At 45.5% G+C, this 137,638-nt stretch overlaps 1 protein-coding gene across 4 annotated transcripts; it reads right to left on the bottom strand.

Moving 5' to 3' along the window:
• Nucleotides 1-35,662: 35,662 nt before the first annotated feature.
• On the bottom strand, nucleotides 35,663-116,369 carry ZBTB40 (zinc finger and BTB domain containing 40). 4 transcript variants are annotated; one of them, XM_021937108.2, is made up of 19 exons: nucleotides 116,207-116,368; nucleotides 88,767-88,863; nucleotides 76,226-76,990; nucleotides 75,336-75,469; nucleotides 64,847-65,039; nucleotides 64,090-64,232; nucleotides 59,608-59,800; nucleotides 57,721-57,857; nucleotides 57,122-57,323; nucleotides 56,622-56,755; nucleotides 54,512-54,680; nucleotides 53,735-54,193; nucleotides 52,769-52,975; nucleotides 48,460-48,624; nucleotides 45,657-45,871; nucleotides 44,295-44,457; nucleotides 43,475-43,561; nucleotides 41,820-42,046; nucleotides 35,663-40,059 (listed from the first exon to the last, which is right to left on the bottom strand). In XM_021937108.2, exons 3-19 carry the CDS (start codon nucleotides 76,920-76,922, stop codon nucleotides 39,865-39,867), a joined length of 3,720 nt encoding a protein of 1,239 aa, XP_021792800.1. In that variant the 5' UTR covers nucleotides 76,923-76,990; nucleotides 88,767-88,863; nucleotides 116,207-116,368; the 3' UTR covers nucleotides 35,663-39,864. The 4 variants fall into 4 exon arrangements, with proteins under 4 accessions (XP_021792800.1, XP_021792803.1, XP_021792806.1 ...); XM_021937111.2 differs by lacking the exon at nucleotides 116,207-116,368 and adding an exon at nucleotides 97,758-97,884; XM_021937122.2 differs by lacking the exon at nucleotides 35,663-40,059 and adding an exon at nucleotides 40,253-40,890 and having other exon boundaries at nucleotides 116,207-116,369.
• Between the last annotated feature and the right edge of the window lie 21,269 nt (nucleotides 116,370-137,638).

The raw sequence follows: 137,638 nt of genomic DNA, 5'->3' as shown, positions 1-137,638 counted from the left end.
TCCAGGGCTGTTTGTTCCAATTCATTCCAGACCCTTCTCTGTCCCTCCCCTCCCTCCTCTTCCTCTGTCTCCATCTCCACCTTCCCCATCCATGTCCCCTCGAATGGATGAAAACGCAGAGTGTCCCTCGAAGGAAGCCCCAAGTCCATAGGAGGTTTGATCAGGGCTGAAGAGAACGCCAGCATTAGGCCCACCCAGCCTGGGTCTGGGTCCCCTTGGGAATTCAGACCCTCTGGTCACCGCAGGGGGCCTCTCTCCTGCCTCTTGCGCTGCCAGACTATGAAGCCAGCTCTCCCCTGTGGGCCCATCTCCCCGCTTACAAACCGGGGGATTGGACTCCATGGTCTCCCAGGGCCCTTCAGTGAAGCGAAGCGCTTAACCCCTCTGCCTCAGTTTCCTTATCTGAAAGATGTCCATAGGCATCCCTCCTAGGCCTATCTGCCCGGGCTGTTCTGGGGGGATCAAACGGGTCCCTCTCCTGCTCTGGGAAACACAGATAACTCAGCCGCTCCTGTTGGACTGTAGAAGGCATTATGCGATTTCTTTTTTTCTCCAGCACCGTCGCCTTCCCCCATTCCATTTCGCTGAGACTAATACTTAAATTGATTTACATTCCCTGAGGACACAGCGCATGATGGTGAGGCTGGAGAATTCGGGGTGGCCAGGGGATGTCAGCCAGGATTCTGAATGCCTTGGAGATCACCTCGAAGTGCAGGATAAACCGCACCAGAGAGCAATAAGCGGCCTTGGGCCTGGCAGGGGTCGGGGGGCATCTCTGCAGGTGCGGGGCCCTTCCCAGGCCCCAGCAAAGGCTCTGAGAGTGGCCTGGTATAGGGGTATTTGGCCAGGCTAAGGTCCTGTCACCTTTGCTAGACCCAGCTGGGAGCAGAGCCCCCGTTCCCGAGTTCCAACAGTCTCCTCGGCTGGCACTGGTTGTTCTAGACCAGCCCAGGGACAGTGCTGGAGAGGACTCCCAGATGCGCCACATGGAACTCAGGTCCTAGGTCTCCACCCCATGGCTGTCTGACTCGTGTGGGTAACCTGTGCCTGGCTGTGGGTACCCGGCTGCACTGATCGGAGAGGGCGTGGACTCTCGCCCTTGGGCTATGCCTCCCTTCACCCGGGACACAGACTTCCCCACCTGCCTCTCTCTCTAGACCCTGCCTCTTCCTCAGCTGCTGGCCCCCACCCACACAGGTCCCCTCCCCAGACCCATGGTTTGTCTTTGGCACATGAGCCTGGTCCAAGCCCCCTCTTCGAGGGGCTCTGGGGCTACCAGCCTGTGATTCCAGAGGGTGATGGCTCCTCCCCAGAGAAGAGAGTTGAGGCAGGGGGTTGGGGGTGCACCACCCGACTCCCAGTGCCTCGATGGAGGGCTCCTCAGACCCTGCTGGGCAAACAAACTGCCCACTTCCCTCCACCCACCCTCGGAAAGCTGTCTTCTCAGGCGCAGCTCCCAGGGCCCCAAGGCCTCTTAGATTCCAACCCTGCCCCCTTTCCTACTCCCCAGCACCCCCCAACCCCAGACCTCTCCCAGTGCCTGGGAACCTGCGTGTTGTTATATCCACCTGGCCCTGCTCTGCCGGCATCTCACCTCTCGCCACCCTGCCATGCCCCTCCTCCATGCTGGGTCCTGGGCTAACGGGAGACTATGATTTTATCTGTGTCTGTGTGTGTTTGTTGGTGCACATGCATTTCCATGGGCATGAATGCAAGCTACGGGCTCCTTACATATGTGGTGTGATGTATGTATGTAGACACAGAGTTGCATATTTGCATGTGCATGCATCTGTACGTGCATGTACATGTGTGTTTGTGCTCATGTGTACTCGCTTCATTTCTGTGTGTGTGGCTGTGGATGTTATGTGGGGTGGGGAGACTGACCACACACGTGAGTCTCTACAGGCCTGAGTCACAAGTGTGAATCCCAAGTAGCCTGTGTGTGTGCTTGTGCGTAGGGTGGGACCTCGGTGAGCTGTGCGTGAAGGGCAGATCTGTGGTCTGTCTGGGCGTGGAACAGCAGCACCGGCTCTGGAGTTTGCTCACACCTGGAAGTTCATCCTGGCAGGGTGAGGACCCAGCTCTGGTCCCTGGACATCATCAGCCCAGGAGCCTGCACAGAGACGCTCTGGCTTCCTTGGGGCAGAGCTGTGGGAACAGAGGAGGGCCAGGGCAGGGATTGGGGTGTGGGGAGTGGGACCCAGGGAAACCTCCTGAGCTGGATGGAGCTGGGGTCTCCAGGGAGCTAAGGGGTGTGTGGATGGGAGGCTTGGGTGTTCCCTCCCAGCTTTTCTTGTGCCCCCACCACCAGAAGTCATTTCCCAGACCTTTTTGGTCCCAATGACTCAGTGCACCTTCCCACCCCAATCCTTCCTCGCACACGGGGCTCCAGAGTGACCCTGCCATCCCAGCCTTCTCTGACAAGACTTTGCTCTCTGGGGCCTGCCTACCTCCGTCTCTCTGTGGCCTCCCCATCCCCCAGCCTTCTCCTCCCCAAGCCGCTCCCGCTGCCCACGAAGCTGCCTCTCCTCCAGTTGGAACTTCTCTGCCCTCGCTTCTTCTCCCCAGCCCATCGCCAGACTGTGGCCCTCGGGTCCTGACCCCACTCCCAGACTCTCATTCCCCGCCCCTCCTTCCTGCCTCCCCTCAAAGCCCGTCCTGCTCTCCGGGGTCCCGTTTCTCAGCGCCTGGCTCCTGTCTCTCAATGCCGTCCCCACCCCCTTTTCCTTCCGACCTCTGAACCTCCTCTCCCATTCTCCTGTCTCTCCATCCCTAGTGCCTACCCCCACGTCCTCTGTCCCCAACCCTCTTCCTTGCCCTATCTCACTGTACTCCTTCCTCCTTACCTCTTCTCTTGTCTTCTGTCCAGTCCTGTCCCCTTGTCCCCGGCCCTCAGTTTTCTGTCCCCAGCTGCACATCCCTCAGTCCTGTCTCCTGTCCTTTCCCACTGTCCCCAGTCCCACCTGTCCACTCTTCCCTCCAGCTGGCAGTTCCATCTCCACCGCTCTGTCCCTTAATCCCGGGTCTCTTCCGCGGTGCCACCCCTGCCCCCCCGGGCCGAGGGATCCCAGCCGCCTTGGAGCTCAGGGTCCATGCAAAGGAAGTTGAGCCGCAGGCAGCGCGCGCCGCGCCCCGCGCCCCTCGGCCGCCCCCGGCCCGCCGCCGCTGCCGCTCACCTTCGCCGCGCCTGGTGGCCGCCGCCGCCTGGCCGTGACGGCTTCCAGGCGCGGGGGCAGGCGGGCCCCGGGCGGGGCAGCCAGCCAGGCCGGGCGGGCGGGGGCGCCGCGCACCCTCGGGCTCGGCCGCGGCGGCCCGCGCGTCGGGAGGGAGCGCGCTCCCTCGCTCTCCGCACACCCGGCCGGGCGCACACCCCGGCGCACACGCGGCTCCCAGAGCACACGCGGGCACCCGCGCCCGCCGCCGCCGCCGCCCCGGGCGGGGGCCGGCCCGTCACGGCGCCGAGCCAATCAGCACCGAGGCGGGGGGGTGGGGGACACGGAGCCCGCACCGCGGCCACCCGGCCCGCGGCCACCGCCGCCGCACGTGCGCACGGCCACCCTCCCCCGGCGGCAGGCACCTTCGGGGGCGCGCCCCGCGCTGCGCACGTGGACTCAGGGCCCCAGTGCGCGAAGACACCATCGGGACGTCCTGGCGACACCAGGACCAGACCCACCCACGGATTCCCTCTGTGGACACAGGCGCGGGCCGCACATCCACCCCACGCTCGCTCCTGCACGCATGACCCCAAACACCGAGTACCTCGTGTGGTGACACACTCCGATGGATGCACCCTAGTTCATGGGCAGAGGCTCAGAGACGGGCTCAGAGGCACTTTGAGGTGAAAAACCAAAAAAACACCAAAACCAAGGCTTTCCCTTTCCCCACCCCAACGACTTGGCATTTAGGGACCATGGGGTTTTAGGGAGGTCTTAGATTGCAGTGGTCAGGAGGGCAGGCTCAGGGACCAGGAAGACAAGTGTCCTGCTGTGTGGCCTTAGGCAGGTTTCTTAACCTCTCTGAGTCTAAACTTTCATGTCTGTAAAACAAGAATACCAGTATCGATATCCTAGGGTGGTTGTAAGAAGTGAAAGGACCCAGGTGGAACTCCTGGCAGACAGCTGGGCCCACAGCCAGGTGGCCAGTCATTACAGATGTTCTCCAGTGAGGTGGACTATCATTCCCTGCTTTTCCCTCCCCTGATCTTCCCTGTCTCCAGTTCCATCCCCCAGGACTAGGGGTCTCATCCAGGGATGGTTTGGGCCTGTGACGGGAGGACAGGGATTTAGGGCTGCATCCTGGGGCCTGCTCCGCCACCCTCAAGTCCCTCACACACCTGGTGGGCCAAGAAGTCCGGGAAGCATGCAAGGTACCTGCAGCCTGCTAAGAGGGTGGATGCCCACAGGAGCAAGTGCCTGATCTCTTCCCACTGCCGTCTGGCACAGACCATTGTCCAGCCCCCTCTTCCTTCGCTCCCAGCTCCCATGGTCACCGTGGGGAGTTGGAGCCATGGCTGGAAGTTACCTAGGATGAGAAAGGCCATTTGGGGAACATGTACCCTGAGTCAGACCCTGCTCTAGGGGCTTTATAAACTCTATCCAGTTTAAGCCTCACACAGCCCTGCAGGGGTGGCACACCTAAGGAAACAAAAGCTCAGAAAGGCCATCATTTGCCTTACATCACACAGCTGGTTGAATGCCAGAGAGGTACTCAGATCCACAGCTGCTTGGCTCCAACACCCATTTCTTTCCTCTGTGTCTTTTTTTTCCTTACAGAAAGGGGGAAGACAGTTCCACAGAAGCCCCTTCCTCGCAGCTCAGGTGGACTGCCTCGCTAATGTAGTGAGCCTCCTGTGACCAGAGGCATTTAAGCAGATACTAGCTGAAATTGTTCAGATATGCTATAAGAGGGCAGGTGAGTACAAAGCAGATTGGACTAGACCCAGAGTGGCAAACTCAAACGCCTACATGAGAAAGGCAGGCACCCTCACGGAGCCTGCTAGGAGAGTGTACCCAGATCCAGCCAACACTGCTGGTGGCAACGTGTGCCGTTTTCTGCATTTTCAAGAACAAGTTGTCTATCTGGAACTTTTATGTGATACCTCTTGATTTTTAAGTTTGGCAGCTAATGTAAACATTTTAATAACACCACAGTGTGGGCAGACCTGTGAGTGGAGTGGCTATAGCCCACAGACCTCTGGGCTGTGATTCAAGGCTCATCAGATAGAAGAATCCATGGCTGGGAAGTCACTCCTGGAGTGTCAGAGAAGTGGGCAGAGGAGAGGCAGAAAAATGCAGACAAGGCAAGGTGTGGTGGCTCACGCCTGTAATCCCAGCACTTTGGGAGGCAGAGGCAGGAGGATCACTTGAGCCTAGGAATTTGAGACCAATCTGAGCAACATGGCAAGACCTCATCTCAACAAAAAAGTTTTAAAAATTAGCTGGGTGTGGTGGTGCACACCTGTGGCCCCAGCTACTCAGGAGGCTGAAGCAGGAGGATTGCTTGGGAGGCTGAGGCTGCAGCGAGCCATTAGTGAGCCGTGATTGTGCCATTGTATTCCCGCCGGGAAGACACAGCAAGACCCCATCTTGAAAAAGAAAAGAAAAAGAAAAAAGAAATGCAGACAGGATGCAGAACACAGTCACAAGCAGTCCTGGGCATTCCCTACTCCATCCCAGGCTCGCAGAAAGATCTGTTGGTGGAGACAGGCTTTGCTGGGGGTTGGGGTTCTGCATCCCCAAGTGTATGTGGAGCCAACCAAATCTGGGTTTTGCCCATTTTGTAGGTGAGGAAACTGAAGAGAGCCAGGTTTTCTGGACCTGGAGAGTCCTTGAAGGACTTGGTGGGCATGAGGGATGGTTCTGAGTCAGGAGTCTGCTCTACATTCCAAAGCTCTTTAGCAAAATAAGGAATTCATTTTGCCAATGTTCCGTGGAATGCTAAGAGCAACATGCTTTCAGCTGTCTCCCTGCCCCCTGTGAAACTCCCAGGATGCCCCAGCCCAGGTGTGCCCTTTCCCCCGGGTCTCTCCCTCCCACCCCTCCCCTTTGCTGTTCTGGGTTTCAAAGGGGCAACTTGCCCATCTGCCAATGGGAAGGAAGAAACTCCTAGAGGGGCAGGTGGTCTCACCGGGCTCTTGGGGACATGACAGTTCCATAGGAACACAGTTCCATAGGAAGACAGTTGACCTTGCATCTGTTGACTTAACCTTCCATCCTCCCTGAAGGGTCAAGCAGTACAGGGCTGTGAGGAGAGCCTCAGAGGGGGACTGGGACAGGTTCCCTGCTGGGGCAAATCTTCCCCAGCTCCACCACAGCACTGCGAACACCATCCAGGCTGGACTTGGCACGTCTTTTCTCATTGAATCCCCGCAATGCAGAGATTTCACCCATTTTAAAGAGAAGCGCAATGAGATTTGAGAGGACTGACGGACAGGGAGCCCTGTGAGGTGCGTGGGCAGAATCCCTGATGCTTGTGGCTTCTTTTGTTTCTTCTCGCCAACTGGATTCTGAACTGCTTGAGGGCAGAGTCCATGGCAAGGTCCTGGCTGGGTCCCGCTGGGTCCTCCTGGTGCACTGTAGATGCTCTAGGAACGTTTGCCGAATGACTGAATGAGCAGCCATCCAAGAGGGCCACACTCCGCAGGCCAAGTATGCCAGGTGAGCATGGCTAGAGTTACAGGACAGGTGGATAGCTGGTCAGGTGTGCTAGCTGTACCTGCCAAGTGGGCTTGGCCTGAACCCTACAGGTGAATCTGAACAGTGCTCTCCCTCTCCCATCAGCGCATCGGGACCTTGTTCTACAAAACAGGTAAGCTAGGGGCAGCGGCGGGCAGGGCTGGGCTTGGCAGAGCAGGGCGGCCTCTGAGTCAGTCCTTCCCCACTTTCAGACTCCTCCCTGACCCATGTCTTCTCCTGGGAGGGGGAAGAGTAATCAAGGAACATCAGACAAGACATCGCCTATGTGCAGACCCTCCCAGATGTATCTCTCCTCGCTTCACCTTTCTGAGCCTCAGTTTCTCCAGTTACAAAATGAGGATAATGCCAACAACTCACAGGGTTGCTGTGAAGCGTAAGTGAGTTCACAGATGCAAACGTGCTTGGAAACCTATAACGAGATCTAAGATTGGAAGGCACGGTTACGTGCTAGAGGAGGAGACTGAAGCCCAGCGGCTCTGCGCTCTGCGGTCCAACTAGGCCGGGTACCATTTTAGGCCCAGGTAGAAAAGATGTTCTGGCAGAAGACAGATGTGTAGGAGTGGGAGGGGTCAGGACGGGGCAGGGGTGAGTGGTTAAATCTTCGCCCATCCTTGAGCCACCCTGTCCCCGGCCTGGATCTCTTGTTGCCCACCCAAGCTGTCTCAGAACCCCCACCCCACACCCCAGAGCAGGCTTGGTTCACTCTGTGAGGGGTGTCAAAGGGGACAGGGCATTCCGGACACTTGCGTCTAAATCTCTTCCTCTCCTCTGGCTGGAAGGTGGAGTCACTGGAGATCTTGGAAGAGCCCTATTCCTAACACGAGGCTCATGTTGCTTTCCTGCTTAGGGCCCCTGTTTTTCCACCTGTAAGGTGCCTTCTCCAGGTGTTTTCCGGAGTTGCAAGGGGAATGGAGCTTGGTGCTGGCACTCCACCGGGGTGCTGCTGCGGTTCCCTGGAATTAAGATCTGACCTTGCCCTTGAAGTGTTCCCAGCCAGAAACAAGTGAGGAAGTAGCTTATGTTGCGTGGGAGACTTTCACGCAGATCATGGGGAATGTGTTTAAACTTTGTACTTTGCCTCTAGAGTCACAGCAGAAGGGTCTAAGACTGCCCCGTCTGATAGAAAGACAGTAGTGTGCCACATATGTAATTTAAAATGTGTTTAGCATCACATTAAAAAGTAAAAAGAAGGCCGGGCACGGTGGTTCACACCTGTAATCCCAGCACTTTGGGAGGCCGAAGCAGGCAGATCACCTGGGGTCCAGAGTTCAAGACCAGCCTGGCCAACATGGTGAAACCCCTATCTCTACTAAAAAAAAATTAGCTTGGCATGGTAATGGGCATCTGTAATCCCAGCTACTCTGGAGGCTGAGACAGGAGAATCACTTGAACCCAAGAGGTGGAGGTTGCAGTGAGCCGAAATCATGCCACTGCACTCCAGCCTAGGTGATAAGAGTGAGACTCCATCTCAAAAAGAAAAAAAAAAAAAAGTAAAAAGAAATAGGTGAAATTAGATGTAAGAATACATTTGTTGATTGAATGGTGCCTGGTATGTAATATTAATTTATTACTGAATTCACTCATTCAACAAATGTGCACTGGGAACCCCGTGTGGCACCGTGCCAGGTGCTAGAAGAGGACAGCGAGCCACACAGACACAGGCCTTGTTCTCACAGCGTTTCTGTCTAACAGGATAATTAAACAGGCAATCACAAAACCCCCTTCCACATAAGGGAATGCTTCAGAAACTGTAAGGCACCAAAACTTAAAATGTACAATTTAAAATATTATCTCCAAAAAAGTCCTTTTTTTCTTTTTTTGAGACAGAGTTTTGCTCTTGTCGCCCATGCTGAAGTGCAGTGGCACAATCTGGGTTCACTGCAACCTCTACCTCCCGGGTTTAAACAATTATCCTGCCTCAGCCTCCCAAGTAGTTGGGATTATAGGTGCGTGCCACCATACCCGGCTAATTTTTTTATATTTTTGGTAGAGATGGGGCTTCACCATGTTGGCCAGGCTGGTCTCGAACTCCTGACTTCAAGTGATCCGCCTGCCTTGGCTTTCCAAAGTGCTGGGATTACAGGCGTGAGCCACTACTCCTGGCCTGAAAGTGTCCTTTTTAAGCGTCAAGTACTGAATGTAATTTAGCCTATTCTTAGTAGTTGAGAGTCATCACTATGAACCAAGAATCACTGAATCTTGATGTGGAAAAAGACCTAGAGATGAGTTCGTCCAAGCCCCTGCTTGTGGAGTATGAGACAGAGGTGTCTTCGGGGCCAAGGGGCTGGGTAGACTTATTCGTCCTGCCATGAAACGCCCAGGCTTGAATGCGTTTCTATCTCTTCCTTCTCCCTCAGGCTGTCAGCTGCCTCTTCTGTCTGCTGCAAGTCTCCTGCCTCTGACAGTTTCTAACTGCCTCCTGAATTGTGGTTTCTAATCTCTTGTGGACTTTGAAAATAAAAAGGAATGCTTGTTAAAATTGTTTGTAGAGTAAGAGTCAATGGGCTGTAAGTGAGCGACTGCCTTATGGGTAGAGTGTGAGTTTAGGGCCGATAGTGTGGCTGCCCAGAGGTCTCGTCTGCTTATTCCTGGCGGTTCTCCAGACATTTGTTCTCGGGTTGAAGGGTAAGGGAGGTGTTGTTCTAAATACATAAGAGGCTTATTAATGGCCAGGCATGCACAGACTAATTGCTTCCTGCTGTTTACACATAATCAATCACGTCCACAGTTTGGAACCACTAAGCAAGCGGCAGAGTGGAGTGGAAAGATGACTGGATGGGGAGGGGCCTCAGAGGCCTGGGCTGCTCCATCCTTCACGTTCAAGTCTGTCCTGTCCTAACAAACCAGAACGAAAGCCTCCCTCGCTCCCCTGCTTCTCCCTCTCTCCTCCTTTTCCAGCAAACTGCTGTTCTCACGGCCTCCCCATTTCCTTCGCTTCCAGTCTCCCCTCCACTCTGCTCATCTCCCAGTCCCTGCACAGCCCAAGATCACCTCTGTCACTGTCCCTGCTCAGCCCATTGTCACCTCCACAGCCCTTCAAACACCACGTGCCCCTACCTTAGATGACGCCCTGGGCTTCTCCCAGCTCCACGGGCTGCCCAGTTGTACAAGTCAGGAAACTGCGCTTTGTCCCTGTGCCTCCTTCTCCACCAGCCATGTGGCCAGGATAGCCCAAGTCCTGTTGCTGATATCACCTGGACATGTCTGGAGTGTGTCCATGCTTCCAGCCTGATCTCCATCTCCACTGCCATCAGCCTGCTCTGAGCCCCCTCACCTCTCACGGGGACAGCTACAGTGGCCAAATCCCTGGTGGCCGCATCCCTGGCCTCTGTGCACACCCTCTGGCCCCTTCCAGCTGCTCGCCACACTGCAGCCAGGAAGCCATACAGTCCACAAGGTCATGGTCAACCCTGCCCCTGCCCTCCCCTCCTCTGACCTGATTAGAGCTTTTCCAGAGCTTTCCATCGTTCTCTCTGGATAAAGACCCAAATCTTCATCACACCTGCACGTGCAGGGAGGGAGGGGCGGGGTCTGGGGTCTGGCCCCTACCACCTCTCCAGTCCCTGCCTCCCCCTCCCCAAGCTTTCTGGAAGGCACTGTGCCCCTCCTCACACATGGCCTTTGTCTCTGCTGCTCCCTCCTTCAGCCTCTCCTCCCCACCACCCCTCGCTCCTCCTTCAGCTTGGTTCAGGCCACCGGTCCTCAGGAAAACCACCTATCCACCCGCCCCCGCCCCCCCTCCACCCCCCGGCCCAAGTCAGCTCTGTCCCAGAGCCTTTTCCGTCTCAGTGGCACTCTTGTCTGGGGCTGGAATCCTACCTGGATTCTTTGGTGGTTCCTTGATTCTCACCACCCTCCTGGGGAGCAGGGGCCCCTTCTGCTCTCACTGGACACCAGCGTGTCAGTGCCCGGCCGGCAGGTTGCCCTCCACAAGGGAGGCTCTGGCTCCTCCTTGAGGCCTGGCCCAGTCCTGGAACTGAGGCTGGATTGTCTTTGCCACTGCCTGCCTGTGTGACTTTAGGCAAATCACATTACCCCTCTGGGGTGCTGCTCAGCGTGGGGCAGGGCCTCCTAGGGCTCTCTGCATCTAGGATAATCTGACAGAAGAGTCACTATTCTTATTAATCTTAATAACAATCATTTGAAGCAAGTTCTATTATTATCGACATTGTCTCTATGTAAATGGGGATCAGGCAGAAGGGGGGAATGTGATGTGTCCAAGATGTCACAGCTATTAAGTGGCAGAGTCAGGATTCACACTCAGATCTGTTTGGTCCCGAAGCCCAAGCACATAGTCATGAGACAGCTGGGGCCAGGCAGCAGGGTGAGGACTCCGAACTTGGAGAAGTCCCGGGCAAGGGGCCAGGTGGGCAGTGAGAATGGAGCTGGCGCCACGTGGGTGCTGGGTTATTGATTTGGGGGTTACCAGGTGGGTTGGTTGACCCTTCCCTGGCCCCTCAGACTTCTACGGGGAAGGTCAAGGAGCTCACGGCCCCGAGGAGAGGCCAAAATCTCAGTGGGTGGAGCAGGGAGGTTCTGCCAAGTCCACGGGTCAAAGCTGGACTTGACTTCTAAGCGTGAGCACAGGGCGGTGCAGAGGCCCTCCCTGGGGACAGCCAGGGTGACAGGGCTCCCAGGAAGCGGCTGAGGAAAGTCTCTAGACTGTTGGGAGGCAGCAAAGAGCTCTGGAGTAGACATGGTTTAATAAAAACCCCAGGCCTGATCCTGCCTGTGTGCTGTGTGGCTTTGGGAGCTCACTCTACCTCTCTGAGCCTCAGTCCGGATCTGTAAAATGGGGCCACCACCACCTGTCCTTCAGGGTTGTGAAGATTAAAAGGATGCCTGGCACAGAGTAGGTCCTCAGGCTTCACAGGCCCTTTGCCCGCCTCTCCCTGCCCAGCCCCAAGGCCGTCCCCAGGGAGCAGGAGGGAGAAAGCCTCAGCTCAGTATCAGAGAGAAGAGCGTAAATGTGCCTGATATTCAAACACAACCGTATCACCACTCTGCCTTGTTGGGGGGACAGTGCATTGGCATTCTCACATATGGGAGGAACTCCGTGCATGCCACCGTTTTCTAGAGAGACAGACAGAACAAGGAGGGGTAGACAGCGTGTGTGTGTGTGTGTGTGTGTGTGTGTGTGTGTGTGTGTGTGTGTATGAGAGAGATGAGCGAGAGAAACAGAGCAAGCCAGTGCCTGGGTGACAGTGACTTGTGTGTGGGGGCGGCGGTTGCGTGGGTGTGAGTGGGTGGGTGGTGGTGAGGGCACCTCTCTCGAGCAGGGGAATGGTTTAAGGAGAGTGACTTGGTAATATCCGATACCGAATGTATTGAGATGCTGAGCAGCTCTAAAGATCTGTGTCTGATTTTCATTCAAGCTGCTGAGGCAGAGGGCGTGATGGGAGGGGCAATGCCTCCATCACTGCAGCGAAGGTCTGATTTCAGGAGCCAGAGCCAGGGTCATGGCTAGCACCAGAGTCACCCACACCCACACCCACACCACGGCGGCCACCTTCCCAGCCACTGCCACCATTGTCGTCACCACAGCCAGTACCACACAAGGGATGCTCTGGCCCCTGTGTTAGGCCATCTCAGTTGCTGGACATCTGGGCCTCAGTCCCCAGTGCTGCAAATGAATGGAGGGAACTGGCCCACTGCCAGTGCTCTGCGTTCGGAAGTCCCCCTCCTCTGCCTCCTGGGCCCATGTGCTCATCTGTCACATGGGCAAAGAAGACCCTTGTCCCACCTCCATCCCATTCCATCCACCCACATTTTCTGAGGCCTGACAGCGTGGGGGACCTGTGCTGGGTGCTAGGTACTGGTGACACATCACCTGCCCTGCGGACACTCCTAGTCTGACGGTTCAGACAGACTAATGTAGACCATTTCCTGGCAATGAACAAGCTACTGTAGCCTCCAAAGGAGGGAGAGCTGAACAGTGGTGTGGGCGTGGTGTGTGTGGAAGGACAAAGGGAGTGATTGCCAGGTCCAGAGAGGGACGGTGATGTCTCCCAGGTTGCACAGCCAACAGCAAATCTGGGACCAGAACCCAATCTCCTGGCTCCTTATCCGGGGCTCTGTGCCATCTCACCATGGAGCAAGCAGACCATGGAGAAGGAGCTAGGCTGTGGGTTTGTTCACCTGTCAGCCTTGCGGGGAGGAGGGAAGGGGAGTCTGTGTGCTGATCCCCAGCAGGGCGGGTGGAAAGCAGCAGCCAGAAGGGGCTGTGATCTATGCAGTACCCAACATGAGCTGGGTGCTTTGCAATTCCCCTCCCCGACTCACCTCTCACCAAGGCTGCTGGGCCATCACATCATTAGGCTCCCCAGAGTCTCAGAGCAGGGGAGCAACCTGTCCAAGGTCACCCAGCCAGGAAGCAGCCGAACTAAGATGTGAACTCTCCAGCCCACATATGTCCCGTTGGCCAGAGAACTCCCTGGGGCAGGTTTGTTGGGAGGGAGACAGAGGGTCACTTGGACACTGGAGACCCATGTGATTCAGGGGCCACCTAGGAGCAGTTCTTGGGAGTCTAGTTTCATTTGGATTTGTCCTAAATGCAGGGTTACTCCCTCGGATGTGAGTGCAAGAGGGAGTGAGAGCCCATTTCCGTCCCCACTGCAGCACCCAGGGCTGCTCTGGGGACCCAGGCTGTCTGGATCCCAGCCTAGCTGTTGCCGGCCCTAGCCCAAGGTCATTTGTTCTGGGAAGAAAGGCAGCTTCTCAGTCCAGCACGTCCCACCCTCCCTGGCTCTGAGCTGGGAGTTGGGGCGAGGCTGAAGGACGTTTCTGGTGAAAACAGATTACCTGGTAAGGCGGCCAGCCGGGTGGGATGGCACTGTGGTGGCAGGTCCATCAGATATATCTCCATGGGGATGTTTCCTGGGGCTGCTGGTGACAGGCCCCCGCCTCGGGCTGTGGAGGGACTGCTGCTGAGGTGGAGACAGTCTGGCCCCACACCTAGGATCAGCCTGCCACCCCTGTGGCCTCACGGGCAGGGGCCCAGCCTCTCTGATGCCTCCTCCCAATAAACCCCAGAAATTGCCCAGGGACCAACCTTGTTCTAGCTCGAGCCCATCTGTTGAATCTGTCCCCTCGTTAACTCCATCACTTCCCTCTCTCCTGGTCACTGCCTCTGTACGGGGGGTCTTCCTGCCTCCAGGTGCCCCACCTCCAACTTTGCCTCCAACCACAGCCAGGGCCATCTTCCCAAAGCAAGACATTTCCCTTGGCATCACCTGCAGCGATCCCACTGCCTTAGGAGGAAGCCCTGGCTCCGTGGCCTGAGAAACGAAGCCCTGAGTGGTCTGGCCTCTGCTTCACTCCTCGCAGCATCTTGGACTCCTGTCCTCTCCTCTCTGCTCTGGGCTTGGCGTGGGCTACTCCTTCTGCCTGGCACCCTCCCCTCACCCCACCACTTCCCACAGGGCCTAATTTCTATGTCTTTTGCAGATCTCAGCTTGGACATCACCTCCTCCTTGAAGCCTTCCCTGAACTGAACCCCTGAAGTCTGGATGGGTGCCCCCCCAGACCCCCTGGCCCTCACCCCTTGGTCATCCCATCATCATAACGGCTCACTGCAATAAGACTCTCAGGGGGAGTGGGCTGTGCCAGGCGTTTTGCCCACACTGCCTAATTCCATCCTGGCACTGACCTCAGTGTGGAAAATGTGATTGTTCATCTCACCCACCGAAGTGGGAGTGCCTCATGATCACCCCTTAATGAAGGAGTGAGTGGGTGAGGGATGCGCTCAAAGGCAGGCAAGTGGCTGCTGTGGCTGAGTTCAAGGATCCCGACTTAGCCAGCACCCAACCCCCACATCCCACCCTGGATATCTTGGCTTCCTGGGGACTGTTCGCAGGTTCTGGGGATGCCAGCTCTGTTCAGATTTTAGCCTGAGACCAGCCCTCACCAGCAACTCCTCCAGGCCCCAGATTTGAGCGGCTTCCTAGGGAATGCAGCCAGGATTCACAGCCCTCTCCTCTCTGGTTCTCTCCCCTCCACTTCCGAGTCCCTCTGCTGGCCCCTAAAGTTCCTGGCCTTCCCCACTCATGACCTCCTGGCTTTCAGATGCCACCTCCTGCTGGTCCTGGATTGCCATCTACACTTTGGAACCAGCCTCTTGGCCCACCGGCTTCCAGCTCGTTGGCTCTGTGGAGTGGTTTCAGAGAAGGGTTTCTGACCTTGGACCCTGCCCGAGGCCCCACCCTGCCCTCAGTCTGCACCTGGGCTTGTTCTGCGCGCCTGACCCTCTACCAGAGCTTGTGAACCCAAACGTGCGGGAGCTCAGCGCTCTGGCCCCACCTCCTCTCCCCATCACTGCCTAGGGGCTGGGGGCGCTGGGGATGATAAAGTCGTCTAGGAAGAAGGAAGCTAAAGATGTAAAGGAGCCCGTGAAATCCTTGGTGACAGCCGTGACCACTGTGGCTCCAGCCATTAAACACGGAGCTTTAACGGCCCCCAAAATACACCTGGGGCACTTGTCAGCGGCTCCTGCTCATCACACGTGCACATGCGGGCCGTGCACACGCGCGTGTGCCTACACAGGCTCAGTGAGCGGCACAGAGGGTAGGATGGGAAAGCCTGGGAAGTGGTGCCGCAGCCCCCTTGGCTTAGGGACGGGATACTGGGGGCGGACAGCAGACCTCCTTCCCTCGTGGCCTCCCCGCTTCCACGTTACACTTTATATTTGCATAGCACTCGCTCATTCCCTGCATCCTTACAAAAAGGTTTTGATGTTGGTCGGATGCTATTTAATATCCGCTCTCCTCTTGTTCCTTGGCATAGCCCCCGAGGACACAGCACGCACCTGGCGCACAGCAGGCAAGGGGCCATGGGCTTGCTGCCATGGTACATCCTGTTGCCTTGGCCATCAGTGAAATTCCCTAAACAAGACCCTCAGGCTTCATTTGAGTTCCACAAGGTTGTGTTGAAAGCCCTGGATGGCTGGGCGCGGTGGCTCACGCCTGTAATCCCAGCACTTTGGGAGCCCGAGGCGGGCGGGTCTCAACCTGAGGTTGGGAGTTTGAGATCACCCTGACCAACATGGAGAAACCCTGTCTCTACTAAAAATACAAAATTAGCTGGGTATGGTGGCCTGTAAGCCCAGCTGCTCAGGAGGCTGAGGCAGGAGAATTGCTTGAACCCACGAGGCGGAGTTGCAGTGAGCCGAGATGGTGCCATTGCACTGTAGCCTGGGCAACAAGAGCAAAACTCTGTCTCAAAAAAAAAAAAAAAAAAAAAGAAAGCCCTAGATGGGAAGCCCAGGCTCCAGGTCCTGGCCTTGCTGCTAACTGCTGTGTGACCAAGGCCTCCCTGTCTTTGGGCCTCGGTTTCCTTATCTGAAAAGTTTCCTGTCCTGCCCTGGTCATAGAAACATCCTGCGGATGACTGGCTGGAACCGAGTGGTGGGTGGGTGTGGGCTGCCTGTGGTCCCTACAGCCTGGGCAGAGATGGTGGCCTGGCAGCTGTGGGACCCCAGAGCCTGCGGTGCACTCGGGGCTGAGGAGGCCCTGTGGGGGCGGGCTGCTGCCTCTGTGGGCAATCGTTTTTGCTCAGACAGCGCTAGGTTCGAGGCACGTGGTAGAGACTCAGGGAAAGTTTCTTAGGCCTGAACTTAGCCACCAAATCCTTTTAGAGTAAATCTTCAGGAAACATTCCGGAATCCCTTCTGGGCCATTCCCCGCCAAGAGAGTCCCGTGGCCCAGTTCTTGCTACTCTCTCCAGCTGAGGGTCTCACCACTCCTGCCTCCCCAGCTCCAGGGAAGAACCACTCTGAACTTCCCACTCCTGTCCACCAAGGCCTCTCTGCTCCCCTCAGCTGCTGCCCCAGCTGGCGCACTCCACTCCTGCTCACCCTGGCCCTCTGCCTGTGAACTCCACTTCAAATGACCCCAACTTCAGGTCTCCACAGCCTTCCCTGCTTCCCCCATCTGGGTCAGGTGTCCTTAGAGCTGCCTCAGCCTCCTGAATGTCCACATCACAGAACTCGTCACAGTGGCACAGCCATGCTGGGTGGTGTCTCTTCTCCAGGCCCTGGGGACGTGAAGGGGGCTGGGTGGTGACTTCTCCAAGGCTTGGCCTGGCACATGGTGGGGATCCACACAGGCTTGCTGAGTGAATGAAAGATCCCAGGGCAGCTCGAAGTTGGCAGGCTCTGGCACAGGCCCTGGCCATAGCAGCGTCCTGCAGACGGCTGGCTGAAACTCAGTGGTGGTTGGGGGGTTTCCCGCTGGCTCTGCAGCCACCTGAGGCCTGACACATGTGGTCATTTCTAGGGCTGGGGCCGCTCTGTGGGGCAGCTGCTCTCACGGTGTACTCCACCGACTGTGCCACAGGCGTGCTTGCTCCGGGACCATCCTTCTAAGACACCAGGCATGGGGTCGGGCGGGACCCATGCTGGCCAATCCCTCCTGGGCGCCTTTTCCACACACAGCGGGCCTTCCCCTCATGTCCCCGAGGGCCGCAGGGCTCAATCCTTCCATCTCAGTGTGGGTTCACTTTGCCCTTTCCAGGAGTCATCAGTCATAGAGAACAGGAGGCAGGGTGTCGAGGACTTTTATGTTTAAGTTACTGAGTAGAAAGCTGCCTGTCCCTGCCCGGTGGTAGCCTGTAATAACACCAAACCCCCAGTGGATGATCTGTGATGGAAAAGGTCAGACTAGGGTGGGCGACGGGTGATGGGGGAAAAGCAGGCAGGCCTGGCTGGAAGGGATGGAGACCCCAGGCAGGCTGGCCATGTGGTGACAGCCCCATCTGGCAGGCCGCCCCCTTGGAAGGGACTAACTATAGGGTTAGGGGTCCTGGAAGGGGCAGGCAGAGGTGACCAGAAAATATTTAAGTGCAGGCAATTGGCAAAGGGCAGGCTCAGGACAGACCTCCAGGCCTGGGGTTGGGAACCCGAGAGGAGAGACTGGAAAAGAGGCTGGGGAGACGGTAGGTGGGGGAGGAACCACGAGCCAGTTACTTACCTTCTTGGGCTCCATTTTTCTCATCTATAAAATGGGAATAATAAGAGTCGCTTCCAGCTGGGCACGGTGGCTCATGCCTGCAATCCTAGCACTTTGGGAGGCTGAGGGAGGTGGATCACTTGAGGCCAGGAGTTCAAGACCAGCCTGGCCAACACAGCAAAACCTCATCTCTACAAAAATTAAAGAGTAGCTTCCTCATAGGGTTGTTCTGAGAATGGAATGAGTTAATATAAATACAGCTCTTAAAACAATGCCTGGCCAGGCATGGTGGCTCACACCTGTAATCCCAGCAGTTTGGGAGGCTGAGGCAGGCAGATCACTTGAGGTCAGGAGTTCGAGACCAGCCTGGCCAACATGGTGAAACCCTGTTTCTACCAAAAAATACAACAATTAGCCAGGCATGGTGATGTGCTCCTGTAATCCCAGCTACTTGGGAGGCTGAGGTGGAGAATCACTTGAATCTGGGAGGCGGAGTTTGCAGTCAGTCAAGATCATACCACTGCACTCCAGCCTGGGCGACAGACCAAACTCTGTCACAAAACAAACAAACAACAAATTAAAACAATGCCTGACACGTATTTGCTGTGCCTGTTATTATTAATGACTGCATGTGTTGTTGAAACTGTTAACTTTGATACAAACAATGGTCATTTATTGAGCAGCAAGGATGTGCTGGGTGCTTTTCATGCAACACCTTACTACACCCTAGGGCTAAATACTCATATCCCAGTTTGCAGAGGTGGCCTAGAAAGACGAGGTCAGTTGCCCTGGGTCACAAGGCTAGGCAGCAGCAGAGGGATGGGGACCTGGACGCTGGTGTCTGACCCCAGAGCTCACAGTCAGACCGCTACCCCAGAGCTCCTTTCTCTGTGCGGCAGTGGGATCTTGGCCTGGCGAGGCTGGGGGCCGACCCAGAGAGCCTGCATTGAGGGAGCCCCCAGACAGTAACCATCAGTGCTGGGCATGTCTGGGAGGGTAGTTGGGAGGAGGGGCCCCCACTCCCAGGCCCCGGGATAGAGGCCCTGCCTGAACCCTCCTTCTACCATCTCATTTCCAACAGGGACTCTTTTAAGAGCAATGACCAGCTTGCTAGCGGACTTCAAAGATAGTATTTGATGAGTTTTAGCAGCCCAGCAAAACCTAACTGAATCCCCGGTGATTGGTGCGCGATTCTCGGCGATTGCACCCGGAGGACGCCTGGGCCCATTGCCCATCCAGCAATTTTGCCGACGTCAGCCCGGCCCGGCTGATGGTGCTGTGATGTCGAGCCGATGACGGGCCACCGAAGCCAGATACAAACAAGGACAGGAATGGAGGAGGATTACGGAACAGATGCAGAGGACGTAAGAAAAAGAGGGAGATAAGGATGGATGAGACAGAGGAAGAGGAGAGGGGGAGAAAGAGGGATGGAGAGAGAGAGATGGAGGCAAAATGGAGATGAGAAAGATGGGACGGAGGAGAGAGAAACGGAGAGATATTATGACATGTTATGACGACATGACATAAATTTACATATTTACATATGACATATCCGCATATTACATTTATTATTAAAACACTTTACTTTGGTGATGGACGGATTGGCATGATGATATCATGCATGACGGATGATATGCCGGATGAGATAATGACGGGATATGACATGAACATTTATGATCATGACGGAGACCCAGACGAGAGACGGATGGAGAGACGGAGATATGTGACAGAGACGGGAGATGCACGAGAGACGATGGCGATGACGATAAAGAGAGAGGCCAGAAGACAGTGACCAGTCAAGCTAGACTGAGGGAGAGGGCAAGAGAGGCCCAGACAGATAGAGGGACCCGCAAGGAGCTGGAGGGCAGAGGCGGAGACTGGGATTTGAGGAAGTCCGTGGGGAGCAGGAGAAGAGCCAGGAGGGGAGGGAGGCAGAGAGGCAGGATGAGGACGGCAGGAGCACCTGCTCAGTGCCAGTCCCTTGGGCGCGGGGCCTGGGATCCCAGCAGGAACCAGACCGGCAAGATCCAGAGGGCTGTGAGGGGGCCTGGGCTCCGGGCATCCAGTGGGAGAAGAAAGTTCCACCTTCCAGCCCCCGTTCCCTCCCACAGCCCCACTCCCACTTCAGCTGTTGCAGAGTCCTGCTCAGCATGGGTCTCCCCGCCACCCTGACCCCCCAGCATCAGGCAGTTTGCAGGCAGGAGCTCTAATGCCCGCAACCAAGGCTGCATGTGGGAAGGGAGTTTATTTCCCACGAAGCCCTCCCGCTATGCCCTACACACACAGCTGGGAAGAAGGAAGGAATGGGAGCGACTGAATGAAAGAGGGATCTAGGAACAAGGAAAAGAGCCACTCCTTTTTCTGAGCCTCAGTTTCCTCCTCTGTAAAAATCAGGATCTGAATAGTGTACATATTTATTTATTTATTATTTTCTTTCCCCCCCGCCTCCCAAATTGGAATTTTTTTTTTTTTTTTTTTTTTTGAGACAGGGTCTTACTCTGTTGCCCAGGCTGGAGTGCAGCAGCAAAGTCACAGCTCACTGCAGCCTCGAACTCTTGGGCCCAAGTGATCCTCCCGACTCAGCCTCCTGAGTAGCTGGGACTACAAGTGTGAACCACTGTGCTCAGCCTCGAATATGACCCATTTCACAGGACCCTTGGGAGCATAAAATGAGATGATTCGTGCCAGGGGCTTAGCCCAGCACCTGGTTTGATGGATTCTGAGCTGAAGTGACACCTCCTCCCCCAAAATGGAACTCACGTTCTGAGATCTATTTTCCCCATGATGTTGCCTTTCCTGGGGTTTCGAATAGGGAGGCAGTGCCCTTCTCCCCTTCCATCTCCTCCTCCCACGCGGGGCAGGGTGAGAAGCCTTCTGGAGGCTGCGTGTACCTTCACGGCCAAGCAGGACCCCTCACCCTCAGAGCCCAACTCTTGGTGTCACGGCTTTGTAACTGCCATCCAGGCTGGCACTCAGTCAGGTGGGTAGGGACTGGGAGAACGAGGGCAGCCCACAGCCCCAGGAAGGGTGAGAGGAAAGGCTGGGGGCAGAACAAGACAAGAATTCTGGAACGGCATTCTCCAGTACGGTAGCCACCAGCCACATGTGGCCACTGAGCGCTTGAAATATAGGTAGTCTAGATAAAACACATTATTGAAATTAATTTCTCTTGCTTCCTTTTACCCTTTTAATATGGCTATTAGGCAATTTAAAATGACACGTGTGGCTCACCTTCTATTTCTAGGGAATGGCACTGTCCCTGTTCTGGAATGTCTAAGCTGGAAGAGCGCTTCCATTGCCAGAGACTCCAAGCCTCCACTGCACAGGCGGGGAGACTGAGGCCCGGAAGGGAAAGCAAAAGGAGTGTTTGGAAGGCTTGAGTTTCTCTTTCAGGGACAGAGCCGGGAAGAACAAGCACTATCTCCCAAGGCGTTCACCGGGCTTATGAGTTCATTAGGACGAGATGAGAAGGCATAATTTCTGAGAGTTCAAACAACTGCCAAGTGGATTAGGAGCTTGAAAAGGCTCCTGCCAGGGCCATCAGAGGAGCCCGACCCTGGGCCTGAGGCCTCATCAAGGATGGGGCCAGAGAATTAATGACGCTGCAGCTGCTGAAGGAGTGTGTTCATTTTAAAAACTGCAAAGGGGAAAAAAAGGCGAAGCTGAACTGTGGACAATTATGAAGTCTGCAGAGCCCTTACATGGCTTAATAAAAGGCAGAATGAAAGTACTGAAAATATGACCTGCTCCACGTCTAAGCCCTCGGGGGACCCAGCGGAAAGCTGTGTGAAGAATGAGCAGAAGCTGGCTGGGTGACTTCGGGCCAGTCTGTGAGCCTTGCTGGGTGTAGCACCCTGATTAGTGGCCCGGAGTCTATGGGTGCGAGCTTTGGAATCAGACAAACCTGACCACCAAGCCACTTCTCAGTGACCCTGAGCCAGGCCCTTAACTTCTCTGGGGCTCCACTTCCTCATCCAAAAAATGTGCAGAACGCCTGGCTCACGAGTGGCTGGGGCGACCAAGAGGATGACAGACCGTGCTTCGCCATCGCCAGGCACGTGCTCAATGCTCGTTCGTGCAGCAAACGTATTGAGCACTGCACTGGCCTAGGCACTGGGAACCCAACAGTGAACAGGGAACAAGGCGGGCCGGGTCCCTGCCCCTGTGGGGCTCTCAGAGACAGGCCAACGAGTAAAGACATTTATAAAACTTTATTTTTTCTGAGACAGAGTCTGTCCCTGTTGCCTGGCTCAATCTCGGCTCACTGCAACTTCCGCCTCTCGGGTTCAAGTGATTCTCGTGCCTCAGCCTCCCAAGTTGCTGGGATTACAGACACATGCCATCATATCTGGCTAATTTTTGCATTTTTAGGAGAGATGGGGTCTTGCCATGTTGGCCATGCTGGTCTGGAACTCCTGACTTCAAGTGATCCACCTGCCTCAGCCTCCCAAAGTGCTGGGATTACAGGCGTGAGCCGCCGTACTCGGCCTATAAAACTTTCGATCCTGCTAAGTGCTCTGTAAAAGACTAAGACGGTGGGAGGATGGAGAGTGGCATAGGACTGTTTTGGGGAGTGTGGACAGTGAGGGCTCTGTCCACACTGTTGGAGAAGGTGATGTCTGAGAACCCCAGAGTCAGTGAAGGTCTCTAAAGACTGCAGACCTCAGACTCACCTTGCCCCATGAGTGCTCTGATGCCAGACTCAGGGCTTCAACCCCTGCTCCACCTCCTAATACCTGTATGACCTTGGGCCAGTTACTCTCCTAAGACTCCATCTCTTCACTTGTTGAATGGGGAAAACAGCACTTGCCTTGGCTGCTCTGGCCTTCCTGTGAGGGCAGCCATGTGAGCAGTCCACACCCAGATGCCGACTCTGACCCGGCCTGTGTTGCTGAGACAGACACAGATGACTGCAGTAGAGCCTAAGTTCAAGGATCAGGAGAAGGATGGGGTGCAGAAGCCGCACACAGGAGGACTTCCTGGAGGAGGTGACATCTGAGTCATGGCTCAAAGTGTCAGCAGGTGTTGGTCAGGAAAAGGCCAAGGAAGGGCCCTCTGGCACGGGGACAGCACATGCAGAGGCTCAGTGAAGGAAGGGCCGCACTTCCTTCTTGCCCCAGAAATGGGGCTGGGCAGAGCTGGTGGGAAGATGGAGGCTGCTGGTAGTCTGCCGACCTGAGAGTGAAGTCCGAGGCAGGGGAGAGTGAGTGACGAGGCTGAAGAGGTCGGGTCTCGGAGGGCACTGTCTGGCTAAGCTGCCAGGGTTTCATCTCAGGAACTGTGGGGGGTGAGGATGGGCCACGGTGTGGTCAGATCTGTGTCCTAAATAGATCCCTCTGACAGTTGAAGGCCTGTGAAGACAGCTCCAGGGCCCCGTGGGCCTTCCCTTTCCCAGCTCAGGGTCTCCAGGGCCCCCAGCTGCCACTGAGCCCATCTCCTCAGCACGTGCTCTGCTTATAAACAGCCTCTGGAAGAGTGAGGGATCGTGGCTCTCGGACGGACAGCCCAGGGCCACTCATGGGAGAGCTGAGCAGAGGGCCTGTAGGGCCAGCGCATCCGCCTCCCCTGAACCACCCCCGCCTCTCCCCGCTCACCCCATCAGTGCCACTGGGATACGATCCTGGCTCCCTCTTAAAACAGGTGTGACCTTGGGCAAGTGACTCACTTCTCCATGCCTCAGTCTCCTCGCCTGCTCATCGCAGGCGTGAGTGAGTGAGCTCACAGATCTACAGGCTGTGGCTGATGGTGTCTGTGGGCCTCTCCTGCCCGACCCCCATGTGAAGTGGGTGGGGGAAGGGATTTTAGAGGTAGGGAGTCGAGACTGAGAGAGAGCTGGCCTCTCCCAGGATACTCTAGACACCAGGGGCATAGCTGGGACCAAGACTCTGTTATTTTGGCACCTGGTCTAGAATTCTTTCCATTCTATCAGGTTGCCATTAAGATACATCTCTCAGGTTGAGGGACAAGGCTCTAACAGGGGGATTCCAGCATCTTCCAGGCACTGGCGAGAAGGTATACTGAGCTGAACTTGAAGGCTTCCCTTCAACCCCGTCTGTGCCCCACCCTGCCCAAGGGGATCAGTCTATGGGGGGATCAGTCTATGGAGGCATCTGTGGACTGCTTCTAGACAAGGAGCTGGGGTCAATGGGCTGGCATTCCCCGAGCTATCTAAATTCACCTGCTGCAACCTTGCCTGGCCCAGTCTCAGGAGCCTCCCTGATGTGAAGCCCCTCCCCTACTCCACTTCCCTCCCTGCCCCGGCTCTGGCATGGCTCTCGTCATTGGGTATAATGGTTGCCTGCTTTATTGCCTCTCACTCACTAGATTGTGAGCTTCTTAAGGGCAGTGTCTCTGAGTTTGATCACCCCTCTCTCCCTAGTACCAGGACTGTGGCCAAATGAGTGTGGCTCTCAGCCCTGACCCTTCCCTCCTTCCCTTAACGTGGTGTTACTCACCATTTTTTCCCAGTATTATTTCCCAGGGATCCTTTTAGGACATTTTCTCCCCTAAACATTTTTATTTTTAATTTTATTTATTATTATTATTTTTTGAGACAGAGTCTCACTCTGTTGCCCAGGCTGGAGTGCAGTGGTGCAATCTCGGCTCACTGCAGTCTCCACCTCCCAGGTTCAAGTGATTCTCCTGCCTCAGCCTCCCAAGCAGCTGGGATTACAGGCAGGCACCACCACGCCTGGCTAATTTTTGTATTTTTAGTAGAGATGGGGTTTCACCATGTTGCCCAGGCTGGTCTCAAACTCCTGACCTCAAGTGATCCACCTGCCTCGGCCTCCTAAAGTGCTGGGATTATAGAAGTGAGCCACCATGCCCGGCCTTCCCTAAACATTTTAATACTACAGACATACAATGTATCTGTGTATGTACTATGTGTCTACTTTGTAAATAAAAACAGCAAGATTTTTCTTCCCCCAATAGCCAGCCCCCTTGGGAGTGCATGCCTTGACCCCAGTCACTTACTCGTGAGTCCTGTGCACTGCAAACCTCATTTGCTAGGTTGACTTAATTGCTTCACCACAGTTCACCACCTCTCGGTGGAAGATGAAGACAGCAAAACTGTTGTCAGGGCACATTTGTTGGTCAGATGGTTGTTCTGGGAGCAGGAAGCCAACACAGATCCATCCCCCAGCTCTGCCCAGGCTGTGGGGGCCTGGCCCAGAGGAGGGCGGGGATGGGCAAGTTGAGGTTATGGGAGGGCCAAGTTGGTGGGGCACTTAAAGACTGTCTGATCCAAAGACGCTTTACCGATGGACAGACTGAGGCCAAGGGAGGAATGAGGGGCAGAAGCCGGAGGAGGAGGGTAGAGAATTTGTAACCAGACTGTGGGCCTGTGGAGGGGAGAGGCCACGTCATACTCATTCCTGTATTTGGTACTGTGCCCGACATAGGTGAGATGAGCAGGGCGCATTGGATGGATGGATGGATGGATGGATGGATGGATGGATGGATGGATGAAGAAGGGGCACATCGTGACACCTGGTCTCTGCCCCACGTTGAGGAGGGAGAGAGTCTGAGCTGCAGCTCTGGTGATGCCAGGTGCTAGCCCAGATCCCAGAAAATGAAGGAACAGTGGACAGGGTGACCTTACCACCTGAGTCCAGACTCGCACCTCTCTACCTGGACATGCAGTAGGCTCTCGAGTTCAGCCCACACGCCCCGTGTGCTCTGTCTTCCCTGCTTTCTTGAGGTTGTCCTAAGCAAAGCACCTGGCAACTTCATGCTTCCACTTTCAGACCAAAAATATTGGGAATTATTCTTGAACCTCTTTTTTCTTAAATCCCACATCTAGTCCATCTGCGGACCCGGTGGGCATCACTTGATCACTCCTCACTGTCATCCGTGTCCACGCCATCATTTTCCTTGCTTGGTTAACAAACGAGCCACTCAGAAATATTTTCTGGCTGTGGCTTCATTTTCATTTTTATGAAATTCTGCTGCGATGAGATATTGCAATGGCCCCATAAGTAACCTCCCAGCACCACCCCCCGCTCCCTACCTTATCTTCATTCTCTGCACAGCAGCTGCAGCACCTCTGCTCAAAACCCTTCACTGGCCACAGCCTTAAAACAACCTAGAAGGCCCTGCATACTCTGGGCCCTGACCACTTTCTCACTTTATCTCTTACTACCCTCCCCTATGCGCACTCTGCTCCAGCCACCCTGGCCTCCCAGGCATCCTCAAGCAGGCTGTGCATGTTCCTGCCTCCAGGCCTTTGCACTGGCTGTCCCTCTGCCAGGAACATCCTCCCCTAGACATTCACACGGCCACTCCCTCAAAGCCAGCAGGTCTTTGCTCAAGTCATTGAATCAGTGAGGCCTTTCCTGGCCACCCCAGAATTGCAACATTGCCTGGTACTTCCTGTCTGCCCCCTGCCCCCCCAATTTAATTTTTCTCCCTGGGCTCACCATTATCTAGCAGCCTATATATGTTTTTACTGTCTCGACTCAACTGTGAGCTCCATAAAGGCAGGGACTGCAGTCTGTTCTGTTCACTGTGGGGTCTCCACATCTACAATGCTGTCTGGTCATCATAAGGGAATGAATGAATTCTAGGAGCTTAGGAGCTGGGTGAGGCAGGGGACTGTGCCTGTCTCAGGAAGTCTCAGGCATGGCGGTAGCATTCTTTGCCTCTTCATTTGCTCTTTTTGCTCAGTCACTAGTCACAAGGCCCTGTGGAGGATTAAGACGTGAACACAGGCTGGGTGCAGTGGCTCACATCTGTAATCCCAGCATTTTGGGAGACCAAGGCAGGCGGATCACTTGAGCTCAGTTCGAGACCAGCCTGGGCAACATAGTATGACCGCGTCTCTACTAAAAATAATAATTAAAAAAAATTAGCTGAGAGTGGTGGCTCCACCTGTGGTCCCAGCTACATAGGAAGCTGAGGCATGAGGATCACTTGAGCCTGGGCGCCTGGGGCTGCAGTGAGCCGCGATGGCACCGCTGCACTCCAGCGTGGGCGACAGAGACCTTGTCTCAAAAAATAAAAAAGGAAAAAAGACACGAACACAGACAAATACTGTATGATTCTACTTCTATGATACACCTAGACCACTCAATTTCCTAGAGACAGGAGGTAGAATGTTGGTTGCCACGGTGGGGTCGGGGTCGGGGTGGTTCGGGGAGAGAACAGGAAGTGACTGATAACAGATACGAAGCTTCTTTCTGGGGCAATGAGAATGTTTGATGGATACAGAGCTTCAGTATGAAATGATGAAAAAGTTCTGGAGACAGGTAGTAATGGTGGTTGCACCAGCGAGAATGTACGTAATGCTACTAAACATGACACTTAAAAATGGTTAAAAAGGTAGATTTTATGTTACGTTATTTTATCAAAAAAAAAGTAATAAAAAGACATGAACACACGTGACCACATGCTCAATACTATGGGTCGTACAAAGTATGGAGGAGCCCAGGGAAGGCGTCCCTGGCTGAGGTCATAGAGGTCACTTTCTGCAGTGGGAGACATTTGGGCTGGGCTTGCAGGAAGAGGGGAAGCTGGGTGGGACAGGCTGGCAGAGGGTGTGGGTTGGTGGATGGGGAGAAGGATGGCCCTGAGTGTGTGTGCTTGGCTGAGGGTACTCACAGTTCCAGGTTGGGAATCTTGAAGCTCTGTGACCCCTGTCCCCTTGGCAGTCTAGGTCCGAGCCCCCAGGAAGGCCTGTGAGAAAGGTTCTGACCAGAAGATGGGGGTGACCCACGGTGTCCAGGAGATCCTATCCTCAGGGCTCCTGAGTGGTCAGATGAGGAAGCCCTCCCCAAACCTGGGGTTCTGGTCTTGATCACCCAGCCAGCCAGGCCTAACCCAAGAGACTTGGACGCCAGCAGCCCCAGATCTCAGGCCCTGGCTCTCCCAGTTGGCGCCAAGGTCACAGCCTTCCCGAGATCAGCAGTGGGGCTCCTAGCAGACTCACTCCTCTCTGCTGCCTCATGGACACCAGAGGCCAGAGCATCAAGCACAGCCTTCTCCTCTTAACAGCTGGGTCAGGCCCCAGGAAGCGAATAACCACCACTGAGCCTGCCCTGGCCTGGCATCACACAAGGGCCTTCATGGGTATTACATTCTACGCCCTACCCTCCCCATTTCACAGATGAGAAAAATAAGGCTCACAGAGCATCAAGAGCGTGCTCAAAATCACAGCGCCCGGCAGCAACAGTGTTGACATTTGACCATCTGACTCCATATCCCCGACTGTCAGCCTGGGGGCTATCCTGGACTCTAGGCTTGCTTCAGACCAGGGCTGGCAGGGATGGCTGAGCCACTATCCTCGTGCCCTGCGCCTCTCTTGAGCCATGCCCTCCCCTCAGCTCAGGGAAATCTCCCTCTTCCAGGACTGAATGCTTTTGTTACGTGTCCCTACCAGATCCTCCCAGCTGTGCCAGTGGTGGGCACAGCCCCCAAAGCCCACACCCATTAAGGTGAGGGGGCAAGGCTGCCCTGCAGTGAAAGCTGCCACAGGAGGCTCTTTGGTGCCGTTCTCAGCACTGGTGCCACCATCTTGGCCCAAAGAGGACATGTTTCTCCTCCCAGTTGAGGACAGAGACTTCTTCCAACATCTTTTCCTTACTCCTTGAGATGCGGCTATGGGGTATTGCTGGGTCTTGTGCATGCAGCACAAAAGTGTTATCAGGACCTTCACTGAGCATGTGCCCCATAGCGGCCCCACGCCAGGCTCTTCTTGTGCCAGATTTTGCTCGGTGCTCCCACTCCATGGGAATGGCATCCTTACAGATGAGGAGCCCAAGGCTCAGAGATAAGTCGCACACCGTGAAAGTGGCAGTCCGAGCCAGAACCCTGGTTTCTCTACTTCCCACGCTACCCAAGGAATCAGAAACGTTGGAGGAGGGCTCGTGGAGGTTATCTAATCCACCTGCGGGGGTGGGGCTGAAGAGACTCGACCAAGGTCACACAGCTCACGAGTGACAATGAGTTGCGTCTTCTCATGACTTGCATAGTAAGTGTGCTGGAACTAACACATCTTGTTCCATGATGAAACAAAAATCGTAGTTAAGATTATGTATGCTTTTTAAAAAAATGTTTGCCTGAAGCAAGTGCTTTCTAGAATAGTTGTGAGAAAGCTGCAAATACACAGGCGAGGCTGCCCCCCAGGAGTGGCGTGCCTGGCCCTCTGTCCACTCTCTGGGAGTAGTGGCTGTGCTCAGACAGCATGCTCAGTACAATGCTGTCTTCTCAAAGATAGGGGCCAGCGAGGTGTGTGTTGGGGAGTGGGAGGGCTTCCTGGCTACCTCTGTGGTGCTTTCTCATTTTGCTTTAGCTCTGGTCTGGAGCTGGTGAGAAACAGGAGCAAAAATAGGGTATTTTGTATTTATGCCAATGTGACCCTTCCAGTAAAAGCTGGTGACCTTGGGCAAGTTTCTCAATCTTTTTGAGCCTCTGTTGACTCCGTGAAATGGGGTTACAGGTGGTCAATACAACAGCATCAGCACCGATGAGGATGAAGACGCAGGAGGGTACAGCGGTGACGTGGCTGTCCGAGCGCATAGCCAGGGAGCGAGGGGCAGCCTTCACGAAATGAAATGAAGCCTTCTGAACCTTGCAGCCAATGTCCGCCACTCGCGCACATCGCCCTCCCAACACAGGGCACCAGTGGAAATGCCACAGGCTTTGCAATCTCACAGACCCAGACTTGAATCTGGACTCAGCTACTTCCTGTGTGACCCTCAACCCTCTGAGCCTTAATCTAGTTCTACGCTGTCCAATAACAGCAGCTACGAAGCTACATGGGACTATTTAAATTAAAACTATGGTTCCTCAGGTGCACTAGCCACATCTGAAGTGCCCAACAGTCACACACGACTAGTGGCTCCCACAGTGGACAGTGTAGAATGGACCACTGTCGCCATCACAGAGTCCTACCAGCCAGTGACTGTGGGTGTGGCACCTGTGTTGGGGATGAGGTATACACGCGCTCTGGCCCAGGGCAGAGGTCAACAAATGGCAGCTCTCACCCACCCTTGCTGCTAGGACTTGGGCTGTGCCGGAGTCTCCTCACTTGCATGGCCTAAGAGGCACTTCTCCTTGCCAAGTGGATGTAATGCTGGGTCCAGCTGTTCTCACTGCAGTTCTGCTACTGACTCGCCATGTGACGGAACAACCAACTGTCCTGAAACCTCGATTTCTTCATCTGCAAAATAATCATCCACGCCCCTCCAGCCTCAGAGCACTGCTGCCAGAACCAAGCGTGTAAATGACTGAAAGTGCTGTGAAATGCAGGGAAGTGTAACAGGCAGCACAGCGAGGTGGAGAAAAGCCTGCGTTTGGTGTCAAAAACCTGGACTCCAATTCCACCTCTCACTAGCGGAGAAGCCTTGCGTCTCAGGCTGAGGTCTTGTACTGTCTGAATCCCTTTCCTGTAAAAAGAGGTAACAATAAAGATACCTACTCTAAACTTTCATGTGACTGTAAGGATCAAAAGAAATAATGTATATGAAAGTATCTAAAAATAGCAGAGAGTGATTCCAGAATAAGGCATTATGGGACTACCATTATCCATGCAAAAGGGAGGGCAGGCCGGGGGGTCACGCATTAGCCACCTCCTCTCTTTCTGTGCTCCACCTGCCCCACAGCCCTGCTCCTACCAGGTGAGGCCTCCGCTGCTCCAAGTTAACTGACCACTGCTTGGGACAGAAATGGGGACACCATATGGGTAAGACGACCCCTCTTCAGCCATAAAAAAGAACGATATCATGTCGTTTGCAGGGACATGGATGGAGCTGGAGACCATTATCCTTAGCAAACTAACACAGGAACAGAAAACCAAATAAATACCACATGTTCTCACTTGTTAGTGGGAGCTAAATGATGAGGGCATGTGGACACACAGGGGGTACAACACACACTGAGGCCTTTTGGAGGGTAGGGCGGGAGGAGGGAGAGGATCAGGAAAAAATAACTCGTAGGTACTAGGCTTAATGCCTGGGTGATGAAATAATCTGTACAACCAACTCCTGTGACATGAGTTTAACTGTATAACGAACCTACACTTGTATCCCTGAACTTAAAAGTTAAAAAACAAAAAAGACAACCCGTTCTGCTGATGCCAGAACAAGACACGAACTCCACTGGGGCCATATGGCCCAAGCCGCCGGGGGGCGTGAGGTCCAGGAAGCCCCCTGCATTGACGAGGCGCCCCCTGGGCTGGAGGGGCTCGTTCCAGGCAGGCTCCACAGTGCCACTACAGCAGTGGGAGAAGCGCAGGTCTCAGGCCTCCGCAGAGCCCGGCCCTGCTCCCGATTCTGCTGCTTACCTGCTTATACGAGACGTGTCTCCTGAGCGCCAGGATCTCTGGCTGTCCTGCATCTCAAGGAAGAGCCCCAAGTGAGCTGTCAAGTGTCAACTGAGGACTGGTGAAACTGAAGAACATAGGGGTTCAAAAAAGTGACAGGACCCAGGCCACTGATCCCACACAAGGCAAAGGACATGACCCTTTGCTCCTGGACACATTTCTGGCTGATAAAAGCAGAGTTTTAGGCCTGCCTGGCTGTCTCAGGCAGGATGGACGGGGGGACGGGAAAGGAGAGAGAGCAGGTGGAGAGTCCTCGGCTCTATGACGACAGTCCAGGTATGACCGCAAGGCTGCTGAAGGCATGGGAAGTGGGGATAAGCCACATTTTCTGGCTGATTAGGTATTAAACAAGAAATGCTTAAAAAGAGCAAGGGATTTAAGAGCAGACTCTGGAGTCAGACAGCTGGGTTCGGATCCCAGCTATGCTGCTGCTCTCTTGCTGCAAAGCGACTTCACCTCTCTGGTGTTGGTTTCCTCATCTGTAATACAGGGATGATAACAGCACCTACGTTATGGAGCTGGTGCTAGAATTCTGAGAAATAAGAATTACTGAGCCAGGCATGGTGGCTCATGCCTGTAATCCCAACACTTCACAAGTCCGAAGTGAGTGGTTCGCCTGAAGTCAGGAGTTCAAGACCAGCCTGGCCACCATGGTGAAACACCGTTTCTACTAAAAATACAAACATTAGCCAGCTGTGGTGGTGCATGCCTGTAATCCCAGCTACTTGGGAAGCTTAGGCAGGAGAATGGCTTGAATCTGGGAGGTGGAGGTTGCAGTGAGCCGAGATTGCACCACCACACTCCAGCTTGGGCAACAGAGTGAGATTTTGTCTCAAAAAAAAAAAACAAATTACAAAAAGTTCTTCATTCAGTGTCTAATGTAAGCACGTAATAACACCAATCATTAATTAGGATAATTTTTTTTTTTTTTTTTGAGATGGAGTCTTGCTCTGTCTTCTCCAGGCTGGAGTGCAGTGGTACAATCTCAGCTCACTGCAGCCTCCACCTCCTGGGTTCAAGTGATTCTCCTGACTCAGCCTCCCAAGTAGCTAGGACTACAGGTATGCGCCACCATGCCTGGCTATTTTTGTATTTTTAGTAGAGATGGGGTTTTACCATGTCGCCCAGGATGGTCTCGAACTCCTGACCTCAGATGATCCACCCGCCTCAGCTTCCCAAAGTGCTGGGATTACAGGTGTGAGCCACCGCGCCTGGCCTATTTCTAAAACATATTAATCTTCTTCTTCCTTCCCATACCCATGAAAAAGACCAACAAATCAACCAACCAACCAAAACCCCCACAGAATTTGCAGGTGCTGGGATCTCTGGGTCTTGAGTCTGGACGGGCATGGGTGTTTTTGGTACCTGTTTCTCATATATAATCCTTACCTGGCTGATGAGTCCTGTAGGAGTGGGAGCCAGGCACCATTTTAGCCTGGTAACAGGACCTTACCGAGTCCCAGAACTTCAGGTCTAACACACCTGTGCACTCAGGCACCTGATGTGCCAGGCTAACTGCTGGGTACACACGTGTGCGTGTAAGAGAGAGAACGAGGATAATGCACAGTCCGTGCCCTTGAAGGGGTCACAGTTTAGTGAGGGAGGATCTTAAGTCATCCTGTGACAATCTAATAATCCCATGCTCCCAAACCCACATGCGCTCTTACTTGACATCTCTGTCACCCCCACATACTCATACGTGCACACACAGCTCCCGTCTCCTCAGCTCCAGCCCTGCCTTTCTGGAAATGCTGGCTTGGTGTGGACCCTGCGTGGAGCACAGGTGTTTCAACCTTAAACAACATGAAAAGCTGTTTGCTCCTGTGCCAGCCCCATAGGCCCCCTTCCCCACCCCCTGCCCATTTTTATCAGACCCTCCTGATGGCAGGGCTGTGAAATCTCCCCTGGAGGGGACCGTGGGTCCCTGGACTGACCTTGTCCTGATGTGTTTGATCAGCTGTTTCTGGCCTGCGCTGGGGGAGCCAGAGCTAGAAGAAGCGGCAGGAATGGTGTTTGATCAGAGCAGCTGGAGTGGTGGGGCCCGGCTGGCTGCTCTTGGCCTTCTGCTAATCTCTTCTCAGAGGACAAAGAAAGGAGGATGTTCTGACAGACCAGCCCACGGGTAACTTGGGGTATAGCCTCACTGACCAGAATAAAATATGGAAGTTGGGTTCTCCCAGAGCTGAGAAATGAAGGTAAGAAAGAGGGGTACCGCTTGGTTTTGGCAGAGCCTCTGTGTGCCCAACCTAGCACCCCTAACTCTCAGAGAAACCAAGGCAGTAAATAGGATGTGGTCCCTGTCCTCATACTGGTTAGAATCTCAAATGAGATGAAGCTGTGTGAGGATTAAGGCAAAAATACACAACTGCATACCTAGGGTTTCCATTGTGTAGTAGATGAATTTGGGACATTGCAGAATACAGATTTAGGGAGCGACAGGGAAAGCTGGGGAAGTTCTTTCTCCACGATGGAGCTCAGGATTCTAGCAGCACACGCAACCCTGCCAAGTGCTGGCTCTCTCTGCCTCACAAGGTTGCAGACATGAGGTGGATGGAGAGTAGATGGAATAATAGCGTATTCCATGACTGGCTAGAAACAGCTCACACTGAACATGTGGTGCAGAGCTGCAGAATAGGAAGCAGCTCCTCTACCCTCGGAAGAGCGAGTCCAAGGTCAGAGTCCCCGTCTCCAGCAGTCGGCAGCATCTGCTAAGCGTCCACTGAGTACTGTCCAGTCTGAGTACGTGGAGGAGATACAGAGGTCTTGGTGGGCATGGGACCTACACCTGCCCTGGGTGAAAGGCCAAAAGGCAGGACAGATGCATGAAGAAAAGCCTGCAGAACATTCTCGAGAACATGAACTTGGTTTCTACGTCCACGTCCTTATAACCTCTTCATCTCTTAATGAAGAGTAAAGGTCCTGGTCTAGGGCACGTCTGCATGGCGCCACAAGCCCCTTTTCCCTTTCATTCCAAACATATCCTGAGCATAAGCCTATGGAGAAAAGGACAGACAGTAAACACTAAAGAGGCAGAGAGGCCAAAAATCACTGCAGACTTAGGTTTTCCATTTCCTTTGCTCTCACTGGATGTGTCCCCACCCAACATGCCCAGGTTTCTGCCTTTACTCAGATGTGACCCTTCTGCTGTAGTGCCCAACAGCTGAGAGTCCCTGTACCAACCTGGGGAGATCCTGTTCCCCTCAGATCACTGTTCACTCTGGTCTGGGCTGAGGTCTCTGGATTTATGCTTCCTCTTATCCTGGTTTTGGAGACCCCCGCACTGGGTTCCAGACCCTGTATCTAGGATACATTAGGCACCTCCTTTCCAGCTCTCCTCTGCCCTGGCTCTTCCTCCAGGCCCTTCTAAAATATTATAAACACGAACAGCCATCATCTACGAAGCGTCTATATTCTGTCAGATATTTTACAAATGTTAACTTTCTTCTCACAGTCACTGTCAGGAAAAACTCGCCCAAGGTCATCTGTCTAGTAACACGTGGAGCTGGGAAGCTCCCAAGCCCGTGTCTTTTCCACTGTGCTGCTGAGTCCTTCCAGCCAGCCACCCTGGCCCGGAAGATCACCGAGGGAACCCCTCAGCCCACTTCCTACCTCTGCTCCATCCCACCCAACCTGCAGCAGCACTTCACCTCTGCATACCTTCAACTTTGTGGCTGGGGTCCAACTGTATGTTACAATTACCCACTGCAGCTGGCTGGGACACTCTTGGGACTACTGCCCAAAATATGACACGGGTAGCTCCAGCCCTGCTCTCCAAAGACAGCATTTAGGCAGGGGAGCATTCCTTCCTCAACTCACTTGCGAGCTCTGAACAAGGGTCCATCTGTGCTCCTCCAGAACTGTCCCAGGAGGCGTGAGCACAGAACCTCCCCAACTCCCCTGCTCTCTGCAGCAGCAGGGCTGCGGGATCTAATGCACCTCCCCTCGTCTTAAACACTGGGTGCTTCCTGCAGAAAACATGTACATCCCATCCGGGTCTCCTGTTCTTGTTTCCTTGTTGGCTGCCAGCAATGTGACATTTCCAGCTGTTCACCGAGAAAGGTTTAGTTTATTTTACAGCTATCTGCTCAGCACTTTGTACTTTGGGAGCAGTTGAGATTCAAGAGATAAATGAAAAGTGGGTGTTATAAGGATCCCCTAAGGATTCAGAGGAAAAAGAGACTACATAAAGATACAGGAATGAACATTCTCTTTAGTGCCAGAGAATGCAGGGAATAGTTGACTTGCATGCAAAAAATTTTTATTAATAAAAGTTAAAATTTTCTACATTAAATACATTAATTCCAGACTTTTAAATCATACTACAATTCTGTAGAGTAAGCACAAGCATTTCTCCATTTTATAATAAAGTTGGGGGCCAGGAGGAGGGAGCTCAGAGAGGGTAAGCATCTCACACAATGTCACAGTTAGACAGCAGGACAGCTGGATGTACCCAGGCTGGACACCAAAGCCTGTGCTCTGAAACCCTGCCCTACACTCGCTCCCTGGGAAGGAGGGTTTAGGAATGAGACTCCACATGACGGGAGAGCTTTCTTTCCCCCAGGCCATGTTAACACGGCCACAAGGTACACAAATGGCCCCTAGGACACCAGGCCCATCACGCCGGTCCCCGTCTGACACTGGCCCAGAACCAAAGAGAAAGCAGTCTATAACATCACAGTCCATTTGAAACTCACGTAGCCTAATTTTTTTCAAAGTACATATTTTATTTATATAGATTAGTGCAAGTTGAACATGAATATAGTTTGTAATCCAATTTATATGGCATCACGTAGGGGCTGGCTGTCCTGACCATGGTGGAAGCAGGGCTGATTGGCCTTGGTAAAGGAAATGACACACATTCCCCCAATTTGGAAGCAACTTAATTAGGCAGGGAGTGATTTTTTTCCTTCAACAATGTAGTTCCCAAAGTACAGACAGCTTAGCTTCTCTCTTCTTTATAGGCCGAGTCGTAGGAGTAGCAAGCTTCTACATTTTGGCTGTGCTTCTGAGCTTTTGGCCTAAGTCCCACCAGCCTCAAAGTTTCCGTGACAACAAAACAAGGATCGACTTGCCTCTGACACTCCCTTCAGCCCCAGATTGTCCTCTTACTCCCAGTTTCTTCTACCTCCCAAGTGTCACTGGGATACAAGCAGAACAGGGCTCAGGTGCTGAACTCGCCCTTGGGGAGGACTCATTATAGCATCCCTTCATTTTCTCCATTATCGTCCAACTGCCTAGGCCCAATTTAATAACATGCTGCTTGTCTCCTGGAACCGCCTGCCCACTCTGTGCATGGTTGGCAATTCCCTCCCTCCTTTGGTCAATGCGCAGCTTCCAGGCACGTGAGGTTTAAAGGCACATCCGCCACCCCATCAGCCTGTCTTCAGCTTGTGGTGATCACGTCACCAGCTTAGGGCCCCCTCACCATTCTCCTTCCTTTCTGGGAGTCCCTGATTGATCCTGCAAATAAAGAGTAGGGACCTGTCTCCCCACTGTCTGTCTGACTGGATTTTATTTTACCCCTCAGCCCCGATTATCAGAACTCTAGCCTGAGGGATGAAGCTGGCGTGCCTCCTGTGGTCAGTGGGAAGTCAGAAGACTTCCTTAGAGGAGACCCGGATCGCCAGGGAAAGGTATTCATACTGCAGACCCTGCTACTCACTGGGCTCAAAGCTTCCCAAACACAGAGCTTCAGAGACAGGCTGTCTCTTCATGTCTCTTTACCCATAAAAGAAATGAGTAAAGACCCCTGGTCCCTGCCCTCTGGTTCCGGGTTCTGCTAATGTGCGTCGACAGGAGTCTCACCTTCTTGCAGTAATCCTTGCTCTTGAATCATCTATTTGCTGTCTCACTTACCTACAATGGGCAAGTCCTGTTCCCTAACTGACCCCAGTATTCCCACAGAATCACACTCCGGCCTGGAATCTGACTGCCTTTCCCTCCTCACCAGCTGGGACATGAGCTCTGGGAGCAGAGGTCTGGGGACCCACCGAACAGATCCATGTGTTCTAAGAAGCCCACGGACTCCTTCACACCACCCCAAAGGCCCCAGAGTTCATAAGGGCAGCACCCTATGGGGCATGAGGCAAATACAGCACCGGGACCCCACAGAAGCGGGGGATGTGGACTCAGGAGACCACACGAACACTGTCCTCTGTGGCGGCAATTCAGGTCTCTTGGGTAGAAGTAGGAGAAAAGGATAAAATGGCCAAGCAGAGTCAGAAAGTTTTCCTATAATAAGATCCATCTGGGCTTCTCTAGAGAGCAAGACCATAAAATCAGTCAGCCAGTGTGGAGCCCGCTCAGAGCAGACCGTGAACTCGGGAGGGGCCTTCCCCTCTTTCTTGATGAGAACCAGCACTGGGTTTGTGCCTTCTGCTGAGTGTGGCACGGGCCAGAGGGCATCCAATGGGCCCCAGTAGCCAGTCCACTCTCAGCACAGTAAGCTGCAAATCTGGTGATTCCAAAGAAAACAAATGTCTTGTCACAATCTGGGTCTCCAGCAGAAACCTGGCCAGGCGTCGAGGCTCATGTCTGTAATCCCAGTGCTTTGGGAGGCCCAGGTGGGATAACGGCTTGAGCTCAGGAGTTTGAAACCAGCCTGGGCAACATGGCCAGACCCCATCTCTACAAAAAACAAAACAAAACAAACTGGCCAGCAGTGGTGGCTCATGTCTGTGGTCCCAGCTACTTGGGAAGCTGTGGCGGGAGGATCGCTTGAGCCCGTAGAGGTTGCCGTGAGCCAAGATCGTGTCACTGTATTCCAGACCCTGTCTCCCCCAAAAACAGAAACCTGAGAAAGAATTTCTCAGTGCTTGAAAGGATCTGACACTTGAATTCAAAACTTACAGCCCTCTTGATTCTGAAGAGTTTTTTTTTTTTTTTTTTTTTTCACTTCCCTATAAGCTCTCAGCAATTATTTCTTGTTTTGTTTTGGAAGAAATTTTAGTGACATTCACTGCGGCTCCCAAGCCCCATCCCACAGCTTGTGAGGGGCTGTATTCTCATCCACTGGGCTTGGCACCAATGCCCTGTAAGCATGTGCCACTCTACCATCTTTCAGTGGGTTTTCTCTGGTGCCAAGGGGATATTCAGTGCCATTTTGCCACCTGCAGATCACGAGCTCTCCCAGTCTGACAGTTCCCAGGACGGAAAAGCCTTAACACAGGGACAGCCTTGGTAGAAACAGTGAGCCCTTCACATGGAGATGAAGTCTTAAAGGTTTGAGCACCATCTTCTGGTCAGCTTTTGGCTTCTGAGGCCGACTCTCCTTTAGAAACTTCATTTATTTCAGAATGGCAGAACCCTAATTGACAAGCTCAAGTGACCTACATATCAGAATGTGGACAGGACCAGAGGCAGGTGTAGTTGGCTGGGATGAGCTGTCCCAGGCTGGCCAGAGCTGGCGCTCGCTGTGGAAACTGTCGGGGCTGGCTGCACAAAGCCAGCAGATGCCAGTCAGTGGGTGTGCTGGTCAGTAAGGCTGTGCCTTCTGTGCTTCAAGCAGGGTAAGACCTGACCATGTGGGAGCAATAAAAGCTTCCATGGTGACCAAAAGTGACCCCTGCCTCTGTACATGGCAATGTGAGATGTGCCTGGAAGGAAGAGGTGGCCCCATCTCTGCCAATGTGGGATCCAACCAGGCACTCCCCTCCACAGGGGGTCAAGCCACACACGGTGGCAGAGAGCCCTGCCTGGTGTGTAAGCACCACACCAGCAGACTCCAACCTTTGGCGTGGAAGGAAAAGAAGATAAATGCTAGTCATTCTCTCCAACGGCAGGAACCTACATCTATCTAATTGCACTTCATAATGGATTCCACAAACCATTAATTATCAGATTATATTTTCGGAACTGAAGATAAAAAAGCTTTGTGAAATTCGGACTCCAAAGGATCGCTGACCTGCAATAAGTGTGGTGGCCTTGGGGAGGTGAGGCAGCAGGCCACTCCCAAGGCAGGGAGTGCATGGCAGCAGAGCCACGGGCAGTCACGGCTGCTCCTCCACACGCAGACAGGACTGCCTGCCTGGTGCTGGTCACGGTCTGCACCACGTGACCCAGAGGGAGCGAGGCTGCCAGGTCAGGCAGATTTCAGCCTTTGATTAAAGGAAGGGGATGAAGATGACACGGAAGAGCTGTGGGAACCAGCCTTCAGGTAAGGAATACCAAGAAGAATGTCCTGGAAAGGCAGAGACTGGCTAGCAGCTGATGCCTCACATTCAACACTTCCAGCAGAAACTCCAAAGCTTTGTTTTGGGAAGGGCTGACAACTGACAAGGCGTTACCAGGCATGGAACTGAGGGCTACTTGTCCTATAGCCATCAGCAGGGTGCTGGGCATGGCCACTGGGTGCAGGGGGAACCCCAGCGGAGGGCAGGATGATAGGACTGAAGAAGGGGCCAAGTGTGCTCACACCTGAGGTCCCTGAATTGTCTGTTGGTGCCCCTCTCACTTTAAATGGCCAGAGGCACTGGCAGCATTTGCAGCCCCACTGTGGGCCAAGCCCCATATCTAACTGCCATTCTGCCCACTGAAGGGTGTCGGCACATCGCGCCTCCTGGGGTGCCCTGGTCACCAGCTCCCATCCCACTGCTCCTTCAGACTCTACTTCTGAAGCTACATGTCACTTGGGGATGGACAGTGTCACAGAGGCCGCAGCAGCGGCCCTGTGGGGAAGGAGGCCTGTCTGCTACAGAGGATGGTGCAGTTGGTGTTGAGGGCTCGGATGCTGTTGGTTCTATGAGAACAATGAAGCTTTCGTCTGTTTTCTAGGTGAGACTGTGTTGGTTGGTGCTAAGCTAAGATGCTCACCACTCAGGACAGCCAGGGATGGAGGGCGAAGGGCAAGCTGTGGGGCCTCCTCTCAGCTGCAAACACAGGAAGGCTCTGCTGGATGAACGGCTGCTCATTTGGCCTCACCACAGATCAGCGTCACTGTGCCATCCAGCAAATCTTCCACAGTCACTGCCACGAGCTCAGAGCTGGCCTGAGATGCCTGAGAATCTGGCAACGTCACAAACACCTGTGACCCGGCAAGCTGGGTCTCCTCCAAAGTGATCACCTGCTCTGTCGGGGCCACCGGCTCTGGGGTTTGGATCACCTGAAAGAGAAAGACCGTGAGGCTGCTCTGGGCAGTGTTCGCAGTTGGCTCCCTGATTTACATGGTTTTCCTCTCATGCTGTAATGATGATATTTATGTTTTCACCTGAGGAGAGCAATTATGTGTGCCTAATGGGAAGAGGCAAGTCTAACCCACCGGCGACGCAAAAGAGAAGGCCAGCAAACCATTTAAATAACTGTGCACTAAATTGCTATAATTTCGCTCAGTACGCCATCTCGGGGTGCCCGGACTCTATGATTACACACCAGCGAACACGGGCTCCATTTTTCACACTGGGTTTTCCTGTCTTGGGATGACAGTGCAGAGGTGAGTGCCATGTGAGAGGAATGCCACTGAAGCCAGCTGGTCTCATGCCTGGAACACGGGAACGGGATTGATCCACCACAGGCCCAGGCGGGCCTGGGGCAGTGTCTCTGGACCTCTCACAGGCCCACAGCCTTCCCAGGAGGCCACACAGTGATTGAGCTTAGGAGGAAGACTGGATGAACTGTGACGCCATGCATTCATTCAGCTCACCAACCTGGCAGGGCCAGTGCCCCCTTCTCTTCTCCACAGCCCACCTATGTCCCTTCCAAATCTGCATAATCTGTTAGAGACAACCTTTCCAACTCAGAGAGAATGAGTCTGTGGTTAGGCATTTCCAATTCCTGCCTAAGCCTCCAAGTTGGTGTTTCTGAACCATAGACGCCAGAAGAGCTAGATGCCCTTGATATTTTTAAAGCAGAGGCCACAGCCACCTTGCTCTTGAGAATCAGCGAAGAGCAGAAAGCAGGAACGAGTGAGGAGGCCAAGCCCAGCTACTTCTCTGTGCTACAGGAGAGAAGAGATCTACTGTGATGTTCAATCAACAATGATCTAGGAAAGTAGTTTTCAAACTGCTTTGCTTTCTTTTTCTTTTAGAAATGGACCCCCCAGCCCCACCTTTTCCCCAAAGGGCATATTATCAAGAACCATAATATACAAAAAAGATAAAAGCAGAGCACCTTTGGTTGATATGACAGCAGAGTGTTGACGGGAGTCCTGCCTACCCATCTTCCCCTCTGTTCCCCAGAGGCCTGCAAGAACCTGGTTTATAAATGACCAGATCTATGGAACTGGACAGCGCGACAGTCTAACAGACCAAAACCTCAACCAGTTTATGGTTCCTCTCCAACCCACCCACAAATTACTGGTGATGGATGGACCTGAGTTTATCTTCCTTTTCTGCCCACCCTCTCTGGAGAAGACGGGAAGAAGAGTAAATGAGGATCAGGGAAGCAAAGAGAAGCTGGATTAAGCCTAGTCCTGAAATATCAAGAAGAGGCGTTTTTTTCACCCAGGTAAAGAGGAGAGGCCCAGGTGTGTGCAAGTGTGTACTGTGTCCAGCCCAGAGGTGCTCTCCAAGCGCTTCAACTGCAGGCTGGTCCCTGCCCAACAAAGAGCTCCTCTGTCTCTGAGGTTTCCTGCAGTTCTCACCACACCCCACGGTGTTTCTCAGGAGGCAGGGACGTATGCACTGGGGGGAGGAACCAAGCTGTTCCTCTTTTGGAAATTCTTGCTCCAGGCTCGCTCTACCTAAGGGCCACTTCCCATGTGGCCACCAGGAGACTAGAATTTTCTGTCCTGCTTTGTAAGAAGTCCAGAGAGACTCTCTACAAGATCCCCAAAGAGTATCGCTTGGTACTATGACAGAGCCACCTCTAGAGAAGCCTTAGGAACCCTGTGTTAGCATTCTGTGTAGCTGATGGCCCCAGAATCACCTGTACCATCTGTGAGGCTGCTGCCTGGGTTTCTGTGCTCATCACCTTCGGGTGCTCAGATTCCAGGTGACTGTCAAGCTGGGCCTGGGAGGTGAAGAGTTCCCCACAGAGCTCACATGGGAAGGTGGTCTCTGACTGCTTGAAGTGCTCTGTGGTGACATGGTGCTGCAATGCTCCAGGAAAACGGAAAGTAGCAGCACAGTACAAGCACCGGAATGGCTGGGACCCTGGAGGAGAGGGAGACAGAAGAGGAGGGCTGTGGGAAAAATGAGAGAAACGAGGGCAGGAAGACATGAGAGGAAGGAGAAATGGGGATCGAGGCTTGGAGGCAGATCCAGATTTTGTGGGACCTGAAGGTTGTTCAATCTGGGGAGCCTTAAGAAAAATAATACAAAATGACAAAGACAGAGCCTTGGAAGGTCCCATGCAAGTGAGGGGCCCTGAGACAACAGTTTCATTAGTATTAGATTCAGGCTAAATCTGTCTCTGTAGAAGCCATTATTCATTCAACTGCAGATAATCATGCTGACCATACTATATTTCATCAATTCTAAGAAATACATTTTAACATCTCTGAAATAGGATCGATGGCACCTTACGACTTCTGTGGGCTAAGGCAGTCAGGTGCGATTGTCAATGTGCACACGAACATCAAAAGTGGAAGCATCAAGACTTGCAGAATGGGCGTCCACGGCTTGGAAGAAACTCCCTAAGACAGGAATGGTGCATGTTTTTAACTCATGGAAACCAAATGGTTTAGAAGGAAGGAGGTAAGTGATGAAAGGTTAGCTATATTCCCAAAGCAGGAATCAAAAGTAGACTAGTTTTACATAATGCTCAAGAGACCAAAACCAATGGCCTTCAATTCTCTGATGGAATCTTATATTACGTATTCCATCATCAATGTTCTTGATGGCAGAGTAAACACTGTGTGGAAAAACATGCTTGTTGACAATCTGAATTGAATGTTACTCTGAGAAGCTGGATTCTTCCCTTAATCAGTTTATTTTTTATGTTTTCCTTTTTATGTATGCACACTACAGTGAGTGACATGATAAAAATCTATGTCAACTTAAGTCCAAAACAGCACTTAGAATAACGTAGATATTCTAAGTGATAAGAAAGCACAGTTTAACTGACAGTAGTTTTTCTTTCTTAATAGCTCATTAAAAATGGTACATCTTATTTAGTCAAACGTGGTGGCAGGCACTTGTAATCCCAGCTACTTGGGAGGCTGAGGCAGGGAGAATTGCTTGAACCCAAGAGATGGAAGGAGTGAGCCGAGATTGCACCACTGCTCTCCAGGCTGGGTGACAGAGTGAGACTCTGTCTCAAAAAAATAAATAAATAAAAACGGTATATCTTATAACTGGAATTGTATTTATTTATTTTTAACTGGCACTTTAGATTTGATGAAATATAGCAATAACAATGACAATCACAGTTACCGCTTAAGCGATGCTTATTGATGCCAAGGCCTTCAGTTTTTCACACTACTCTATGAGGCAGGTGCTACAACTGTTCCCATTTTATAGATGAAGAAACTGAGGCACAGTTTGTTAAGCAATTTAGCCTGGGTTGCAAAGCTGCAAGTGGTGGGGAGGAGACTCAGGCCCCGGCAGTCTAGCCTAGAAGCATGCTGACGGGGTACTGACCTGAATGCTGGCACTTGACGTGAACCTGCAGCAAGGCTGGCGTGGGGAAGAGCTCCTTACACTGGTCACATTCATGGAACTTCATATCTGTGAAGTGAATAAGGAAAGACGTGCTGGGGAAGAACAAATGGTTGGCTTTCCAAGGCTAAAGAGTAACAGGGCTGGGGTTGGGGCGATGGCCAATACTTAGCAAGCATCTACCAAGTGCCAGGAATCTTATAACCTATGGTATATTTGCACAATCTAGTGGTAAAGAGCACGAGATCTGGATCCAGACTGCCTGGATGCTCAGAGGGATGTTGTGAGAATGAAATGAGAAAATATACACGAGGTGCTTAGCATGGTGTCTTGCACCTAGGAAACACTCTGTAACTGACAGCTGCTGTGATTATCACCAAATTTACCTGCAAAGTAGGTTTTAATAACTGCCATTCTGGAGAGAAGAAAACAGGCTCAGAAAAGAGAAGTCACTTGCCAAGGTCATGCAGCTGATAAGTGCTGGAATCAGGATTTCCACTCAGGCCTGCCTACCACCGAGGCTGACACCCTTCCTAGGTGCTGCGACAAGTTCTCACTCACGAGTGGTGGGAGCTTACGCTGCTCTACGCTTCCAGGTTTGAGAACCACTGCCACTCAAGCTGCTGCTACTGACTGCTGCTGCTATGGACTGGTGTGGCAGCCTTCATGTGCGCTGGCGCAGAAAAAGGCAATGACCACCGCACACCACACTAGACTATCAGAAGTGAGGATTTCTGGTGGCGCCCAGGAGGCTACACCATCAAGCCCCTCTCACTCTCTGCCGGCGGTACCCAAACTTCACCTGCATGCTCTGCTTTGATGTGCTTCTTGTGCTCAATGGTGTTGGGGAAGGTTTTGTCACAGGAGCTGCACTGGAGTGATGAGAACTTGGAAGATCGGTGGTTCTGAGCAGCAAATACATCAGGGTGGTGGGTCCGATTGTGGTACCACAAACCAGATAATTGCTGCAAGGAATTTGGCAAGTGTTAGGTCTTAGAAAGTTCCAGCAAGCTGGAGAGTTCACGAGGCTCGAAAACAAACACACTTTTGGGTAAGCTGATGTTTCTAGTATCACACACTCTTACCTATCACACTGGGTGCTGATGTGAGGAGAGGCTGGTGTTTGTGAGAATAAGGCAACTACATATTCATTGGGAAGCCACTACAGGGCAGGGCTCCCGGGAGTCCTTCACAGGCTCATTCCTTACAACAAGGCTATGAGGGAGGTGTTAAGAGTCTTCCTAGTGAGCTGGAAGCGGAGGCACCGAGGGGCTAAATGACTAATCATAACATCAGGAGATAGCAGGACCAGGATTCAGGCCCGGGCCTTCCAACTGAAACACCTGTGTGCTTTACCACTGAGCTGCATCTCACGGCTTCCCAGGAAGCTGGGGCGCAGCAGAGCAAGCTGCTGGAGGAGTGCACACTGCCCTTGTCCCTCTCCTTCCCGGGTTCCAGAGCAGCACTGGGAATACTTTCCCTACAATTCCACGCCATCCTAGGGCTCAAGCCCAGGTCTCTGTTCCGGAACGCTAATGTCACAACATGAGCCTTGGCACAAAGTTAGCTCTCAATTTTCGCTGAGCTAAAATTAGCAGTTATGCTTCTTTGTCTATACCCAAATCTTATAGATGCCACAAGGACCATTCTTTTCTCTGTAGTTTTAAAGCTTCTGATAGATGTAGTTTCTTTTTAGTTCTATACGGGGCTTCACTTCAATTACATATCAAATCCTAAGGTAAAAAGGCTGGGCCCTTCCCTGGAAGTTAAACAAACAAACACTAATTGTGCCAAACAAGGTAATTCCAGGTAGTGTTCCACTCCCCATTGCCGCTCTCATGCCCATTGACACATGGGAGTGATGGGTTCTATGGAAGGTGAGCATCCAAGGGGAAAAGCAGCATTCAGTTCACCACAAGTCTGCTGTCTAAGAGAAGCAGCGTGTGAACTCTCGCTCCAATAATGAGCTCCCCAACTGCAGCACCCTGACCAGATCTCCTTAGAGAATCTGGATCACAAGCTGCATCCTTCATGAGAATCAGCCAATTGTCACATCCTGGATACAAGATATGATCTGCAAGCCAGCAACCCAGGCATCAGGGCAGATCAAATGGAGAGTAGGTCAGGGGTTAGGGGAAGAGCTCCCAGTGGCACCTGAGGTCACCTGGTAGGCCTTGTTGCAGATCCCGCAGCTGAAGGGCTTCCCTCCAACGTGGGTGACCATGTGCCGCTCCAGCATGGATGGGGCACTGAAGATCTTCCCACACGTGGGGCAGGGGTGGTACTCTTTGGAGTGCACCTCATGGATGTGCTTCCGGTGATCCTGAAGAGTGGGGAAACTCATCCTGCACTTCTTGCAGTCATAAGGATCTTCTATGTCTGGTTTCATGGGACATCCACGAGAGGAAAAGGTGGAGGGGAAACGAAAACACCACAGGCAGCCATCAGTGAAACACTGGTTGTTGTGTACAGCAACAAATGTGAAGACTCTGCTTAGACAACAGGCAGGGTCACAGACTCCAAGGATCAGAAATCAGTGTAGGAGTCACCTGACTATCCCTACCTTCATCCCAGGAGGTGGGCTTCCTCCAGGGTTTTGAGATTAACTATCTCTGCAGCATCATGTAGTTCATCTCCATTCCTCATTTTACATCTTACAAGTTAAATTACACTTTACCACTTTCCAGGGAGTTTCACCCTGGCTCATCCTGTTTGCAGTGGGCATTCTGGAGTTTTCTAATTCTCTGTAGAGGATTTCCAGCACATTCCCCAGAGCATCACTAATTCCTTTGTCATCAACAGCACAAGTGGAGGGATGCTTCCTTTCTCCCCACTTTAGATTCAACAATAAAAACATTAGCATAATGAGTGCTCTATGACAGGCATATTCTAATCGCTTTATGTAAATTAATTCACTTAATCCTTCCAATAACTCTACGAGTAGGTTCTATTATCATCCCTATTTTACAGATTAGGAAAATCAAGGTTTAGAGTAGTAAGGCAGTATCTTGCCCATGGGCACTATTAAGAAATGGCTGAACTGAGTAACAATCCCATCTGTCACTCCCAAATCCATGCTCTATCTGAGAGCTACATGCTTAATTGGATATGCCAACTCTTCAGTGAGACCCCCAAAATAAAAACTAGTAGTGATGAAGAATACATTTGCCATCCTATGGCAGGAAACTTTGGTATTTTTCTTAAAGCAACAGAAATCAAAATGTTTTAATAAAATCCTTTGCTCACAAGCCAATCTTTTATGTGCATTGATTCAGATTAATTCAGGAATTCTGACATGCAGCAGCATCACTAACTAGTTTCCCTGTGGACATGAGCTCTTGAAATCTCAGTTTTACACCATCTTCTAAGACACTTTGATGCAGCTTTCTATAAGCAACAATGTGATTCTATGAAACAGGCAAGAAATGGGAAAGGGGGGCCTGGATGCTAGGCCTGCCACGGATGATATAGTTTAGGGTATGGCAAAGTATTCTCGGTCTTCTCCCTTCTGAAAGTTAATAGTATCTTCCCCTTTCCTGATGCCCATGTATTGCTAATGGGAAAGGAAGACTAAAGCAGAATGTCAATAAAGAGGTCAAGAGGACATCAAAATTGTGGCGCTGGATCCAAGCCAAATCTCTCATCTGGAAGCCTACTGTAACTGGATTTTTCTGGACAGCCTTGTAAACTCCTTGCAGGGAAAGAGCCACACTTTATTTCCCCTGCATCACCTAGGGTCTAGCCACATGCTGGGCACATAGGAGCTTTGGCAAAGTCCTTGCTGGCTGGCTGACGACAGACTTGGATGTGTTTACATAAAGCGCACTTGTGAGACACTGTATCTGCCAACAGCTAGAAACTGGTGTGTGGGAAGAGGGGTGGGGAGGGAAGAAGAGTATGTGAGATGCATGGCATGCAAAAAAGACAAGCTTTGATGGTGACAAATGGCATCTGAGAGGGTTGCCCCTGTCACCAATAATAATAATATCTGGCATTACTGAGCATTTTCTATGTGTCAGGCGTGGAGTGTCATGCTTTACATGCGATCTCATTCGATTCTAATTACAATCCAAGGTGGTGGCATTATTATTTGCTCTAGTTTACAGAAGGGGCATAAGAAGCTTAGAATGGTGAATAAATTTGTTTAAGGCCTCAAGGAAAGTAAGTGTCAGGGTCAAGATTCAAGTCCGAGCCTGTGTGATTCCAGACTCCAAGCTCTTAACTCCCCTGCTGTGCTGTGCTGATTACACTCCTGCTGCAACAAGAGAGGCTGAAGAAAATGTGATGTGGGCAACCAAATGCCATGCTGGCGATTTCCCGATGGTGTAATGAGGAATCACAGAATTTCTTTGTCCTTTCTTCCTCTGTGTGTGTGTATATGTGTGTGTGTGTGCCCATGCACACATGCACGCCGAATACAAGTGTGTTTTTGTCTGTGTCAGTTCTCACAGAAGGGGAGAAAGACAGGGGCAGACCCCACCAACTGTGTGAAATACAACGGCACTCGGAAGAGAATGCTGGGCAGGAGGTTTTGAAGGGAACATAACCAAGGCCCACTCACGATGGTAGACATTAACTCAGAAAGTGTCTGGACTGCTCCTATGGGAAAAGGCAGATGGAAGATGGACTCATGGAAATATTCCAGTGCTCTGTGAGCCAATCAGTTATAGAGGCTTTTCCCTTCAAACAGAATTTGCCTCTGTTGGACAAATGGTGCCGGGTAGGCTAAAAAGGAAGACAGGGAAGCAGCCTGGCCAGAGAGAAATAAGCGTCATATGAGAAACCTTAAAATGAGATTCTTCCTGAACTAGGAATGAGGGACTCTGGGTTTTGCAGGGGAACAGGTAAGGGGAAGACACTGAATGGAGCTCGGGTCTGATGGATTGACACCTCTGCTGCAATTGTGACATGCTTTCCCAGTGCCAGGCTGGCATCGAGGGCTTGAGATCCACAGCCTCAGTACATACTGTGAAAGGTATGCAGATGGATGGAGAGGCCATTGGCTTGCCGGAAGCCCTTGCCACAGTCCCTGCAGACATAGGGCTTGTCCCCGGTGTGGGTCCTCACGTGGCGGGACAGCTCAATGGACTGGGCAAACACAGCATCACAGTACTGGCACGCATACATTTTCCCTGCAAATACACAGGAGCTTATTAGAGTCAGCACTAAACATTTATGGCATGGCTACAAACAAAATCTAATTCTACAGCACGTATCAGGGAAATATCATCTGGTGGATGACATTAAAACATCAGGCAGTCTGCAATACACTGGGTGAGATCTGAGCTGTCTCGTCACATGGCACCTCACAAACACAGCCGATCACACAGAAGGTGCGAGTGTGGTTGGACAAAGGAATAAGGACGGAGTTCTCGCTGCACAAGACAAGCCATCTGTTCATCAGTCACCGCAAGTATGAAAGAGCGTACTCTATTCCCGCAACCAGATACATCCCTGTGCCCAGAAATTAGTGGGTTTGGATCCCCTTGCAACATATACCGTGTGGATTTGCAACTGCACACAAAGGTGAGAGACGTGGATACAGAGAAGAATGAAAGCCTTCTTTCAGTCGCTTGCTATAAAGTTATTATGTATCCCTCAGTTTCTCTATTTTCACATGCACATAATGAGGAAATAATGACCAGACTGCCAAAGATTGTTAGAAAATGTGGGTAAGGAACAAATCTGGAGAACTGGCATTTGTGAGAAATGCTAGACCAATTGAACCTCCAAGCTCCCTTATGGGCCAAGAGAGCAAACAGGGCAATCGGTGAGGCAAGGCTCCAGAACCCCGGATCCCAGGTCTACCACAACTAGGGCAAGCAGCCTCATTTTCAGTGTTTATGTATTGGGCTGCAAAATAAGATTTTGTTAGGGAAAAAAGGGTTCCTTGAATGGAGAGGTGAAATTATTGAGGAGCCTGGGGCATAGTCCTTGACGTTCTCAATCCTCAGTTTCTAGATGATCTCTCAGTGCCTCATACACCATCTGTAATGGATGCCTCCTGTAGTATAGCTCTAGCTTGCATCTTTCCCCAGAACTCCAGATCCATATGTCCAACTCCCCACTGCTCTGCTCTCCACCTGGATGTCTAGTAGGTATCTCCAATGCATCACATAGGCCACTATTTGTGGTAATTTGTTACAGCAGCAGGATAAACTAACACACTTCACAGAAAAACCAAAAGTCCTCATCTGTTTTGGGAACCTAAAACAGAGCTCCCAATGCTCTATCCCCACCCTCCCCACAGCCACCACCCACATACTCCCCCATCTCAGTCAATGGCAGCATCACTCAGTTGCTCATGGCAAAGCCCCAAAGCCTTCAGTTCCTTTACTTCCTTTCTTTCCTTCACATCCCACATTCAATCCACCATGAGTCTTGTTACCTCCATTTTCAAAAATATATCCTAAAACTTGAACGTTCTTTACAACCGCCACTAACACAACTCTAGTTGAAAACTATATCATCTCTACACTGGACGGCTCTAATAGCTTTCTGTTTCCCTCTTGCCCTACTATAGCTTATTGTCTGGAGTGGCCAGGATTAACTTCTGAAAATGTAAATTAGATCCTACCACTCATTCTCTGCTCACAATCCTTCTATGGCTTCATGTGGTAAGTGGGATAATGGGCCCCGAAGATGTTCATGTCCTAATTCCTGAAACCTGTGTGTATGTTACCATACATGGCAAAAGGACTTTGTGAATGTGACTGGATTAAGGATCTTGTGAAGGGGGGTTGTCTTGGATTATCCAGGTGGGCCCAATGTAATCGCAGGGGTCCTCATAAGAGGGAGGAAGAGGAGCAGAAAAGGAGGCATGGCGATGGAGGCAGAGGTTGGGGTGATGTGGCCAAGAGCCAAGGAATGCGGGCAACCTCTAGGGGCTGGAAAGGCAAGGAATGAGATCTCCCCTAGAGCCTCCAGGAGGAACTCTGCTGAAAGCTTGAATTTAGCCTCACGAGATCCATCCTGGATTGCTATCTTCCAGAATGGTAAAAGAACATATTTGGGTTGTTTTAGGCCAGTATTTGTGGTAATTTGTTACAACAGCAGGATAAACTCACACACTTCACATAAAAACCGAAAGTCCTCACCCTGGCTTGTAAGACCCTCCAAGGTCCAGCCTTTGCTAGCATCTCTGGCCTTATTGCTTAATGCTCTTCCTCGTTGACTCTGCTTTAGACCCTTCTAGCTCTCTCTGGTCTGTCGTGCGGGTAAAGCTCATTTCCACTGGGGAGGTGCTCTGCACTTGGGATGCTCTCCTTCTAGGTCTTCCACTGGCTCCATTTCTCACTTTGTTTAGGTTTCTCCACAAATGCCATCTCGCAGAGGCCTTCTCTGATGATACAAATAGTGTTCCCCAAGCCCTGTCCCCTCACTGTGTACCCTGCTTTATGCTTCTTCATAGCAATAACTGCTATCTAAATTTATACTATATATTTACTTGTTTATTGTCAGTTTTACCGAGTGGGATGTAAGTCCCATGACAGGGGTGCGTATATTTACAATACCCCATGCCTGAAAGAGTACTTACGAAATTCATTCACTCAGCAAATACCGGTTGAGGGCCTACTTTTGCCAAGTACTAGTCTAAGTCCCATGGATGCAGCAGTGGGAAAAGAAAAACTAACAGCTTGCCCCTCATGACTCTTGCATTCTAAAGTAAATTACTAAAGTAGATACTATATCATATGAGAAGCACTATGGGAGAAAAATACTGCATGGAAACCAGGGGTGGGCTGCTGAGACCTTACAGAGGGTGGCCAGGAAGGGACTCACCGAGAAGCTAAGTGTGAGTAAGGTCTCAAAGGAGGTGATGAAGAAAAGCATGAGGTGTCTGACGGGAAGTGTTCCCAGCAAAAGGAAGGGTAAGAATAAAGGTCCTGGAGCAGGTGCCTGCAGGCCTGAAGGCTGGCCAGAAAGCTAAAATGTACAGGCCTAAGAGATGAAGTCAGAGAGGAGTCAGGAACCTTAATCACAGAGGGCCTGAGAGGCTATCTCAAGGACTCTGCATTTCACAACTGACTGGGACAAAAAGCCATTGAAGAGTTTGGAGCAGAGAAGGGACCTGATAGAGTTTATTTATTTTTTAAGTATCAAGAGAAATGGTGAGAGCAAGACCAGCTTTGAGGCTACTGTGACAGTCCAGGTCAAACAATGGTTGCATTATAATTTACACGTAAGTGCTCTAAACAACACGTAGACTCCTCCAAGAAGCCTTCCCTGACAATGCACCTCCTCCTCCCCTCCAACTGGACTAGAGACCCCTTCTCCATCCTTCCTCATCATGCTGGTGTTATTCCGCATCATACAGCTGAGAATCTGCATTGTAACGGGCACCACACTCCCCTCCCCCTGCCCCCTTCAGGCCACAAGCTACGGGCACACAGGAACCCCAGCTCAGCTACTCGGCATCTGCCACTGCCTGATCCACAGTAGGTGCTCAGTCAGGGTCCTTCTCATGCTTGAATTTGACCTCAAAGCTAAAAGAATTTTATGTAAATTCTCTCTAACTTTTAATGGCAAAAACCGCAATGACTTTTCCACAAACCTAATACAAAGTCATAGGAGGTTAGCCAGCCTCTTTCAGAAGCTCTCCCAGTAAGCAGTTTACATGTCTATGCACAGAACTATTCCCAGTCGTCTGTTTGCCTAGAGGTTGTGCATTGTTATTTTATTTTATTTTATTTATTTATTTATTTTTTGAGATGGAGTCTCGCTCTGTCACCAGGCTGGAGTGCAGTAGTGCAATCTTGGCTCACTGCAAGCTCCGCCTCCCAGGTTCACGCCATTCTCCTGCCTCAGCCTCCTGAGTAGCTGGGACTACAGGTGCCCACCACCACGCCTGGCTAATTTTTTGTATTTTTTAGTAGAAATGGGGTTTCACTGTGTTAGCTAGGATGGTCTCGATCTTCTGACCTCGTGATCTGCCCGCCTTGGCCTTATTTTTTTTGATACTTAACTTTCGTGGGTACACAGTAGGTGTATATATTCATGAGGTACATGCGATGTTGTGATACAGGCAAGCAATATGAAATAACTGCATCATGGAGAATGCGAGATCCATCCCCTCCAGCATTTACCCTCTGTGTAATACATAATCCAAATCACATTCTTTACTTAAAATGTACAATTAAGCTATTATTGACTATAGTCACCCTGTTGTGCTATCAAATTGTTTTGTTTTTGAGATCTATATCACACCTAATCCAAATGGGGTTTAGGCAGTTTATAGTGAAGTCTGCAGGAGAAATGAACTGCGCCCCGCCTTACCTTCCGAGTGCTTCTTCTTGGTGTGATAGGCCAGGGCGGAGGCCTGGGTGAAGGTCATGAGGCAGTGCTTGCACATGAATGGGCGGTCCCCGGTGTGAAGGCGAAGGTGGTTCTTCAGGGTGGAATTGGCTGCAAACTTCGCCCCACACTCTTCACAGGAGAAAGGCTTCTCATCGAAGTGCTCTGTCAGCTTGTGGTACTGCATGCCTAGGGAAGCCACGCATACCAGAGACCAGAAGAGATGCTACTAATCAGTGTTAGGAATCTCGCACAGGATGCCAAGAGCACTGTCTCAGGCCAGGCCTCCGGAGGAAGCACAGCACGAAGTCCAGGGCACCAGGCCACGCTTGTGCCCCCTGCACACAGTCACGCTGCTCTCTGCCCACCAACTGGCATCCCCAAAGTCACCTGGCCTCATTCCTGGATGGAATCCCTTCTCTCTCTTAAATAGGACCCTGACACCCAGAACTAGGGAAACTCAACTTGCTTTTATATTTCACTAGGTTTATACAAATTCTAGGACAAGGGAAAACCATTCTGACTATACATCCCATGATTTCCATGACTCTTGTTTGTTACCAAGAAACAAGTGGCACATGGAAACATGAGCCAGGTATTAAGCAGCTGGTTATCACTGTAAACAGTAAGAGCTCCAAGTTATTGTGTGCTCACTCTATTACAGGCAGTGCACTGGTGTTTAGCTCTGTTACCTTAAGCCTTCATAACAATCCAACAAAGTAAGCGGCATCAGGGTGCTGCTTTAATAGATTTGGGGAAATCCAAGCTAAGGGGGCTGATTCCAAAGCCCATGCTCTTCTCAAAATATTACCCTGCATCTGTAGGAACCTGCTCTACTTTCTAAACCCACCCACAGCCCTCACTGCACACAACAAAGGGCAAGGCCTGAAATCCAAACTATAAAACCCACAGTTATCATCCTCTGTTCCTTTGCCTTCTTGAACTTACCTGAGGCATGGGCAAATTCTCTCCCACAGAGGTCACATGTCACTGGAAGCCTCTTCTTCTTCTTCTTGGGTGCGTCGGGCTCTGCACCTGCACCATGGGCCTCCAGCTGATGTTTGTCCAGCTCTTTCTTGGAATCCTTGGTCTCCCTGCACTCCTTACACTGCACCTGTTTGCTCTTCGCCACCCGGCAGCGCTTCATGTGCACCTTCAGGCGGCAGTAGAAATGGAAGCTTTTGTCGCAGGCCTTACAGACGAAGCTCTTCTTGGCAGGGTCTGGGGAGGCAGAAGCCTCTTTCTCTTGCCGTCCTGGCAAGGAACCAGTCTCTCCTTGATCGTTCTGTTCCCCAGGCTGGCTGTCTTCTTTGGCTGCCTTTTCATCTTCTTTGTTGTTGGCTTCGAGGTGAAATTTATTACTCACCCTCCACGTTTCCTTCTCTCCATCTTTCTTAGTAAGGACACCTGCATCAGACAGACAGCTCGTGGCTCTGCAAACTCTGTTTCTATTTTGCTTTATAACATTTCTAACACAAAGGAGACTACAGACTACTTGAGATCCTCAAAACACTCTGAAGTAATATCATTGTCCTCTTTACTTTCCAATAAACACAAAGAACATTTCCCCTCTATGTCTCACGACTTTTTTAGGTATTGAGAGCGTATAAAATGAATACGTAACTTAAGGTTGTGATAAACTCTGATATGAACTGCTGCCTCTTTCTTCAGGAAACAACCAGGGGTGCTGACAGGAACTCCCTTCCCACCCGGCCCGTTCCTTACCAAGGTACGCTAACTCCTGCATGACAGGCTGCAGGCCTGGAAAAGATTTGTGGACACTGCACAGGAGGTGGCATATTTCAATGGCCGAGACTGATTTTTCCACGGCTCCACTCAGCACTGCTCTCAGGGAAGCTTCAGGGCTGGCTGTCTCAGAGGAAATGCTCAGAATCTAAATGAATACCAGGAGACAAAGGTGTGGGGTTAATCTCAGCAGATTTTCTCCATGGTTTTCAACTTAAAAAAAAAAAAAAGCTAATCCCAGGAAGGCACTGCTCTATTTATAAGCAGTTTATACATCGCCTTGTGATAAATGTAGTGGACAGCTCTGTTTGCCAAAGAACAGGAAAACTAACAAAACAAAACAAAAAAAGAAGCATGTATCCAGATAAATGTGCAAATACAAAGAAGATATATGCAGGGAAGCATAAAGCATTTTCTATAAGAAATAGCTTATCGGAAACTAGGAGTCTCCCAAAGACCTTTTCTGGATTTTAATACTAAAAGCTTGAAAAGCTATAGGATTTGGTCATCGGTGTGTCTGTCTTGAAAATCAGAGTAAGTTTTCATCATATATAATTGTCTCAATGTCTGGAAGTAATTCTGCATGATCAGTGGCTTCATATTTTTAGATACTTAGATATACCCATTTAAACGTCATTTTCTTTCACAAAGAAACTCAGCGTTTTAAAGAAGGTTCAAATAGAAGCTTTAAAGAGGCCAAGAATATTATTTCAAAGCCGTCGTCCTCTTTCAGAATGTTAGAGCTATCAGCAGAAAGAGTCGGTACACTGAGAAAATAAAGCTAAACCATCCACAGATGGCCAAATGGAATTTTCATTTTGGAAGATATTTTATTTCTGCTCTTTTCAAGTCTATCTAAATAAACCTGATGTCCCTGGAGGCAGGCATGAGACTAATTAGTGAGGCTAAAACTGATCAACTGCAGAAACCCCATTTCTGAAGTTGTGGCATGCTGGAGAGAGTCTAACAGATGAATCTTTCCTCTGAAGCCCCACAGAAATGTGTGCCATCTTCTTCCCAGCTGAGTCAGACCAACATGTGGCTGTCACCTGCACGGAGAGAGTCAGAAACCTGCCCTTCTGCACACCTTCCACACCTACGGAATCAACAGGGCACTACATTTGAATCTGTAGTTTAACGTCATGTTCCTTTCTTGTTCTTCCCCACTCAAGATGCACATGATTCTGGGCTGGACACCCATGAGTTCCCCCAGTCCCCACCTGGTATTCCTGGGATGCTGGCCACATTGTGTGAGGCCTTACAGAAAATGAGCTGGCATTTTTTGCTACCCCATATGGGCAAAAGCTTTGTTCTATCTATGTTTATCTTGGCTCTTTATAGAAGCCAGAATAAAACATGTAATAAGACCAGTTTTACTTTCCTTCATCTGAGAGAAGCTGCTTCTTAGAACAGGTAAGAGAATAGTATCATGGCTCCAGGGGATACCAGGTTTAGACAAATGGAATAAATTGGTTTGAGTCATAGGAACCCGGGTTCAAATCCTGACATCATCTCCTCCCTGCTGGAGCATTTTAGACAGGTAACTAACCCTTGGGGCCTGAGAACCCTTGTCTATAAAATGTGGTAACATCACCTGCCATGTAGAGCTGGAAGGATTAAAAGAGCAAACGTGTTAGGAAGCATTAGCCTAGCACGGGGTACAGATATTGGTTCCAGCCAGGCATGGTGGCTCACGCCTGTAATCCTAGCACTTTGGGGAAGCTGAAGTGGATGAATTACTTGAGGCCAGGAGTTCCAGACCAGCCTGGCCAACATGGCGAAACCTTGTCTCCACTAAAAATACAAAAAATTAGCAGGACATGGTGGTGCACACCTGTAATCTCAGCTACTTGGGAGGCTGAGGCAGGAGAATTGCTTGAACCCGGAAGGCAGAGGTTGCCATGAGCCAAGATCGTGCCACTGCACTGCAGCCTGGGTGACAGAGCGAGACTCTGTCTCAAAAGCGAAAAAGAAAAAAAAAAGAAGGAAAACAACCCAACCAGATATTGGTTCCTCCCTGAGGAATGAAGACAGTCCCAGGCAACAACTGTAAAACTCTCCAGCATTTTGCTTTTTATTCCCACCACACCTCTTTCACAGTCTCTGCCAGGTGCTCCTCCTCCGAGGTAAAGAGCTTGCACTCAGTCTTCTGTTGGATGGCCTCCAAGATCAAGTGGTTATGCTTCAGGATTGTTTCTAAAGTGGCACGTTCTGGGGTGGTCACTGAAAAAAAGGGGGATCAAAAACTCATTAGTCAAACAGTGAGCACCGTTTTTTCCTTCACCCTTCCTCCACTCAATTCTTCATAATGAAAACACATTTCCCCTATCTCCTGTCTGAGGCTGGCAGCGGGGAAAATGGCAAACGCACTGTAATCAGAGTATAATAAAGAATGTAAGTTTAAGATAATTACTGCATCTATTTTTTAAAAGGTTTACAAACTCTTGTGTCCTTGAACGAAAATGCCAGTCCTTACTTCTAATAGTAGGGATGTGGGTGACTACTCTAAGAGAGCTCTTCCTATTTTCTAGGAAGCCTGACAGCCATCTCTAGTGGGGGCAAAACCCCTCCAGAGGTCAGGTAACTTACCTGCCCGGAAGAAAGCGTCGGCACCAGGCTCCCTTTGTATTTCCTCCATGAGCAGGTCCAATGGGCAGGTCTTTGTCTCCTGAACCACCAGCAGCAGTTGCCAAACGGCTGTGGCAGAGAGAGTCTGCTTTTCTAGAACTGCTGATATCAGGGAATTGAAACCACCTGAACCAGAGTCACGTTTCACAAGCTTCTCCATGACCTTCAAGATGTAACACAAATGCTCACGTAAGAGGCTCTCCAGCCACTGGCCCAGCTGCAGAGCTGCAAGTCTAGGTATTGGGTTACAGTGAACATGTTTGGGGAAGGAGTTTTTCAACATCCTCACCTCTCTCAATCTGAGAGATTTCTTATACATGTCAAGGTTCTTCATTTGTCCTTTTGAATGCCTTTCCTTATTACCACAGAAATTAGAACTATTCTATTTGTTACTCCACCTTAGAAACTGAGTTACCTTCTATTTCTCCTCCACTTAGCAATTCTCAACATGGCTACATATGTAATATTTACAGAAAATATAAATGTATGTGTGGGTGTTCATATTTTTTCCTTCTTTCTCATTTTACCCTCCCCTCCCTCTGTTTCTCTCCCTCTCTTACCTCTCTTTCTCCAGGGGCTAAACTTGTCATGTGTGAGATCATCTTTAATAAAATCTGGTTGTCTGTGAAAATCTCAGAGAGGTTTTCGTGATAGCGTCTCAATAGCTCAGTCCCATAATCATCAGGGCTTGGTTGGACTGTAAGGATATTAGCAAAACAATAATGTTTGATGCAACAAAACCTTCTACAGAAGACTCCAGGATACTACCAATGAGAGAGGAAGACAGCAATCAGCACAACAGCTCAGTGTCCTCTACAGAGCCCTGGCTTGGGGCCTCATATGTTCAGAGCTCCTCTGCCTACCCTTAATCGCTTGGTGCTTCAGGGTCATAAAGCCATTAACACTTTGAAAGTCAGTGCCTGGTGGTAGGAGCTAGCAATTGCTCACCAGGGGGGTAATTAGAAGGCTGTACTTGTAAGAGACTCAGATGCGCAGATTCAACGGGGGTGCTTGTCAAGCCTGAGGTAGAGGATCCGTGTGGCGATCCTAAAGATAAGCACGAATCAAGGCTGTGTGTGTGAAGCTGACCCGTGGTTTTTCTACTTAGGTGCCCTTTGGGCCAATTTGTTAGGTTCTCTAAGAGGTCATATTTACTTGAAAGTTAAGAAACATTGAAACGATCAGGCATTTCTCTTAGCTTTGCAGATATTTAAAAATGTACTCTCTTCTTTAGCTCAGTAACTCCACTTCTGGAAATCCAACCTTAAGAAATTATCTGAAGGTCTTTGTCTATGTACAAAGGCAACTGTCAAAGCATAATCTGTGCTGATGATGACAGTGAACATAACAACTAATATTTACTGAGTGCCCATGTGCCGGGCACTGTGCTAAATGTTTAACATGTATTATACTAGTCACACAAAAACGAATGTGATAGGTACCACTCTTACCCCATTTTACACAGCAAATGAGATTCAGAAAGGTTAAGTCACTTGCTCAGGGTATTACAGCCACAGAATGGTGAGGTGAGGCTGCAGTCCCAGGTAGTCCTGACACTAACGCCTACAGTCCTAACCATTACGCTACATGTGCTCTGAAATAAGGGCATGAATAATACACCATACACGTCCTTATGATGGAAAACTACACAGCCTTCAACAGCTAGGATTGTGGGGAGTTTTTCTGAACTGTGGAAAAGAATACTGCTGTAATGTTACATGGGGGAACCATAAAATTATACAATATGATAGTATCTTAATATTATAAAAATGATAGATAAAATATGTCAAGGTGTTAATATAGGCATGCTTGAGTGGTAGAATTTTAAATGGTTTTCTACCTTATATTTGGAATTGTCCAAGTTTGTATAAATACATACTACTTTTATAGGCTAGGGACAAATATCCTTTTTCTGAAAACCATCTGAGTCCTAAATGCTCTGGGACAGGGAAGAGTTGGCTTAAATTGGATTGTCTTTCTAAGGCATAGGATATGGACTCATTTCCCCAAGCTGAACAGACACCAGAGTAGTGAGTTCTGGGGACTGCTGGAAGCAGACAGCACTCGAGCAGAAAAGGGGCGATCGAGATTCGAGGCTTTGCTGCTCCTATTTGTGAATATGGTTGACAGCGTGCTGAGCCTTATGAGCACATTTGCTCCTGTGGCTCTCACAGGTGATCCTGGACAGCCCTGGGAAAGCCACATGTTAATAAGTCCTGAGCCACAGGAACACCATGAGGGAGCTTAACCGAGAAGAGTCACTCTCAGATTTCAGATCTTAACTCCAGAGAGATCGAGAATTACTGATGTATGACAGCTAGTTTCTATACTGCAATGACATTTCTTAACATTATCTTATCTCCCCAGCATGGAGCCAAAAGGGTGTTTCAAGCTATAATTTTCTGGAAGAGTTGTTCCAGTCCAGAGAGTCAACAATTAACTAATACCTGTGGCGCCTGGCAAAGTGGCTAATTTCTGCAACTTCTCTAGCAGAAGGCCCAGGTTTGGGAAAGTCATCTTCACAGCCTGGAGGAGTTTTACCAAACTCTCAGCAGTCAGGGTCTTCTCTTCAGTCATTCTGTGCAACAAATTTTCTATTGTCTCCTTGGGTGTTCTGCCCTCACAGCAATTCAGAATCACCTGCAGTGCCAAGCAATCAACCAGACACCGGTTACTGGCAATTCAACATTTATCTGACACACCACTGGAAAACCTAGCAAGACAGCATCACAAGATGCCCGATCTCCAAGTCCTCCTCTGTTGGTCTCCAGCATTATTTTTTTTTCCATAGTTTCTTCCTTATTTTGTTTCAATAAAAATCTAGGCCGGGCGCGGTGGCTCAAGCCTGTAATCCCAGCACTTTGGGAGGCCGAGACGGGCGGATCACGAGGTCAGGAGATCGAGACCATCCTGGCTAACCCGGTGAAACCCCATCTCTACTAAAAAATACAAAAAACTAGCTGGGCGAGGTGGCGGGCGCCTGTAATCCCAGCTACTCGGGAGGCTGAGGCAGGAGAATGGCATAAACCCGGGAGGCAGAGCTTGCAGTGAGCTGAGATCCGGCCACTGCATTCCAGCCTGGGCGACAGAGCAAGACTCCGTCTCAAAAAAAAAAAAAATCTAAAATATTTTCCAAACAAGTAACTGTGAAAATCTTCCTTTCTCAATTGCAGGTCTGTGTATATGCTCTGCCTCCAACAGCTTGCATTTTGTGGAAACATTCCTAAACTAGGTCTACATGATACAGCAAGTAACCTGCCTCTAACCTGGTTCTTTAGATGTGGCTTGTTTGGACACTAAGATTGAGAAACACAGATTGACAATTAACATGGTTTAATGTTTTTTGGTCTTTTTTCAGTAAAGTTCATAATATTAGTATAGGTTATAATTTCATAGGTTGTAATTCCATTGTTTTACTTTACTTGCATAGTAATCTGAATACTCAGATAATCTGTACATTAGTCTGTGGACTCCAAAATATTAGATTTAAAGTGCCTTTCTGGATTATTTTTCTTGTGGATTCCTCATTATCCATTCCTCTCATTCTCAAGAGCCACATACATCAGCTCCAGTCATAATTCAGCAATTCCACTCCTTTGTCCTTCCTTGGTGTGCTAGAGGATTTTGAGTCAAAAGGGCACAGAACTCTAGCAAAAGGATGAAAATAAAACACGTGACAGATATTTTACAGATATTTTTATATTACAATAGAACTATTTCTTAATGGACTACGGCATAATATGCATAGCTTAGCTCTTATGGAACTGATAAAGCAGGGGATTATTTCAATACATGTAATCTACAGATTCACAGGGACTGAATTTTGAGCTTTCCTTTGGGAAAATGTCAGCTCCTAGTCATGGTAGTATGCCAGAGGCTGCCATTATCAAATTAACTTCCATTTTAAAATAATGAATTTAGCTTTAAAACCAAATTGGTTTTATATATATGAAAGGAATATATACATAATAAATCAAGCTGTCATATTCTTTGTCAGTGCAGAATATAGTCATTCTCTTTCAGGTCTAATATATAGATTTCTACTAAATAAATCATAATTTAAAAATTAAGAGCTTGTATCTAAACACCATACTGATTTCAGAGCTAAATCTTGGTTCCTAAGCAATAATCTGATACATAAAGAGGCAGCCAGACACCAGTAAGAGTAAGCACAGGCTTTAAATCCAGACAGACCTAGTTCAAATTGCAGTTCTAATATTTATTGCCTGTGTGACCTTGGGCAAGTTATTTAATTCTTCAAGCCTTATTTTCCTCACTTGAAAAAGAAGATAATACCAACTCTTGCACAGTTGTTACTGTAAAATGAAGGTGCTGTTTGTATGGCTTTGCCTAACTCCTAGGACATATGTGATCTTTAAGAAATGACTATGTTATTGATACGATTAGGAAGAAGTACTCATAGGGGTTAAGAGAGTATGTTTTGATTAGAAGTCTAGTTCTTATTACCAGCCCCAAACAGCTGTGTCTTTGGGTGAGCTGCTTCACCTCCCTGTGTTCTGTTTCTTCATCTTTAAAATAAGGGTAATATCCATGATGTCATAAAGTTGCTATGAGGGCAAAACTCAGTAATGTTTAAAAAGTCCTCAGCACATTGCCTGGCACACAATAAGCAATAAATAAATGACAGCTATAGTAATTACCTTTTTTTTTCTGTTTCCAGTCCTTATGTAAATATGTTCCTGGTTACTGCTTCTTACAAAACCCAACATATTTATAAAGGCCATGGCATCCATTATTAGCATGGTTTCTAACCAGAAAAAAAGTTGGAAAAGGCCTGGGTACACATTCCACACGATGTCAAAATACTGTGGCTATTCAATCAACATTCACCTCTCCACTCCCACTTTATAGTATGCTTCAGCTTTCATGAGAAGGAATCACTTAACGAAGGTCTGGTGGAACCCCAATCTTAAGAAGTGTTTTTGTGATTTATAACTAATTTAAGCACTTCTGCTTCAGCTTTCTCTTTCAAGTAAACTGAAAGTGACAGAAGAAAATGACAGTGTGGTCTATCTTGCTGCAGAGAATGAGGCTGAGTTTGGACTCTATCTATAAATGCTGTTTTACCAAGATAATGAAACAGTTCAAAGGACACATTCAATCTAGCTAATAAGAAAAAGGTTTGAATGAGTAATCCAATGAAATCGCTAAAGAGGGAATCAGGAACTTCTAGAGCTATAAGCAACTTACTTAAATTGAGTGTCTGAAATCACACTTAATTGAAAGACTAAGGAGAAAAGATAGAAGTTTAATCTTTGTATATTTTATTTCTCTAAGAAGTTCAAAGGACTTAAAATTTTAAAAACAAATCACAAAATGTAATTCTGAGATTAAAGGTTGTTCCCTTTGTGTGTGTGTGTGTGTGTGTGTGTGCATGCACACATGTGCAACATAAGATCACTGAGAAAAATAAAATTGAGGATCTAGTCGTCACTGTAAATTCAGGGCTTAGCCATTATACCAGTGGCTTCTAAACGTTTTCTCTCCTGAACACTTAAGTCACTTCCCACAGTTTTAGGAATTGATGCCACAAAAGTACTCTATCCCTATTCCTTCTTCCCAGATATAAAAGTATTTTTAGCACAAAGTTGAAATCAATAACACCAACAAACATAGTTATCTAGTTGCCTTGAGAAGTCATGCCAGCAGTTTTATGAGGATTTTAGTAGCTAGCTGGTGGGAGAGTAAATTGGTACAACCTTCCTGAAGGGCAATTTGGCAATATGTATCAAACACTTGAAAATTTTTATACTCTCGATTCCAAAATTCCACTTCTTAGAGAGTATAGTAAGGGAATAATTTCAGAGGTATGGAAAGATTTATGTGCAAGAATGTTTTTCACAACATCACTTATAATAGCAAAAAAAAAAAAAAAAAAAAGGACACTAATGCCCAATGATAAAGAATTAATGAATTATGGAATGTCCATTAGATAGGCTACAAAATCCATATTATAGGCATAGACATGTATTAAGATATTAAGTAAAAAGTCAAGTTAGAAAACCATATGTTCTGTATAACGCCATCCTGGGATGACTCAAATAAGAAAGAGGGGAACACGGCCGGATGCGGTGGCTCACGGCTATAATCCCAGCACTTTGGGAGGCCGAGGCGGGCGGATCACGAGGTCAAGAGATTGAGACCATCCTAGCTAACACGGTGAAACCCCGTCTCTACTAAAAATACAAAAAAATAGCTGGGCGTTGTGGTGGGCAGCCTGTAGTCCCAGTTACTTGGGAGGCTGAGGCAGGAGAATGGTGTGAACCCGGGAGGCGGAGCTTGCAGTGAGCCAAGATCGTGCCACCGCACTCCAGCCTGGGAGACAGAGCGAGACTCCGCCTCAGAAAAAAAAAAAAAAAGAGGGGAACACATGCTTCAGCAGTTAGCAGTGTCATCGCTGAGTGGTGAAATGTGAATTTTTTCTTTTTGATTGCTTTCCCCATTTTCTACATATTCCAAATCTACAGTACATTTCTATAAAGAGGAAAGGTGTCATAATAATTACAAAATTTCCTTAACATTTTAACTCGATACAGTTTACAGTAAAAATTGATAGAGTCAGAGCAAGAATAGCATATATCCATCTGTCCATCTGTCCGTCCAACCATCCATCCATCCATCTGTCCACCTGTCCACCTGTCCATCCATCCACCCACCCATCCATCCATCCATCCATCCATCCACCCACCCACCCACCTATCCATTTTCCTTATGGCTCCATGTGCAAGGCCTTCAGCAAGCTACTGTGAGGAAAGCGACAGGATACGAAACAAGCACCTCAACTTCAAGGTGCTTACTATGCAGTATGTATTAAAATACTGCAAGTATAAAATGCTATGTGCCACAAAAGAATTTTTTTAAGTGCTATATGAATTCAGGAGGAGGGAGGAGACACTTGACACAGTTACCCTTTTTTCAGTGCCAGTCAGGAATTCCTCCTTGGCTGTTTCCAGGAACTCCATAATAGGTCTCAGCTGTGTTACACACTGTATCAGGTCCTCTTTGTGTTCTAGTAACAGAACAGACAAGGTCTTTCCCTCCTCTGTGCTCCCTGGGGGAGAAAGAGTTAGAAACACACAAGAGAAGCTAGTCAATTTGAAGAAAATGACAGCATGGTTTGTCAAGAGAGATCTAACAGAATAGTAAAGTGATTTTCAGCTTATTCTGAGCACCTGAATGCAGATTCTCTTTTACAGAGGAAAATACTTTATTATTCTGTTTAAACTCTATGAAAGGAAAAATGTTTCATTTATCTGTCGAAACACAAAGCTGCAGAGCCAGCCAGAGGTTAACTTCTGGTTGGCAAGGCCACTGCTTTGTACCTAACCCAAATGAGAGAAGCTTCAGCCTTAAAGTGCTGTCAGCGAACCAGTCCACCCTGGGTACTCAAGTCATTGATTTGAATGTGTGGCTTTTTGAAGGGCAGGAGAACATTGATGATATTCTCCAACTTCAAGGTGTCAGACTAGTTAACTGTGGGATAGAAATGGAGACTCAAATTTAGTTGGTGTATATTTAACATGCAGCTTCTGGAATTTACATGTGAAACTTATGTGAAAACCACTTAATAACTAAGCCACCAAAGAAACGCATCACTGGAACAAACTTTATAGCATCATCCCAAAATAAAACCCTGCCATTCCAATCCATAGGATCTTCTCCTACCTTTTGGCTGCACTGTGTCTACATCTTCTGGCTTCCTGTCTAACAGTGCTGTTTTTACTGCAGGATTAGAATCTTGGTACAGCCTCAACAGGGACACAACAGTCTGAACATCCAGGCTCCCCTCTCTTACTTTACCCAGGATTCTCTGGAATGCTGAATGTCCTCCTTCACCCTCGAGACACTTCACTACAGTCTATGGAACAAAAGTACCCAGAAAGATAGATTAGTGAACCACAAGAACCATCCACTCCCTGCATTTGGCAAACAAGGCCCTCAACAGTTTGATTCCTGCCAGCTTCTCCTGTAGCTCCTCATCCACTGCACTTTCTTCCCCAGTGGCAGTTCCAACAAGACCCGCGATCCCATGCTCCTACCCCTGTCTTCTGGAGGACTCCAATTCCACGACTCCATGCTCGAACCTTGCTCAGGGGTTACCTCTGCTGGGAGGCCTTTCCTGGCCACAGGCCCTACCTCCTCTTCACTGCTTTTTAATTTGACATTTGTCATACTATATTATAATTATTACATTTTTTCTCCTACTAGACTTCTTGAAGACACGAATTATGCTGTTCTGTATCCTCTGTATCTTCAGCAAATAGCACAGCCTGGCACACAGTAGGGGCTCAGTGAATTTTTAATAAACTTAATGCACTTCTTACCTAATTATACCTTTCTGAATCTGGCATTTTAAGTATTTCATGGGCAAGGATGTCTGAATTTAAATCTAATGAACTGTCATTTTATTATTTGAGAATGCAATTAAAATCTCACAATTTAGGAAAAAAGAATACCTTAAATCATTTACATTATAAATGACAGACTATTTAAAAAGACATGAGGCTTATTAATTTTAGATATAGTCGGTAACAATTAAGGCTAACAATGTGTTGGCTTGTAGTTGCCAGCTGTAAGAACATATGACTCACATGTTAATTACGCCGTGTGAATGACTGCTTTCAGCCTGAAGGGGCTTCACAGCTTCTTCCCCTAACCAACGTTTATATAACGGGCCTTGCCTCTGGCTTTGTGCCACTTGACCTTTCGGTGGCATTTGGCAGTGCCTCTGTATCACAATTCTCTTCTGATTTCAGCAGCACTGAAGTATGTGGGATAAGAACTTGCCTTCCTGACCACTCTTTTTCAGCCTTTCACACTGGTTCTTCTTCCAAATCCGTAACCATTAACAGCACCTAAGACTGGTCTCAATCTTTTATTTTTTTTCTCCTTTTATATGCTCCCTTTTGAAAAGCTCTCACATGTATCGCTTTAACTATCACCTTTATGCAAACCACTCTGAAAAGCAGCTCTAACCCTGCACTGTTTCAATCCAGAGCTGCCACATGGTTTCTGCTGAACACACCTTATCCTCCCTCCAGAGGTCTCAGGGGCGCATATAAAACCAAAGTCATCATCTTGACTCTTCTAGACCCTTCTAAGACATCAACAACCCCAGTGGCAAAATAAACAAAATTAGTATTCCTTTCTTTGGTCTGACAGAACATCTCTCATGCAAATACGAGGAAGGTCAATTGGAAGGTAGGATTCATATTTCTATTCTAGCAATAATTAATTTACTTGAAAAAAATCTGATAACCAAAACTGAATTTCGTGTGTACAGTCATATGTAGAGTCTTTATATTTCTACTTGACAAAGCTACCATCTACCTTTGATTTTTTTTAGTGTCAAGATTATAAAACAGAAAAATTTTCTCACCAGAGTCTTTAGAGAGCAAAAGGTTAGTTTTCTACATACACACAGTCTCCCCACTACACTAAAGGAGCTCACGAATACTGTACCAACACAGCAAAATTTAGCTAGACAGCTGTTATTACCAATTCTGGTAGTAAGTATATGTTTAAGATTTTTATTTAGAGAGATTTTATCTTTCTCCTCTCCTCCCAAGTAGAAATTATAAACGAGTTACACCTTGTGTTTCTTGGCTTTGCTTTAGCTTGCTTCCTAATCACAGGATGTCTGTATAAAAAAGCTACATTAAACTTTAAAAGTTTCCTGTGTTTTTCAGTCATCTCCAAAAGTACACAGAGAGAAAACACAGTTTAATAATCCACATCAACATATCATTAGCATAAGAAACTTCTGAGAACCTAAGGTAACTCATCTTGTATTTAAAAAATAATAAACAAGAAATGAAGATGTCAGTTGAATGCTTAATCCCCTTTGGCTAAATTAAATCAACTTTTCATGCTTTTGTTAGTTGGCTTGAAATCTCTTTAAAACGCCTTCTCACCGACAGCAGTAGGGACCCCAAGGCAGGCAGCATCTAAAATGGATCCTAATGATACCTGACTCTGGATATTCATGCTGTTGGATTGAACCTCATGACTTGCTTCTAAGAAGGAGAATATGGTAAAAGTTACAGGATGCTACTTTTGAGATCAGGCTAGTTTGACTTCCATCTTGCCTGTGCTTTCTCTCTCTGCCCTTGCTCTGTGAGATGCAAGCTGCCATGTTGTGAGCTGCCCTATGGAGACACCCAGGTGGCAAAGAACTGATGTCTCCAGCCAACAGTCAGGGAGTAAGCTTGGAAGTGGATCTTCTGAAGCCTGCCAACAGCCATGAGAGTGGGCCTAGAAAAAGATACTCCCTGGGCTGAGCCTTGAGATGCAGCCCTGGCTGACACCTTGACTGCAGCCTGCGAGTGGCTGAGCCAGAGGATTCAGATGAGCTGTACCTGGATTCCTCACCCACGGGAACTGTGGTAATAAATGTTTGTTGTTTGAAGCTGCTAGATTTTAGAGCAATTTGTGATACAGCACTGGATAACTAATACAGAGCCACTTGCTGCTAATACCCTCAGTAAATATGTTTCTTTCTTTTTATTTTCCCTTTCCTTCCTGCCTGCCTTTTGTGCATCTCAATTAATACAGCATACAGCTATCTCATTCTAGCCTAGGCCAGGCTTTTTTTTTTTCCACCTGAAACTCTCCGAATATCCCAAATCCACATCTCTCAGTATCCAATTTGTCTGGCATTATCATTTGAGCCAGTAGGGAAGAGAAGCTTTCATCAATGGTGGCATCTGATACGCTTCTCATTATCCTCTCTGCTGTCTCCCTCTTTGCAGAACTACTCAACAGTGAAATTAAAACATTTGTTCACTTCATTGCTCAACAGTGATGCTAGGGCGGCCATCTGGGAAGAGAAGCAGGGGTGGGCTGATGAAAGGGCCAGGAGAGGGCAGTTAGCTGCATGGACAGCCCTGCTCTCTCTGCTCTTTCTTTCAGAACCTACTGGGGACCTACACCCATGCCAGCACTACAGCAGTTACTCCATCAGCCCCCTAAAGCTGCCTAGGGCTCCACAGTGGAATAAGCAAGCAAGCCCTTTTCTGCAACAGTTTTTCTGCCTAAACAGAAGGGTATTAGGATATTAGGATAGGCAGGGGTTCGTCAATTACTATCATGTAACAGAACTCCAAAAGCTGACCAAAACAGAGTTCTGTTGAAAGGGCTAAGTTCTTTAACCATACATTTGGAACTAACTCTTAATTCTCAGGGGTAAAGGTACTTCAATAAATTCATGTTAATGCACGGTCACAGAAGTAATCTAAGTACTTTGCCTATGAGTGAAATGTAGGTAAATATATTTCAAGATGAGACCATTTCTTTTCCTCTATAAGTGAAAAACCATTTAATCTTTCCCTTAACTCAAGCCTTTTAACTGAGTTGACTTATTTACCCCAATTGTTTGCCTACTGCCTTCAGATCTGTTTGAGTTATACTATATTCTTGTTCACTCAGGCCTCTGTTGACTGCTGAGGGCTGGGTGATGGCAATAATGATAGAGACTATAATCGCTCCACATCATCCCGGACACCGTGCCATCTACCTTCCTCCTCCTCACACCAGGCCTGGGAGACGTTACTACTACTATTTTAGATGAACTTCAAGGAGGTTAAGTAACTTGCCTAAGGTCACAGGTCTAGTAAGGAGAGTAGCTGGCACCCCTTTCACCTAGTTCCACCTCCCGGATTTAAGCATAATCGAATCTATTTACACTGGATTCTATTAGACTTACCAGAATCAATACCGCTTTGAACACTGGGTAGTATGTAGACAATTTGTATCACTTTTCTTGGTCTCAATGAATAGACTGGTATATAGTAGGTGCTCAATAAATGTTTAATTAAATAAAATTCCCTTGCCATAAAACCATTAGCCCTTCTATCCATGGCTGCACATCTTAGGCTTAATCATTAACAGAAAGGAGATTTGGAAAAACAACAACTTATTTTCACCTTTCATAGACCTGTAAAATGAATCTCATTAACTCACTCTCAAGAGGGCTACCCAACCCTTCAGTGAACAGAGCCCTCCAAACACAGATCTGCACTTGACAAACCTCCACAGCAGCGACACGGCTGAAAACACCAGATTCACATAGGAGAAGAGACGTGTTTGCCTTTGAAATAAAGTTGAAGGAGAAAAAAATGCTACTAGGTCTTCAGCTTTGGGAGTCTTCTAGATTTCTAGGTGAAGAGTCGATCAAAAAGCACAGAAATCAATAGTAGAAAAAGCTATCTCCTTATTCTAGTTGAAGACCCACTTTACTGTATACACAATTAATTAAAAGCAGAGACATGGCTAGGAATAAAGAAGGAAGACAATTCCAGCCTTCATCTTTCTCCCATGCTGGATGCTTCCTGCCCTCGACCATCAGGCTCCAAGTTCTTCAGCATTTGGATTCTTGGACTCACACCGGTGGTTTGCCAAGGGCTCTCCGGCCTCTGGCAAAAGACTGAAGGCTGCACTGCCGGTTTCCCTACTTTTAAGGTTTTGGGACTTGGACTGATCCACCACTGGCTTCCTTGCTCCCCAAGGCGCAGACGGCCTATCGTGGGACTTTACCTTGTGACTGTGTGCCACCTACCACGGCTTTGGCCACTTTCTGTTGGATTGCACCTGAAGTTAGAGCAGCTGCTGCCATTTCTGTCACCATGAGGGCAAGCCTTTCCGAAAGTGGAGGCCACAGAGAGGAAGCATTGCTGAGATGGGGAGAAAGAACCCAGGTCCTGATGATGGTGTTGCCATACCTGTACCCAGCCATGGCCAGAGCTATCTCTCCTTTCACACTATGAAGTCACAGAAGCCAACAAGTTAACTTTGCATAAGCCAGTTTGGACCAGTAGATTGCACACAGAAGGCGCTCAAAGGAATCCTAGAAGCCCGGAGCTGGAAAGGGTCCCCAGTTCAGCTGGTCTGGTGCTCCCTGCGGTACGTGAATGTGTTTACAGCATCTCCCTACAACTCTCTCTGATATTCCTATGTCTACCCTAATTTAGTTGTTTTAGTAACAACGTGGTGCCTCCCAGGCAACGTGGTGTCCTGGATGAGAACGGGATCTCTGATGCCTCCATGCTTCTGAGCACCGCCTGGTCTGCAGGGACCATGGGTGGTGTCTGAATCCCCAGTGAAATTCCCTGAGCCTCACAGTCCCAGTGGGGCTTGTCTGTCACTGAAGTGCAAGCCACGCTCAATCCCTGGGGATGCTGAGTGCCATTAATGGACACGTGATGCCAGCTAAATAAAAACAATTTTCAACCTCCAGAAAGTATCCCAGCCACTCATAAAATCATCCACTGTGTCTCACTGTATGCAAGTCTTGTTAGCTCCACGCTGTTCTCAATCTGTAGCATCTCTGCTGCCTGCATGTCGGGAGGCAGACACATGTCAGAAAATACAGATAAGAGAACTGGAAAATGCCAGTGCCAGCGCCCTGTCCAACTCCTACCGTGCCTTTGTTTTTACCCACATGAAAACTGGCACAGAGAGGCAAAACAACTTGCCTAAAGCCACAGAGCAAATAAGTGGCAGTGTCAAAACTTGTTAATGCTAATGTCCAGAAGAGTTAAATAAATGATTTCTAAAACATTAAAAAAAAAAAAAAAAAAAAGGCTGGGCACGGTGGCTCACGCCCGTAATCCCAGCACTTTGGGAGGCTAAGGCGGGTGGATCACCTGAGGTCAGGAGTTCGTGACCAGCCTGAACAACATGGTGAAACCCTGTCTCTACTAAAAATACAAAAATTAGCCAGGCATGGTGGCGCGTGCCTGCAGTCCCAGCTACTCAGGAGGCTGAGGCAGGAGAATCACTTGAACCCGGGAGGGCGAGGCTGCAGTGAGCTGAGATTGCACCACTACACTCCAGCCTGGGCAACAGAGCAAGATTCAGTCTCAAAAACAAACAAACAAACAAACAAAAAACAAAAAACAAAAACCTAGCATAAAAACTGAAAAACAGTATGAGTCTGGCTCTAAATAAAAGTTTTACTCAGCTTAGCCAAAGGTCAGAAGTGACCTCTTAGGTCACTATCTGCTTTTCTCATGGGTAAGGGATATTACACTGATACAAAGACATGCAGAAGACATGTTCCCACTCCAGCACCCAAGAGATTGCTCTTTAATAAGCTTTGGCTTTGGTTTCTCACAATTCAAGTAGCCCAGCTTCTTCTCATGTTGCTGCAATCACCGCTCAGGGAATGGCTTTGCCACCTTTCATCATTGATCTCAGGAAATAAAACAATCGGGACACTAGTTCATGGCGTCCTCCCTAAACTCAATCCTGCCCAGGTGCACACCTCACAGCTGTGTTTCAGAAATGGAATGACACATCCAGGAGTAGACTATTTTTAATGTTAAGCTGTTCTCAAGTTATGATTAACCAAACAACGACCAATCACAGGACACCACTCAAAGCTCTTGGGGAGCTAAAAATGTACAAACAGAAAAACAAAATACCCCAAACCAACCGTAAAATTGTACGGAAATGTGAAACAATGTTGTTCTAAGTGAACAGCTCTTAAATGCGCTCATTGCTGAAGCCTTATGGTGAAATCTGTAATTTGGCGACTCTTGTGCATACTTCCCCCAAAATAACCACACATGTGGCAGGATTTCTCTGCTGTCAAGATACTCTTTAAGGACAGGGATCAAGTCTTATTGAAGTTTCTCTGCCTAGCAAGCGGCTCAGTCTGGCACATATCAGTTGCTCAGTAAACATCCGCTAAATCAAAGGGTAAGCAAATGAGGAAAATGGGTATTCGGTGGCCTCTCATGCCACTGAAAGGTGCCAGCACAGACATTATGACATCTGCCATCACACACTAAGAGTTTTGCAAGCCATTCACTTCTCCAGCTATGCTTCTCAAAATGTAGTCTACAGGTTCCAAAACAGCAACCCATGGGGAGCCTGTTAAAGATGTAGATTCCCAAGTTCTACCACAACCTAAGAATCAGACACTATGGAAATGAGTTCTGGAGGTGCTTTGTAACAAGCACCTCAGATGATTTTTCTATACATTGCTAGAGACTGATTGCTTCATTCTAGATACTACCCCTGCAGTACAGGAAGCTACTTCCTCTAGAGACTGTTCTAGAAAGTGGTTGCTTCAGACCAGACACTGCCCTTGAAGTTTAAGAAGCTACTTCCAAGTGGATGGTGGTATCTATCTGAAAGCATGCCTTACAAATTAAGCTTAAAGTAACAGCAAACCGGCCGGGCGCGGTGGCTCAAGCCTGTAATCCCAGCACTTTGGGAGGCCGAGATGGGCGGATCACGAGGTCAGGAGATCGAGACCATCCTGGCTAACACGGTGAAACCCCATCTCTACAAAAATACAAAAAACTAGCCGGGCGAGGTGGCGGCGCCTGTAGTCCCAGCTACTTGGGAGGCTGAGGCAGGAGAATGGCGGAAACCCGGGAGGCAGAGCTTGCAGTGAGCTGAGATCGCGCCACTGCACTCCAGCCTGGGTGACAGAGCGAGACTCCGTCTCAAAAGAAAAAAAGTAACAGCAAACCATCTCATGTGTCAGAGTAAATGGCCATGGCACCAGGATATTATAAGGCATTCAGTGAAAAGGGGGTTTCAAGGTCTATTAGGTCTAAAATACTGAGTTAATGTATAAACAAACAATAGCAGTTGTTCCCTACTGATCTCCTACCGAGTGTCTGGCATTTTACTACGAATTTTATTTAAATAATCATAATTCACAATGACCCCATGATGTAGGTGATAGTATCCCCATTTTACAAACAAGGACACTGAGGCTTATAAAGATGAAGCTGCCTAAAGTCACAATGCTAGTAAATAGTAGAGCTGGATAAATGAATTGTATATCCACACAATGCACATGACTCAGCAATAAGAAGGAATGAACACACAACAGTAGGGGCGTATCTCTGTAGAGTTCACAGAAAAAGAAAAAAGGAGAAAAAAAAAACAAAACCATGGCTGAATCTCAAGATACTTACGCTGAATGAAAGCCAGACAAAAAATACATACCATATGATTCCATTTATACAATACTCTAGAAAATACAAACTTATGTACAGTGACCGAAAGCAGACCAGCAGTTACCTGGGACGTGGGTAACTGGAAGGGGCAGGAGAGAGGGAGTACACACGGACACGAAGAAACTTTTGGGGGTGATGGAGATGTTTACCATCTTGACTGTGGTGATGGTTTCAGGGCATATACCAAAACTAATCACACTGTACAGTACACCTATGTACAGGTTACCGCATGTCAGTCACAGCTCAATAAGGCTGTCTGAAACAAACTATGAGACAGAGAGACAGAAGTAGAGGCCCAAGTACAAAGCAGCATCTCCCTAACTCTGTTAATCTTATGTTCTTAAAGTATCTGTTCCCTTTTTCTTTCTGAAGTTCAAAGATTTATTACGGACTGTAACAGAATAGGCTTTAAAAACAGCCACCAAGTGATTTGCAGAGCTCCTACTCTGACCTCTAAAACTGAGGAAGAAATAATATAAGCCTATAATGATCACGAATAGCAAATCAGTGTTCATTTAAAGGACCATTAATGATATTGCCATCAAAAAATTAGAACAAGAAATGGAAAAAAAGAAAGAAATGTTGAACGAATGCATGTATAACAGACATTTCTTGACCACCTGTTATATGCCACATACTTTTAGGTACCAATGTTAAAAAAAATGCATAAGACACAGTTCACCTAAGTATAAAGGTGACACTAATAACTTGAGTATTGCTGATCTAAGGAATAACGTTACTCCTCTGTAGCCAAAGTTAAGTGGAGAGGAAGCCTTAAGAGAAAATGAAGAGGTGTGTCTAGAAGTTATCAAGGTAACAAACTAATGACAAAAAATGATGGATTGAACAGTTAAGAGAACATGCAAGTGCAAAAATATAAAACCATAATGTCCTTCAGCATAATCAGTACAAAGAGTACCAAGGATTTATGACTTGAAACCTCCCAAAGTGAGTCATCAGGGTTAGCCTAGCCTTGTAACTAGCTTGTCTCCCAAGAAAACAATGTATAGCCAACTGTCAATTAACATAGCTAAAATAAATACTAGACCTTGAATTTGTTTTTTAAAAAAGTAACTTGCTATCAATCAGGAAAACATTTAATTATTAGAAGGCATGTATTACTTGGATTAATACAAAATTGCCTACAGCAACATGGGAGGATCGACCCACACTACCCCCTACCAATCAGAGGAGCAAGCCTGCTGGGACAGTGGCCTCTCGCTCTGCCAGCGGCCTCTCAGAATGGGAAAGCAGGGCTGGGAGAAAAGGGAAATAAATGGAATTCTAAATTGGTTGTGGAGTCGAATCCTGCAGGGTCAGATGTGAAGAATCAAGTATTGAGAGATCACACAGGTAGGAAAGCGTCTCAACTGAGTTACTTAAAAAAGAGGTCAGTTAAGAAAGCATGATAGCCATTTGGCAGTTTTCTGTCAGGCGATTCCTAAACACTTATACATATATGCATCACTTTTACCCTGTTGGAAGGCAGTATAACTCAGTGTGTAAGGGAGCAGCTCTAAAGTCAGAATGCTGAGGTTTCAATTCTGGCTCAGGGTCATATGAGCTCTGTGACCTTCTCCAAATTACACCACCTCTTTGAGACAGTTTTCTCATGTATAAAACAGGACTTAACAATAATACCCACACTGATGATTTTTGTGAAAATTAAATGTGATAACACATATGCCAAGCTTAATACAGGAAGCGTTCAATAAATGTTTACCATTACTGTTTTTATGTCTGAAAATGGCCACTGTTATTCCTAAATATTGGATGTATTTTACCAATAATTCATATATATAGTCCTTTTTGTTCATATTTTGAGTATCTATTGTTTTGTTTTAATTTGAATTGTTTAAGTCTCAGGTTTGGGGTTATACATGGCTACCTTCTTAAATTTATCTGTGATTAATCAGGAGGAAATGGTATGATCAGTTAAGTATCCTGGATCAAAACTGGTTAGAAGCTAGGATTCTCTTGGTGATCAAAATGTAACTTCATTTTGAAAGTATCTTGCCTAAGTACTTTTGCGAGACTGCCCTTTAGGGAATAAATTTTTAAAAATTAAAGTTTCAAAACATTGAAACCCTGGGCTATTTCCGCCCCATATGGAAAGTTAGTAAGGTATCCTGAGAACTCTAAACTAGCAAACAAGTACAAAAGTCAGAGGTACCTACCTCCTTCTGTGGACCTTTAATTTCTGAACACACGTCTAGTTTTTTTAAAACATCCTGGGTAACCATGAGTGCATCTGAGAAGACACCTTCATTTTCTAGAAGAAAATTCAGCTGGTAATGTTTCCTTTCACATGCTAAATGTGGAACAAAATAAAACAAATCAGAAATTCATTACTTGAAACAAATTTTTACAAGTTTCAGCTGTCTGAGCATCTTCAGGTCATATACTGCACCTAACTGATCTCTATCTAGCACATTAGTTATGAATAACAGACAACAGTATCTCTCACAGCTTCCTCCTTTGTGCTGGCCTCAGCCTGATTAAAATAGCAGATAATCAGCAGGGCGTGGTGGCTCATGCCTATAATCCTAGCACTTTGGGAGGCTGAGGCGGGTGGATCACAAGGTCAGGAGTTTGAGACCAGCCTGGCCAACATGGTGAAATCCCATCTCTACTAAAAATACAAAAAATTAGCTTGGCATGGTGGTGCATGCCTGTAATCCCAGCTACTTGGGAGGATGAAGCAGGAAAATCGCTTGAACCCGGGAGGCGGAGGTTGCAGTGAGCTGAGATCACGCCACTGCACTTCAGCCTGGGCAACAGAGCAAGACTCCATCTCAAGAGAAAACAAAACAAAATAAAAAAAACAGATAATTATCAAAATGGTACATCATTATTCCAATACTGCTTTTCTGCTCTGTAGTTCATGTTTGGACTTTCAATGTTCAAAAACACAGACACTTTTAAAAGAAGAATGGCCCAGAATGGTATTGCACTGAATATTGGTTTTCTACCTAACAGCGGTCTTTGATAAATTTATTAATGAAACATTAAAACTGATAAAGATCATTAAAAACAGAAGGATGGATTATAAGACAATGACTGTTACCTGGTTCTGTGCTTGTCTCCTTTGCCTCACTAAAGGTTTGCACAACAGGGGAGGGGGAACAATCTTCAGCTGTGTTAGGAGTCTCCACTGGGGTCTCTGCATTCCTCTGGCTCTCCTGGGCCGTGGGAGAATTCACACTCATCTCTTGTGAAACTGCAAGGACTGCTTCCTCAGTCTCAGCTTTCACAGGGCCCCCTGGAGTGGCAGAAAGCTCTGGGGAAGAATGAGGCTCTCCAGCACCTTCGGATGAAAGGATTTCTACTTGAGGCTTCTCTGGTTCCTTTGTGGATGTCTCTGAGGATGGCGCAGAGACATCCCTTACCACCTGACCCTGAACAGAGCAGTTTACAAGGCTGGTCAGAAGATTTTTGCAGCTAACAGCCACATCAAACATCTGTAGACTGTCTGCTAAGGAGATGATTTTGGAGAAGTTGTGCTTGCCCACAGGTAGTTTGCCCGTGTACATCATTTCCAACAAGAGCGCAAACTCCTCGGGGCTCACCACAGATGCATCGATGGAGATGGTATCTGTGTTATCCAGCAGGGTTTTGAACAGGAGGCTGGCAGCAGCCAGGACAAGCTTGTGAGCCCTGAAGTAAATGGTACCAATGGAGATGGTGCAATCACAGAACTGCTGCTCTTTGCACAGAGTGTAGAGCTGCTGCAGCAGCTGCCGGCTGTAGTTGGGGAGCTCCATTGCGTCAACTCTGCCCCAAGAACTCCTCTTCCTCTCCTCTCCTAGAGTCGGCTTCGGGGGGACAGGCCCTAGAGAAAATACCCACAAAATACCAGGTTAAAACTTCAAAAAACCATAGGGGGAAAAAGGCCTTGAATGAAATGCTAAATGAACAGAAAGGCATTTCACTCATTCATTCAACAAATGTTGCTTAACAGGAAGGGACGGTATGCCAGGTATACTAAATCAATAATGATCATTATGTGTTTAAACATATGAAAGAGACTGCGCATAATGCTTTGTATAGACGATCTCATTTGATTCTCACAATGACTCAGTGGAAAAGATATTATTTCCTCCCCATTTTACAGATGAGATTGGAGCTTTGAAGGACCCAGAGAATCACCCTAAGGAAAAACAGCCATCTCACTGACTTCAAAGCTCTAACTACACTACCATTCCTGCTCCCAAAGAGCTCTCAGCCACCTAGAGGAGATAAATATGTAGATGGAGACTTATAATACAATGTCCTTGGCTTATTCAGTCTAGCCCTAACAATGGACAGAGGTCATCATTCTCTTCCTCTGAAAACACATTTTTCACTTGGTTCTCCTTCTCACCCACTAGCCATGCCTTCCCAGACTCCTTGGTTGGGTCCTCTGTGTCAGTGCAGCCTTTAAAGCTTGGAGTGCTTGAGGACCCAGTCATGCCACCTCTTACCTTCCCTCTCTTCTGATTCCATAGCTTTGAAATGTCATCTAAATGCTGACAGCTTTCAGATTTATGTCTCTGGCTCAGACTGTTCCTCTGAACTCCTGATGTAGACCTCCAGCTACCTACTCAACATCTCCAATTGGAACCTGGTTTCTGAAATGTAACATATCCAAAACTCTCCTGCCACTTTCCCACCTCACAGCAATTCTGTCCTTCTCGTTCTTCAGACTAAAACCAAGTCATCCTTGACTTTTGCTTTTTCTCATATGCTATATCCAATCCTTTATAAATCCTGTTGGCTCTACCTTCAAAACATATCCAAACTCCAACCGCTAATTTCCTTCACTGGCTCCTCTCTAGTCAGTCCAAGCTGCCATCATCTCTTACCTAGATTACTGCAGCAACCTCCTAATTAGCCTCCATCCTCCCCTACTGCTATCATCCTATCTTCGACCCAGTAGGCAGAGCAACCTACTCAACACACAGCCAGATCTTGCTGCTTCTTTGCACAAAAAGTCTTAAATGGCTTCCAGTCTTGGAGTAAAAGTCAAAGTTCTTACAATGGCCTAGCAAGCCTTTAATTGTGATCTGGCTGTCATCGGCTCCTAACCTCATCTTCTACCACTCACTCTCCCCCTCACCCGTTCTGCTCTGACAACTCCGCCTTCCTTGCTGACCTGGGAATATACTAAGCATGCTCTACGTTCTCTGCCTCAGGGCCGAGCATGCTTAGTATATCTGTGCGTGGCTGGCTGGCTTATTTCTACCAACCCTTTGCTCAGAGGCCATGTTAGCAGTAAGGCCTTCTTCCCTGACCATGTTTTTTCAACAAGCAACCTCCCCTCCAACCTCAGAACATCCCGCTCCTTCGTCTGCTTTGTTTTTCATCATAGCACTTATCGCCTACTGACATACTATATTTTTATTTGTTATTATCTATCGTCCTTCACTAGAATATAAGCTCCATTAGGGTACGAACTTACTTTTATCATCTGCTGTATCCCAATGCTTAAAATTCTGCTTAACACAAATACTGTTGATAAGTTGGTAGAATGAATAAATAACTAAAAGGAAACATAATGATGGATTTGTACACAGAAACACAGTTTGGGGGATAGGGGAGTACAGGAGTTAGAGTAAAGCTTTGAGGGAATAACAGCTGACCTGTGTCTTAAAAGATACGGACACACAGATGAGGTAAAAAGAATGGGAGGAAAAGGCAATCCTGGCAGGGATGCCTGCATGAGGCACACAGATAAGAAAACATCCCGTGGTGGCAGGCAGGAGGATTAGGAGCTGAGATTATTGCTGGAACATAAAGCAGGGAATAGGAGTGTTAAGAGATGAATCTGGAGAGGCAGGCAGGGGTGTTGGCCACAGAGGGATATATAGGCCATGATTACGAGCTTGGATTTTATCCTAAAAGCAATGAGCAGCCATTGAGGTGTTTGAAGGGCTTTAAGCAGCAAAGTCATGTGGTCAGATATGCATTTTCAATACACCACTTAAGTAACATGTGTACAGAATTTGAGGGGGATAATGCTGGAGACGGGCTCTATTATTGCAGGAGATCAGGAGAAAATCAATGAGGGCTTCAAGCGGGAGAACTGGTAATAGAAGAGAGCCAAAACACATTGCGAAAGTATAGCTGTCATGACTTAGGGGCTGAATGATGTGAAGGATGGAGAGAAACAATTCCCAGGTTCCTGGCTTGGTGAGTGGGCGGATGATAAGATGATCCTGATAATACAAGAACAGACAGTTTGGGGGAGAGACATCTAGTTCAGTTTTGGGTTTGAGGATCTTATCTTTGTGGATCTTTGAGGAAATTATATACTCTCACTTGTATAAAGAAACAAGTACACTAAGAAAAGGGCAGAAAGACATATGTCAAAAAACCAGCAATTGCTTTTGTTAGAGGATTATGGATGATTCTCTTTCCACCCCACCATTTCTACATTTACTGACACTGAAATTGACAGATAAAAACATAAATAAAAATATTTCAGAGTTCCAGTTTCCATTCTGGCATGTCAGGAGCTTAGAAGTCACCATGTCCTAAAAGCAAACAAAGCTGAACAAACTGAAAAACCAACAACCTTCTTTAATTAATCAAAGAAAGGTCACAGGGCAAATCATTGTCCCTAAAATTAGAGACAGGTAGACACAGAGACTCACAACTTAATGAACAAAAAACACAAGCCAGGCGCAGCGGCTCATGCTTGTAATCCCAACACTTTGGGAGGCTGTGGCGGGTGGATCACTTGAGGTCAGGAGTTTGAGACCAGCATGGCCAACATGGCAAAATCTCGTCCCTACAAAAAATATACAAATTAGCTAGGCATGGTGGCAGGCACCTGGAATCCCAGCTACTCAGAAGACTGAGGCAGGAGAATCACTTGAACCTAGAAGGCAGAAGCTGCAGTGAGCCCAGATCACACTACTGCACTCCAGCCTGGGCAAAAGAGGGAGACTCTGTCTCAAAACACAAAACAAAACAAAAACAACATATGAACAAAAGCCTCTGTAGGAACAAGCGCCAGTTTAAGAAAACCTGAACTGCAATCAATGAATCGCTGGAGGCTCAGCGTGCACAACTCTGAGAGTTAAAAATTCTGGGGGGGACTCAGTCATGGGGGGCCCCCAACACTTCTGTGAGCTTTACCTCCTAGAGCTCTAACAAGTCCTCACAATGAATACTGAAGAAAAATTCCCTCTTGCTTCCAGCAGCGGTAGAGGGAAAAGGAGCCATTTTGAAATCTGCCAGAGCACTCTGTTTTTAACAAGGCCCACCTTCAAGAAAAGCATTTTACAAGAGCCTAACTGGCTACAGTTTTCTCAGAGTCTAACCTACCTGGAGAAAAACAGATATCGAACTCCAGCTCCCTCCAGCCATCCTGTACCATCTAAGGAGCAAAAAAGCCTGAGAGTACTTGGGAAGTTCACAGCCCAGGGGCACAAGCTCACCAAAAGAGTGAGAATCCCAGGACTAGAGAAAGCTTCTCCTCCCCTACACCCTACTACCACATCAATAAAGGCCTAGCTATAGCGGTTCCTTTTATGCAGTACATCATGTCCACCTTTCAATAAAAAATTACAAGGCATACTAAAAGGCAAACAAACAAACAAAACCAAAAAACAGTTTGGAGAGACAGAGCAAACTTCAAAACCACTCAGATATATCAAGAATGTCCAAATTAGCACATCAGGTTTTTTTTGTTCTGTTTTGTTTTTGTTTTTTTTTAAGACTATGATTACATATCCAGGGGCTTTAATGGAAAAAGTACAAAACATGTAAGAATAGATGGATAATGTAACAGAGAAACGGAAATTCTAAGAAATAATCAAAAAGAAATGCTAGAGATAAAAAACACCATAACAGAAATGAAGACTGCCTTTGATGAGCTCATTAGTAGACTGAACACGACTGAGGAACGAATCTCTTAGCTTGAAGATGTAACAATCCAAAACTAAAAAGCAAAGTAAAAAAAGAAGAAAAAAACAGAACAGAATATCTAACAGTGGGAAGACGAGAAAAGAAATAACTAATGCCAAATGGGGACACCAGAAGGGGAAGAGAGAAAAGCAGCAATATTTGATGCAATAATGACTGAGAATTTCCCCAAATTAATGTCAGACACCACATCACAGATTCAGGAAACTCAGAGGACATTAAGCCTAGGCATATAGTTTTCAAATGTCAGAAAATCAAAGGTGGCCATGGTAACAAAGAAAAACAAAATACAATGTATTAATATCAGTATCACTGTATACCCCATATACATTAAAAACATAAGGTAATTTATGAATGTCCACAAATATAAACTAAATAAAATGATTCAATTCCTTGAATGATGCAATGTGTCAAAACTCACACACACAGCAATAGACCATCTGAACAGGCCTATATCTATTAAAGAAGGTGAATCAATAATAACCTCCCCCAAGTGGAAGCAACAGGCCCAGATGTGTTCACTAATGAGTTCCACCCAATATTTAAGAAAGAAATTATACCATTTCTCTACAAACTCTTCTAGAAGACAGAAGCAGAGGGAATACTTCCCAACTCATTCTTTGAGGCCAACATTAACCTTCTACCAAAACCACACAGAGATATTACAAGAAAAGAAAACCACAGACCAGTATCTCTTGTGAAGACAGACGCAAAAATCCTCAACAAAATATTAGCAACTTGACTCTAACAATGCCTAAAGAGAATTATACATCATGGCCAAATGGGATTTCTCACAGGTATGCAAGGCTGGTTCAACATTCAAAATCAATTAATGTAATCCATCGCATCAACAGGCTAAAGAAGAAAAATCATGTGAATATGTCAACAGAAAGATGCAGAAAAAGCATCTGGCAGAAATCCAATGCCCATTCATGATAAAAACTCTAACAAACCATAAATAGAGGGGAACTTCCTCAACTTCATAAAGAACATCTACAAAAAACCTACAGTTGACGTCATTCATAATGGTGAGAAACTCAAAGTCTTCCCACTGGGATTATAAACAAGGCTGGGATACCCCGGTTCACCACTGATCTTAAACACTGTACTGGAAGTCCTAGCTAATGCAACAAGACAAGAAAAGGAAATAAAAGGTATACCTTTTATTGGGAAGGAAGTTAAAACTGTCTTTGTTTGCAGACTACATGATTGTCTTTACAGAAAATTAGAGAGAAATGACAAAAAACTTCCTGGAACTAACAAGAGATTATAGCAAAGTTGTAAGACATAAGGTTAATATACAAAAGTTAACTGTTTTCCTATATACCAGCAGTAAGGTAGAATGTGAAATTAAAAACTTTACCATTTACACTAGCACCCTAAAAAGGCAAATACTTAGGTATAAATCTAACAAAATATATACAAGATCTATATGAAGAAAACAACAAAACTCTGATGAAAGATATCAAAGAACTTAAAAAATGGAGAGATATCCCATGTTGTTAGATACAAATATTCAATATTTTCAGAGACTCAGATCTTCCCCATGACCAAAATAGCTAACTCAATATTGAAGGAGAAGACTGAAGTTGGAGGACTGACACTGACTTCAATATTCACTATTTTAAAGCTACGATAATCAAGACAATGTGATGTTCGTGAAAGAATAGACAAGTAGATCAGTGAAACAGAACAGAAAGCCCAGAAACAGAGCCCACACAAACACAGTCAATTCATCTTTGACAAAGGAGCAAAGGCACTAAAATGAAGCAAAGAATATCTTTTTAACAAGTGATGCTGGAACCAATTGGACATTCACATACAAAAAAAAAAAAATGAACCTAGATATAGACCTTACACCCTTCACAAAAATTAACTTAAAATACATCAGAGACCTAGATGTAAAATACAAAACTATAATTCCTAGAAGTTAACATCAGAGAAAACTTAGTTGACTTTGGTTATGGCAGTCTTTTTAGATACAACACCGAAGGCACAATCCATGACAGAAATAAATTTTGCTCCATGAAAGACAATGTCAAGAAAATGAAAAGACAAGCCACAGACTGGGGGAAAATATTGGCAAAAGACACATCAGATAAAGAACTCTCAACACTCAACAATAAGAAAACAAACAACCCAATTAAAAAATAGCAAAAGACCTGAACAGACACCTCATCAACGAAGATATGCAGATGACAAATAAGCATATGAAAAGATGTTGTACATGGAATGTCTTTAGAGAATTGCAAATTAAAACAACAAGATATCATCACACACCTATCAGAATGACCAAAATCCAAAACACTGGCAATACCAAATGCTGACGAGGACGTAGAGAAACAGGAACTTTCATTCAATGCTGGTGGGAATGCAAAATAGTACAGGCATTCTACAGATTAACAGTTTCTTACAAAATTAAACATACTCTTGCCACATGATCCAGTAATCACATTCCTTGGTAATTACCCAAAGGGGTAGAAGACTTATGGCCACACAAAAGCCTGCACACAATGCTTATAAAGCAGCTTTATTCATAATTGCCAAAATTTGGAAGCAACCAAGAAGTAGATACAATGAATAAACTGTGGTACATCCAGACAATGGACTATTATTCAGTGCTAAAAAGATATGAGATATAAATTCATGAAAAGACAGGGAGGAAACTTAAATGCATATTTCTAAGTGAAAGAAGTCAATCTGAAAATGCTACATACTTTATAATTCTAAATATATGATGTTCTAGAAAAGGTAAATAGATAGTAAAAAAGACCAGTGATTGCCAGGAGTCAGAGGAGAGGGAGGGATGAATAAGCAAAGAACAGAGGATTTTTAGGGCAGTGAAATTATTCTTCATGAATCTACAATGGCAAATATAGGTCATTATACATTTGTCAAAACCCACAGAATGCATAACACCAACAGTGAACCCTAATGTAAACTATGGACTCAGGGTAAGAATGATGTGTCAATGTAGGTTCATCAGTTATAAGAAATGTACCACTATGGTGTGAGACGTGGATGGTGGGAGAGGTTATGCATGTGTGGGGAATGGGAGTGGGGAGAGATCTGCAAACCCTCTGTAATTTCTGCTTAATTCTGCATGTACCTCAAACTGCTCTAAAAAATAGTTTATTAATTAAAATAAAGATTTGCCAAAATAAGTATCAATGTTTCAGTTCTAACTACCCCAGCCCCTTCTACACCATGTACCTAATATTGTTGGGCATTCATGAATTCATGAGATTTTTTTCAGCTTGCTCAAAGAAAATCTTTAAGAATGTCTACCCCTACTTTTTGAATACAGTCTGTCTTAATCTATATTATAAAAATGCACATATATTTTTAAACAAATGAAGAAACAGTCCTAGGAGGTAAGTGCCTTTCTCTAAAAGAAGTAGCTCGAGTAGGGGAACTAGAATTTTTATCTCTTGGCGTTTTATGGAAAGAGGGGGGGAATTCCATAAGATTTAAAACTAGGAAAACATTTTTTTAAATTTTAAATTAATTTAATATTTGAGAAAAATCTGAACAAGAACTCAATTTGCAAATAACAAAAGACCATAAACAGGCACTGATGAGGTTTTTCTAAGCAACAAATTATACCAATGTAATGTGATTTTTTTTTTTTTTTTTTTTTTTGTAAAACAAGACATAAGTCTTATGGATTACAGTAAACCAAAAGACCAACCTGGACATACATTAGATTTTTAAACATTCTTATTAGTAAGAAACAAGTGACTGGGATTATATTTTCGGTAGACTCAAACTTAAAGGTTGCTTTTAAGTTTCTGGGGAAGGTACTCACGTCAGATTAAACAAGAAGAAGATTCGCCCAAGATGCAGAGGGAGATATTTCGAGCATTATGTGGTCAGAGCTATTTATGTTTTTGTGAACAACTTAATAAGAAGAGAAAAAGAAAAACTTCAGCAGAATGAGCAACTGGGCAAGGTTAAAAAGCCAACTGAACCTAATTATCTAGCTTACCAATGTATAGATACTAAAAAGATGGTTATAAGCTTGAGCAGTAAAATGAAAATGGGAACCGTTAAGGCCTAAAACATTCAAGGGTGGTCAATGGCTACATAATGAATCCAAGTTGGCAATGTCGAAAATTGAAAATTTACTGAGATTAATGCAATAGTAATTAAAAAACAGACTTTTGGCAAAACGGTACACTGAGCTGAAGTAAATGGATCTTTTTCTCCCACTACAAACACACAGAAATGCTGGCTAAAACATAAAAAATGCTTTTAAAATACATAGGCTTGAAAAAAAAATTAAAGAAAAGAAATCCCTAGGTGCCTGAAATGAAAGAAATATCAAAATCAAAGCTAGAACAGTAAGTGGGAATTGAGACCATGGTGGCCCACAGGGGTTTCAAACTCCTGTACAGGCCCTAAGCTGGGAGGAGGAAGCATTAATGCTCACATGAAGACTGCAAATGTAGCTTCAGGCAGGTAGAAGGTGGGGAGTTAGCACTGAGACCCTTGAATAAAGCCCAGAGCCTCAAACTTCGATCCTTCCTTGATATGCGGTCTGAAAAATCTGCTCACTGGCTCAGGGAAACAACAATAAGAGTTGCTTATTATCTAGGCCTTCAGCAGGAGAAAAGGTAAAATGCACATCTATGCCACACAGAGGTATAGCATCCAAATTTATACTCTGTATCATACAGGAATCTCAAGTCAGGAAATTAACATAAAAACTGGTCTCTAGCATGCAGCAGAAAAAAACAAAGGGACTCACATAGAGAAAAAGAAAAACACAGAAAAGGGCCAGGCGCGGTGGCTCACACCTGTAACCCCAACACCTTGGGAGGCCGAGGCGGGCGGATCACGGGGTCAGGAGATAGAGATCATCCTGGCTAACACGATGAAACCCTGTCTCTATTAAAAAAAACAAAAAACAAAAAAATTAGCTGGGCGTAGTGGCAGGTGCCCATAGTCCCAGCTACTCGGGAGGCTGAGGCAGGAGAATGGTGTGAACCCGGGAGGCGGAGGTCAGTGAGCCGAGATCGCACCACTGCACTCCAGCCTGAGTGACAGAGCGAGACTATGTCTCGAATAAAAACAAAAACAAAAAAACAAAACACACGCACACACACACACACAGAAAAGAAGCTCACAATTACAAACTACATGAGGAAGACCTGGACGTGAAAAGTAAATCTATAAAAGCTAACAGTAGAAAACATCAGAGGGGACCTTTGAAACAGGTAAGGCAAAGACTTCTGAAACAATTCCCCAAAAGCTTAAAAAAGAGAATAAATTTGACTGTATAGGTATTAAAGGTTTCTGTCAAAGGATACTAGAGACAGATGGACAAATGACAGAAATGGCAGATATTTGCAAAGTTTAAAGGCAACGAGGAATTGATATCCAGAATATATAAGAAATTCCTGGCTGGGTAATCCCAGCACTTTGGGAGGCCAAGGCAGGTAGATCACCTGAGCTCCGGAGTTCGAGACCAGCCTAGCCAACATGGTGAAACCCCATCTCTACTAAAAATATAAAAACTAGCCGGCGTGGTGCTGGGAGCCTGTAATCCCAGCTACTCAGGAGGATGAGGCAGGAGAATTGCTTGAACCCAGGAGATGGAGGTTGCAGTGAGTCAACACGGTGCTACTGCACTCCAGCCTTGGCAGCAACAGAGTGAGACTCCATCTCAAAAAAAAAGAAAATAACTTATACGACCTCAAAATTAAGTCACTGAAATCCATCAGTGGATTAATAGATTAGACAGAGCTAAAGAAAAAATGTGTGATTAAGCCAGGCACGGTGGCTCACGTCTGTAATTCCAGCACTTTGGGAGGCCACAGTGGGTGGATCACGAGGTCAGGAGACCGAGACCATCCTGGTTAACACGGTGAAACCCCGTCTCCACTAAAAATACAAAAAATTGGGCCGGGAGCAGTGGCTCAAGCCTGTAATCCCAGCACTTTGAGAGGCCGAGGCGGGCGGATAACAAGGTCAGGAAATCCAGACCATCCTGGCTAACACGGTGAAACCCTGTCTCTACTAAAAATACAAAAAATTAGCCGGGCGTGGTGATGGGCGCCTGTAGTCCCAGCTACTCAGGAGGCTGAGGCAGAAGAATGGCGTGAACCTGGGAGGTGGAGCTTGCAGTGAGCCAAGATCGCGCCACTGTACTCCAGCCTTGGTGACAGAGCAAGACTACGTCTCCAAAAAAAAAAAAAAAAAAAAAATTGGCCAGGCGTGGTGGCAGGTGCCTGTAGTCCCAGCTACTCAGGAGGCTGAGGCAGGAGAACCGCATGAATCCGGGAAGCAGAGCTTGCAGTGAGCCGAAACCGCACCACTGCATTCCAGCCTGGGCATCAGAGTAAGACTCTATCTCAAAAAGAAAAAAAAGAAGAAGAAGAAAGAAAAAATGTATGATTAGGAAGAAAAGTCTGAGAAACTGCTTAGAAGGTAGTAGTTAAAAAGAAAATATGAAAAAGAGGTTAAGGGACATAGAAGATAAATGAGAGAGCCAAACATGCATCTAATAGGTGTTCCAGCTGGAGACACTGGAGAACATGTGGGAGAAGCAATTTGAAGACATGGCTAGGAATTTTCTAGAATTAAAGAATGAGTTTTAAGAATAAAAGCTTCAAAATATCAACACAGAAAAAGAAATTTAAGCAAACCAAGAGAAAACACATTACTTACAAAAGAATGACAACGAGGCTGATACAGACTTCTCATTAATAATAATAGATGTAAAAAGGAAATGGAGCAACAGTTTTCAAATATTAAGGAAAATGCCAATCAAGCCAATCAACCAAGTATCTATATGATAAACTATCAAGTCAGGCTAACTTTTTAAACTAACATAAAAGACTCAGAGACTGTCACTGAAAGAATTACTATAAGAAGGAAACTGAACCAGAAAGAAGGGATAAATAAGTTAAGAAAAAAATAGAAAGCAACAAGCAAAAGAATTATTAAACATCATCTCCACTAAAATAATTAAAATCAGAAAGACTGGTAACACTGTATGTTGGTGAGAATGTTGAATGACCAGAACTGTCATACACTGTTGGTGGAAGTGTAAAGTGGTATACCTACTGATTGGCAATGTCTTAAAATGAAGACTGAACTATTATACATGCAAGAACATGGATAAATTTTTAAAAATATGTTATGTCAAAGAAGCCAGAAACAAAAGAGTACATACTATATGATCCAATTTATAGAAAGTAGAAATATAGGCAAAACTAATCTACCATGATAAAAATCAGACAGTGTAAGTTCTAGACATGGTGTGAGTAGGAAAAAAATTAAATGTAAAGAGACACCAAGAAACTTTCTGGGAGAATGGAAATATTCTACATCTTATTTTGGGTCACGGTTACAAGAGTAGATATTTGTCAAAACTCTTCAAATAGAACACTTAAGATTATTATAATGTACGTTAATTATATCTCAATTTAAAAATTACTTAATGTGTTAATATGTCTAAAATGCACCAACGTTTAAAAATGAGCATGGGAAGGGGAGATTAAAAACAAAGTAGAATAATTACAATCATAGTAGCTACCACATATTGAGTGCTTACTATGTGCCAGGCACTGTTCTAAATGCTTTGTGTGTATTAGCTCATTTAATCCTTTCAAAAACCCTATGAAGTGGGTACTCATCATCTCCATTTTATAGGTAAGAAAATTATGGCACAGAGAGGTTACATAACTTACCCAGGGCCACACAGCTAGTATGTGGCAGAGTGGGGTTCAAAACTGGGCAGTCTGGCACGAAGTTCTGTACTGTTAAACACTGTAATCCACTGTCTCTCTGAAATTAAAAAATCAACAACACAAAAAGTGAGAGTTAGGGTGTTCTAAGAGTCAAGGACGACAAAATAATACCTTCAGCCTCTGTTAAGTAAACTATGTACATTCATGTACAAGGATATAAGGGAATAGAAGCTGAATATTTACAAACAAGAGGTATAACAGAGAATAAAGAAAATGTGATTAATCCAGTAGTAGGTGGGAAAGGGGAAGAAAGAAGGCAAGAAAAGTACCGTAAACAGAAAACAAATTAAGATGGCTGGGCGTGGTGGCTCATGCCTGTAATCCCAGCACTTTGGGAGGCCGAGGCGGGAGGATCACTTGAGATCAGGAGTTTGAGACTAGCCTGGCCAACATGGTGAAACCCCATCTCTACTAAAAATATAAAAATTAGCTGGGCGTGGTGGCAGGCACCTGTAGTCCCAGCTACTTGGGAGGCTGAGGCAGGAGAATCGCTTGAACCTGGGAGGTGGAGGTTGCAGTGAGCCAAGATCATGCCACTGCACTCCAGCCTGGGCAACAGAGCAACACTCCATTTCCAAAAAAAAAGAAAAGAAAAGAAAGCAAGCTAATTAAGATGGTATAAATAAGTCCAAATACATTAGTCATTACAATAAATAAATATTAAAGTTTCTTATTAAAAGGCAGAGATCCTCTGATTATAATTCTTTTTCTTTTTCTTTTTTTAGACGGAATCTCGCTTTGTTGTCAGGCTGGAGCGCAGTGGCACAATCTCGGCTAACTGCAACCTCCACTTCCCAGGTTCAAGCGATCCTCCTGCCTCAGTCTCCCAAGTATTTGAGACTACAGCGCGTGCCACAATGTCCAGGTAATTTTTTGTATCTTTAGTAGAGATGGGGTTTTACCACGTTGGCCAGGGTGGTCTCAATCTCTTGACCTCATGATCTGCCCACCTTGGCCTCCCAAGACCGTATTTCTTAAAAGCCAGCTCTATGTTGTTTATTAGTGTGTGGGTGTATTTACACTCAAAACAGTGCTAGCATATAGTAAGCACTATATGTGTTAGCTCTTATTATTGGGTACTGAGAAAGGCTGTGAAATCATCCTCATTCAACAGTTTTGAAACTAGCCATCTGACTTGATAGCTTAAGCATTTATCTGTAAATAAACAATTAAAATAGAATCTGTACATACCACTTTCAGGAACACAATTCTGTTATTAAATAAATATATATAATTATAAGGGATACACTAGTGACTTGGGGGCTATGGAAATACACTATAGAGGCTAAACATATTTTGCTCATCTCACAACTGAAATGTAAAAGTCTCTAATACATATTTTACTGTTTCTGCCTAACTTTCTTCGCAAGGAAGTAAATGGAAGAGACAGAATATAGCACTAGATGTCATGTGGTGAAAGGAGGCTTTCCAGAGGTAAGAAAGCAGTAGTGGAACACTGCATGTTGGAATCTCGAAGTCCTGTAGACTCACATATAGAGGGAGCCTAAATTATGTTATTAAGTACTTACTCAATTGCTAGGCTCGAGAAAATTGTCAAAGGTCCCATGGGAAGAACGTTTAAGCAACAGAAGAGTACCAGAAAGATGAATGTTCCTCAAAGGAACAATATTAAAGCCTCAAGAAAAGACTATACTGATATAGAATAAAGATACTTAGAAAGACGAAACTTAATTGGCTGAACCAAGTGTCGCATAATGACCCAAAACACAAAGGGGAATTCAACACAAAGTAGAAATTAGGCCAGCTTTCTAAAAGGAGCACAAAGAATATTTATTCATTTAAATTTTTATTCTGTCTACTTCCAAAAAGGATTTGAAAGTTTGAGGGCTAGGCGTGGTGGCTCACACCTGTAATCCCAGCACTTTGGGAGGCTGTGGTGGGCAGATCACTTGAGCCCAGGAGTTTAAGACGATCTTGGGCAACACAGCAAAACCCCATCTCTAAAGAACACAAAAAAACTAGCCAGGTGTGGTGGCATGTGACTGTAGTCCCAGCTCCTCGGGAGGCTGAGGTGGGAGGATCACTTGAACCTGGGAGGCAGAGGTTGTAGTGAGCTGAGATCATGCCATTGCACTCCAGACTGACAGAGTAAGACTCTGTCTCAAAAGAAAGTTTGAGGATCCTCTAAGTTATAAGAAAACAACAGTCATACACAGGAGAAAAAACAGAAAAAGTACAAGTGAGAACTAAGTCATAGTTTGTACAAAACATGGAATCCCTTTAATGAATAGGGAGGAAAATAATACTAAATATTTAGAGTCTCAATATACATTGCTTAAATCAATAAAGTGGATGTTCTGTAATCCACAATTGCTGGCAAATTTCCTAACAAGACAAAAGCCTTTGCTGCCACTACTAGAGGGTAAGGGGCTCTCTTCTGTGCCTCAGGGAATGGACCTGATATTCTCCAATTTATTGTACTAATTTTCCCGTAAGTCTTCAGCCAGCAATACACACATGTCCTCATACCAGTCAGTGGTAACATACATAAATAATTAACTCTGTGTGGGTCAACTGCCCACCATTTACTCAGTACCTTGCTAGGTGCTGTGTGGGAGCAAAAGGAACGGTAATTACGTAAAACAAGATCCTTGTCCACAGGGAGATGGTAATCCAATACTGAAACCAACACTGGAATGACTGAAAAGAGAACTCTTAATCGGCAAGAGACAAGAAGAGGGAAAGGAAGAAAAGGAGAGAAGAAAAAACAGATTGATCCCAGTGAGTGGCAAGGGAAGGACTAGGGCTGGTAATTTCAAGGTTCAATTTCAACAGACAAGGTGAAAAGAAAAAGAATTGCAGACGAAGGAACACGAACCCAGACCTAAAGAGACATACTTGGCACATATGCTGGAAATAACATATGCTTGCAGGCAACTGGCACTGCACCTGGCTTTGGAAAGGCACCTGATAAGTAACTACTATCGCTGTTATGGACACTGGGCTGGCCAGAAGTAGGTCTCCAAAAACACCCATGTAAGAGGAAGTATGGAGCATGAGTCCAGACAATGGCAGAGGAACTTTAAACGCCTGCTTTCTGAGAAAGGCACACTGAACTAGGAACAGCACAATTAAAGCAGAGCTTTGCCAGTGACTGGCAGAATGGACTAATAAGGGAAAGACATTGCACTAGGAAGGAGTAACAGGCTTCCTACATATATTGTCTCCCAATAAACAATTGGAAGTTCATGAAGCAAAAGCTAGACCCATCTCTGCCTGGATTTCCGTATTTCAATATCCAAGAGAGAAAAGTCATTCTAACTCTTGATCAAGGTCTTCGATTCTGTCTCCCCTAACAATTCTGTACCCTCCTATGGGCAGACCTACCCCATGGTCTGAGACATCTTTTTGGGTGTTTCAGCTTAAGGCAAGCTTACCTGTATTTTTTTTTCTTATTGTTGGTACTGGTAATCCCTATCTTCTGAATAAAATCTTGACTTCTATTTTGAGGCCTGGGCTCTGCTGGAACCAGAAAGCTGAAAGGGACCTTGGAGAGCCCTATTCATTGCTTTCACCGAACAGAAGTTCATTACTTTATCTATCACATACTCTTGTCGCATGACCAAATGACCTCAGTCCAATCTCCTTCCTTTTTAAAGGAAGAAACTAAGGTCCTGAGAGGCTGAGATGCTCTCTGATCCTAGTCTGTTTTAACCTCATGGCTACTTAGTAGCTCACAAACAACCAGAGCCAGGTGAAATAACAGGCACTCTCAACATAATTAGAGCAAAGATCACACATTCAGAAACAAGAAATGGGGGGTTTGCTACACACAAAAAGATGACTTAAAATGTAAGGTACCTAAGGAATCAGTTAAGTTAAAAGAGAACCCCTAGCAATTATTTCTGAGAATACAAGGAGGATTGGCAAGGTTAGGAAAGGGTGACTGTAGCTTTTAGTAGGCCCAGATTTCTCAAGTTCAAAAGCAGCTGTCATTTGGTCTGTTCTCTTGTACTGAGGGCCTGAAAGGCAACAATGTGGGGTGTAAGAGATGCAGATTTCTGTATTTTACACTCCTGGGTTCATGACAGTATCTCTCACATGTACTATCATTGTTTCAAATGCCTTCACTGTCATCGTGACTCCTTCCCAAATGCTAGTGTGCTTCGGTTCCACTCCCCAAGATTTGGAGCGATACTCAAATGACCTGTATGCCTTCCTAAGGTACATGCTATTCTGGTCATTGGGAAATCCAGGCAGCCAGAACAGCTCTGAAGAATGCCAGCACTGAAGATTCTAAAGGGTGTGAATCAGGCATAAAGTTCACCTTTGTGGATTTGGGAGGCTGAGCTCTGTTGTAGATATCAAGTAGGGATGATGCTAATAACACTTGCTTATATACTGGGATTTACAGCTCATAATCCCACTTATCCTCATTTTACAGATGAGGACTAAGGCTCAGAGATGTTAACTGCCTTGTTAAGGGCCACAGAGCTAATAAATGGCAAAATCCATACTTGAACTCAGGTTTCAATTCCTAAGACATGGTTCTTTCCTCTATAATGCAAAGGCCTCACTGAATGCTAAGACTTAGCTACCACTTTTGCAGATAATTTCTCCCTCCTAAGAGCTTACAAGCCATTAAGAGTATAGCTGTCAACACTTGGTTACTTAAAACGAGCAGTTACAGTCTCATCCTGAGGCAACTGGTCAGTGAGCCAAACACATCCACTGCCCCATCCACTCAGGAGACCATGTTTTTCTCAATCTCCAATTCATACCTCATGGCTGGGTCAGCCCTAATGATATCCTGCACTCTCTTTTCATATTCTACTAAATAATACTAGGATATTATTTCTCAAATAACCACTAATAGCTACTGATATTTAAGTGCCTTACTACGTTTCTAAGCTCTTTCTCCATATCACCTCCTTTAATACTAACAAGCCAGCAAGACAGTTAAACCCAATTTACAAATAAGCCCCTGATAGTGAAGTTAAGTAACAGACCCAAGGACATATAGCAAATCAGTAGAGGAACAGAAATTTTCATCCAGTCAGACTGACCCGAAAGCTCATGCCCTTTATCCACTAGAACAGTTTCTCACACTTTAATGTGCATAAGAATCACCTGCAGATCTTGCTAATGAAAAGATTCTGATTCAGAAGTTCTGAGTGGGGCCTCAGACTCTTTGTTTTTAACACGCTCCAGGAGACCCAGCTGTTGTTGGTCCAAGGAACCATCTCTGAGTAGCAAAGTGCTATATAACAACGTCTAGTCTCAAATCACATTTAATTATTATCAACTATGTTTTAAGCAACACTTCACCTCTAGAAAGTCACAAGTCACACTCAAATTCCTCTTATGCACCTGCCCTTGGCTCCAGACAGAAAAACAATGTCCAAAGTAGCTCTGGGAATAAATCTATACGACATGGAGGATTCGAACAACCAGGCCTTAGGCAAATAGCACTGTGGCCTCCTGGTACCAACCCGAACTCTTTTGGAATGCATTCCAGCAGCCTATCTTCTAGGGCCCCAGGCTTTGGCCAGTTGCTGCCCAAGTAACTAGACCTTACAGGATCCTGTGCCAGGACACACTGCTCCTGATCTAGGAAGTGGTCAACTAGACCTAGTTAAGCCTCAAAGGACCTAGAGTGGTAGTCAGCCAATAAATATATGCTGAACTGAACACAGTGAAGAAATCTTGGCTCATGACATGATATGTGACCTACTGTGACATTTCCTTTCTAGCCACTATGCCATCTGTCGTCTCCCACAGAATCAAACTCCTCTACTTCTCTTCCATAGCCTCCTACCCAGATTTCCCGAAAGCTGTATTCAACAGCATTTCAAGGCTAGTATTCTCTTTTGTGGTGTAAAGTCTAAAATTAAAGTTCAATATGAGGCTAGGCACAGTGGCTCACACCTGTAATCCCAACACTTTAGGAGGCCGAAGCAGGAGGATCACTTGAGTCCAGGAGTTCAAGACCAGCCTGGGCAACATGACAAGACCCCCGTCTCTACAAGAAACACAAAATATTAGCCAGGTGTGGTGGCGTGCACCTACAGTCCCAGCTACTTGGGAGGCTCAGGTGGAAGGATCACTTGAGCCCAGGAGGTCAAGGCTTCAGTGAGCCATGTTTGTACCGTGTACTCCAGACTCTAGACTCGACAACAACAGAGCAAGACCCTGTCTTTAAAAAAAAAAAAAAAAAAAAGCTCAGTTACATGCTTACTTGACATCTAGTACAATCTCGAGGGCCTCAAATGGCCTACCACAAGTATCCCTCCCCACTGTGCTCCATGGATAAGGTCCCCTGGCTGAACAATCCTCCTTACTAAAGGGACCAGGTATAGCTCTTGCTTATTCTTGGAAGTGAGTGGGTTACAGTTCCCAGCCAGCCCCTTGAATTATTCAAACAAGCCAATCATATCCTCTGGCCAGAAGCAGGGGGCACCATCCGCTCTTGACACTAGAAAGGCTGCTTCCCACAGCCCCTCGTCGGTGGCTTACTCTGTTCCCGAGTGCAACTCCCATGTGAGCCTACGTGACGTGTGGTATCCCAGCTTCCAGGCTGCGAGTATATGTGACTACAGCTGTCAAGCTCATCTGTCCACTGTCAGATGTCATGAGTTCAGCATCCCCATAACCCTACGGTGGGAATCCCCCTCTCTTCGGATAGGGTGAATAGGAGGTGATTAAAACATCTTTTTTGCCCAATCCACTGGTCTCTGTCCTTTTTCATATCCTTGAGGCTCTCGAATGCCTTTGGCAAGGTCATCAACTGCTCTATCATGGTAATAATATCTGGCATTGTGCTAAGCACTTTCCACACACTTTCTCATTTAATTCCCCTAACATCCCAATGAGGCAGATACCATTATATCCCTATTCTATAGATGAGGAAACTAATGTCCAGCAAGGTTATATAACCCACAAGACCACACAGTTAATAAGTTTGAGCAGAGCCCAAATGCAGATGTGTCTGGCTCCATGTTCTTAACTACTACCTTCATCTCTCTGGCTGACAGGATTTCTGGGCTCGCTGCCATCATTCCCCATCCCCTCTCACAGGCAGAGATGGACTGCTGGGTGGCCTGGCAGGAGTGCCTGCATTTGAGGCTCCTTGTTTTTTTCTGCTGCTCTCTGCTAAAGGATGGATGGTGATATGTTATCTGGGAAAGAGTGCTATTGGAATAGGCCAGCTGGCTGGCAGCCAAAAGACTTTCCAAGGTGGCTTCAACTTAATTTACCAAAAAGTCTATTTTGGTTGTCAACCTTGCCGATACAGAAACCTTATCCTGTCAAAGTCTTAAAGTTAACTGAACTTGAGGAGGTTGGATAACACTATCTAGACACAGAAGAAGCTCAAATCAGAAAGGCAATTATTTAATTCACAAGGAGAAATATACCTATTCTTTGCAGTTATCTGTGAAAAAATTCAAATGGCAAGGTCAAATATCATCAGAAAGCCTCTTCAGAATCACAGAAGACAGCAAAGGAAGTTAGTTGTATGCAACCAACATTTAGTGGAAGCCTGGTGCCTCTGTCTTTACCATTAAAGTAAATGCCTGGCCCCACAACCCGGCAGGTGGAGCCTGAGGGCCAGCTACACCGCACGGGCACTGCCAACTGACCTTCTGTGATGTCTCGTCCATCACGGGGTTCCTAGACTCTTCTGTGGCTCCTGTTTCTGTTAATATAGTCGCATTGCTTTGTCTTTGAGATAACCTTTGGCAGGTATCTAATAGTGATGACCATGTGCTAATTTTTCAGTCTCTTTCTCTCAGAGTACCTTCTACTGGTCCTGACTATAGGCTTTTCTTTTGACACTCAGGACATCTATCTATACCAGATCAGAACTACTCTTCCTTTAAGAAACCTAAGCCCAATGAAGCTCCCAACTCACTTCAGATGTATCCCCCTTCTAGCTTCCTTCTGGGCCATCTGCCATACACTGGCTGTGGCAGACTCATTCCTCGTTCCCTTTCCTTGTTCCCTCACCCGCTCCTTTCTCCCACACACTTCATTCACTTGTTACTACTCTGCCTTCCTTCAATCCACTTAAAACTATTAAAAAAACTTATCAATACCAAACGTACATGAAATGATTCCTTATCAGAAAGATAACAGTCAGAATTATGCAACTAGAATTATCCTTAGAGATTATGTAATTCAGCCCTACTATTTTACAGATGAAAGAATTGACAGAAACCAAGTGACCTGCTCAAGTCATAAATCTATAATAGGCAACAGTGGAGCCAGAACCAGGATCTAGGTTTTATGAGCTTTTAAGCCAGTATTTGAACCAAGATACCAAACTCCTAAGGACACAAAACAGGGCTTCAGTGGGGAGGGCTTCCATGCATCTCACATACCAGCACTAGGCTGGTTACACAGCCTGTTTATCATTTTTTTTCTTTGAATGTTGATTAAAATTCAACCACTGATAGCTCTTTCAGCAAGAAAATAACTATCTTTAAGCCATAAAACTGCCCAAAATATATGCAAACATATGATTGCAAATTTCCCAATCCACTGCCATTAGAACTGTAAGGTGGGGCCAGGCTCAGTGGCTCACACCTGTAATAACAGTACTTTGGGAGGTCAAAGTGGGCGGATCACTTAAGGTCAGGATTTCAAAGCCAGCCTGGCCAACATGGTGAAACCTTGTCTCTACTAAAAATATAAAAATTAGCCAGGCGTGGTGGCAGGCGCCTGTAATCCCCACTACTCAGCAGGCTGAAGCAGGAGAATTGCCTGAAGCCAGGAGGCAGAGGTTTCAGTGACCCAAGATGGCGCCACTGCACTCCAGCCTGCGTGACAGAGTAAGACTCCGTCTCTCTCTCTCTCTCACACACACACACACACACACACACACACACACAATCAGGTGAATTTGTGACTTGACCTCAAAAACATTTAGGTGACTATTAACATAATATAGCTGGGTGCAATGGCATGTACCTGTAGTCCCAGTTCCTTAGGAGGCTGGTGCAAGAGAATGGCTTGAGGCCAGGAGGCCAAGGCTGTAGTGCTCTTTGATCACACCTGCAAACAGACACCATACTCTAGCCTGGGCAACACAGTGAGACTGTCTCTCTTAAAAAAAAAAAAAAAGGCCGGGCGCGGTGGCTCAAGCCTGTAATCCCAGCACTTTGGGAGGCCGAGACGGGCGGATCACGAGGTCAGAAGATCGAGACCATCCTGGCGAATACGGTGAACCCTGTCTCCTACTAAAAATACAAAACTAGCCGGGTAAAGCGGGCGGCGCTCTGTAGTCCCAACTACTTCCCGGAGGCTGAGGCAGGAGAATGGCGGAACCCGGGATGGGCGGAGCCAGAAGCGAGCTGAGATCCGCCACTGCACTCCCAGCCTGGGCGGGCAGAGCAAGACTCCGCCTCAAAAAAAAAAAAAAAAAAAAAAAAAAAAAGTAGTAATACATCAATGAAAACATAACTGGAGCAGGCTTTTCTACACATAAAGGAAACAAGAAATTCACAAATGACCAAAGGATTTGACTACATAAAAATGTAAGCTTTAAAACAAAGCACCATCAACAAAATTAAAAGATAAATGATAAACCAGTGAACACTTCATGGCATGTAAGTGACAACCAGGCACAGTAGTCCAACACCTGTAATCCCAGCACTTCGGGAGGCCAAGGCAGGAGGATCCCTTGAGGCAAGGAATCCAAGACAAGCCTGGGCAACACAGTGACACTCCATCTCTAAAAAAAAAAAAAAAAAAAAAATTAACCAAGTGTGGTGGAGCACACCTGTAGTCCTCACTATTCAGGTGGCTGAGGTGGGAAGATTGCTTGAGCCTAGGCAGTCAAGGCTATAGTGAGCTATGACCATGCCATCGTATTCCAGCCTGAGTGGCAGAGCAAGACCCTGTCCCTATCAAACAAACCAAAAAAGAAAGATTATACAAATCAATCAGGAAGCGCCAAGCATGGCAGCCCATGCTTATAATCCCAACATTTTGGGAGGCCAAGGCAGGAGGATTACTTAAGCCCCGGAGTTCAAGATCAGCTTAGGCAACAGAGCGAGACCCCATTTCTACAAAAAATTAAAAAAAAAAAAAAATAGCCAGGCATGGTGGCACATGCCTATAGGCTAGTTGGGAGGCTGAGGGAGGAGGATCACTTGAGCCCAGGAGTTCGAAGCTGCAGTGAGCCATGATTGTGTCACTGCACTCCAGTATAGGCAACAGAGTGACACCGTGTCTCCAAAAAAAAAAAAAAGAAAAGAAAACTTTAACATTTAAATTTTAAAAAGAAAAATACAGATAATTCACAAAAAATTAAAAGTCAATAAACTGACTTAAAAAGTCAATAAACTGATTAAAAAATTCAGCCTGGTGAATAATTAAAGAAACACAAATTAAAACATGGAATCAGAAAAGTTTTTCAGTGATAGTATTTAACTGCAAAATAGCGTTTTAGACCATGGACTCGGATTTGGCAGACTAACTTGAACACTTACTCGGTGATCTTGGGCATATCACTTTAATTATTGTGAGCCTTAACATCTTTAATAGTTTTGGTGTGAAGATGAAATGAGAGAATGTACCTGAATTGCTTTAGCAAAGTGACTATCAACAGTAAATGCTCAATAAGTATTAGCTTCTTTTCTTTCTTTCTTTTTTTTTTTTTTTTTTTTTGAGGTGGGGTCTTGCCCTGTCACTCAGGCTGAAGTACAGTGGTGCGATCTTGGCTCACTGCAGCCTTGACCACCTGGGCTGAAGCAATCGTCCCTCATCAGCCTCCAAGGTAGCTAGGATTACAGGCATGGGCCATTACACCTGACTAAGTTTTTGATTTGTAGACAGGGTCTCCCTATGTTGCCTAGGCTGCTCTCGAACTCCTGGGTTCAAGTGTGCTTGAACCTCCCAAGGTGCTGGGATTACAGGCATAAGCTACTGTGCCCAGTCTGCTATTATTTGGGGGGTGGGGGGGCGGTGTGGGAAACAGGCCTGACACAGTGGCTCACATCTGTAATCCTAACACTTTGGGAGGCTGAGGTGGGAGGATCACTTGAGGTCAGGAGTTCAAGATCAGCCTGGCCAACATGGTGAAACCCCATCTCTACTAAAAATACAAAAATTAGCCAGGCGTAGTGGTGCCCACCTGTGATCCCAGCTACTCGGGAGACTGAGGTGGGAGAATTGCTTGAACCAGGGAGGCAGAGATTGCAGTGAGCAGAGATCACGCCACTGCACTCCAGCCTGGTAACAGAGCAAGACTCTGTCTCAAAAAAACAAAAACAAAACTACTTACACTAATAACACAGGAGAGGGAGCAGTGAGCTAGGTACCCACACAATGGTAACACTTTTTAGGAAACAAGGCTGGTAAATAATCTGGGAGTAATCTGCTCACCTAAAGCTATAAAAATGTCCTTAGAGACATGAGAATTTGCAGGGTGGGGAAAGGTATACTTTACTTGCACTGTTTGAATGCTTTACCAGAGTTACTTGGTATACCAGTTGTATAATTCCAGATAAAAAAGGAATGAGAAATCTATGATAGTAGCAGGAAAAAATGTTAATGTTTATGCCTTTTATAATCACTTCTAGGAATCTATCAGGAATAATTAATTAGAGATGCAATGAAATATTTATGTACACTATATTCACAGCAATAGTATTAATGGTTTAAAAAAAAACCTGGAGACAAACTTAAATATATGAGGTTTTAAAGTAAATATGGCATACAGCCATAGTATGGAATATTATACAGCCATAAAATGGGGCTCTCTATATGACACTAAAAGAACATGTAATCCTCCCAATAAATAAATAAATCGAATTTCATCACATTTTTTAATGTCTGTTTATCAAAGAACATGATCATGAAAGTAAAGAGACAACGCACAGAATGGGAACAAGTACTTTCAAATCACATATCTGATAAAGGTCTAGTATTCAGAATACATACGGCATATCAGAATCTAGTATCCAGAACTCTTACAACTCAACAATAAAAGGACAAATAAGCCAATTTTAAAATAGGCAAAGGATTTGAATAGACATCTCTCCAAAGACAGGCAAAATGGCCAATAAGTACATGAACAGATGTTCATCATCCGTCATTAGTAAATGCAGATCAAAGCTGTAGTGAGATACCACTTCAGGTAAAAACACTAGGATGGGTATAATAAAATAAAACAGAAAACAGAAAATACAAGTGTTGCTGAGGATATGGAGAAACTGGAACCCTCACGGAATTGCTGGTGGGAACGTAAGATGGTACCGACCCTGTGGAAAACAATCTGGCAGTTTCTCAAAGAGCTAAGCAGAGACACCATATGACCCAGCAGTTCCACTCCTAGTATACATCTGGGAGAAATCAAAACATGGATCCACTCAAAAACTTGTACATTAACGTTCATTGGAGCATTAAGCCTAACGGCCAAAAAATGCAAACAACCTAAATGTCCATCAACTTATGAATGGACAAAATATTGTATATGTAAACAATGGAACATTATTCATCCATAAAAAGGAGGTACTGATACATGCTACAACACGGATGAATCTTGAAAATGTTATGCTAAATAAAAGCCAGTTTAGCCAGACATAAAAGGCCACATATTGCTGTATATGATTCCATTCATATGAAATGTCCAGAATAAGCAAATCCATAGAGACAGAAAATGGATTAGTGGTTACCAGACCCTTTGGGGAAGAGTAAATGGGGAGTGACTACTAACAGGTACAGAGGGGGTTTCAGAATGATAAAAAACATCCTGGAATTGGAAAGTGGTGATGGTTATGATGGTGGCAGCCAATCCAGTCGGCCTGCCATCATCCCAGCTGAAGCAAAGAGGGCCTGGCTAGGGCTACATGCTCCACGGAGCAGGCAAGAGTGCCATCCAAGTTATGGCTGCAGATCTGAGCCTCCTTGTGCTCTCGGGGGACCAGGAGCAGGCAGGAGCCCCGCCCCACATGGGGCAGCTGCAACCCCCCAAACCATGGCTGCAGACTCAGGCATCCCCGCATTCCTGGGGGTCTGGGAAGGCCCCACCCTCACAGGCTCAGAAGCACCTCTCCCCACTGTTTGGTTTCTCCCTGCTATCAGCACCCACTCCAATCTCAATCTGGGAGCAAAGTTAGGCAGAACCCGAGCACCAGGAACAGCAGTAGGCAGACAGAGTCCCAGGTAGAAGAGGGTAGGTCCCAGTAACGTCCCTTCTTCAGGCCAGGGAGGGGCCGGAAGGCTGGGGACCTGGTTGCCAGTCCCACTGACCAGAGTGGGAACTGGTGCTTTTCCCAGGTCTGCCCATGGCCACCCATGGGCCAACTGGCACATATCACACTTCCTCCCCTCTGAGGCCCATAAAAGCCCCAGACTCAGCCAGAGCTGAGCAGACATGGGATGACCAGCTGCAGAGAGGAGCTACTCTCTCTGCTGAGAACTTCAGAGGCCTGCAGAGACCACCAAATAACCAGCCCACAGAGAGGAGTTACTCTCTCCAGGGCCTCCTCTCTACTGAGAGCTGAACACTCAACAGACAACCTGCCTGCCTACAGAGGGGAACTACCCATCGCAGGTCTCCTCTGAGCTGTTCTAACACTAAATAAAGCTCCTCTTTGCTTTCTTCATCCTTCACTTGTCTGCATACCTGGATGCAGGACAAGAGGTTGGGCGAAGGTGCCAACAGCCAACAGAGGTTTCCAGGAAGAAAATCAACACCGTAAAGATCCCATGACAGTTACACAGACATTTGAATTGTACACTTTAAAATGGTAAATTGTATGGTATGTAAATTACATATAAATTTTTTGGGGGGAGAAAAAAAGGCACTTGAAGGTTTTTAATGACACAGGAAAATGCTCTCAATATACTAAAAAGAAAACAACCAGCATGCAACTGAATACATGTATAATTCCAATTTGGTTTAAAAATATGTGTGCATGCATATACACATTTGCATTTGAAAATATAGAAAATAGAGAAAAATGCTAAAAGTGGTTATCCTAGGTACTGTCATTATGGGAGACTTATTTTTGTCTTCATCTATGTTACAAAATTTTCTATAGTAAACCTGTATAAATTTTATAACAGGAAATTTAAGAATAAAAACCCAGACAGGTGGGGCTGGCTTTAAAGCTAGTGTCATTTCCAACATACCATTCATTCATTAAACATTATTTAGCTCCTACTATGTGTATGTACCAAACACAGATATAAGATATAATCTCTGCCTGAAAGGAATTTACGTAAGTCTAGGGTGGAGTTTGAACCCAAATCAATGGACTGGATAGGGGAAAAAGGGTCCAGAAGCTCTTCAAGTTACTGCACATGTGATGTTGTCCAACTACACACTTTCTGGGGGTAAGGGCCCCGACTTTCATGAGCAATGTAGCTTAGTGGTTAAAGGCCGGAGCTGGAGCCAGACTACCTGGGTGTGAATCTTCAATGTTCAATTACAAAGTGTGTAATCCTGGGCAAATTACCTAACCTATTAGGAGCTCAGTTTCCTCATCTACAAAATGGGGATAGTAATAGTACCTTTCTCATTGGGCTGCTGGAAGATTAAATGAGTTACACCTAAAGCACTGGCACTATAGGAAAGGGACGTAGTAAGTACTCAATAATTAGCTGCTAGTTGCCATGATCATGATCATTGCCCCACCACTACCATCTCACAGATTCTCAAGGCGATAGACATGGAGAAGATTAAGGACCACTGGAAAGGTTGTTTTCCAAATCTCAAAACCGGTAGGCAGCATCTGATTCCTGATGTGCCTATAATAACCATTCTTTTCAATTAATTTATTTTTCTAGATTCTCTCAATTTCTAATGAAACTTCTTTTGAGGTGTTCTACAAAACACAAGGAGGCAAAACATCAAAATGTTCAACATAACAAACTGCTTATGTCCTCTTATCTTCTGAAACAAGCGATTTTCAAGGCTGTTATAACAGAAGGAGGCTTTGAGAGATTTAAGTGTCTTTCCAGGCCATGCTGCTCTGATCCAGTAGTTCATCCAAGATAACTCTTTACAGACCAAACTGCAAAATTCCTGAGTGACACATGCATCTAATGAGTGACTAGAGATTGTGACTGCATTATATTTAAGGCCAACTTTTCCATCCTGTAGTCAAGAGTCTCAACAAGCAATTACCACTCCAATGCTTTCAAATCCAACCTCTTTAGGTATCAAAAAGATCCTTGGTTTTGTCACTGGCACTGATAGGCATTTTGCTCTGCCCTGAAAACATGGATGATATCTACGTTTTCGTCAACTTGATTATAATACACTTTTCTTCATCAGGGAATAAATCTGGGCCACACATTAATACAGTACCAAATTCCAGAGCTCACAGATACCCGTCTAATGCAAAAATTAAGGGGCCCTGGCAACTAAAGAATAACACACTAGGCACTGTGATGCCAGCGGCTATGTGCTCCACAGTAAAGGTTTGGAGCGCAGGCTCTAGAGACAGCCAGGGGCATGAATCCCAGCTCTGCCCCTCTTACCAGCTGAATTTTAGTCAAGTTGCTTAACTCTCTTGGCCTCAGTTTTCTCTTATGTAAAATGGGAATAATATTAGTGCTTATTTCACGAGGTAGTTGTATGAATAAGCTACTGTATGTAAATGAGTCAATATACATAAAGGACAGTTCCTGTAACGTTGTTAACAGTTACTAAATGTTAGGTGTTATTACCTTTGGAAAAGGAAGCATAAAAATACACCTATCCAAGTATTTGCTTTTTGTCATTCTGCTTCATCACTTTCAAGTTACATATGTATCTTCTATATATGTCAAATGTCACATAATTTTTTTAAAAAGAAAAGAATTTACAGACAACTACATTGCTCATTTCATACAGCTGGTCTGGAATGCGACTCAGCTAGGAAAGACAGAAAGTGGGGAAAGTCCGACTTCTCATGACAAGAGTGCTGGGCTTCAAGCCTGTAATCCCAGCACTTTGGGAGGCCGAGATGGGTGGATCACGAGGTCAGGAGATCGAGACCATCCTGGCTAACACGGTGAAACCCCGTCTCTACTAAAAAAAAAAAAAATGCAAAAAACTAGCCGGGCGAGGTGGTGGGCGCCTGTAGTCCCAGTTACTCGGGAGGCTGAGGCCGGAGAATGGCATGAACCCAGGAGGCGGAGCTTGCAGTGAGCTGAGATCCGGCCACTGCACTCCAGCCTGGGCGACAGAGCGAGACTCCGTCTCAAAAAAAAAAAAAAAGAGTGCTGGGCTATAATCAAAGATTTCATACAAAACCTTAAACTCATTAAAAATTAGAAGATGCAAAGGACTTTGAAATCACCTGGCCCAATTCCCACATTTCATAGATGAGGAAACCACAGCCTTGAAATGTAAAGTGTTTTAAGATCCTCCAGTTCATTAATGACAGAAATGAGACTCTTCCTGTTACCCATGGCTTAGATATATATTCTAAGTGGAACGCAAAGAAGACGACATTTTGGAAAAGGGAAGAAGAATGAGTTTGGGAGGTTAACAATAATAGCTAACATTTATCAAGCATTTATTATATCTCAGGTATTGTGTCAAGCACTTTACATTGGCGGCCTTAAATAATTTTTGCAAAGCCAGTGAGAGAGTTACTATTATTAACCCCACTTTCGACTAAGGAAGTGGAGGCCTAGAGAGATTAAATGACCTGCTCCAAATCACAAAGCCCATGAGTGGTAGAGTCAGTCAGTGAACTCACGCTGTCCGACTCTACAGCCGAAACTTTGACCACTGAGTGATATTGCCCAAACTTTAACATGTAAAAAGTGGTGAAGTTCTTAACCTTAGACTCTTTCTCCTACTTTTTTGATAACTTCTCTGTTCAGAGGCATTACAAGGATACCCTGTAAATGTAGTGGTTTTTAAATAAGAACAGATAATGGGGATGTAGAGCCTACTTATCCTGTGTATGTGAGACACCGCACACACATTCCTCAACCCTCCCTGCCACTTCCTACTTGTTCAAGTTAGCTATTATTGTTAACCTCCCAAACTCATTTTTCTTCCCTTTTCCAAAATGTCGTCTTCTTTGCATTCCAATTAGAATACATATCTAAGCCACAGGTAACAGGAAGAGTCTCATTTCTCTGTTCAAGGCCGTGCACCTTGGTAACAGGGCAGTGAAGGATGTGGGAGTCCATGTGGCCCCAGTGTGGCCCCAAGGCTGTGTCCTAGCCCTATCAGTGAACAAAATGTGCTTGTCAATCCAGCAGATTGTCACTGAGCTCAGCCAAATGCCCTTAACTGAGGCTTGGCACTACACAGAGAAGAAATTCAGCATAATCCCTGCTCTCAAGGAGCTTATGGCACAGCTAGGAAGAACAGACCACTTTCATCTTAAATCCTTCTTTTCTCACACTTCTGTAGTTAAGTATCAGAGCACTGAAGAGACTACAGACCCCCAACTTCCAGCAGCACTGTCCTATCCCACTACTCAGATCACTCAGCCTTCAGTACCCCTCTGTGTACATTTCACAGATCAACTCCTTTCTCGTCTCCTCCTAGTGTTATAAGCTTTTTCTTTTGTCTTTGAAGAAGTGGGAAGTATTTTCATCTCTCTATTTCCCTCCATCGCCAGGGAGTATGACAAGAGGGTTAACTTAAGGAGCTAACAAAAAAATGCAAAAGAGGATAACTTCTCTATTGCTGTTAATGTTGGGAAAGAGCCTATGGGATTCCATAGTATTTGCTCAAAAATGTTCAAAGGAATATATGAAAATTTCATCCTCAACATTTTACTGCCCAGGGGAAAAAAAAAAAAAAAAAACCCCAGAACTCTAGGGGCCAATTATTCTGCTGTCTTGGACTTTGACCTTAGCAAGTCTCCCTCTGGTTTTAACCTGACTACAACTGAGGAGAGGTGACAGCAGAGTACCAACTGAATGAGCAGCTTGTGTCTAGGGTGGTCAAATTTAATGACTGCCAGGCCTTCAGAGCAACATTCAAAAGTAACAGTACCACGCCAAACTTATAGGTGAAATGAATAAGAGCAAGTTTCACTGTTATTTAATTTAAATGTATTGGTTCCCACTATGTTCATGATATCATACTAGGAGGTAAGTATTCAAAACAATGGCAAGCCTTTGAAAAACCAACCAATATCAGAGTGTAGTAATACAACTAGAGAAATAGAAGACAGAGTGAGCAGAGCACATGAGAAGCAGTAAAGGGGGAAAGATGGGAGGGCTTACTGTCTGCAGTCAGTAGAGAGGGAAGTATCTGAGTGTGAATTTGTAGATGGGAAGACTACTATTAGAGTCTTCTACAATACTAAACTAGTTTGAAGAGTGGCTCTTGACTCTCTCCTTTGCTTCTGCTCTTCCCTGGTCAGTTAGAGCCTAAAATTTGAAAAACAATTTTTAATAAGGAGCTATAAAGAGTTGGGGTCTGAATCTGACTTTAGCTTTGTAAACTTGAGTTACTTAACCTTTCAAAACCTGTTTTCTCAAGTGTAAAATGAAGTTAACATGTATATCGGAGCTCATAATGCTACTCTCACTTTTATATTTGCAAATTTTCTTAATAATTTTTAGAAAAGGCAGTAATAATACCTATTGCTTAGTTGTTGTGAGGGTTACATGAAACAATACTGTAAAATACCTAGTACACTGCCAGGCATTTTGAATGTGTTCAATAAATGGTAACTATTATCAACATGATGTGAAATGTTATATAATGTTAAGATATGAGTTACTATATTTTAATATTATGAAAATTTAAAAGTTCACAAGAACTTTTAAAAATTTTTTGGAATGGAGGAAAGAGGAGAATCAAGTACTATGACCCAGTGAATCAATGACTGCAGACTTAGAAATACAACAAGGACGACCTTTCCAAATAGAGTCTGACAGGCTCTCACTCTTTCACCCACCTTCATTCTCCCCTCACTACTTTATTTGTCCATTCAGCAAATACGTTCTGACTGAACTGTAGGCAGGACACAGTGCCAAGAGGTGAGAGTGAGAAAGAAATGAAGGCGGACAAAAGAAGGGGATTTAGGGAAAATATAATAGGATGAGCTTTAAGCGGGGAGGTATCTAGGAACCATCTGAAGTCACATGCAAAATGTTTAGAATATGTGGGTGTGTAAAACTTCTCTGGGATCTTCTGGAGGGATTCTAAACAGAATTATTATTTTTTAATGTTAAGGTCTAATAAACTGAAAGAAGCATACAGATTTTTTGTAAGGAAAAACATGTAACACTCCTGAAAACTCACCAAAGTAGCTTTGAGCAAATGAAAAGACAGACCATGATCTTGGATTGAAGAGTCAATATTATAAAGATGTTAGTTATCCCTAAGCTAATTTATAAAATGTAACACAATCCTAATAAAAATACCATCAAGTCATCTCCTCTTGAAACCAAATTGATTATTAAGTTCATATGCCAGAATAAATAAGCAAAAACAACCAGGAAAACCCTGAAAACGAGGAATATGAAAAAAATTGGCCCTTCCAGATGTTAAATGACAAAGCCTTTAACATTAAGATGATTTTGTAACAGCATATGAATTGGCAATCAAACCAATGGAACAAAACAGAAAATCCAGTAAGAAATCTAAATGCATACAAAGGTTTAGTACTCAATAAAGACAGCATCTCAAATCAGTGAAGAAAAAAGTTTTTAATAAGTACTGTTGAGACAACTCACTGGCCATTGAGATAAAGATAAAATCAGATCCTTCCTCAAACCAAATACTAAGATAAATTTCAAATGGATCAGACTCTTAAATGTTTTTTAAAAAGTGGAACCATAAGCCATACATGTACTAGAAGAAAATAGAGTCTTAAATGTTTTTCGAAAAGTGAAACCATAAGTTATACATGTACCAGAAGAAAATACAACTGGATTCTCCATAAATTGAGAGTGGGGCAAATTTCCTAACTATGACTGCAAATCCAAAGCAATACATGGTAAGACTGGTAAATACAACTATATAAAGATGTAAAACTTGGATAGCAATAAAACAATATATACAAAGTCAAGCATATGACAACTGGAAAAATATATTTGTAATTTGTATCACAGATATGATATATCCTTTATCTCATAAAAAGAAAAAACAAATTTAAGCTACACTGAAATATTATTTCTTACCTGACAGATTAGCAAAACCCCAAAACTTTAACAGCCTACTTTGTTAGCAAGACAGGAGAAACAGAGAAGAAGGGCTTAGGTATGAAATAAAAACTTCTTGGTAAAAAGGAACTTAATTTTTAATAGCAATCCTTAAAGTTTAAAACAAATGACGGCCTGGCGCAGTGGCTCACACTTGTAATCCCAGCACTTTGGGGGGCCGAGGCAGGTGGATTGCTTAAGGCCAGGAGTTCAAGACCAGCCTGGGCAACATGATGAAACCCCATCTCTACCAAAAAATATAAAAATTAGCCAGTTTCCTAACCCAGTCTCAAAATAAATTAATTTTTAAAAAAGTATTCAAGAAAAAGAGCCTGTTTATGAAGTTGGTGATACAACTACACAGAAGATAATTACATCAAGTGACTTTAAGACAGTATCTGACTGCACATCTCAAATAGCATATATTCTAAGGACAAAAGGAGTAACAGAAAACCCAAGCAGCATTCAGTAATATAAAGGTCAGTGTAGATAATGGCACTGCTACTGGCCTGGTTGATGCCACCACCGGGGAAATCCAGGGAGAAGAAGCAGCCTTGAAGCCTTGGAATGTGACCCACTGGCCCCAGAAAGGATAAAGTCCTGTGGCCGCTGAGAGATTTCAACTTGTGCTCAATACAAGGTGAGTTGTGGGAGGACGGGCTGCTCAGAGATGAGGCTTGAGATACAGGCACAGCCAGAGTTGGAGGGTAGCACTTGCTGGACCATCCTAAGGGCAGGCAGGCCATCCAAGAGTTTTAAAGCAAGGGAATCACATATTCTGATCTGTGCTTTATAAAGACCACTGGTAACAGTGTACCAAATAGACTGGAGAGGAGCGAAGCTGAAAGCCGCTGACCAACTAGAAGGCTGTTTCATAATCCAGGACAAGAGATTACAGCAGCTTTAACTAAAGGAAGAGAAAGGATAGAAGAAATCAACAGTCTTGTAGCCTAACTAAATATGTGCTGAAAGAGAAGATCATGGCACCATTCCCAGGTTTCTGCCTTTGGCAACTCTGTGGTGCCATCCACTGAGCTTAAGAACCAGGGAGAAGTACCAGGTGGAAGAAAGATGGCAAACTCACTGCTGCCAATGCCCTGGAAACCATCTTCTGGTGCTAATGGGGACAAGGAGCAAAAGGAGTCAAGAAGGAAAACTCAGGAAGACTCAGTGGTCAGGCCCCAGTCCTAGAAAGCTGAGAAATAGGATGAAATTAGCAGGTTAGATTACCTCTTACAGTATTTTCTCAAAATAAGAAATAGAATCACCTATTGTTCACCTTTGTTTTAACACTAAAAATAACCCCACTATAGCTAACACTAGCTAACGAATATTAACCAACAGATATCAATATTTAGAGCCTCAAAAGCTATTTACAGTTATAATCCTTTTTTTTTTTTTTTTTTTTGAGACGGAGTCTCGTCTCGCTCTGTCGCCCAGGCTGGAGTGCAGTGGCCGGATCTCAGCTCACTGCAAGCTCCACTTCCCGGGTTTAGGTCATTCTCCTGCCTCAGCCTCCCGAGTAGCTAGGACTACAGGCGCCCGCCACCTCGCCTGGCTAGTTTTTTGTATTTTTTAGTAGAGACGGGGTTTCACCGTGTTAGCCAGGGTGGTCTCGATCTCCTGACCTCGTGATCCGCCCGTCTCGGCCTCCCAAAGTGCTGGGATTACAGGCTTGAGCCACCGTGCCCGGCCTACAGTTATAATCCTTTGTTTCTAATTTCCTCATCCTTCCTGGCCCCTTTCTTTCATAAAGCATCCTCTACTGTTTGGTCCTGTTCCAGAACCACGCTAGTGCCTGCAGCAGAGGTCACTCATGCAAACGCCTCCAGGGGTCAGTTAGACAGACAATCTCTAATGTTTAAATGGAAGTAACTACTTTTTAAACACTCTATGAGCCAAACTCTGGCCTATAAGAGTTTTCTATTGAGGTACCAGTTTTACAGAATAACCTAAGGTAAAGATATTTCCTTGTTTTTGTTTCCCTTTGGGTACTAATACAACCAGAAATTACATTTATGAATTGACTTTTTCAAAGGTCCGAGTATTATTTAAGTTCTCAGATAGGTTTTGTCTCAATATAGAAGCTCTTTCTTTTCACAGATATAAAGGGAGGGGACTCTTCTGGACAAATGCAGGGAAACAGCCTATCTTTCTTTACTCCTCTGCTTCTTCAAGTCTATCCCCTCCTCTCTTCTTCTTTCCTTTAAAAAAAAAAAGGGGGGGTCTCAACTGGAATGCAGTGGTCTGTTCATAGCTCACTGCAGCCTCAACTCCTGGGCTCGCATAAGTGATCCTCCTGCCTCAGCCTCCCAAAGTGCTGGGATTACAGGTGTGAGCCACTGTGCCCAGCCTTCTTTCCCTTTTAACCCAACTTTCCTGAGTCTGAGGAACTGACTCCATCTGTAACAAGCCGATGCCTATAAACAAAGTAGTGGAATTCCACTACCTCTTCCTTTCCTCTATCAGTAGAAATATTATGATATCTGCTAACGAGGTTGCCTAGACAACAGGTCCACATCTCACCGGTCTCATGTAAATTAACAACCATCTCTAAGGCATTTATGAAGCAGTTCATTGGGTAGATACCTGTATTACACAAACATTCAACTATGCTTGACCACTTTAGACAGAAAACAAAGATTGATAAGACTTAAACTCTGAGGTTAAGGTTACACAGCAGTGAAACAGCACCTGGTTTCAGGGGAGATTCTCATCATGCCTTCAGTTAGATGGTGTTAACATGTGATTTAAACGGCTCTGCACCTTTTAAAGGGTCAAGGGCCTTTCTGAGATCAGATTAAAGTAACTGGCTCTCTCCTCAGAAAAAGATGACATTCACACAAATTTGCAGGCAACTTCAAAGGATTCATGGGTCTCTTGAAATTCAACCATTTACCCTGAAATTAACAATCTCTGACTTACATGGATCAGTATAATACATTTATGTGAGGAAATGAAATACGTGGCATCATAATTTTGAGGATTTGGAGTTCAATAACAACATTAGGGAAATGTAAGGAAAGCTGGCTTTCTTTCCTTATCCTTCTCTCTCTTGAGGGCTGCCAGAGTCTCAAAACTGTATGCTCTCTGCAAATGAAATACTGCACTCTCTGCAAGACTTACAGAAAGTGACAATCTCATCTCTGAATTTCAACGCCCTTAGTATTTAATTATTTCCTCTATGCGGTTAGTAGCTTGTTTTCTCCACATTATCCAGATGATGGCTTTGGAAGGCAGACTATTGGAGATCCAGAAAACCACATATCCCAATTTAATTTCCTTGTGAAAATCAAAGAGCTCACTCTGCTGAAGAGCTGAAAGAGGCTGAGGGGTCACTGCCTTCCCCCAGGGTGCTGGTTCAGCCAGTACTCGAGAAGGGTAACGTAAATACTCAGTATGAGGCAACAGGGCATACCAATTTGTTTTTCAATCTATTTTATTTCAGTTCAAAGCATCATTGCAGACAGGCAGTCTAGGAAAACGAGCCACACTTTGGCAATACTCACCTGCTTTTGGAGATTGAGGAAGACTGAGTGTAACCCAAGTGTGGCTTGTTTTCTTGGACTATCTGTCCGCAATGATGCTTTGAACTGAAATAAAATAGATTGAAAAACAAATTGGTATGCCCTGGCTCTTCTTGCAGTTTCATATTATCCTTCAAAGCTAGTGTTAGCACCTGCTCTTTATTGGAACCCAACAGATGCAAATCAGAGTAAAACTGTAATACTTTAGATGCAAAGGTCCCACCCAAACCTAAAACAGCAACTTAATTCAGGCGTGTTGTTTAACACTGCACTAACATGCCACTCTCTGTCCAGTTCTTTGCTACGTTTGCAGGGTTGGATTGTGTCTTCTGATGACATGTGCAATATGGTTACCGGGGAGTGACACTTGCCATGCTGTTCTTCTTACACAGTTCCCTTGATTTATTATTGCTTCTAATTTCTTACGTTTATGAACCCAAACATTATCCTATTTTTTACTTACTCAAAAAGCCTGCCATTTGCTTCAAAGCATTCCATACTGTTTTAGGGTACGTGACATTATTTTGAAAACTTTTGGAGGAAACTTGAAATCATTTGCAAACAAATTTTTAAATTGCCACCAACTAAAAGAAGTCTAACATTTGTTTAGAATGCCTTAAGAGAATAAATATACCTTTGATGGAGGGACACAAGTAGTTTCCAACTTAAAACACTAAAATGCTGAAAAGTGTTCTGCATAGACAGCTGTACAATTTGGCTTTAAAAAAATTAGATGCCATTTGGAGAAGTTCTTCTCCAAGCAGAAACACTAAGAAAAACAAGATCTGCTCCCCTCTTTCCGGAGATAAAAAGTAGTGGGCTTCTATTTTTAATTGGATCCCCCATTCTTAATTTTGTCTGTAATGTATTTCTGGACTTTTGTTATTAGTTAGCACTTTATAAAGTTTCCATTTGGAGCTAAATTTGGTTATTCAGCAATATGTGTAACAACAATAAAAAGAAAATACCATAGCTATGAATACAGTTTCTCTTATGTAATCTGCACAACCCTTTGAGGAGGCACCATCATTCACATTTTCCAGATGAGATAACTAATCTGTAACTTGCCCTTGGGCATGCAGTTCTCTCAGTAGTAGCTGGTTCAGGGCCAGGGACTGAGCACAGGAGTGAACCACAGCACGGTGACTCCCTTTGAGTTCTCCAACATCTCAAGTTGTTACCCACCTTAGTCTCCTAACCTGCTGAAAAGTTCTTCCTCCCAGCTTCGTCTCTCCCTTTCCCCTTATTGCTAGCCTAGTTCCTTGTCACTCAACAAGTTTCAGCTTAAACTACCTTTCTTAAGACAGGTTTTCCCTGACCACCCAGATAAAAAGTGAGTCTCCCAGGTTAGTGTCTCTCTCTCGGCGTTGCCATAATTTGGAATAACTTTGTTATTTCTTTACTGTCTTGATACTAGGCTTTAGCTTCCAGAACAGAGCCCCAGGTCCATCTTGCTCACTCTGGTAATCATAGGACCTAGACAGTGGTGCTTGGTACACGGAGACACTAAAATATTTGTTTGAGGTTGGGCGCGGTGGCTCATGCCTATAATCCCAGCACTTTGGGAGGCCAAGGCGGGCAGATCATTTGAGGTCAAGAGTTCAAGACCAGCCTGACCAACATGGTGAAACCCCATCTCTACTAAAAATACAAAAAAATTAGCTGGGCATGGTGGCATATGCCTGTAGTCCCAGCTATTCAGGATGTTGAGGCAGGAGAATCACTTGAACCTGGGAGGCAGAGGTTGCAGTGAGCCGAGATTGCGCCACTGCACTCCAGCCTGGGCAACAGAGTGAGACTCCATCTCAAAAAAATAAATAAAGGAAAAGAAAAGAAAAGAAAAACTTGTTCAATGAATGACTTGGATTTGTTTACTTAGTATTTACCTGCAAACACCAGGTTATAGGTACTGGCTAGCAGCTGAGGATACAACAGGTAAGGTGTGGTCCCCACCCTTAAGGACCTCCTAAACTAGTAGGAAAGACAAAAAACAGATGAAACAATACAGGGTGGCGAGTGTGATCAGATTAGCTTCAGCTCCCAGCTGAATGCATTAGCTATGTAACCTCGAACATCTCTTCTCCGTGAGTTTGTTTCCTCTATGTGTAAAATGGTAATACTAATACTACTTATGTCATAGTATTGGTGTGAGGATTAAATGATAGTCCATATAAATAAAGCACTTAGCACAGTACCTGGCACAAAATAATCACTCAATAAATAGCAACTACTAATTTTACTATGATGATGCTATTACAGCTGTATTCGAAATTATATTTGTCTACTTGTATACCACTTGTCCAAGCCCCATACAGAATTTAAATTCCATGGAAGCGCAGAAATCGTGTTTGTCTTGTTCACCACTGTATTTCCAGGAATTTGAAACGTCTCTGGTACACAGTAAGTCTTCAACAAACACTAACTGATTAATGAATGCATGCGTACATGCATGCGGTGTTCTGAAACTGTTTGTTAAATCGCTGATGAATAGCCAAGTTTGGGGACTACTGACATAGAAGAAAAGTGTTTATATTAGAAAGGAGGGGCAGAATTTTGATGCTTTAGCTAAGTAAAAAAAAAAAAAATTGCACTTTGGGATTGTAATTAAATCTCCATTAACCATACAAAGATCTGGGTACAATTCCAGGGAAGAGCCAACAATTCCAGGTAGAAAAGACATGAAAGAATAAAATCCAAACAGTTTGACCAACGCCATCAGGCAGGGGGCTCCCAGGGACGGGCTCAGTTTCGCAGCCCTATAACCTAGTACACCTATAAATACCTTAACCACTCAGAACCAACTTCTTCCTCTTTTGTAAAATGGAAATACCATACTTACTTATAAAGCGTGGTCATAAAGTACAACAACACTTGTATGAATATAAATAAAGCACCTGGTTCATTGTAGCACTAGCTGCATGGTATCACTGCTATTCAAAGCAGGAGAAACTCTGAATAGTAAGACCAGAAGGGAAGCCAGAGTGTTTGTCAACTAAAGCGCTCTCGGTGCATCTCGAAGTTTTAACTCGTTTCCCCCTCCAGGAGAAGGGACGAGAGGAATAGCTGGATGACAACACTGATCCAATCTACTTGTGTTTAGGGCAGGCGTCAGCAGACGTTTGCTGTAAGGGACCAGAAAGAGTTTTGGCTTTGTGAGTCAGCCGATTAAAGCCAAGCAACGGCTGCGCAACTACTCAACTCTGCCCTCTTGGCAGGAAAGCAGCCATAGACAATACATCAACGATGAACATGGCCGTGTTCCAATAAAACTTCATTTATGGACTTGATTTCATAGAACTTTCTCAAATTACATGAAATATTCTTCCCCCCAACCATTTGAAAATGTAAACAAAGACCGAGAGGGGAAGAGAGAAGAGGATGGATTAGGCCCAAGGCCGTAGTCTGCTGACGCCCGGCGAAGGGACCTGAAGGGAGGGGGAGTGAGACAGCGACAAGAGGCCTCCGGACGTGCCGAGAGGGAGGTGCGGGGCGACAACAGGCCCCAGGCGGTGTCAGGCCCGGCCTGGCGCCCTGAGTGGGTCCTCGCGGTCTCTCTCCTCTGCATTCTACAGCAGACCCTGCGCTAGGGATGCAGGCCGCCCCTGGCGGGGGCACGTCCGGGGTGTAGGTGAGGCGGCTGTGACTCGGCAGAGTCCCGCTGGTTCGCCACGCGGAAGGGTCTGTGTACACCCCTCACTTAGGGCGCAACCGGACCTCCGCTGCAAAAAGGGTCTCCACGCGGAGTCCCAGCCCCGTTTCTATGGTTACCTGTTCAGCACCGATTCAAACTGCCGTTCTTTATTGACAGCGCCATAGAGGACACGAACACTCCTGCCCGAAGGGAACAATAAAGCTTTCGCCATTCAACAGCGCCGGAGACGCCAGAAGGCGGCCATCTTGAGGCCGGCGCGCAATGGGTATCAGAGGGGAGGGGGCAGCCCGACCTGCCCCGCGCGCTGCGGTCACGTGCTGGGGGCGGGGTATGCGTCACGCGCTCGCTCTCCACCAATGCTAGGACCGCGGGGCCGGCCGGTTGCTAGGCTCTTCTCTGACCTCTAATCTTGGCCACGCCCTCTTTCCCTCCCCACACTTCCTAAGGAAAGTTTTTTTCTTCTTTTTTTTGAGACGGGAGTTTCGTTCTTGTTTCCCAGGCGAGTGTAGTGGCGCGATCTCGCCTCACTGCATCCTCCGCCTCCCAGGTTCAAGCGATTCTCCTGCCTTAGCCTCCCCAGTAGCTGGGATTACAGGCGCGCGCCACCACGCCCGGCTAATTTTTTTTCTCTGCTATTTTAGTAGAGATCGGATGTCACCATGTTGGCCAGGCTGGTCTCGAACTCCTGAGCTCAGATGATCCGACTGCCTCGGCCTCCCAAAGTGCTGGGATTACAGGCGTGAGCCACCATGCCCGGCCCTAAGGAAAGTTGTAATGGAGCTCCGCAGTCTCTCGCTTGGGCAGCTCTAGGGTTAGGATTTTGTTTCAAAGGATGGCAAGGAAGTGAACACAAAAGGCTTCGTTTTTCCAAAACAACACATTCACGTGCGAGATGGAGAGGCAACCTGAGCCGCGTCCCCAGTGTCCCACTCTTTGTGGGAGAGGCTTGGCGCCGGTGGGGTGCGGTGGGCTGAAGGTGTCCTGGAGGCATCTTGATTCTGCCTCTCGCACCTCCCAATTTTGGGATTTAGGGGCTTAGGGGATTTAGCCCTAGCTTTTCTTTTGCTCATTTTCCTTCTCACACACTATGCGTTCCTCGTTGAAGCGTCCCCTTGCCACCTTCCTTACACAAACATTTAAATCAGATCCAGCAGTATCATACTGAGTCACCTCCGCGCTGGCCCATTGAACACAGTCACCCTGTCACTGACATGCAGCCACTTTTTCTATCCCTGCCAGTTACGCACCCAAATCCAGCCGTCTTAGTGCAATGTCTAGCTTCCTCTGTGGTTATAGCTGTTCCATTCGCAATGTCAATATTCAGTCGTTCCGAGAGCTGTCTCTGGCAGACTGACTCACCCCATCACCGTTTTACATCACAAATTCAATCTACTGGGCAGAACTGTCACTTGCATAGTTGTTGTCTCCCGGTCGATCATATTTACTGTCACTGTCTGACATGCAGCTACTGTCAATGACCATAAACTTCTAACGGTTCTGTTCAAAATAGCACTCTGTTTGCCCAGCTGTTGCCCTTTCTGTTGTTTTCACTGTCATTGTCATGCAGCCACTTTCTCTGCCACACAGTCAAGCCAGTATTTAACAGGCCCCTTCAGGGTACACAGTTGTCCTCATACCCTTGTGCCCAATTAGTCACTTTCACTATTATACTCATGTCACTGTTACATTCAGGGTCGGATTTACTGTAGCTGATATTCAGTCACTTTTGTAGTCACTGGAACCATGCCTATGGCTGTTGTGTCTCCTAAGCCCTCATTTCCACCAGCCTCACATTCTCTTTTAGTGGGAACATAGGATTGCTAGATTTAGCAAACACCTAGAAGGGTGCTTGGCATATAGTAGGTACTCCAGAAATATTTGTCGAGTTAATGGGATTACAGGCGTGAGTCGTGGGCCCAGTGGCTCATGCCCGTAATCCCAACATTTTGGGAGGCCGAGTTGGGCGGATCACCTGAGGTCAGGAGTTCAAGACCAGCCTGGTCAACATGGCAAAACCCCGTTTCTACTGAAAATAGAAAAATTACCTGGGCATGGTGGCAGGTGCCTGTAATCCCAGTTACTCAGGATACTGAGGCAGGAGAATCGCTTGAACCTGGGAGGCAGAGGTTGGAGTGAGCTGAGATCACGCCACTGTACTCCAGCCTGGGCAACAAGAGCAAGACTTCGTCTCAAAAAAAAAGAGAAGTATTTATCAAATTAATGGATTTTAAAAAACAGTATCATTGCCAGTGTGCTGTATGTGAATGCAGATGCCCTGAAGCTCAGGAGTCTCAATAGGAATAAGTTTTCAGGCACCATCTGTCCCTCCTGTTCCACTTAACAAGACTTCAAATACTATAGGGACTAAACAGAGAGAGCAAAGGAAAAGTGGTCACCAAGTGTACTCAATTATTGGGACAGCAGTGACCAAAAAGAGGCTTTCTATAATTTTTTTTAATTTTAAAAAATGAATATATGTTTATTATAAAATATTTAGAAAATATGGAAAGGAATCTTTCCCTCGGGGGATTGTTTTAGACACCCCCCAACCACACCCCACACACATACCCACAGTCAATGGATCAATGACTGCAGTTTCCCCATCACCATTTACTTAAGGTTTTGCTGTAACAGAAATTCTCATGGGGCTGACTTGCCTACAGTTCGTGAAGAATGACATAGGGTCATGGAGAGCAATGGCTCTGGCTTCTGGCTGGTCATGGTGTGGAAGAATAAGAAGACAATGGCTAGACCTTCTAGACCTTCTAAGGGCCTCCTCTCCTCACAGAGCTTCGACAGCTGCGGAGAAATAACTTCTGCTTCCCAATCACCAGAAGGACCCAAACCTTGACTTTGACAGGGAGGGTTGAGAACTTTTCAACTCTTTTCTACTTTGGAAAAGAGTGTTCCCATGCCACCACCCTGTGTAAGATGCCCAAGGTGCCTCTACTAAACTGCCAGTTATTTCCAGAGTGACTACTATATGCCAAGAACACTGAAGTCAACAAAACATGTTCCTGGCTGTAGTAAGAAATAACAACCGGCTGGGCGTGGTGGCTCACACCTGTAATCCCAGCACTTTGGGAGGCCAAGGTGGGTGGATCTTGAGGTCAGGAGTTCAAGACCAGCCTGGCCAACATGGTGAAACCCCATCTCTACTAAAAATACAAAAAAAAAAAATTAGTTGGGCATGGTGGTGCGGGCTTGTAACCCCAGCTACTCAGGAGGCTGAGGCAAGAGAATTGCTTGAACTCAAGAGGCGGGGGTTGCAGTGAGCCGAAATCGCGCCACTGCACTTCAGTCTGGATGACAGGGCAAGACTCTGTCTCAAAAAAAAAAAAAATTTTTTTTAAAGAAAAAAAGAAATAACACAACCACCACGACTTCTCCTGCTAATAATAGCAATCATTTATCTCACTCTTTCTGCCAAGTACCATGCCAAGCCCTTTAATTAAATTATCTCATTTAATTCTTGTAACCACCTAATGAAGTAGGTAACATTTTTACCCCATGTTATACAGGAGGAAACAGACTCAGGGGGTAAATAATTTGCTCAAAGAAACACAGCTACTAAATAGTAGAGTTAGGGTTTAAACCTAGGAGGTCTGACTCTGGAGTCTGCACTTTTTTTCAACCTCTGGTAATAACTTTTGGGTTTTACAAAATAAATGTGTTTATTATAAAGAATTCAAGGATTACAGAAAAACACACAAAAAAGAGTAAAACAGAATCGCTGTAAATCCTACCACTGAGCAGCAACATATCATTATAGATGAGAATTTCTCCCAACTCTGGGCATATTTACATGGGTTGATAGGGAGATAATCACGATAATAATGACAGCTTCATGCAATAAGCACTATGTGCTGGACATTGTTCTAAGTGCTTTCCATGAATTAACACATTTAATTTATTCCAAGAGAGATAGATCGACATAATTTTATTAAAATGAACTCATTTGACATATTCAGGGTTCACATCAGCAGCCAACCACCTGGTGATGTTTTTCCCCAAAGCTGGTTCTTCCCTCAGTTTTGCTGTCTTCTCTCCACATTCCAATCAAATCCTATGCCCAGAGTCCTTGGGCTGCAAAAGCTGAGTCTTTAAATAGCACCCTCTGCACAGCTGCTGTCCGGTCAAATGTCTCTGCTGTTCCCCAAGGCAGTGGTGTTATTTGTGGAAGTGAAGTTTGCTGGAGGCTCGACATATGCTTTTTATTTGTTCGAGTAGGTGTCTGGGCCTTGGCATTCTCTTTCCTGGCTTTCTAAGTGTTAGAATTTCACTACCTTTTCTCCAGTCCAAATGAAGCTCAGTCTTCAGCTCTTCCCCAGTGGATACCAGACAGTCTCAGATGAGGCTGCTGTTGGAATTTGCCAAATGACTCAGAAAGGTCAACTGCCTGCCTGCTCATCCATCCCAGATGACAAACGCTGAGGAGGAGGGAGACTGCCTTGCTCCAGTGGGGCTGCCCAGACAACAGTAGCACTTCTGCGGGCCTGACCCTATGAATCCCTTGCCTTGGTTGTCCCTAAGGCAAAAGGCACTCACATTTAGAAGGATGGAATCATTTCCACTGAGATGGCTCCCAGGCCCGTCGTATTTACCTGATCCAAAACTGGAGTGATGATTTCCCAGCCAAGCCTGTTTCTCCCCTCAGGCTTTCTAGCTCCGAGAAGATAGCCCACCTGCCATTCTCTGCCCACTTGCTCAGGTCGGACACCTGGAAACTGTCACAGACATTTCTCTCTCTAACCCTCAACCACTCACCAAGTCTTTTTTTTTTTTTTTTTTTTTTTGAGATGGAGTCTTGCTCTGTTGCCCAGGCTGGAGTGCAGTGGCACAATCTCAGCTCACTGCAAGTTCTGCCTCCCGTGTTCACGCCATTCTCCTGCCTCAGGCTCCCAAGTAGCTGGGACTACAGGCGCCCGCCACCACGCCGGGCTAATTTTTGTGTGTGTGTATTTTTTAGTAGAGACGGGGTTTCACCGTGTTAGCCAGGATGGTCTCGATCTCCTGACCTTGTGATCCACCTGCCTTGGCCTCCCAAAGTGTTGGGATTACAGGCATGAGCCACCGCACCCGGCCTACCACTCACCAAGTCTTGATTTCACCTCTGATATACTCTGTCCATGTCCACAGCCAAAGTCCAAATGACCTTTACCTCTTAACTGCTCTACTACCCTCCCCCTGCAACCACTTTTCATATCCTTTACAATGTTCTGCGTGTAAGCAAGGCAACATGATCTTTCATTTCCTTTAGAATCAACTTTACCATGGTATAATTTACATATAAAAATGTACTCATTAAAAATGGAATTTTGGGAAATATATGCACCTGTGTAACCATTACCGACCAGATGAAGAAATAGAACTTTTTTTTTTTTTTTTGAGATTAAGGTCTTGCTCTGTCACCCAGGCTGGAGTGCAGTGACACTATCATGGCTCACTGCAGCCTTGACCTCCTGGGTACAAGTTATCCTCCTGCCTCATACCCCTGAGTAGCTGGGACTACAGGTGCATGTCACCATGCCCAGCTAATTTTTGTATTTTTAGTAGAGATGGGATTTTGCCATGTTGCCCAGACTGGTCTCAAACTCCTGAACTCAAGGGGTCTGCCTGCCTCGGCCTCCCAAAGTACTGGGGTTACAGGCGTGAGCCACCGTGACCAGCCTCTAACCTATATGATTTTCCTTCTCTCTAAAGAATTTCTTTTCACCTTTCTTGCAAGTCAGGTCTCCTGGCAACAAATACCCTCAATTTTTGTTCGCCTGAAAAAGTCTTTATTTTTTCTTTACTTTTGAAGAGTAATTCCACAGGGTACACAATCCTAGTTTGGTGGAGTTTTCCCTCAACGCTTTCAATATTTCTCTTCGTTTTCTTCTCGCTTGCATGGTTTCTGGAGAACCTTCATGGAGAAGTTAGATGTAATTCTTGTCTTTGCTCCTCTGTAGGTAAGGTTTTATTTTTCTGTGGCTTCTTACAAGATTTCTTCATCTTTCGTTTTTCTAAACTTTGAAAATGATATGGTTAGGTAGATTTTTTTTTTTTTTTGAGACGGAGTCTCGCTCTTTCACCCAGGCTGGAGTGCAGTGGTCCTATCTCAGCTTACTGCAAGCTCCACCTCCCGGGTTCATGCCATTCTCCTGCCTCAGCCTCCCAAGTAGTTAGGACTACAGGCACCTGCCACCGTGCCCAGCTAATTTTTTGTATTTTTAGTAGAGACGGAATTTCACCTTGTTCGCCAGGATGGTCTCGATCTCCTGACCTCGTAATCCACCCACCTCGGCCTCCCAAAGTGCTGGGATTACAGGCATGAGCCACCGCGCCCGGCCGGAGTTTTTGTTCTTTTGCATTTATCATACCTGGTGTTCTCTGAGCTTCTGTGATCTGTGGTTCGACGTCTGAAATTCACTTGGGAAATGATCTGTGGTTCAATGACTGACATTAATTTGGGAAATTATCAGTTATTCTTGTTTCAAATATTTATTCTGTTCCTTTCTTTCTTCTTCTGACATTCCCATTACATATGTTACACCTTTTGCAGTTGTCTCACAGTTCCAGGACATTCTGTTTTGTTTTTCTCAGTCTTTTTTTCTCAATTTTTTTTTTTTTTCTGTTTTGGAGGCTTCTACTGACATATCCTTAAGCTCAGAGATTCTTTCCTCAGCCATGTTCAGTGTATTATAATAAGCGTATCAAAGGCATTCTCCATTTCTGTCACAGTGTTTTTATCTCTAGCGTTTCTTACTGAGTCTTTCTTAGAGTTTCCATCTCTTTATTTACATTTCCACCTGTTCTTGCATGCTGTCTCCTTTATCTATTAGATCTCTTAGCGTGTTAATTCAAAGTTGCTTAAAATCCCTGGTCTGATAATTCCAACATCCCTACCCAATGGGGCTGGTTCTGATGCTTGCTTTGTCTCTTTAAATCATATGTTGTTGTGTTGTAGTTGTTTTGGTTTTTTGTTTTCCATTTTTTCCCCCTTTTTTTGAGATGGAGTCTTGCGCTGTTGCCCAGGCTGGAGTGCAGTGGTGTGATCTCAGCTCACTACAATCTCCACCTCCCAGGTTCAAGCAATTCTCCTACCTCAGCCTCCCGAGTAGCTGGGACGACCGGTGTGTACCACCATGCCCAGCTAATTTTGTATTTTTAGTAGGGATGGGGTTTCACCAGGTTGGCCAGGCTGGTCTTGAACTCCTGACCTCATGATCCGCCCGCCTCGGCCTCCCAAAGTTGCTGGGATTACAGGCGTGAGCCATCGCGCCCAGCTGGTTTTTTGTATATTGCCTTTTGGTATGCCTTGTATTTTTTTCTTGACAGCCAGACATAGCGTACTGGGTAAATAAGATCTTCTGTAAATAGGCCTTTAGTGATGTGGTGGTAAGGTGAGAGGATATGGGAAGTATTCTCCAGTCCTATGATTAGGGCTCAGTCTTTTGGTGAGCCTGTGCCCCTGGACTGTGAACTTTACAAGTGCTTCTCAGTGTTTACCCCGACTTAGGTAGGGCAGGATGGCCTCAGTGGGCTTCCACATGGAAAGCCAGAGGGGGTTAGAGTTGGATTCGTCCCTCTTCCCAGATAGGCTGGTCTTTGGAAAAACCTGTACATCAAAAATAAAATTCTAACCCCCAAAATTGGCTGAATGTGTTATAGTAGGTAGTCAGACATGAGCAGGGCAGGCGATGGTCTCCCCAACCAGAAATGTTGGGCAACTATGTTAGCCCTAGGAAATGTATCCAAGTCAGACAGCACCAAAATATGTTAGCACTAAGGAATGTATCTAAATCACATGGCACCAAAGGACGTTAGCAGCGGTGAATCCGTTTGGGTCTGCAGCAACCTCAATTCTTGCCTCCTCAGAAGAAAGAATTTGACCAAAGGGCATAAGGCAGAGTGAGAGACCAAGGCAAGTTTTAGAGCAGGAGTGGAAGTTTACTAAAGAGTTTTAGAGCAGGAAGGAAAGGAAGGAAAGTATAATTGGAAGTGGACCAAGCAGGTGATTTGAGAGATTCAAATACGTAGTTTGACCTTTGACTTGGGATTTTTATAAAGCAGCATACTCCTGGGGAGTTGTGTTTCTTCTCCTTTAATTCTTCCTTTGGGGTGGGCTGTCTGCATGAGCAGTGGCCTGCCAGCACTTGGGAGGGGAGCATGCACAGTGAGTTTACTGAAGTCGTACGCATGCTCACTTGAGGTATTCTTCCCTTACCAGTCGAGTGTTCCTAGAAGATCGTCTATTAACACCAGTTAAACTCCACCATTTTGCCTCTTAGTACACATGCTTGAACCCACTCACCCGACTCCTGAGATCTTATTGGGAAGCTGCTGATCACCAGTTTCAGGTTTTTTCTATAGGGAGACTGCCTTTCCTTGGTAACACTTTGACCAATTATTATTTTATTTTATTTTGAGACAGAATCTCTCTCTGTCACCCAGGCTGGAGTGGCAAGATCTCAGCTCACTGTAACCTCCGACTCCTGGGATCAAGTGATTCTCCTGGCTCAGCCTCCCAAGTAGCTGGGACTACAGGTGCCCACCACCACACCCGGCTAATTTTTTGTATTTTGTTTAGTAGAGATGAGTTTTCGCATGTTTGCCAGGCTGGTCTCAAACTCCTGACCTCAAGTGATCCACTTGCCATGGCCTCCCAGAGTGCTGGGATTACAGGCATGAGCCACCATATCCAGCGACCAATTATTATTTTAGAGAGACAGTGTAACAACAACCTGACCATTACCTGATGGTCACCTAACATTCCTGGTGGAGGAGTCCCTCTCCTGCCCTGCTTATGTCTGACTACCTACTGGAACAAATGGACTCCCATTCTTGGTCAAGGGAATCCCAAAGAAACCTAAAAAACTAGTTCAAGTCATGACGGGAAGGGAGGTTGGACATGCCTCGTTATACACCCTACCTTTGGAGTTTATACACTACTGATCAGCATTAACATTAAAATAGAGATCATAAGACTGACAAAACAGACTGTAGCAATAAAATACCAAATTCCAACCTGACATCACATGACAGATAGCAGGCCCTGAAGGAAATCAAAGTATTTTACCCCAAAATATATTTCTTTGACATATTTTGAAGTGGCCTTGCAAAGCTGTCTCTTGCGGGGGAAATTTGCATTCTATAGAGAATCTTCTTCTCTTTCTAGGTCTTTTCCGGATCCAGGAGAGATTTAAGTAAGAGTCTGACACCTTTTAAGATCCGAAAAGAGACATTTACCATCTATTCTCTCTGAAGCCTGCTACTTAGGGGGTTCATCTGCATAACAAGAACAACTACCCTTATCTTAACTCAAGCATTTCTTTCTGCTGACTTCAACTCTTTAGATAAAGCTTAACTCTTTCAACCAATTGCTAACCAGAAACTCTTTGAATCCACCTATCACCTGTAAGGCCCCTGCCCCTGCTTCGAGATGTTCCGCCTTTCTGGACCGAAAGAATGTATATCTTACATATATCGATTTATGTCTTTGCCTGTGGCTTCTGTCTCCCTAAAATGAATAAACCAAGCTGTAATCCAATCACCTTGGGCACATGTTCTTAGGACCTTTTGAGACTACCCTGGGCCATGGTCACTCATATTTGGCTCAGAATAAATCTCTTTATATATTTTATAGTATTTGGCTTTTATCATCAACAAACCCCAGCAGGTTAGATTCCGTTTAAATAATTTTCATTGAGACTTTGTTAGAAAGAGAACATAACGTTCTGGAGTATTTTGAAATGATTCTTTTTTCTCCTTCCCCTTTTGGAAGCATGAGGAGATTTTTCTCAGATATTCGCTCTGAGAACCTGACTAGAGCTCCAGGAGATAAAACTCACAAAAGTGTGTGAACCTCCAGATTAAATACAACCGGAAGATGTAGTAATTATAAATATTTATGCACCCAATTACACACCATCAAAATATATAATAAAGCAAAAATGGAAAGAATTGAAGGGAGAACGACATAGTTCTTCAATACAGTTGGAGACTTTACTACCCCACTTTCAACAATGGGTAGAACAACCATATAGGAGATAAGAACACAATAAACCAACTAGATCTTGTTAGGGACAAGCTGCCCCAGGACCCTCCACCTCCATCCAATGCAGCTGACCCTTACCTGAATACTCTGAATACTCTGCAGCTGCATTCCTGGACCTTTATCTATGTGCTACAACAAGGTCACCAGACTTGCTTACAGCCCTCCAGGTGGCATGGGGGAGGTCACAAGAAACATGGATAAACCTAAGTTACACCCTCTTGTAAATTCCTATATTGTAAGCAAGTCACAAGATGATATGTGGTAAAGTTAACCAACAAACAACCCCAGGGTCTCTCTCTCCCATAGGAACCCCTCATTTTGTAAGCTCACGGCTGCCTCCTCTGACTGTGGTGGAGCAGCCCAGCACGTTAATAAACTTTCTTGCCTGACTTTGGGTCTCTCTCTTTCTCCCATCCTTTCTCTTGGCTAACCTTACAGATCTAACAGAAATATATAGAATAGTCTACACAACAACTGCACACACATTCTTCTCATGTGCACATGAGACATTTTCCAGGATAGATTATATGTTAGGCCAAAAAGTAAATCTCAATAGACTTAAAAAGATAGAGATCATACAAAGTATCTTCTCCTACCATAATGGAATGAAGTCAGAAGTCACTAACAGAAGTAAAAGTGGAAAATGCACAAATTTGTGGAGATTAAACAACACATTCTTAAACAACCAATGAATCAAAGAAAAAATCAGAAGAGAAATTAGAAAACACTTAGAGAAGAATAAAAATGAAAACACAATATACCCAAACTTGTGTAATATAGCAAAAGCAGTTGTAAGAGGTAAATTTATGGGTATAAATGCTTACATTAAGAAACAATAAAGATCTAAAATCAACAAGTTACCTTCACAACTTAAGGAACTAGAAAAAGAAGAACAAACTAAACTCAAAGCTAGCAAAGAAAGCAAATAATAATGGCCAGGCACAGTGGCTCATGTCTGTAATCCCAGCATTCTGGGAGGCTGAGGTGGGCAGATCATCTGAGGTCAGGAGTTTGAGACCAGCCTGACCAACATGGTGAAACCCCGTCTCTACCAAAAATACAAAAATCAGCTGGGTGTGGTGGTTTAGGCCTGTAATCCTAGCAACTTGGGAGGCTGAGGCAGGAGAATCACTTGAATCCAGGAGGCGGAGGTTGCAGTGAGCTGAGATCACACCACTGCACTCCAGCCTGGGTAACAAGAGTGTGACTCTGTCTCAAAAAAAAAAAAAAAAGAAAGAAAAAGAAAGAAAGAAAGCAAATAATAAAGACTAAAGCCGAGATAAACAAGAGAGAACAGAAAAACAATAGGAAAAAAAACCCAAAACTTAGTTCTTTGAGAAGAACAAAAGTGACAAATCTTTAGCTAGACAGACTAAGAATAAAAGAGGAGACTCAAATTACTAAAATCAGAAATGAAGATAGGGACATTACTACTAATTCTAGAGAAATAAAATGGAGTATAAGAGAGTACTACAAACAATTGTATACCAACAGATTGGATAACCTAGATGAAATGTGTAAATTCCCAGAAACACCAAGCCTACCAAGATGAAATCACAAAGAAATTGAAAATCTGAACACACCTATAATCAGTAAGGAGATTGAATCAGTAATCAAAAATATCCTGACAAAGAAAAGCCCTGGACCAAATGGTTTTACAGGTGAATTTACCAAACATTAAAAGAACAACTAACACCAATTCTTTTCAAAATTTTCCAGAAAATTGAGGAGTAGGAAACACTTCCCGACTCATTCATTGAAACCAGCATGACCCTGATACCAAAGCCAGACAAGGGCACTACAAGAAAAAGAAAACTATAGACCAATATCTATTATGAACATTAATATAAAAATATTTCTTAAAATACTAGCAAACCAAATTCAGCAGCATAGTAAAAGGATTATACACAATGACCAAGTGAGATTTACTCCTGGAATGCAAGGATAGTTCAACATACAAAGCTTGATCCATGTAATATACCACATTAACAGAATGAAGGAAAGAAAACCACATGATCATCTCAGTTGATCATCTAAAAAAGCATTTGACAAAACACAACACCCTTTCATGAATTAAAAAAACACTCAACAAGCTAGGAATAGAAAGGAACTACCTCAACACAATAAAAGTCATATATAAAAAATGCACAGCAAACCTCATACTCAGCAGTGAAAGACTGAAAGCTTTTCCTTAGGATCAGGAACAAGACAAGGATCTCCACTTTTACCACTTCTGTTCAACATAGTATTAGAAGTTGTACTTGTTTTGTTTTTGCTTTGGAGACTGGGATCTTGCTATTTTTCCCAGGCTGGACTCAAACTTCTGGGCTCAAGCAATTCTCTTGCCTCAGCCTCCCACGTAGCTGGGACTACAGGCAAGCCACCTCATCCAGCTTAGTATTAGAAGTTTTAGCCAGAGCAATTAGGCAAGAAGAAAAAATAAAAGGCATTCAAATTGGAAAGGAAGAAGTAAAATTATCTCTATTTGCAGGTGATATGATCTTACATGTAGAAAACTGTAAAGATTCCACCAAAAAAACTTGTTAGAGCTAATAAATGAATTTAACAAAGTGGAATGATCCAAAGTCAACACACAAAAATCAGTTGTATTTCTATATGTTAACAATGAACATCTGAAAAGGAAATTACAAAAACAGTTCCATTTATGATAGTGTCAAAAAGAATAAAATAATTTGGAATTAACCAAGGAGATGAAAGACTTTACAATGGATACTATAAAACATTACTGAAAGAAATTAAAGAAGACGTAAATAAATGAAAACACATCCCATGTTCATGGATTGGAAGACAGTATTGCTAAGATGCTAATGTTACCAAAAGCTATCTATGGATTCAATACAATCCCTATCAAAATACCAATGACATTTTTTGCAAAAATAGAAAAAAAAACACATTCTAAAATTTATATGGAATATTAATGATCTCCAAATAGCCAAAACAATCTTAAAAAAGAACAGTGCTGGAGGATTCATGCTTCCTCATTTCAAAACTTACTACAGAGCTACAGTAATCAAAACAGTGTGGTACTGGCATAAAGAAAGACACAAAGACTAATGGAGTAGAATAAAGAGCTTAGAAATAAATGTTCCCCATATATGGTCCAATAATTTTTGACAAGGCACCAAGGCCATTCAATGAGGAAATAATAGTTTCTTTTCAGCAAGTGGTGCTGGGAAAACTACATACGAAAGAATAAAGTTGGACCCTGGTTTAACACCATATACAAAAATTAATTCAAAACGAATTGAAGACATAAATGTAAGACCTAAACTATAAAACTCTTAGAAGAAAACATGAAGCAAAAGCTTTGCAACACTGATTTGGTTTCTTGAATATGATGGCAAAGGCACAGACAATAAAAGAAAAAATAGACAAATTGGACTTCACAAAAAATTAAAAATGTTGTGCCTGAAAAAAATAGTAATAGGGAAACCCATGGAATGAAAGAACACATTTATAAATCATATATCAGATAAAGGATTAACATCTAGAATATATAGAGAACTCTTAAAACTCAACAACAAAAAGAAGTCCCAATTTAAAAATGGGCAAATGATGCAGGCCAGATGTGGTGGCTCATGCCTGTAATCCCAGCACTTTGGGAGGCCAAGGTGGGTGGATCAAAAGATCAGGAGTTCGAGACCAGCCTGGCCAATATGGTGAAACCCTGTCTGTCTCTACTAAAAATACAAAAATTAGCCAGACATGGTGGTGAACACCTGTGGTCCCAGCTACTAGGGAGGCTGAGAAGGTGAAGCACTTGAACCTGGGAGGTGGAGGTTGCAGTGAGCTGAGATCATGCCACTGCACTCCAGCTTGGGTGACAGAGCAAGACTCCACCTCAAAAAATAAAAATAAAATAAAATAAAATAAAAATGGGCAAAAGACTTGAATATTTCTCTAAAGAAGATATACAAATGGCCAATAAGCACATGAAAAGATGCTCAACATTAATAATCATTAGGAAAATGCAAATCAAAACTTCAATGAGATACCCTGTCAACACTCATTAGGACAGCTGCTATAAAACTTTAAAGCATTAAAGTGTCCATTGACTGATGAATAGATAGCAAAATGTCATATATAGATACAATGGACTATATTATTCAATATTAAAAAGGAAATAAATTCTGCAATATGCTACAATGGGGATGAACTTTGAAGACATTAAGGTAAGTGAAATAAGCCAATCACAAAGAAACAAATATGATTCTACTAATATAAAATACCTAGAATAGTCAAACTTACAGAGACAGAAGGTAGAATAGTGGTTGCCAGTGGCTGGAGGGAGAGGGATATGGGAGTTATTGTTTAATGGGTATAGAGTTTTGTTTTTTTTTTTTTTTTGAGACTTTGTGATCTCGGCTCACCACAACCTCTGCCTCCTGGGTTCAAGCGATTCTCCTGCCTCAGCCTCCCAAGTAGCTGGGATTACAGGCATGAGCCACCACACCCAGCCAGAGTTTTGGTTTTACAAGATGAAAAGAGTTATGGAGATGGATGGTGGTGATGGTTGCACAACATTTTGATTGTATTTCATAACACTAACTGTGCACTTGAACGTAGTTAAGACGGTAAATTTTGGCCACGCACAGTGGCTTACACCTGTAATCCCAGCACTTTGGGAGGCTAAGGTGGGCAAATCACCTGAGGTCAGAAGTTCGAGACCAGCCTGACCAATAGGGTGAAACCCCGTTTCTACTAAAAATACAAAAATCAGCCAGGTGTGGTGGCACGTGCCTGTAGTTCAGCTACTTGGGAGGCTGAGACTAGAGAATTGCTTGAACCTGGAAGGCAGAGGTTGCACTGAGCTAAGATTTTGCCACTGCACTCCAGCCTCCAGCCTGGGCAACCGAGTGAGACTCCATCTCAAAAAAAAAAAGATGGTAAGTTTTATGGTATTTTATTTTGCCACAATAAAAAAATTGAAAAAAAAAAAGGTATGTGCACTCCTCCAACATGACTGGGTCCCTGGAGTTTTTCTCTCTCAAACTTGTGTACGTTGAGCCTCCAGCAATTCATCAATCACAGTTCAGGCTTCCTTATCCAGCATTAGTTTCCATGGAGGTTTATTACACTCTGGTAAATTATGATTTCTGTATCCACCTGTCTGTTTCTCCAATTCTGGGGCAGTAATTTGCCCTATGACCTCACTTCTCTGCAAATCTAGGAGTTCTTGACATTTAGTTTGTTTGGCTTTTACTTATTGTTAGGATGGAGTGGCAACTTTCAAGTTTCTTACATGACAGCTTGGAAACTAGACACCCTAGAACATTTTCATCACCTGCAAAAGTTCCCTTGTACTCTTTCCCAGTTCAACACACTCCCTCCCGCTCTGGACTTGCCCATCTTCCCATCTCTCCAATCCTCATCTCCCAACAACCACTGATTTGCTTTCTGTCCCTAGAGATGACTTACTAGAATTTCCATATTCAGAATTTCTAGATATGAAATTTTAGAATATGTTAACATATGTTACATGTTATATAACACTACATATTATCTATGTAATATATATGGAGTTCTAACATATCCTAGAATTTCATATCAGCAAAATTATTGAATTTCATATCAGCAAAATTATATAATATGTAGTGTTTTGTGCCTGGCTTATTTCACTCAGCATAATGTAGTTGAGATGTATTCATATCGTTACATTGATCAGTTTTGTTTCTTTTAATTATTGGGTCCACTGATATGGATATACCACAATTTGTGTATTTATTCACCTGTGTGAATGTATGAATTTGTGTGTTTCCAGCTTCAGGTATTATGAATAAAGTTTATGAGTATTTATTTATGTGTAAGTCTTTGTGTGAACATATGTTTTCATTTCTCTTGTGTAAACACTTAGGAATGTGAAGCCTAGGTCATATGAACCCGGGAGGCAGAGGTGTTTATGCACTTTTATAAGAAATTACCAAACAGTTCTCCAAAGTGGTTGTATCATTTATACTTCCATCATCAACATGCAAGAGTTCTAGTTACTCTACATCCTCATCAACAGTTGGTGTTGTCAGTTATGATTCTCCTGCCTCAGCCTCCCAAGTAGCTGGGATTACAGGCACCCACCACCATGCCTGGCTAATTTTGTATTTTTTTTTTTTTTTTTTTTTTTTAGTAAAGATGGGGTTTCACTATACTGGCCAGGCTGATCTCTAACTCCTGACCTCAGGTGATATCGAAAATATATTTTGGATTCAAGTCCTTTGTCATATGTATGTATTATGAATATTTCAGTCTGTATTATGAATATTTTCATCTTCGTAAGGTATCATTCAAAAGCAGAAGTTTTTAACTGTGATGAAATTTAACATCAATTTTTTTCTTTTAGGAAGAAAATTATTGTCACAGTATTTCTGCTTCATTGGGAAACCCTGGTGCATTTCTCCTAAAATTAGGAGAAACACATGGATGCCCACTCTCACTACTGTTCTTTAACATCAAATTGAAGGTATTATTCTGTACACTCCAAGAAAAATGAGAGATAACAGGATTATATAACTAGAAAGGCCTAAAGAATCGGCTGAAGAACCTAATAGAATGAGAGAGAGAGAGAGAGAGAGAGATGTGGGGGAAGGAAAAAGGAGTAAAAGGTGCTAAGATAAGGTGGAGATGGAATATTAAACAAATATACAGAAACCAGTTAGAAGAGAAAAATGGAACAAAAGACTGCATTTACAATAGCAAGGAAAGATAAAATACCAATGTATACACTTCAAAATATTAGTGAAGGATAAGTTGGGCACAGTGGCTCATGCCTGTAATCCCAGTACTTTGGGAGGCCAAGGCGGGAGGATCACTTGAGCTCAGGAGTTCAAAACCAGCCTGGACAACATAGTGAGACCCAATCGCTATAAAAAATACAAAAATGAGCTGAGCATGGTGGTGGGTGCCTGTAGTCCCAGTTATTCAGGAGGCCGAGGTGGGAGGATCAGGGAGGTAGAGGTTGCAGTGAGCGGAGATCACACCACTGTGCTCCAGCCTGGGTGACAGAGTAAGACAATGTCTAAAAAAAAAAAAAAAATTAATGAAGGATAAAACAAAAAACTCGAGCAAATGGAAACACATACCATTTCTTGAAGCAAGAAAGGTAAACATCATAAAAATGTTAACTCCCAGCAAACATACCAACACTTTTTTTTTTTTTCTGAAACTGGAGAAGCTGATTATCAAGTTCAAATGGAAAAATAAGCAACAAAGAATATGGAGAGCCAGCTCTGCCAGATATTAAACTATATCTTAAAGCTTCAACAGTTAGAATAGTGAATAATTAGCACATAAACAGACAAACAAATAGAACAAAAAGAAAGCCCAGAAATACATCAAAATATATACAGAAATTTAGTTCATGCTAAAGATGTGAAGTAAAGATAAACTTTATAATTAAACGTTGGGGATAACTGGGTAATAATTTGAAAAAGAAGTTTTATCTATAGATCACATCTTATGCTAGGATAAACTATAAAAAGATCAAAGACTTAAAGATAAAAAAGTGTAGACATTAAAGTACTACGAAAAAATGGGCAATTTCTTTATAACCCTGAGGTGGCAAAGACCTAATTGACTCAAATTCCCAAAACCATAAAAGAAAAGACTGATAAATTCAATCACATTTTATAAAATCCATAAATAAAGTCTAAACACAAATAACAACCTGGGAAAATACATTTGAAACTCATCTTACAGACAAAGGATTCATTTTCCTAATATATGAAGAGCTTCTAGAAATTCACAAGAACAAGACCAAAAATCTTCAAAATCTTAGAAAAATGAGCAGAGACACGAAGAAGCAGTTCATACACAAGAAAGGCACAAAAATGACTTATAAATACTCAAAAAGTTGCTCGATTAATTCATAGTATTATTAATGCAAATGAAAACTATCCTGAAATATCTTTTCTTCATCTATGCATTGGGAAAAATTCTGGAAGTTTGGCAATGTGATGGTAAACAGGCATTCCCATCCATTGCTGGTTGAAATGGAACTCCAATCTACAATCCCTATGCAGATTAATAATACCAACATTTTAAAATGCATTTTCCCAGTGACCCAATAATTGGACTCCTGGGATTTTATACATGCCTGTGTGTGTACAAAATAATGTATATACAAAGTTATTCACTGAAATGATTCCTGAAATAGGAGAAAAGTAAAATTCAAACAAAAAAAAAACTAGCTTAAATACATTGTGATGCATCCATATAATGGTATATTACGCAGTTTAATTAATTAATTTATTTTTTTTTGAGACAGAGTCTCACTCTGTCACCCAGGCTGTATTATGTAGTTTTAAATAAGTGAAGAAGCTCTAAACATCTTTATAGGAAATAACTTCAATACATAGAATCACTCCATTTCTGTGGGGGGTTGGTTCTAGGACTACCCCCCTCACCCCCGCATATCAAAATCCATGGATGCTCAAGTCCCTGATATCTATAATGGCTTAATATTTGCATATAACCTACACACATCCTCCTGTATATTTTAAGTCATCTCTAGATTACTTATACTACCTCATACAATGTAAATGCTGGGTGAATGGTTGTTATACTGTATTTTTAGCTGTCTCATTTTCTACGATTGTATTGTTCTTTTGTATTTTTCCCCAAATATTTTCGATCTGAGGTTGGTTGAATCCATAGATGTGGAACCCAAGGATACAGAAGGCTGACTGCATGGTTAACTTTACAAAGATATAGAACAGGGATCAACAAACCTTTTCTGTAAAGGGCTAGATAGTACCTATTTTCAACTTTGCCTGCTATATAATCTCTGTTGCAACTATGTGACTTGCTTTTCCATCGTAGCATGAAAGCACTTAGACAATACGTTCAACAAATGAATGTGGTCAGAAATGGCTCTGGAGTGTCTTGCTGGAAGTAGTTTGTCAAACTGCTGCACTTAAATTACAGTTGCTATTTTTGTGCTAATGGTGGTGATGGAGGGGGGCAGATATGAGAATATACATTTGTATTTGTTTAAAAACACTGGAACAATATATAAGAAAAATGGAGTACGTATCAGTCAGGAGACAGAAACCAGGGAAATCTGAACAAGGGAATCTGAATAGAGACCTCGAAAGCAACACTTTCCAACAGGACTTTCTGCAATGAAGGACATGTTCTATAACTTTACTATCCAATGTACCTATATGGCTATGAAACACTTGAAATGGAGCTAGTGCAACTAAGAAACTGAATTTTTAATTTTACTGAACGTTAACTTATATTTAAATAGAAGTGCCACATTTGGCAAGTGGTCGCCAGGTTAGATAGAGCAGCTCTAAAGAACGCAGACAGAGCAGATGTTGGGAGTAGCTGCTGTCTCTAAGGCTGAGTGTACCCGAGGAAGGGACAAGGTTAGGAGAGTCCCTTCCCCAACCCACCCCAAGGTTGAGATGCAGACCTCATTGGGGAGTGTGTGGCTATAGCCCGCAGGATGCTGGAGGGTGTATATCACTATATTTCCTACACTCGTTTTGCAGAGAAGCCATCCATTGGTAGCTGCACTAGACAAGCCAGAAGGAAAGCACCCAGAACCTTGAAGAGAAGCCCTTCCTCTTGCAGTTTCCCTCAGTACCCTCTACATAAAGTCTAGCATTTTGCCATCTGCAAAATGGGAGAAGTGTTTAGAGTCTAGCCCCAGAGTCACAAAGCAGCATAAAGGAGAGTGAATTTACTCCAGAACTATGCAATCGTAAATGTCTGTTAATTTTTTTTTTTTTTGAGCTGAAAAGCAAGAAATTGAAAACTGGCACAGAGCAGATGGAAACCAGGTGGGAGCAAAACTTTTCATTGTATACCATTTCATATTATTTTGAGTTTGAATCATGTAAATATAATACTTACCCAAAAATTAAAAATAAGAAGATAAAAATATACACCATCAAATATAAATTTTAAAAAACCTAAGACAACAAAGCATCCATACAAAGAAAAAGGGCCACATTTATCAGTAAAATATCTGTTTTTTTTTTTTTTTTTTTGAGACGGAGTTTTGCTCTTGTTGCCCAGGCTGGAATGTAGTGGCACGATCTCGGCTCACTGCAACCTCTGCCTCCCAGGTTGAAGCGATTCTCCTTACTCAGCCTCCCAAGTAGCTGGGATTACAGGTGCCTGCCACCATGCCCAGCTAGTGTTTGTACTTTTAGTAGAAGGGTTTCACCATATTGGTGAGGCTGGTTTCGAACTCCTGACCTTAGGTGATCCACCCGCCTTGGCCTCCCAAAGTGTGGGGATTACAGATATGGGCCACCACACCCGGTAAAAGATATTTACACTGAGGACATATAACAATTATTATATATACACACACTATATATACAATATATACTATATATACAATATATATACTATATATTGTACATAGTCAATATATAGTATATATTCTATATGTATACTATATGTAAATGCTTCTAATAACTTAGAAATACATATGTGAATCTACTGATAGACTTTACAATCTACTGAAAGACTTTACTGTAAGTCTTTACAAGGCAAAGCAGGTGAATTTACAAGGGCAGTTGGAGATATAAACATAACCCTCTCAGAAACTGATAAAGAAGAGAGAACAAAAGCAAGGATATAGAACATTTGAACAATTAATGAGCTTAAGCTAATATTTATATAACTTCATCCACAAACCCAGAATACAAATTATTCTCAAAATCATATGTAACATGTACAAATGAATTATATGCTAAGCTACAAAAGAATTATTAATAAATTACTAAGAATTGGCAACATATTGGCTAGTTATCTAAATCAAATGCAATAAAAGTGGGAACTAATAACAAAAAAGCTCATATATCTGAAAACTAAAAACTATATCTCTAAATAACCCATGGGGTAAGGACAATATATAATAAGAAAAACTGGCTGGGCGTGGTAGCTCATAGCCCAGGTGAGCCACCCACGGAGGCTGGGATGGGAGAATTGCTTCAGCCTAAGAGTTCAAGACCAGCCTGGGTAACATAGTGAGACACCGTTTACACAAAAAATACAAAAAAAATTAGTCGGGTATGGTGGCATGCACCTGTAGCTCCAGCCACATGGGAGGCCGAGGTGTGAGGATTGACTAAGCCAGGGAGGTTGAGGCTGCAATGAGCTGTGATTGCTGCAGCCTTGGCCTCCCAGGCTCAAGCAATCCTCCTACCTCAGCCTCTTGTGTAGCTGGAACTACAGGTGTGTGCCACCACACCCAGCTAAGTTTTAAAATTTTTTTGTAAAGACAGGGTCTTGCTATGTTGCCTTAGCTGGTCTCCAACTCCTGAACCCAAGTGACCTGCCCCCTCAGCCTCCCAAAGTGCTGGTATTACAGGTGTGAGCTACCACACCTGGCCTAAACCTTGACATTGTAACCAGATATGGACAGTATGAGACAAAATTATTATAGGCCAGTTTTACTTATAATTACAGATGCAAAATTCCCAACTCAAAAAACCAAAGTAGCATTTATTTTAGGAATGTACAGATGATTTAGAGT

Source organism: Papio anubis, chromosome 1 (assembly GCF_008728515.1).
Source record: "Papio anubis isolate 15944 chromosome 1, Panubis1.0, whole genome shotgun sequence".
Classification (NCBI taxonomy): Eukaryota; Metazoa; Chordata; class Mammalia; order Primates; family Cercopithecidae; genus Papio; species Papio anubis.
Note: the sequence above shows the minus strand (reverse complement) of the source record. Positions and strands in the feature narration are given on the sequence as shown.

Bases quoted from the DNA above. Each gene is read 5' to 3' on its own strand.
- ZBTB40 (XM_021937108.2), bottom strand. From the start codon at position 76,922: ATGGAGCTCCCCAACTACAGCCGGCAGCTGCTGCAGCAGCTCTACACT. The intron at 48,625-52,768 runs GTAAGGCGGGGC...GTGTATTTGCAG, and splicing joins CAAGAAGAAGCACTCGGAAG to GGAAAATGTATGCGTGCCAG. The intron at 43,562-44,294 runs GTGAAGTTTGGG...TTCACTTCACAG, and splicing joins CATCAAAGCAGAGCATGCAG to ATATGAAGTTCCATGAATGT.